Source organism: Patella vulgata, chromosome 4, assembly GCF_932274485.2.
Source record: "Patella vulgata chromosome 4, xgPatVulg1.2, whole genome shotgun sequence".
Taxonomy (NCBI): domain Eukaryota; kingdom Metazoa; phylum Mollusca; class Gastropoda; family Patellidae; genus Patella; species Patella vulgata.
Genome location: NC_065882.2, coordinates 62,112,186 through 62,256,364, shown reverse-complemented (window position 1 = coordinate 62,256,364; position 144,179 = coordinate 62,112,186). Strand labels below are relative to the sequence as shown.

Genomic DNA, 144,179 nt, shown 5'->3' with positions numbered 1-144,179 from the left:
TCAAATCCAATGAATATCGGACTGATAAGATGGCATCGAGAGTTAAGTATGGTCTGTTCTTGTTATTAAATGTCTAATTAATAGTTTATATAACATTTCAGGCCTACAGAAAGACCTGTAATGGATAGATTTACCTCTTGCATGTTTCAGAAATAACGCACATATTAATTGTGGTCTGTATCCAACTCAATAGGCTAGTTGCCTCCCATATATTGGATTACTTTTTAACGAAACAGAATTGCGGACAGCGTACTTTAAACCAATGGGTAAACTCTGTTTTCGCCATTTTTTAACGTTCTAAATTTTGTGTTTTCGTCTTCAAAGAATTGAAAATCAGAATAACATGCACTGCGACTTTTTGTAATATCTTTTTTTAAAGGGGTGTTTATAAGTTTGAAATAAAATAAAACCAAGTACGAACAATCCAAACCATACGACAGAATTCGAAGTCCTAAAAAACGTTATAGGCAAAATAGTGTATTCAAGCAAAATAGTGTAATCAGCAAATGGACTGCTCCTCGTGTACAAAATACACGACAAACAGCGGTAACAGGTGTCCGGAAGGGTCAGTGAGCACACAGCGAAGTTGCCAGTTTGTTAGGGTCATGGATATGTTATATGCTTCCTGAGCAAATTTTGAAATTTTAGGTCCATTTAGACAAACTTCAATGAATTCGATACCAATTTTTGGCTGAATGGTTGTATGAGTTTGTCTAATTATTCGGGTTTTACTAATCACCGGAAAGAATATCGCCTAAAATATTGCATGAAGTGACCGAGAAAGAAACGTATGATATAGATATATGTATATTCTACATATCTCCTTCAAGAAAATCTGATATTTTGACTGGAACACACCCTTTTTGCCAAGGAAGAGAGATGATATCGAGGTCCCTAACTTTTACTAACAATAATACCAATAGCTTGTTGGAAGATATAAAAGATTGTCCTTTTCACTTTGAAACCTAAACTCTTGCACTTGTTTCACCATCTTGAAATTCTTGGCTATTCTTCTATGGCCAATCAGTTGTGTAGGTTTAAACTAAAAAACAGACCCATTTGACACCGGTCTGATTGATTGATTCCAATTACTATTGAAATAAAGCAGAGGATTTCCGCTTTCATCTTCACTTCAGAAGCTGACTATCATGTGTTCTACGTCATAACAAACTGCCATCTAAATTCATCAGTTCCCCGCGTTTTGTAGACTTGGACATTGTTTTAAGAGAGAGAGAGAGAGAGAGAGAAATGGGGTTTAACGTCCACTCGACACAAACTAGGTCATTTCGGGACTAACATATGGTTTAATTTTCTTTCAATAATTCGCTTGCGCGTAGGGGTCTTTAGCAGTGGGAGGAAACCGGAGGACCCGGAGGAAACCCACGAGGTTGGACAGGCGACCCTACTCCTTGTCACGTACAACCGGGGATTCGAAACCACGCCAGTTGACTCAATGACAGGTCTTATGATACAGCGCGCACGTGCTAACCATTCGTCCATCCACCCCCCCCCCCCCCATTGTTTTAAGTTAATTAGAAAGTGATCTTTACTTATACTGCCATGTTGGTGTATCTTTGGGGCATAATGTTTACCATGTCGCTATAGGTATGTTGTATGGAGGACGGGGTTCTTAGGGGATTTATTTTGGGGAGCCGTGGTGTCTCAGTGAGTATCGCACTGGCTTAATAAAAGCCTCGGGTTCGATCTAAGTGTAGAAACTAGTCGAAGTCTTGTCCAAGAAAGCTCCACGGGATTTTCCAGCATGGTTTACGTTGTCTGCGGTGCAGGACGGAGACGTTAAACATGCATGATGCAAGAGCTAAATCTGCCCATTGCGGGACTTTCTTCAAGCCTTTCTTTGGGCCTTAAATGTTATCTAAATTATTAATTAAACATTAATTAACTTATCAAGACCATAATCAACTCTCCATGCCATCGTTAGCCTGCGATATTTTGGGGATTTGGATACGTTTTGTGATGGATGATTTAACGTATCATCGGTAGTAATGACGATCGAGGCTAGCCTAAAATTAAATCGCTAATTTTTCGATTCAGAGTGAAGCAATTTGTTTGACATTTTCAGCATATTCTGTTTTCATTATCTATTTTTAACTATTATATCCGGAATTGCCAGCTTTTTGTCTAATCTTAACTAATGCCACTTTAAAGTAAACTTAACCCCATTCCATTTCATTATTCATTACTTTGAATGTTTCCATAAAATGAATGCTCTCGAGATTAGCGATGTTTACAATATTATTATTATAATAATATCGCCATTGCCAATGCCTGTCCAGATGTCATATATTTATCTGGCTCGTACCATCAAACTTCCTCCGAAGATTAGGGATTTTGGGAGGCGGGGTTTTTCGGATCACAAAGTAAATAGGCCATATGAGGTAAATATCCCACAAGAGAATGCGGAAGTAACTAAAAATAGCTGATCCAAATAAAAAAAGTATAGATTGTATTAAGCAGGCGCGAACGAACGACTTTGACTGTGAACATAATTGATGGTAATTAAAAGATACATTATGGGAGATTCGGTAACGAGTTGGCAGTTCTCACTATAATAGTTAAAAACTAGATAATGTAAAGGCAATTTGGTGAAAATTTCATTCAAATTGATCCACGATGAACCGCGAACTAAGCGACTGAAATTCCCATAAGCCTCGGTCATCATTACTAAAGTCAGTACGATAAACAGCATAGTCTCGATTATCCATTTAATCGTTTAATCGAGGAGGAAAGTTATGCAGTAAATCGGCTTACAATACACTAAAGATCGCAGGCTAGCGCTGCCATCTAGAGTTGATTATGGCCTGGATAGGTTAATTAATGTCTAATTAATAATTTAGATAACATTTCAGGCCTAAAGAAAGACCTGCAATAGACAGATTTAGCTCTTGCATAATGTATGTTTAAAGATACGTTAGATACGCTAAATCTATCTATTTTGGGTCTTTATTCTGGCTTCAAATGTTAAATAAATTATTATTTAGACATGTATTCACATGACAAGCCTGTAGATCATCGGATGGCGGAGATTTAAATGGATTAGAGCACCAGCGAGATTAAAAAACTTAACGATAAAATGAATAATCAAGACTCAGTATCGATTGTCAAGTACCGTTGCTACGATATAAAATAATCTAGGCTTCGATCATTTTCAAACACTGATAACTTCACTCATAATAAAGTAATTTAAATGAAATGTTCAATATATTCATTTTCGTTATCTAATTTTAAACTGTTATAGCAAGAACAGTCAGCACTTCATCTAAATCTTACATAATGCATCTTTAAAATAATATTTTAAAACATTAAATGCATATTACTTTAGATACATTCATATTGCATATTGTACTTTTAGACCAATTTTCGTCTATGTTAAGATTCCAAAGAATAAAGCTATACGTCCTTTACTTTGTGTACCTTTTGGACGGTCACTAACCCTCAAAAGCCCCGAGCGGGAGTTAAACCTTTCGTCACTGGCGTTTGGATTGTGTGGGTGCCGCGGTGGCTCAGTGAGTAGGAAGCTGGAACGCTAACCAGGATGTCTCGGGTTCGCTTCCGGTGTTCAGATCGGGATTTTACGGCGCAGTTTCCCCCGTGTCAGTCGTGCAGGCCCGAGGACCTGGCATGGACAGTGTCTAATCGTTCGGATGAGACTAGAATCCGAGGCCCCGTGTACACATTGACATGCACGTAAAAGATCCATTGACAGTTGGAATTCGAAATAAGAGTAGGCCATAGCGCCGCTACCCGTGCAACATTTCCTTCATAGCACAGCGTATGGCGTAAGTCCGTTGCCATTATCCCAGTCAGTGCATGCAGAAAAGTAGGACGTTTAGCCCCATTTCGTTTCATTTCTGGGACTGTGTGAAACATTACACAAGTACAAAACTGATTTTCACTCACATTTATACATTTGATAATGTAATGTTTAACACTGTGTGGACATTTACACATACGTTATTGTAATATGTCTGCTTAACGCTATGTAGACATTTACACATATGATATTGTAATATGTCTGCTTAACGCTGTGTAGACTTGACTTGCATTCATTTTTATTACTTATAAAATCTTTCTAGCGATAGTGATAAAATGTATACAATATCACCTTACATCAATAGAGTTAACCTCCTCGTTCTAACAGATACAGCTTAGTTTTAATGAAGGCTTGTATTTCGTATGGTGGGGGTTCCCCGTATCTTCTCTCATTAGCATACCAATCATCGTGTAACGCTTGGGTTACGTCATAAACACCCAACATGCCTCATTAACACGCGAAATGGTCGTGCACAAATTGTTGAACATGGTATTGTAACGTTGTTAATTGCATATTAAAGAGAAAATGATGATTCCATAAACTGTTACAATGCATGTCGTACCTAAAGGCGGTGGGGTGTTATACCGGTGAATTTGGGGGATCTACTTCCCCAGCGTACACAAGATGATCTCTATTTGGATTGGTTCCTCACCTACATACAGACATTCCTGGATCGTGTTCTGATTTAGCCTAAAGACGCCGTATTTTGAGTGCATTTAGCTTGTATTTAATTCGATTGATATCATATCTGCTCTATTGTTAACTAATACCTGGGCCCTGTTTCTCGAAATCTTAATTAAAGGTAAAATCCAAATTTTAGTAGATACTTCAATTTTGATTGGTTAAGCACTAAAATCAATCTAATATTATCCAATCAAATTACTAAAATTTGGATTTTTATCTTAGTTAAAATTTCGTGAAACAGGACCCAGTTGTGTAATATTCGGCAAATTCTGTAGAGTGAGTACGATACTGTACGTTATTAACAATCGTATTAGTCTGGCCATTACTATCGTAAGGAGGCAAGTCTCTAACCCAATATCATCCACAATCTTCGACATTGCAAACACGACATTTTGTTAAATTTAAATCAACCGTGAAAAGATGGGCTTCTGATATCCAATATCTAAGACAAAATGAACATTTTAAAATTAGCACACGAATCGCGTGTCAGAATGCTTCGAGTGCCATTTATAATGAAGCGACTCGATGAACGAGGCTAAACATACCCTTTTGGAGAAGACTATATACCGGTGTAGTCTGGAATAACCAAACGCCAAAGACTGCCATTCAATTTGTACTCTTCGCGTATTTTCCCGAACATAACTGATTTGAAATTACAGTAAAAACAGAAACGATTGAATGTAAATCAATTTTTATACATTCATAATATATTATTATATGTGTTGCGACCCATGTGTGTTCATTTCTAGGTGCCAAAGAATAGCGAATTAGGTCCTTTAACAAATGATAGAGATCATCTTCGCCAAAAAATTTCGAAAAGTTTTGAGAAAACTAGTCAAAACCTCACCCATGTACACTGAATACGAGTACAATATTTTCAAAATCGTCGGGCATCAATTAGTTGTATTCAGTCGCATATCAGATTACTGCGCTCCTCAAACATTTTACCTCAAGGGCAATAACAATAATTACCCTGGAGAATACGCTCTCAGTATCCGTTTATACTTTTGTACGAACTATTTGTAAAAAGCTTTGTGAAAATCTGCCAAGAACTTAATCCGAAGTGTGAGTACAAGTACGGTAATATACGTTGATCAACGCAATAATATATCTTAAATTATTTTATTTCGTACAGATAACGGACAGGAAGACGACATAAAGCCACTTTCGCACAGAAGATTCAACAGATTTATATCGACCGGGTGATTCCTAAATTAGATCTTTTTGTCCCAACGTTTTCGGAGCCGTACTTATATATGTTGTGCTGGGCCATCCTTTCGCCCCCTTGCCTTCATCCGAGAATATCCATTACTTATCAAACAACGGGGTTATCATTCTAACGTATTAATGTGGAAGAAAATGATTATGAGTGATATGAGACAATGACCCAAGTTAACTAGAATCATTCAGATCATGACCCCATTCCAGTCATAACCCGGTAACCACTTTTACAAATTACTGGACAGGATACGATTGTCCAGACGGCTGACATTGGTATTCAATATTTATAATGGGACTTGTTGATCCGGATTAAACAAGGAAAGTAACAGTGTGAAAAGAAAGTGTAGATTCCGATTGATCAGAGAGTGGCCGTGAGATGGCGCTATTGTTCTCGGTGATGTGTAATAGAAGAAGTTCACGTGCTGAGGTGAAAGATCAAATATTGTCTGACAGTTGTGGTAATTAATCAGAAGTCAGACCATCTAGATGATTAATAACTGCTCCCTGAGATAAAACATGGCTACCGCTTCTTCGTCGTTTGATAACTTCAATTTAGAGAGGTTTTCTTTTCAGATGCCTTTGTTTTTGTGGAATAAATGCTACCATGATAGGCAGTCCTAATGCTATACTTCGGTAGCGTATGCAGCACTTCCGAAAGAAAGCTTAACAAAATATTTTGATTACACTGTTAAGGAGACATTCCCAAAATATGAATTTCTGTTAACTTATAATTTACATTGAAAGACATTAAAATCACGTCATTAAAAACAGAAGAATCTTTAACGGATCGGCAAAGGGATCACAACCCCGTTTAATTTGCATCTCTAAGGGAAAAATATATAGTATTCATGATGGAACCAATGTCAATAATATGTTTATATTACCTATGTTCAGTATATGTCAACATTTTAGCAAGTATAATACTACTTAATAGATGTATTCATTGGTCAGTATTTACCAACGTGTCTCGGGTAATTATAACTCAAGTGGAAAAGGAAATATTGCAGTCCAGTGTTAAAAGAATATCTCAAGAGCTAGAAGTATGTTGACCCTATGAGACGGACAATTGTACGGTAAAATTACAGATAAATTTTAGACGAACGCCACACCTGCAATACCAATAATTGATATTATAATATCTCTGACGACGGTCTGTTGCGATGGGGTCCATTTCGCAAAGCACAAGTCTTGAAGTGCATTAACATCTTTGAATTGGGTCAATAATAAAAGTGTCGATTTCACTGGATTTTATGAGTTTATTTGATTTGTAGTGGAATAATTTGTCCGTCTATTGATAAATAAGTGTTTAAGATCAAATTAGCTGATGTCCAATTAATCTTTCGAAATACAGATTTAATTGTTTAGACCTTGCCTTAGCACTAATTGATTTGAAACAACACATCAGATCAGCTTAAGCATAATATACATTTTTCTATACAAATCTACTGAACGGGCTCCAGGTGTTGTAGAACCGTTCCTTTGCGCTTTCCCACACTTAGCAAATGTTAATAATTTATCACTAAGAGAAATATCTACAGGTAAAAATAAGTTGGTGACACCCTTTGTTCTTGTCTCGGATTTGCATTTTTATGTGGCACATACATAGTGCATGTTACAGGGTTTCTAATTCTCCCACAACGTGATTATCAGTAAAAATCGTGTTCCTCAACTCTTATAAATTAAAAGTTACAGTAGTACAAAATTAAACTGAAAAGCAAGCTATATCATTGAAATTGATGTTTGGACCTAGTTATCATTAGAACGGGTATATCACCGGTGCGGATCGAAACAGTTGAAACTTGCAGTCGCGGATCACTATTTATATTAGTTTAGACAATATTAATTTTTCAAACACTTTTACGTGACACATGGCGGGACATTTTCAATTTATCATATCTTTGTAAATACTTAACGGAATTGAACCATATTTGAACTGAAATTCCTGAGATTAAACGTTCACAATATAGCAGTTCCCTCAAATGACGATCAGCTGCTTTACGGTAACATCCTCCTTGGCCCATTACGGCGCAATTATTTATGGCACGTGGTATTTGACACGGTTGACGTAAATTCGCTGTCATTATTGTCAACAGTTGACATTTAATATACATTAAATAATAATTGATAATTATTAGAGAACGTGATAAAATTTAAACTTATTTATTAGTACTGACCCTAACCCATTCCCGCAACTTCTAGTATGAGAAGTCTAGTAAAACTGGAGAATAGGACTGCAAATTGACGTCAAATACCAAGTCTACAGAGATGACGTAATTGCTATCACACCATAAACAAATGTATGTGCGTTGTCTACCAGCTGCAGCAAATGATCCTTGCAGTTACATCTAACTATCAATAGTCGGCTAAATCTATTTGTTAAGGCCAGCTTAATTTTTGTCACGGTCGCTGAGATATAAACAAGGTTAGCGCACGTGCTTGTTGGTGAGGTTGTAGGTTAGGGTTAGGGCAAGCATTGGGGCCATGTCCAGGGTTAGAGTTGGGATTAGCGCTAGCCCTTTTTTTTTACATCTCGTGACATATGACGAAAAATTGAGCTGGCCTTATCATTTAGCACTAAACCATTAATAGTCTATAAAACAGATTACAACACCTATTGATTTGTCAACGAAAGATGTCGGGTTTAGAGATGGCTGCCTGCAACATCGCTATGTCTAATCAAGGGGGGAAGGGGTGTCCGTGCTATCTAACGCGCGCGCTTTATATCATAAGGTCTGTATTTGAGTCTCAAGTGTTGTAGATCGATCACAGGCGTCTACGTGGATCCAGATTGGTCGATGTCGGATGAGTAAATGAAATGAAATGGGGTTTAACGTCCTATTGTTCTGCTCCGACTGGGATAATGCGGAAGGGCATATGCCATACAGTGTACTATGACGGAAAGTTTGCCCGGAAAGTGGCGCTACGGCCTACTCTAAAATCGAATTCTAACCGCCTTTTGCGTGCACGCCACTTCACCATTGGAAATGGGGAATCACGCCGAAAAATCTTGGATGAGTAAAACAGTCCTTTCTCTGTTTATTTATTTGAAAGATAATAAGTACACTTAATTTCAATGCTGGTCTCACAATGGTTGATATGACCAATCTGTTATGACCAATCAAATAGAACATTGAAGTGACATGGATTTACCGAAGTAAAAACCCAAACATCGGACATAAATTATTTATTAAATTGTCCATTAATAATTTAAGCGGCATTATATGAACAATAACATGGTAAACGGGTGTTTTTTTTCTCTTAATAACACCCTCTTTTTAAATAAATGACCATAAATTTTATACACTTTGGTTTAGTTTACTTAGTTTCGTTTTGAAAATTCCGGACGGAAAACAAATTGTATTCGTTTAATCACGTCACGAGTTACCCTGTTTTCGGGATGAACATTTTTGAATTAACTTGAAAATAGATAACGGATACGATATAAACAAATGACAATGGTTGAACTGCGTGTCTTATCTTTTAGGAGAATCCGTCTCTGCATTCTGAACACAGTTATATACTCTTCAAAAAAGTAGGGGATATTGAAATGCAAATACCTATGCAGGTTGTGATATTATAAACAGCCATGGACACTTGACATGCCTTGAGAGTATGTTCACGGATGAAGAACTTATCGCCCCAACAGAACCCCCGAGCTGCATGTGCTGCATGCGTCAAATTTGACACTTCAAAGAAGGGTTGATGAAAACTGCCGCTTGCTGGTTATTCCTATCCATGTTTGCTTTCCGATTTACTGTTTAGCGTATCTTTGCTTTAGTGTGTTACGTTTAATTTGATCGGGAGACGTGTTCGTCGACGTCAACGTCAACCGACAACACTGCAAGAATTGGCCGTGGCACTGCAAGAGGAGTGGGTCAGATTGCCCTAAATCGTGATTGGGCGGTTGATTAGGAGCATGCCACGACAAATTGCTGAATGTCTGAGGATTGGTGGAGCAATTACTCATTATTAAGACAAAAATCAAAAACGTCCATTTTCACTTTTGAAAGTGTATCTCTGCGAGTGAAATGGGGCCGTCAGATAAGCCGCCCATATGAAGTGTTTATGTTCATGTGTAGGCAATTGGCCTGTTATTAAGATACACTGACTACCTCTAATAAAAACAGCAGTGCATTTCCGCAGTTTTGTATTGCTTCTGAATATCCCCTACTTTTTTTTTGAAGAGTATATATCAGGCCCGTAGATAGCCCCCATTGGACGCAATCAGTATGGGCGCCCCATAAAGCCGAGTGACATTGGTTTGGCGCCTCATAATAAATCACACGATTAACACCACAACTTGATCGATGGGGCACCCAAAACGGCGTGATCTGTGGGGTGCCTTATCCTGGAAGAGCGCTCATAATGACATGATTATAATGACTGATAATGACGATATAATAATAATAAGTTCATTTATATCGCGCTAATTCCACATATAGTCGTGCTCATAGCGCTACAAACAAACACATATATCACTCTTGCAAATATTTTTCAAATAAGTATGTTTTCAATCTGGATTTAAAGGAGTCTAATGATGGACTGGATCGAAGATTTTCAGGTAGCGAGTTCCACATATTGGCAGCAACAACACTAAATGAGCGAGCTCCAAAGGAGCTTAGTTTATAGTTTGGGACGACAAGGTTGTTCTTAGTACTTGATCTTAGATTTTTCGATGGCTTGTAAGGTCCCACCAGTTCTTTCAGACTGTCAATATATGATTGTCGAGCCGCACATAATGCATCATGCTGAGTGAGATTGGTTGGGCGTCCACGACTTGATCAATGGGGCGTATGATTGGTGGGGTGCCTCATTCCGGAGGGACACCCATAATACCATAAGAAAGCCAACTGGGGAGTAGGAAAACTTCCAGGTCAAATTCACAATGGGGATGAGAATAATTCAAGCCCGCGCTAGGAGTGATAATCTTCAAAATTCAAAAACGTCGTACTCCGAACCCGATTTCGAACTTTTTGTTTTCCTCATATTATATTATTAAAGGTACGCTAAAGTCACATTCCTTCCTTCAAATTTTTATAATGTTCATATCAAAATATCATAATACGAAAATTTGCAAATTCAGCCTCAAAATTGAAATTTTCCGTCATTTTTATAGTTCCTCTCCTCAGGTGCGTCCGCGGTGCCGTTCGTCGGGGACCGTCAAGTGTATGTAAATCGGCACCCACAGAAGCCCCATCGGCGCTAGCTATGGTCCTGTATATTTCCGTTCGGTAGTTTCGTACACAACTAGGTTTCGATGCAAATAAATGTTATGTAAACAATCGATACAATCGAATATTTAATTCTTATTGTGCGAATTAATTTTGGAATCAATGTAGTACTTATACATTATTATAAATCCGACAAGAATAATTAATATTGATATTTTATACTTTGGGCAAGAAGATGTTGGGTGCCGAAATTTTTAGAAAATGAACAATAATTACTTTTGTCAGACTTTTAACAACAATTAAATGGAATATGTGACGATAATTAACTAAGACAAGGACATTGCATGGAAGCCGTCACGTTAGTACTTGGATTAAAGGAATTCCTTGTTAAAAGCTTGAAGTTACTCTACTGATTAATATCGTGTTGTTCTGTGTTTATTGGGTGTAATGAGTGACGTGCAACCCGACCGTCTCTGGGGTATCTGCAAGGGAGATAATAGGGGTCAAGCGCACTTCGGTTCAATTACAGGGAATTAAAGTGTCAAAAACGACAACACGGGGTCTTTTGATCTTGAGTACTTTCCTGAACGTAATTATAAATTACATGAATTTTACGACCATTTCCTTTAATTTTATCAAATGTTTATATCTCTGCAATTAAGTTTACGGGTATCGTGTCTCGGGTACTCAATTCGAATGATATCAAGATTTTCTGGACAAGATAACGATTTACAGAAATCCGTAACAGAATAGGAATTCAAAGAAAATAATGTATATAATATAGTTTGTCTTGAATTTTACTGTGATGCAGACAAATAATGGGATTGATAGCAAAACCCTTCAGAAAGTATACAGGATAACATAACGGTATATATTTGAACACGCCATTTACAACACATAAGATGAAACACGTGTAAATTTAGGCATACCTTTTGAATACTGCACGCACCCAAAATACCATAACCCCGTATAAATATACAACGAATACAATATCACCCAGTCTATTGGCCATAATCTAATATTTAAAGTTAATATTACATTCCATGATGCGAAAAGTGTGAGACAGTGTTGTATAATATGAATACATCTTTCATAAATATAATCATAGAGTTATCTTCCCGCCCGGGTACAATTAGCGAGGCACGTACGTAAAATGAAATGAACTGGGCTAATGAAGACGGGCATACGCCATACAGTGTGCTATGAAGGAAATTTTGCCCGGACAGCGGCACTACGGCCTACTCTTATATCGAATTCCAACTCTCAAGGGATATTTTACGTGCATTCCAATGTATACACGGGACCTCGGGTTTTCGTCCCATCCGAATCCTTGTCAGGACATCCATCCTGCATCACTGACAAGGGGGAACCTAGTCGGAACATCTGGATGAACTTTCTCGGCCAATGCAGGGATCGAATACCCGACCGCCAGGCTAGCGAGCCAGCGTCGTTCCGACTTAGCCACCGTGACAGGATCCAGGGTGTGTTCATGAATTTGAGGAGTGGAGGCTGGATTTAGAGTGACATTTGGCGTGAGGTCTGGTGATTTAATTACCTGAAAACTTTATAAAATCAGAATATCTGAGACAATACTTCTGCTCATTTAGGTGTATACATATATAGGATTGGAGTGGAGTGCGCCCAAAATGGCGACAATGCTTAGTACATTTGTTTATTTGTCGTTAGTTCGATGAATGGAGGGGAATTGTCGCAGGTAAAGCCCTGGCTGTTGAAATTAGAAGAGAACAGGCTGGGAAACAACGATTTTCGGTAAAGACATAATCTCCTGTAATGCATGCCTTAATAGAACCGAAATAGCAAATACGGGGCCTCTCGTCACATGGGACTGATGTGGTTCAAAGTGACAAGGGGTAAGTTTTGAGATTAAAAATGAGGGTTTCTTAAATGTTTCCGGAAAGGGGTACCGGTGATAATATCATACCATTTTGAATATACCGATAAGTGCAATGTTGCGCGGTATAGGCTATGATAGCTTTTTACTTGGAAACCTTTTGCCAACTGCTTTACTAATCTACAAGGTAATTTTGCAAGTTATCCAGCTAGTCCAATTGTCAAAATCCCTTTAATGACCTCTCCTGTGAATAAAGGGGGGTGTATTAGCATGTGACATCTGACCTGTGTATCCTAATATTGTTGTTAGAAGACTAATATTAGTTTATAATCGGAGTGTGAGATTACCTGGGGGATTAAAGGGGATTACGGACATATGTTTCTATTTGTACCCGGGTTTAATGTTATAAAGGCTAGGATAGTGGAGATAGTTGATGAAAGCATGTAGACTAACATAGGCTGCATTCTTACCAGTCTGTTAGTAATCTGTATGTCTGTATACATGTATAATATTATACAATACATATAGTCACATTATACACAAACATCCCTTAGTTATATAATCCCTTCTTCTCTACACCATTGTGACGCAAGTCTACTCCGCATAGAATCTAGTAGAACCACCCTTCGCAACTAAAATGCAAATATTTCACGTCGTAACATTGTAACATATATCTGCCACACAAGAATCACATAACCGAAAGTGACTCTGGGCGCCAATCGTTCTAGCTATCAGAACGTCGCTACAATCTGATGTGTTTACGCTATGCTTAGATACATTGAATTTTACTTTGGTGTCAAAATAAGATAATTTTATGCAAGTATGGCTATTTAAATTGCAAATACTATCGTTAATTTGAGCAGGGCCGGAACCAGCTCACAGCAACGAAGGTAGCGGGAAGTGTTTTCGAGGGTGCTGTAAAATTGACGGACAATGTATATCTATTGTTTTTATGGTCGACAATTTTTTCACGGGGGGGGGGGGGCGAAACTCTTTGCCCCCCCCCCCCAGTTACGGGCCTGAATTTGAGTCAAACAACGTTGTTTTTTTTTTAAATAAAAAAAATTCTATACGAGACTCACCTTCGCTTCTAAATCGCGTATTTTGATTGGTTAGTAAACAACTTCCTTACTTCGATTAATATGTAATCTTTGGCGCTGGTGTCAAGTAGGATTCGTAATTGTATTTAGGTGTTCAGGAAATTGAAAAAAAAACCTGACAATTATCAATGGTTGTATTAAAGGAAAATGTTCAGTTAGTTAATGTCACATATAACTATATTTACAGTATATTTGCAGTACTAAATCAATAAAAAAAAGTTATTATATATATATACGCTTACATTTCGGTGAAGCATGCGTACGTTTTTAATCCCTCCATACGACTACTTTTATTGCTATATCAAATAACTCTCCTAATTATCAAGTGGGTTCTCCCTTTATGGCTAGCCGAACAGTTCCATGCAGCTAATATGCACAAAAAGCATAAAAACTAGCATTTGCACGGTTGTATTGACAAGGACAATAACACCGCATATCTATTCGCTTCTCTGAATTTCGGTACGGTTACTCTGTATGACTAGCTAAACATTTCTAGCTTGTTTTTTTTATAAATATGCTAACCAGAGACATGTTTCCGGAGACTTTGAATTTAGATATCATTCGTCTGGATGACTACCCAAAAAATCCTAGAAATTTTAAAACTTGTGTGACTGTGACATCAATTTATCCAAATGTAATGAGGGCTTATAAAAAAGCCTATATCTACAGAAGTGGTTGAATGTCCGGCGTTTTAGTGGCAGACGATGAGTTTCTGGGAATGCAGATGGAAGCAGAAGGATGAGGTGTGCGTGAGCCATGAAGACCGAAGGTCGAGTTCGTAGGATGCAGGATAAGGACGAAGGGAAGAGGTTCATGTGGGGCAGGGTACAGACGTAGTGAGAGGTTGGTGTTAGGCAGGATAGAGCGAGGATTGTAGGAGACAGGATTAAGACGCATGGGCGAGGTTCTTGCGAGGCAGAATACAGATGTAGGGTCTATTTTAAGGAAATTTTCTCAGAGCAGGTCCCTCTGGTAACGTTAATTCTAAGGGTGGGGTAGGGGTCTCAACCGACTTTGGAATTTTTTAAAAAATGCTTGGCATATATCTGCGGAAACTCGCCGAGACACGTTAAAATGGACTCTGAATACAGGACAAATACATGAAAAATGCGCACCCCTAACTATCGGCGGAAATCTTGAATTCACCACTACTATTATGTAACGCTGTCTGAAACTCACTTTAGGTGGCTTTGGTTGTCTGATAATAATAGCATGCGAATTGTCTCTTCGACGAGTGCAAGTACACAATAATAAATAGGGACGTGATAATCAACCTAAACAGTCAACAACAACCGGGATACAGGTATTAATATTCATATTATATTAGATATTGATATTAAACTAGGATGCAGTCAATCCGTGCGGATAGTGTAGTAATAACTGTTGTTGTGTGTTTACTGTTTTGTTGTCCACAGGGGCGGATTGGGCGATCGGGCGATCGTCCGAAGGGCCGGACGGACAAAAAATGAAAAAAATAATTTTGTCCAATTCGTCTAAAAAGAACTTTTTCTGCTGAACATTATATGGGGGGATGGGGGGGGGAGTATTGGACCAGCCATGTAGCGATAATGATCATGTTCTATGTGGCCGGTGGCTTTAACGGGCCCCACGCCAACACTGGAATCTGGAATGTGCTGGTATAATAAGACTTTCTGGGCCAGGTGTGCTGTGTGTGGGCCGGAATTCGGAATCCTGCAATGGGGATTCCGAATTTCATCCGAAAATTTCATCGGATTCACCCGACACCGTCACCCGCAAATTTACTAAAATAAGTCACCTGCACCCTGTTTGTGGGGATACGCCAGAACCGTCTGCCGATGGTTCGTAACTCCAAACAAAAATTCAATTTTAAGGCCTCAGCAAAATTTGATGATAGCTCAAGTTCGGAGTCAAGGTAAAATAATTTACCTGGAACAATAAATCCAAAATTCAAAAAGCAGCTTTCATGAATTTCGTTTTCCTCACTCTGTACCAATGTGTCTCGTGGCCTTCCATCACAGGATGAATCAACTAGCGCTCCCGTCAAGAAAAATGGGACATTTTTCAATGAAAATATTCTTACTTATTCAATATTCATAACTGGTTAATCAAATGGTCAAAATTTTCTCAAACTAGTCTCATTTTTTAACCAGTTAAATTCTCTTGACTCTTGACGATACAATGATAATACGTTAATTAATAATATGACGATATGATAATTTCACAGGTTGATGGTTGTAAATTACTTGCAGGTCGGGGTTTTGGCCTAAATTAATCGATTTATGAGAGATATTATTTGACAGAGATTATAATCAGATATGCCACCAAATCGCATATTTGGGGTTCATTTTTCCAAATTTTCAAGAGGGAGAGCCCCTGGACCCCCCGTTCGGGCTCCGCGGTCTGTAAAAGAGGCCGCACGGACACAGGAGCCAGGACCGGTTCCCGGCCCCAATCCGCCCCTGATTGTCCACCTTTTATTTAATCCGATATAATCAATCGAATGTAAAAGGTACCGAAAGTAGTGATAAATACAACGCGATTCTGTATTAATATAGTATAGTTGGTTCGATGATTCGTAAAGGAGGTACAATATATACATATATATATGTGCCGAATATATCAGGGGTTATTTGAAAATTTATTTATGTAGGGATGAAAGTTGAAGAACGATGAAACATATATCATAAATTTCGCATACGCTTACAAAAGGTTGGGCCAGAACGACATAAAATATATTTATCAGCAAACAAAACGTTTTTCAGCGCTTCAGGGAAATCATTTCCTGTCGAAAATAAGCCATAGTAGGCTCTTATCAACATGAAACCATGCTCCCGGTTTTCAACACAGTTTACCTACGAAAAACTTTTAAAAATTCGGATAGCATCTTTTCTATTATCGTGTACTTAAATAAATTACATGTGATGACAAGCATACAGATAAACTAAGATAATTTATTACTGGTCTGATTACTTCTTGTATAATACCATTTCAATTTTACATAAACATTCAAATGGTAGATAATCAGAAAAAAATAACATCGGAAATTCTTTGTTGAAAGACGCAAATTTAGCATATTTGCGAATTTATTTAATGGTTTATAAATGTCTGGCTGTTTAAATGTAGGGTGCTGGATAAGTAAAATTAGTTCGTTTTAAGAAGTTATCTTCTGATAGTGAGAGAGTTTGATGTAATGGAAAGTACTACAACAACCTTAGCGGGAGCCTAAAAAAATCCGATGTTCTACAGTATATGAAATGATGAAATGAAATGGAGTTTAACGTCCTACCGTTCTGCTCCGACTGGGCTAATGAAGATGGGTATAGTCTATGAAATATTTATGTTTGTTGTATCGTTACAAATCTAGTTCGTTAAATCTAATATTTCGGATTTAATAAAAACTATAACAATAATAGATCCATGATTTCGAATTTAGTTATAAATGTATATTTAAAGATGGGTGATGTAAGAACTAAACCTGTCTTTTGCTGGTCTTTTTTCTGGCTTCAAATGTTATATAAATTATTATAGAGAGAGAGAGAAATGGGATTTAACGCCCACTCGACACAAACTAGGTCATTTCGGCACTAACGTATGGATTTAATTTTATTTCAATAATTCGCTTGCGCGTAGGGTTCTTTAGCAATGGGAGGAAACCGGAGGACCCGGAGAAAACCCACGAGGTTGGACAGGCGACCCTACTCCTTGCCACGTACAACCGGGGAATCCAAACCACGCCAGTTGACTCAATGGCAGACTTTATGATACAGCGCGCACACGCTAACCATCCCCCCCCCCCCAAATTATTATAGACATCATTTCACATGACAAGCCAGTACTCAACTCTCACGCCGTCGGATGGCTGAGATCTTTAGTGGACTAGACACCGCCTGGCACATCTTTGTTAAACGTTGAAATGGAAAATATAAACTTCGATTAGTATGGTTCTGGACAACGAAGAATATTTACGCTATTTCTTGTGAAAACTTAAAACATTCATAAATTTTCTCAGGATATAGTAATTTTACTAAAACTTTCAATATTCATTTTTCATTATTCATTTTTAACTATTAGAGCAAGAACAACCAGTTCTTTATCTACATCTTGAAATAAAATGAAATGAAATGGGATTTAACGTCCTACTGTTCTGCTCCGAACTGGGCTAATGAAGACGGGCATACGCCATACAGTGTGCTATGAGGGAAATTTTGCCCGGACAGCGGCACTACGGCCTACTCTTATATCGAATTCCAACACTCTCAAGGGATATTTTACGTGCATTCCAATGTATACACGGGACCTCGGTCTTTCGTCCCATCCGAACGACTAGACAGCTGTCCTTGTCAGACCCTCCGTCCTGCATCACTGACAAGGGGGAACCACGCCGGAAAATCTGGATGAACTTTCTTGACCAATGCAAGGATCGAACACCCGACCTCCAGGCTAGCGAGTCAGCGTCTTACCCACTTACCCATCGTGATCCCCTATCTAAATCTTACATAATGCATCTTTAACTGAACTATTAAAAGTGTAACGGGTATTTCGCTTTGCGGTTTTAAATTATATGTCTAATCTAAGAGAATGGTATCAAAATTTCAATTATTTATAGAGTAGAATATGCATATCTATAACATATCTTTCTTTGTCGGTAATTTTCTGTAATACTTTAGGTGTTTTTTGACAAAAACATTCTTCTTGTTGCGTATCTGGAAATTCCTTATCGGTCGTCAGGTTTAGGAAAAGAAATCATAGATTCCATTTTGTATCTGTAAAACGACATGGTCTCTAAATCTCATCTACGGCGATATAATTGTCAAAATATTCTCATGGGGCCATCTGGGCCGGGCTACCTCAGGTTATGTTCACGTCTGTGCTTTCTCCGCACCCGTCTCCGTTACATTTTTAAAGATAGGGTTGTTTGTTTTTTTAAAACAAATATTTAATATATATCATCTGCGTTATATATTTAGCACATTGAGCATGTATACTAGCATAGAACTGTGTGCGGTATATATGTACATATTTATGTATTGCTTTTGTATGTCTTGTAGACCTGGATATTAGACTTTATCTTTGATCTGTTGATACGATCTAAACTAGAAGTTAATTTAGATGACCTTTATTTTTCTCAGAAAATACTAGTAAGGTGTGGTGTAAGGTTATGTACTCATGTAATATAAATCGAGTAATTTACCGACAGGTCACGCCATTTTACACTCTTACCAAAGACGCAAGGCTTTTGAAGAAGGTGACAAGAGCTCTACAAACTGGACATTAAGTGGACATTGGCAATACAATTATCAAACAAACACTTGAAAGAGAGGAGGAATTATTTTTGGCCGATTTTTCAACAGCCGCTTGGATTTCTTTGTTGGTTTTTCACGTTTCCATTAACTCAAGTCAGCGGTATTTTCTGAAAGCAAAGTGACCATTTCTCCCATATGGTCGACATTTCTTGTCGGGGCTATGATTGCGAATAAAACAGTATAATCGTTACAGCCAGGCATGTTTTCTGTGTTGTCCAAACGTAAGTTCAGATTGGATTTAAATCCCAGAGAAAGAGATGGGGGTTTTGTTTCTATTCAAGACGAACTAGGCCAAATTGTACAATTTTAGCTGTCGGGAGAGGGGGTGGACCCGGAGAAAATCCATGAGATTGGACAGGCGTTCCTACTCTTTGTCACGTGGGAGATAGAGATGGCCGTATGATCAAAAGCGAAGGCACCCCCCCCCCATCCACCGCCACGGTTAATTTGTAAGGTCCGTGTGGTAAATAAAAGTCAGGATATTGTACATTGATTTGCTATGAGGAAAATTTTGCCGGGACATCGGTGCTACTGTCAACTCTTATATCGAATTCCAACTGCCAAGGGATCTTTTATATGCACGCTTATGTGTACACGGGACCTCGGTTTTTCCTCCCATCCGAACGACTATACCTTATATTGTATATTAGGCCACTGCAAACACGACTGGTTGGTCAATTTAAATCAATATTGATGTTGTTTTCTTACCGTGAACATATTATGGGCTTCTGATATCCAATATTTAAGACAAAATGAAAATTTTAAAATTGGTACACGTATTGTTTTATAGAATGCTTTCAAGAGTCATTTGTAATGAAGCGTCTTGATGAACAAGGCTAAACATACTATCGGTGAAGATTGGAATAACCAGACGCCAAAGACTGCAATTCAATTTGGACTCTTCGCGTATTTCGTCGAACATAACTGAGTAGAAATTACAGTAAAAACAGAAGCGTTTGAATGTAAATCAGTTTTCTACGAGTGCATGATCCTGTATTGTGTAAAACTGAAGTATAAATTCAGTTTACTTTTTTTTCATCTAAAGAAATTAATCTATTCGTGATAAGATCAAATAATAAATATATCAGAACTAGAAAATCAAAGAACTAACTTCCTTTATTTTAGAATAAAGATAAAGAGCATTTGTCGTTTTCTCGTTGTATTGGTTTGAGGTAAATGATTTTTTCTTTGTTCAGACCTTTATCAGTAGATCAAACAAGAATCAAAGACCATGTTGTATAGATAATACAAGCAAGAACAATGTCTGAAGTTGTCCATTTCTCCCATTCTACCTGCCTTCCATAGATTAGCCGTTTGCTGTAGATTAATCATATTTTTCTACGGTTTCTTGTTAAATCTCCTTCTGTCTAGTTGTTTTCAAGAATATAATCGATTTCATTTACAAACCAGAAATTACCGTTGCTTCATTCTTTCTCAATATAAATGATTCTCGAACGAAATTAAGTATTTTTTAATCAGTTGTATTGCGTTTGACTAATCTATGTGGACTTTAGACGATGCTGGGTGGAGAATTCTATCGGCGAGTATATATGTATTTCTGATTATCAATCTTATCGTCTATTATTTACGATAATCTTTGTCATCCGAAAGGGGTGTAACAATTAAGAAATGAAATGGAAATGACCTTTTCTTATGTCAAATTCCAACTGCCAGGGATTCTTTTACAAGCATGTCAATGTGTACGCGCGACCTCGGTTTTTTTGTCCAAACCGTAACAATTAAGACTATGGTAGTCCATAATAGCTACTTCGATACCGTCATAAGTACGAAATTTATGTTTAAAAATAAAGCTTGATATCAGTAGCAAAGAATATAAGAGACATACGTTACCTATTATCACCGTTTTCTTTTTATCTAAATGGCGTCTATCTTTGTCAGAGAAGATTTAAATGCTTTTGTGATGGAATGTTCTTGGCATGAACAGTTGTACATCTGTTAAAGTAATAAATTAAAACAGTAACCCACCTATATGCATATTCAATTAATTCGTTTTACTTATCTATTATTGCAATTTTATGGGTGGGGGGGTTCTTTTGAAATTTTGCGCCCTCAAATTGAGTCTTATAGGAACCAAGTCCATGCATGAATTTTTTCAAAGAGCATTTTCTCTCTGGAAAATTACGTGAAGTAATATAATAAAAATAATCGTCGATATGTAGAATTATATAGATGTTCATGGGTTGATCAACTGGGTCATCAACTGTCTTTCATTCCTGAAAAGTGACAAAGAAAACTAAAATAGAAGGCGAAGAACTGTATTAATTTCATTAAAAGGTATTTGTAACCTACTCAATAAAATTCGGATGTTTCATTGAAATATGTATATTATAATAGACAACAGCTATAATCTATCAAAAGGAAATTGGCAATCTGTGTTTGGGATAGGATTAATTAAAATTGTGTCGGTTGAACTGATTTCCCGTCAATGGACCGCCTAAACAGAAACTCTGAGAATATCCTAAAAGCGCCGTTTTAGTTTCTTTCCGACGACCGGAAATCACGTCGGATATAACGTCATGGCGCGTGGCTCTTGGTGATTTGAACAGGCGGAAGAAGAAGCTGAAGTAGACATTGTGGAAAATGGCCAGCGGTTCATTAAAACGAGCTCAACTATTTGAGATGGCTATCAAGTAGCTACACTTACCTGTCACTGTATTGTTTGATATCTAAATAGAAACGTAAAATGATATCAACAAAGTCTTCTCGGTGATTTGTGCAACTCCTTGACCGATGATGATTAAATGTTTCGCTTCCTATTTCGCTGTTTCGCACGTGGATGTCTAGTTTTTATAAGATAAACAGAAATAATTACAAACCGATCTAAACCTTCCTGGTAGTCAATATTTCGTGTCAATATGATCGGCATAAATTTATTTCATCGTTATGAAATCAGGGGCATGTCAAGGAATTTTAGCAGCTGGCGCCCAAGGTGGAAATAACGTCAAGTTTGGCGTTAGATCGGAGAGAACTACCCGCAAATTTGAAAAATCAGAAGATTTGAGACAATATTTCTGCTCATTTAAGTGCATACATAAGATTACAATAGAGTGAGCTAAAATCGACGACAATACTTCTCACGTTAGTTTCTTCAACGTTATTTCCATGAATCATGCTTTGCGCCAACGGGATTGGGTCAGACCAACTTACATGGACTAATAATAAACAATGTTGGGATTTAAACACGTCTACGGGGGAAGTTTTAGTAAACTCGTACGTGAGACGTACGCGTCGCTTGCGTGTTCGGCACCGTAGAAGATCGCAGATTGGCCCTACAGACTTTTGGTCCTGCACATACAAAATCTTGACCCGATTTCTTGCGGCTGGTCTGCGAGCTACCAAACCCTACGACCCGTGCGTGTCAAAACACGTACGGTCGGTTGTGAGCTAGGCTTAAGTTATCCTTGCACATTCCAGATGTTCATTTTACATCTTGTAAAGAAATAGTGTTTTTTTCTATATTCTATTTTTATAGTGATAATGTTATTTTAATAAGCATAGCCCCATAACTAGATAATTAAAACCTAATAAACCCGATTCTTTACGAGAAAAGGTTAGCATTTTATTCCAGGTCGCAACAGTGGGAGTTCCGTTTATGCTTCTCGTAAGCAAGATTGTATTTTAGTTAGTTGTAGATTCGTAGACAGCATAGGTAATTCACTTTCTTGTGATAATTGACGGACTTATCAATCAAAAATCCCTATTTCGTAGGGAGGGAGGGAAGGAGAGAGAGAGAGAGAGAGAGAGAGAGAGAGAGAGAAATTGGGTTTAACGCCCGCTTTAGATCATTATGAATATCATGGAATCAAGTGGTGTTATTTCGATTCCACACATGTGGGTGGACGTAAACCCCATTTTCATATATACATGCTGTTTCCTCAATATTGTCATGAATGAAGGAGGTAAAATATGTTGTAATGATTGCACTATCTATCAACCTGCTGCCCTAATTGTCCAGATGTATTTATTAATACAAGTATACGGTTATACTAGTAGACACTATTAACAAGAGGTGTAGTGTTTATCGTAGGTTATTAATGTGAGAAAGTGAACAAAATCCCATGTAAACAATAGACAAATATAAATATCATTTATCAGAACATCACGATACACGACATACACCTCCTATGGAAGAAGGTGTACTATTAATCAGTGTTCAACAAGCCTGTGTATATTAAGATGTATTTAATTAATCGTTTATGTATATTTTGTTTAAAATGGGTATACCCAGTATAGTTAGCTGGTAATATATTTATATATTTATGATTGGTTGTCTGTGTATTATTTATTACATTCTGTTAAGTGCTTTAGCCATCTCTATTTATTACAGTACTTGGTGTTAGTTGTCTGTGTTTTTGCCTTACTTAACGTTAGCTGTACATCCTCAGTAACGAATCATGGCAAGGGCAACAGAGGTAAATGGCTCGGGCCGGCGATTTAGTTCCAAAAATATAATGAAGACCCATTTCCCCAAAAATCGTGAAACATAGTCGCCTTTTTTTCAATGAGTTTTGAAATTATTTGGTAGGGGGGTCCCAAGGGACATTGGTCAGGAAAAAATTTATATCAACGATTCTGTCATAAGCTTGGGGTCGTTGGGATCAGAGGAGACTTGTTAGAATGGTTCAGCGACTACTAGTCTAACAGACAACAGAAGGTTATTGTCAACGGAACCTCCTCGGAGCCATTAACGGTCCCTGCTGGTGTCCCACAGGGCTCCGTTCTCGGCCCATTACTTTTCATTATATACATCAACGACATAGCAAATAGCATAAAATCACATATCAGATTATTCGCTGATGACACTAGTTTATATATGGAAATAACTGACCCAATGGAATGTGCAGAAGTCCTAAATAGTGATCTAAAGAGAATAAATCTTTGGGCTAAGTCGTGGCTTGTATCTTTTAACCCGCTGAAAACTGAAACATTAGCACTAGCAAATAAAACGAATTCATTTCTTCCGACACTAAATCAAGAGTGTTGTAATTAAAGAAGTTGCTGGGCACAATCACCTGGGTCTGACTTTTCAAACAAACTGCAAGTGGGATACTCATATAAATAAGATTTTGGCTATATAAAACAAGTAAACTGGTAAATTGCCTTCGTTCATTAAAATATAGATTAAGTCGTAGATCTCTCCAAACCATGTATACCTCATATATTCTTCCTCATTTCGACTACAGTGACGTTATTTGGGATGGGAGTATCGCCGAACTAACACATAAAATAGAACTTTTACAATTAGGTGCACTCGGGACTGTATGATGTGCTGTGGAAGGTACAAGTCACCGACTGTTATATACTATAAGGAAACCGGTTTTATCACATTGCATGAGAGAAGTGGGCGACATAAATTAATTTTATTCTACAAAATCATATCACTCCCGAATACTAATTTCAACTGATACCACCTTATATAAATTCGTATCGCCTACGAAACCAAAGCAACATCCCAACATATTTCTGCAGAACTTCTTTTATTCTTCTTCTTTTATATCATCTACAATTAGAGAATGGAATCTACTCGATCTTTCTACTGGAAACTTACCTACTTTGTCCTCTTTTAAATCTAAACTCGGCTACCTTCATCAGATTATACCTTCAACATACTACTCTGGCAGCAGGAAAAATCAAATAAATTCACCATTCTCGCCTTCGACTTTCTTGCAGTGATCTAATCGGACATCGTTTTCTCCAACATATTTCTGACAGCCCTACATGCGATTGTGGTCACGCTTTAGAACATTTTCTTTTAATTTGCCCCTTACATCCAGATGCACGAGCTACGAGAATGTCAAAACTCCCACAACTTTATCAAAATTTATTATTCGGAACTGAAGACAGAAATAATTCTGAAGAAATTGTTTTTTGTAGTACATAACTTCCTCGACATATCCCAAAGATTTTGAAAACTTCTTATGAAAATGTATGAAATATGAATCTTCTGATTGTGGTTTGTACATACCGTATATATAGTGTATATAGCCATTTTATAATTTAATCGTTCCTCTACTTTACTTTTCTTTTTTTTCTGTTTTACATCTTGTCAGTATATATTTATGTTTGTACTATTATGGAGAGTGGGTCTATAGGCTTCTGCCTGCAGTTTCTGTGAATAAATATTGCTTAGAAAAAAAAAACGATTCCACTATGGGTGGGTTTGATAATAGGAAGTTGATATCAGAAATGTTTCCATAACCCTCTCTCTGTGATAGTTTGTTTTTTTCTGCTTAGAACTAAGTATATGACTTCCCGCCCGGGATATACTCCACAGACCACCATTTCAGGACGAGTATCGGAGTTGGGGCGGGGGTGTAAAATAGCTTTATTTAACGTCCGCTACACCGAGGTGATATCACAGACAATTACATGTTATATGTACATTGTGAAATTATTTACAATGTGATTAGCGAAAAGAATTAATGGGATTATTAAATAATATTTATATACATGTATACACGTATGTAAAGAAAAAAACAATAAATAACGGGACGAGACGTTATATAACAAATGCTAATAACAAGAACTGCGAATAGTGACAAACATAGATATTTTACAGACACACATCGTACAGTACAACAAGAACATTTGACAAAGCAAATATGAATATGGACGAACATTTAGACAAATAAAAAAAAATGTACATATAAATTTGTATAAGTCGTTTCGGTCGGTCTGGTCGATTTGTCCGGTTGAATGGCAGGGCGGTGCAACTCCTCTTGGAGCGTGTTGGTGAGTGTGGGGCCCCTAGTCCATTTGGTCTTCTTGTCCGGTATGATAGTTGGTTTCATCTTTTGTTCGTTCCTTTTGTTATTGGTTCTCTGAAGGAAGAATCCAGCACCTGAAAAGAGAAGAGAGAGAGGAGAAAAAAAGTTTAGAGTTAGCTGTGTATGTGTATTACAATGTTTAGGTTAGATGTATATAACAATGTTTAGAGTAATGTATCTATGTATTTTATAATGTTTAGAGTTAGCCGTATATGTGTATTGCAATGTTTAAAGTTAGCTGTATGTGCATATTGTGATGTTTAGGGGTGTATATGTGTATTACGTTGTTTAGAGTTAGTTGTCTATTACAATGTTTAGAATTAGCTATATATGTGTATTAGAATGTTTAGAGTTAGATGTTATAGTATATAAAAATGTTTAGAGATAGTATTTGCATATCGGTTGTCCGTTGTGATTGAGGGTACTTTATCATATTTGAATTCATCCGTCGAGAAGAGTTACAGGGTTCGGGTGACGATTCTGTTTTGCCGTTCTGAATACTATTTACCAGGGCGCCTCACCAAAAAACAAAACCGTAATCATTGTTCGAAGAAATCATAGTATTTCTAACTGGATAAAATTGTACCAACCGCCAGGGTCTTCTGGTGTGTGACAAACTGGACAAGGACAAGTCCCTCTTTGGGCCTATAGTCATTACAATAAGATTAATTAAAGTAGATTATCGTCAATTATGTCCAGCTTTGTTGGTCAGCTGTCCTTGACGAGTCACAGCATGTGATCAGTCTTGGTTAGTTCTAATGACAGACCCGGTCCTAACATCAATCAACCCCCGTTTAATATCACTTAAATACATGTCAGCTAACTTGTCATACTGGGCAACGGGGGGTAAATAGTCCAGATCTACTCAATTGATATGACTTTTCTTTTTGCTAAAACTTTGTAAAACTAGTGTTTAACTGTCAACAGTATTGTTCTTTTACATAATTATGTAACATTAAAGTGAAGATCATTGTTGACTATTAAATGTCATTATTTATCTAAAATGTTTATGGATAAAAAGTTGTTATTCTATATTAGACTGACGTTCTGAGATAATGGGACAGTTAAATGTTCGGGTCGATCAATTTTAATAACTTTTGAGTGGAATGAAAGTTTATATTTTCCCTTTGGAATAGATGGCCATTGAGGACTGGTATCTTATTATTTTGATGGTTTTCTGTAATTTAATTATAACATAAGGAAGTAACGGTTTATGAAGGATTCCCTATCAATTGTAACTTGTAGTAGCGATCGTGTCTTGAATCAGATGTCATTTATGTTTCGTTTTATATTTTATGCTGTACTACATTAACATTTGTCATTTTAAAGCGGCATTAGGTAAGATTTGATAAAGAGCTGACAGTTCTCGCCATAATACTTAAAAAATAGATAATTACTTCACTCTGAGCCAAGGAAACGGTCATATAATTATAGGCTAGCCTTGATTGTAATTAATACCGTTGTTACCATAATAAACAAAATCTCGATTATCCATTTTTACGGTAACCACATGCAGCCCAAAATGTATTTGAATCCACTAAATATTACAGACATCCGATGGAATTGAGGGTTGATTATGGTCCTGGTAAGTTAATTAATGTCTAATTTATAATTTAGATAACATTTCAGCTCTTGCATTATGCATGTTTAAGTTGGCATTCAGAACACGTTAGGTCTCGACTAATCAAAATGGTTGTAATGGTATACAGGGCTAAGTATGAGTCGAGTGATTATGGGTATGTCAGCATTTGGAATACAATTGTTGTAGCAGAACATCACCATATAATGTAAAAACCTACCAAAATTGAAAATGAAAATATAAAAATAATGAAACTGGAATATATTTTATTATAAGATTAGTTGAATACAGAAACTGTATTGTACAGAAAATGGCGATTTGACATAACAAATAAAGATAATAATTTATTGTACCGGGTAATCAAGACTAAACCTTTGGTCAGTGCAAGTGAGTGCATACGTGCATGGTGTCTAATGTTGGCTTTGAAGTCTAGCAAATAATTACGCTTTATTTCATCAGTCTATCAGACGGTTCACAGGGGGAGGATGGGGGTGGTCATTTATCACATGGTTATTTGCCATTATGGTCGCGCGTCCCGGGATACTTTTCTTTTCACTTTCTGTCTGAAGTCAATGACCAAAACCACGCCTTCTCTAGAATACAATACCAGGACATCGAGTGAATAATGACTGCCACTTAGTTGTTGTATTATTTGATTAAATTTATTGGTTATTTATTGTTAAGCCATTTCAATTTCTAATTTATTCTTACAGCAGAACACAATTATTACAATAGAGAATCTATTGTTGAAAAATGTCTTTAAGTCAGGCCGAAATGTTCGTACATTACAATGACTCCTGAACTGAAAGTCCGAACATACCCGAAAAATGTTCAATATAGAGTCAAGACTTTTATTTTAGAAAATTGTGGCCCAAAATTATTCTTCAAACCATTTAAGTTTTACCATATACTTGATTTCTATGACCATTTAAGTTTTACCATAATTTCTACTCTTTCCACGCCATTAAATATAGTAATAATAATTTAGCTGGTACAAGCATGCATCACATGAATGTCTTTTTTTTTAAATACTCGGATGTCCTTTGTTACACAGTAACAACAATCTTTACATACTTTTTTACTTTTGAGAAATAACGACCTGGCTTATGACATTAAGAGATTCCTTAAAAAAAGGTTACCATTTGAATACCGTCACAAAAACGACACTAAAGCAACCCATAATTTTGAATCGATTGAAAACTTCAATATTGTGAATGTCGAATCTATAAAAGGAATATCAGTTAAAAATTGGTTCAACCCTATCAGTAATAACCAAGAAATGATTAATTGAAAATTTCTCAATATCCCGCATCCTCTGCAGAAGATAATACAAGCAAGTGCCACCTATGAGTGTTGGGTAAAACATTTTGATGCGCCTCGTTTTAATCCTATGGAATTCAAGACGGGCGATTGTCTACTGTTGATATTTTATCCTAATTAAAGGTTAGATAATATATTGGATTTCAGCAGTGTAAAATTAGATATTGTCTGAAAAATAGACGATAGGGATCAGCGATTTAAGCCAAACAAATAGCGCTATGGGCAGATTAACGTAAAATGTACGTAACTGATCAGTGGTACACGTACTTTAAAAATATATCATTGAATCACTTAACTTCGGGGTTAATAATAATGTTCATTATAGTAGGCCTGTCTACAGAACAAGTTCTGTTACATCATATGCTTTCTTTATAGCCGTGTGATCAATCAACACTTACAATTACACGAACGGCACGGCACAATCTGTTCACTACTAATACCCCCATGATCCCTTTAACCGACGACAAACACTGCACGTGCTGTTTACCTCTACTTTACCACCTTTACACCGGTCGTATAGATAGATGTCTTTAAAGCGACCGTCACCAATGATTTAGAAATTTACAAAAAAAAAAAATAAATAAATAAAAAGAAACAGACTGACTCTTAAATTAGTTTGGGTCTGTTACTGTCAAAGTTTAGGTCAATTTTTCATTCATAGCCGAACGAATTGTACTATTTGTGTGTAAACTGTAATGAGCGAGGAAATAAAATCGGGGACAGGGTGGGGATATTCGTTTGCACCAGTGCTTCTCAAATTGTCAAGTCTGGTAAAAGGAAAACATGAATGATTAGATTATTTGAGAAAAAAGATTGTTCATGTGGTGTCTAATGTAAGTTTAGTAAAAGTCACAATCTATATCTGGTATGTCACAAATCCTAGCCTCATCTCTAACTCCACATCCCACGTGAGATTTTTCATGAATGAAATTTTTGTGTCGATTTCCTTGGTAAACTATTTGAACAGCGTTAACATTCGATCGTTCGCTCTTTTCCTTCAAATATTTTAACAAATGAAAGTCGGTGAAGTTTTCATGTTTCACTGAACGAGACCCGAACTATATTTGATATGAAAAACACGTGCTGAGTGTTTTTGTATCGCAATTCGGGATCAGTTACCAGTTGTCCGGCAGATTGCACGCATTGACCATAGTTTAGAAGTGACCAATGTTTCCAACCTTGTCTCGCACCCCGACCCACCAGCTAACCGTTTAACCGTCTATTTTTAGCCGAGGTTGACCGAACCAATGAGACGGCGGACCAGACATGGTTTTGTGAGCTCATGGGTCGGTGAATGGTAGTAAGAAGTAAACACAGTGAGTGATAAAGAAGGAAAAGTTAGATAGAGTTAAGACAGATAGAAAGTGTAAGAAAGTTAGTACGTATACGTTGAAGTGGATTGTTCTACTACTACTAGTATAAATAGCTTTCAATTCATGATCATTGGGTTGGATGTAAAAGGTGCGCTGGATATAAAACCGCTATGAAGAGAAAACGATGCAATGATCACTTACAGGCCTGGAGGCCGAAACCTTAAAAAAAGAACTTCAAGAATTACAATAAGAACGAAGGGAAAACTTGCGTTCCACTTGACTGGTAGACATCAAAGAGCGGATACCGCTGTTTATTATTACGATAATCAGCTATTGTACAAGTCAGACCAGTAATTGTATTTTTCTTACGGCTCAATCCTACTTGATTTGTTTCGTCGTGTACTTAATTTTAGCAAATCAGATAAAACGACACGAATTTAATTAACAGTGGAATTTGAAAATGTGTCTCAAATTTGAAGAAACCGTGTGTTCATTTATGGATTGTGTTCACCTGCGATGGATGATAAGCTATGAGGATAGGGTTGTTTTATAATTCGAAACAGAAGTTGGGATATAAATTTGATTGAAATTAAACCGCCTCGTTTGGACAATGATATATAAACTATTAGATTAGATATCAGAAATTTATTGCACCAATTCGTAGCCTTCAGACAGAATACAAACACAGACAACTTAAAACAGCAAGGAATACCGAACAGCAATTAAACTGTTCTTTTTCCTTTTTTTTTGTTCTAACGACACTTTGTGATTTTTAATCTTTAAAATTATCATTGAACGAGAACAGTTGTACCGAGAAGCAGCCGCACCAGAAACACGTGAATTTAGTGTTTAACCTTTGTAATTATTTGAAATATGTAGTCACACGTTGATCGTGGAATTTTTCATAAACGTTATTGTTTTGTTAAATTTTTCTGAAATCTATCAAGTTGTGACTGTCGATGATAAAGTGGCCAATATTCATGGATGTAGGCCCAAAATGCCATGGTTACTATGTATATCTGTATTTCTCTTTTACATACCGCCGATATACAGCAAAGCAAAGATAGAGGATAGTGCGAACATTGGCACGTGTCCTCCAAATTCAAACGTAAGTATTTTAAACGTATTAAAATTTAGCAATGACAACTAAGATTCGGAAAGCAATAATACCTTATTTTTTTTATCTCCTCACATCATTGTATTGGTATAAACAAGTTTATATACCTATGCGATGTTCATTAATTCTTCAATTCTACGTTACGCACTTTTTATATTTTGTGTAAAGGGGAATGCCACTTTCCAAAAAATCGACCTGTGGCCTCTACAAACGTATAGATAACTTTAGATTTACACGAGTCTGCCTGCGTGACGAAAACAAATCCCAAGAGAAATCCGTTTTTGAGGATTAGAAAGAATTTTGAAATTTTCTCAGAGGTACACAATATCATTAGTATACGACCACTATACAAATGTTGATGGAAAATTTCAAAAGAAAACAAAAGTTTCAGAGAAATGATAATAACATTACGAATAGACTGGTCTTCCTTTTGTTCTAAAGATGAAAAACATGCAATTAGAAATTTTAGTAAATATCTTGCTCGGCAACTTTTCTCAAAGAAACAAATCTTTATAACACCAAAACCAGTTGAGAAAAAGTCGACTCAAACTATTTCCTATATTATTCACTATAAGAATATTAAATATACATTATGCAAGAGCTAAATCTGCCTATTGCAGGTCTTTCTTTAGGCCTAATATGTTATCTAAATTATTAATTAAACATTAATTAATTTATCCAGACCACAATCAACTCTCGATGTTATCGCTAGCCTGCGATATTTACTGGATTTGAATCCGATTTGCTGCTCAACGCTCATTGATGATTTAATCCAAAAATGGATAATCGAGTTACTATGGTTTTTTTTATTGTACCGACTTTAGTAATGCTGATCGAGGCTAGGTCTAAAATTCAAAAGCTAATATCTCGGTTCAGAGTGGATCAATTTGACTGAAATTTTCAGCAAATTCCCTTTACATTATTGAGTTTTTAACTATTATAGTGAGAACTATCAGCTCTTTATCCAATGTCCCATAATGCCCCTTTAATGGTTTTGATTCATGATACAAGAAAAATATATAGACAACGAAGTAATTAACAAATAACAAACTCTGTAATATTGTCTAAAACCTTTGTATAAAAAATAAAGTCTTGTTATGTCGCGCATGTCGCACGATATGCCATGTATGTATACAACTATTTATTAATTCCCCGGCTTCATTATCCCGGTAGGAGTAGAACAGTAAAAAGTTAAAACACATTTCATTTAATTAGGAATTCGGTAAAGCAATCTGTCGTTTTGGCAAATACGTCGATGAGTTGCATTGTACTATTTGGAACTGTCAGCAAACCCCCCAGAGTGAACAGTTTGTTTCCGTACACATTGAATTGGAATACAAAAACTGTCTTTGCCAAAATTATGTGGGTTTATGACCACACTAATGACAAACGGCACTGGTACTTTAGATATCCGTCTCAAATTGGTATTTTCATTTTTTTTTGTCCCGACAGTAGGGCAAACCGTTATACTTTAAACCACGATCGTTTATTAAGATAATTCAATTATCATTATAATTGAAAACTTTTAAGAATGTGGGAACCTGCTGTGGTATTTTCAACTTATGGTGCATTTTAATAAATTAAATCAGTTTGAAATACAAATAGCGTAGAACAGAAAAAATGTAAAGGGATTTTTGAAATTTGTAAGAATTCTGCAGAGTGTAATGACGCACATCCCACATTCTCTCCAAAACAATTTTTACTTAAGAAATTTCCGTTTATAGTAGGCTAGTATAGTGATTCTGTGAATATTAATATTTGCATATTTCAGCTACCATAAATGTTCTAAATCCGGGCAATTAACTTGATGAACAATTAATTTGTAACTTGTTTAAATGAACGCCTGAAATGGTTCTCTTTGGGGCGATGGATTATAACGGTAGCCAACACAGTCACGCGTAGGCACTAATTTATACCCCGAGCATAATGCCCGATTCAGTTTTAAATACCGCTAAATATCTTTTTATAAAGACAGCGCGTGTCGATATTACCACATATTTTAATGATACTTATCAGATATTTTTTTAAGGTGGGTATTAAAACTTGTAAGACATAATTTCACTAGAACACCGTCGATTTATTTGAGAAGCTTATCTTTAAAATGGCGAGGAGGTGAATCTATAGACCTCTCCAACTTTGTCTTTTATATTTATTCAGTTATTATAACTAGATGTGTTTTATCTTAGTTTACATTATTTTTCACAAGTTATCGCTATTTACTTTTTACTGTTTAACACAATTAGCACAAATACACCCAATATAATGTAGGGATATGGAATTTCAATTGCGCTTTCAAAATACCTGACGGCGGCGCTCTTTGATGTTCGCGTATCTTTGTTGTCGAACGAGTAAACAAACAAAATTCCATTGTATCGGGGGCTAGATATGATGAGGGTTTAGTCTACTTTAGACCACGTGGTGTCTGTAGAGATATTATGATTATCGCCATTGACTGGGCTTGTTTATAGCAATGTAAGAATAATACACTGTATTTAGGTACATTTTACCTACATTTGTTGTCTATCTTTATATATTAGACCAACCAATACAGCTCCAGACACGTGTTTGTTTCAGTCAATGGCATAAACCAGCCATCGCTATTATTATAAATACATGCAGAGACTGAATAATTTTAACCAGAAAATTGAAAACCAAAACCTGCTAGAAAAAAAATAATAATTCTTGAAAATTATGGTGCCAAAATCAGTATTATGAGAATTTTTAGGAGGCCCTCTTCCCAATACATACTATCTTTGAAATGGGAACAATAAAAACAGATTGCAGGGCAAGAGTAGTGCACCTACTCCCCCAACCATTTTTTCCCCCTGCAATTCGGGCTAGACTGCTGTTCATATCAGCAATAAAAGGGAATTGTTCTCAGCTTAAATAACTTGTCTCCTACAACATTTGAAGTAGAAATATGTTAATATACATTTAAGTATAGGTGTACGGGGAAATTTTTGACTGGGGAGGCAGTGGTGGTTGGTGCCCAAAAAATGTAGTTAGGTTCTTAGTATGTAACATAATAATAATAATAAATTCGCTGTTAAATTGGACACATTCAAGAAGACAATATTTTTTTTATACAACTTTTACAAAGTACAATTGTGTGCCCAAATTTTCCTAGCATTTGGTGCCCAAAATGGGGGGGCAGCCCCCCCCCCCCCCCAGCTCGTACGCCTATGAGTATATGTAAATCAAAATTAATTTCAAAATATAAAGAAACTTAACTTTGTTTCAAATTTGCAGGGAATGTTTTTTGGAAGGAAATCTCTATTAAAATTTAGAGAGACATAGACGTCCACTTGACACAAACTAGGTCATTTTGGGACTAACCTATGGTTCAATTTTATTTCAATAATTCGCTTGTTGTAGGAGTCTTAACCGCAGGACTCAGAGAAAAAAAACGGGGAATCAAAACCACACCAGTTGACTCAATGACAGACCTTTTGATACAATGCGCACACGCTAACCATTCGGCCATCCACCCCACCCCACCCCCACCCCCTATTGAAATTTACTTGTAAATTTCTGAAATCTTCTGAATGTGATAAAATTTGAAAAAATTGGTGACTTTATACATTGGGCCAAAGTACGTAGTAAATTTCTGATGCAATTAAGACAAAATTTATAATGGAATCGTTTAAAACTTGGTTGGATTTTTAAAACTAATTAACTCAGCAGGATTGGTTGATACCCTTAATGCTTTTAGAGCAAGTGCAATGACATTGCTGCTTGTGAGGTATTTAAGGACAAACTTCTATCTATTTCTGATCAAATCTCATGACAAGAAATAAATCTATATTCTTCTTTGATAAAGTGTTTTGACAGAGTCTGCAATATAATTAGATGGGAAAGATGAATAAAATTATAATATCCATTTCTTTTCGTTTTTTGAAAGGATGTTTAAAAAAGTGTACTAAGCAAGTGATACACCATATTCTTTTCTTTCCTAGCTTACTGTTTTACATCGTCAAAACATTGCCTGACATGTTTTAACATTTTCTGTAAACATAAGTTTTCTAGGACTTAAAATGTAGACTATGATGTCATAAATACAACTAAATTGGAAAAAAAATGCAAACTTTTACAGTAATTCATTTTACACATAACCCACTTCATTCCAATTGCCAAATCTTTTTCAATTTTTTCGTCTCGAGATAAAAAAAAAAGATGAATTATATTAGCATCTGTGACTTTTTTTTGCCAAAATTTAATTTTTATGTTACATTTACTTGGCTGAAATTTGAATTGTTGGTGGGAATATTTTAAGTTAAGATTTTTAGAAGAAAACAATGTAGTCACAGATAATAAATCTAGGGTGTAGAAAGCTTGCGATTTCATTATCATTGTTCAAGAGCTTTTGTAATCAACTGATAGATCTTTACTGTTATAGAAATATTTAAACCGGTGTAGTTAGAGAGCTGTGATAGAGAGAGAGAGTAAAATTACAAGAGTTCCCACCCACTATACCTGTCTAACCCACCATGACTTGGCCCAAAGGGTTTTTGTTGTAGAATCTACATTAAATCAATCTCATTGTTAAATCACATACCATAACTTACATCATATACATTTTTACCTTGATGATGCAACACACCGAGATATATTGCAACCCAGCTACCCATTTTAGATATATTGCAATGTACATGATTCAGCTGCACTGCTGGGCCAAAATGAATAAGAATAAACTCTATTGAGTAGGCCTAGTGCCTACACTGCGTTTCATAACCTCTCATAGATATCAACAGATTCAAAGTGTTGTAAAATTTAAAAGTTTTGGGTAATGAAATGAATTGGGGTTTAACATCCTATTGGGCTAATGAAAACAGGAATTTTGGGTAAATGTATCTGAAAACAAACCCCTGCTTTGTGTACAGTGTATGCCCCTTTAGCTATTTGTACCGTGCACACAGTAAATCTTGTTGGTTATCAGTAGTAGACTTGATAACCTTTACTTAGACCAATTCTAAAGGTTATCCAGACGAAATTTATCTTGCTGGCATCAACTGTAGAGATTGAGTGTGATGTTTCTACACCAGTTGTTGTTAAAGTAATGCACTATACATCAATCTACTTCTGTACTTTATAATTTATAACTAAGTACAGCTTACATTTGTATCTGTAATTCTACATCATCTTACTTTCATAAAGTTCCAAAAAACAAATAACCATTTTTCATCCACTTTTTAATAGATTAATGACATTCTGTATCATTAAACAGTGGCACTTTCAGGATTTCATAAATTTATATCAGAAATGTAATGAAATAGGATTTAACGTCCTACTGTTCAGCTCTGACTGGGCTAATACACTGTGATATGAATGAAATTTGCCCATACAGCAGCACAACAGTCTAGTCGTATATCAAATTCCAACTGCCAATGGATCTTTTACTTGCATGCCAACATGTACAAAGGACCACATTTTTTTTGCCCCATCTGAAAGACTCCTCTGTTCTGCACCACTGTCAAGAGGGAACCATGCCGTAAAACACCCCTTGAATTGTGGTCATCAGAAATGTACACTATGTTACATAGATGAATACCTACACAGACCATAACCTGGTTAAAAGTTTTGAATTACTAGTATATTTTTTAAAATTTCCCAATTTCAGGAAGGATCTACATTAATCTCATTTCATATTTAAGACTTTCTAGATGTACAAAGGTTTGTTTAAAGGGGAATATTACAGATTATCAGTTTTTCATCATATGATAATAACTATAGAAACTAGCTAGAATAACTATGAAATCTATTCTATAATTATACTATACCGTATATCATTATACAGATCATGGTAATCAGTCTCAGATGATCAGTGGATAATTCAAAGTTATGTGAAAAGTAGTCACAATTCCTCTGTATGAAACACATATCCTATAGATAAAACTGGACTATTTCAATATGTGAATGTGTCATGTTGAATTGCTGTCAATAGAGCCAACCCAATCTTGATAAAAGATTATTCTTGATCATAGAACAGTATATTCTAAAAGTAAGTGCAGGAAGACTGCACCACACAACATTACTAGACAAACCTATGGACAAAACACACAATATATATATAACAAGGAACTGGTTATTCTTTTTTTATGAATTCACTATGTTTTCTTTTCTTTCAGCAAAGTGAATTAAATTCTTTTTTGTGGATAGTAAAGAGAGAACCGCCATCTTACTTTTTCGGAACAATTCATGTTCCTTATACACGGGTGTGGGATTTTGTGCCAGAGAATACCAAAAAAGCCTTTAACCAAGCAGAAAATATCTTCTTGGAATTAGATTTGACTGATCCATATACAATATCAGCGTTATCAAGATGTCAGCTATTACCACACGGAGAAAATTTATCCAATGTTTTACCTGTGGATATATACAACAGACTGAAACGCCATCTGGACTATGTTCGGGATGCACTTCCAGAGTGGATGACAGCTGACCAAAAGGGGAGGGGTTTATATCCAGATTATTTATTTAATGCAATCGCGGGGAATTGGGAACGTAAACGTCCTGTGTGGGTTATGTTAATGGTGAACTCTTTAACAGAAGGAGATATAAAATCACGTGGTATACCAGTGTTGGATTTATATTTAGCTCAGATGTCCGAACGCCAGGGAAAAGTTACGGGAGCAGTCGAGCGGGTGGAAGAACAATGTGTTCCTTTAAATGAACTTAATTTCTCCCAGGTAGGTGCTTTGCTTTTACCTATAATCAGTGCTTTAAACTTAAAGGTTATGTCTATTTAAAACTTCTTTATATTTAAAGGTGATGATAAAGAACTTGTAGTATCATTCCATTCTGTTTTAATTCCCAAAGTAGAAATAATGTATGATATTAAGCTATTAATGTTACATGCTGATTGGTTGAAATGATCTTAGAATGTGTAAGAGAAACCAATCAAATTGAACAATGTAACCAAAGCTTTAGTTAGTGTACATATCCATGATTTTGTGAACAATTCTTAATATAAAATTTAATGACATTTAATTGTAATCTTTGTGCAGGAAACATCATGTTTGATGTGGGTTTTTTTGTCATTCATTCAATGATCAGCTGCTGTAATTGATCTAGAGAGACTATATGACTTGTCTTCATTTCAAAAATTTGTTTACAAATGCTTCCATACAGTATGTGATAATTGAATATTAAAGGACCACACATGATATAAAAAAAAAACGAGTTCATCATTTTGCTGACTTTATTTATTACAGGGATTCAGAATAAGGGTCATAGGTAGACAAGCTTTATAAATATGATATATTACATGAATACACTATTTAGATTATTTGTTGGGGTATAATAGATAGTTATTTTCTGCCATAAGTTACACAGTTTTGTCTTCACAGGGTGGGCTGTGTGGTATAATAAACTGTGGGTGATATTAGTCGGCTTTATAAAGGTATAGAAATTATATTACATTGAAAACAGATGATATTTACACCTACTGCACATAGATATCTCTCTGTTGAAATGTGATTGGCAAAATATAATACACAATGATTACTTTCTAGAACACCTAATAACACCTCACGGTTCAAATAGTTAATTGATATTTGTTGTGCCTTTGTCTTTAATCAATTATGCTGGTGGCTTATAAGGTTATCTGCTACCAAGTAACTTCATCCTGTACCCATTTGCTTCATCTTTTACCCAGAAACTTCCTCGTCTACCCATTTACTTCATCTTCTACCCAGTAAATTCCTCTTCTACCCATTTACTTCATCTTCTACCCAGTAACTTCATCTTCTACCCATTAACTTCTTCTTCTACCCAGTAACTTCATCTTCTATCCAGTAACTTCATCTTTTACTCAGTTTAAGTTCCTCTGCTACATTTGTACTTCATCTTCTACCCAGTAAGTTCCTCTTCTACCTTTTTACATGTACTTCATCTTCTACCCAGTAACTTCATCTTTCACCCAGTAACTTTGATTTCTGACTATACAGAAATTAACTGTAAATGGTCAAAGGTGAGGCCTACTTTTTCTCGAAAACTAGATTCCATTTTTAAAAAAACAACAAAAAATTGCATATAAATTTATACCATGTTATGGAAAAGTTGTATTTTTATTTTAATAAATGTAATATACATGTACAATATGTTAAAATTATCCCTATAAGATCAATAGAGCAAGTACGATAACTTAAGTTAGATCTAACATATATTTCACTAACAATCTGGACATTTCAATTATCAGATAATACGCACCCATTAAAAAGTCAATAATATTTTCTACAACAAAATTACAAAAAAATACTGGTACATGTTTCTCAAATGTTAGATTAATAAAACATGACCCATTAAAAGCAAGTAATACTTCCAGAGTGCTTCACCTGTTGCTTTTAATTGTAATTTTTACCTGAGAATTTGGTTGTAGTGAGGATTATAACATCATGTACTGAATCTGTTTCTAGTCAGTAGTGTAGATAGTAAAAATGTTCACACAATATTAAGCCTCCCTTGTATTCAGTCAAACATTCTCTGTTTGTTACTCAGTATATACATGTAGACTTTTAATACAGTTATTTTCTTGAACTCCTTGGAAGTTTCTTCGAACCAGCAAAAACATTTATCTGGATTAGATTTACTGCCCATTTTATCTGTAGTCAAATTAGAATAAACGTTTAGTTTTTTTTGTATTGGCTTGTTATTGTGGTTCTTATTTGTACATATGTCATGTTTTTGCAATTGTGTATTCAAACTTGCTGGGCTTACCCATTGACCTGATCCGTATCCAAATTCAGAGCAACTTATCAGTTATTTGCAAAGTTATTGCTCCTGCTATCAAAACCTTGCAGTTGCCCAAAGTTTTGAAGGAGTTGTTCAACTGGTCATAAGGTGGTATCCTACCTTTCAAACTAGAAGTTGTGTGCCCTTGTCATGGAAACCTTATAATCACTCATCAGGTCAGGGTTTATGTGATTTTGTTTTCAAACTTCAAGGAGCTAAATCTCTTTTTTTTGGCAACTAGAAATGGACACAAATGGGTCTCAACGCATATAATAATGTAATATGAATGTAAATAAACTGATTTACATTCAATCTTTCCTGCTTTTACTGTAATTTCTAATCAGTTATGTTCGACAAAATACGCGAATAGTCCAAATTGAATGGCAAACTTTGGCACCTGGTTATTCCAGTCTACACCAGTAGTATTCTCCTGTGAAATATGTTTAGCCTCATTCATTGAGTCGCTTCATTACAAATGGTGCTCAAAAGATTTGTGGCACACGATTTGTGTGCCAATTTTAAAATTTTCATTTTGTCTTAAATATTGGATATCAGAAGTCTAATTTTCATGGTAAGATAACAACATCAATGTTGATTTAAATTGACCAATAAGTCGTGTTTGCAATATTGAAGACTATATGGATGATATTGGGTTAGCGACTTGCTTATTTTAAAAATAAAACCTGTAGTAATTCAATCATCTTGAAACCATGTGATCAAAGTCTTTTCTTCAAACTTGCTGGAGAAATTGATCATATCAAAGCATTATAAACAGCACAGATGATTAAATTGCTGGTGGATATTTGTTTCATTGCCTGGTAACCATAAATTTACAATCATTTTGTTCATCAGAATTCTTCTATATTGCTAAGTGCATCATCACGTATCTTTTCCATACCTGCTATCATTTCATGTAATACTTCTCAGAATAAATTGTAAAAAAAAATTTCTAATCCCTTATTTTTTTGCAAAGAAATTATGTAACTCATGCACATAATACAGAAATTTTGACAAAAACTGATGTTATGTCAGACAAGTTCTACAATTCTGTTCTGATAGAACAAAAAGCTTTATAGTAGCTGTCCCTACTTTATTATTGTGATATTTTATTGAGTGAGTTTTTTAGTTCTGTATATCAGGATATATCGCCATTGCAGTAATAAGATATTGTTTCTAACTACCAACTTAAATGTACATCTCACCCAAGTTTTCTATCTCGGTGTGTTAGGTGTTGAATGATTTATTTTTGAAGTGTTATAGAGGTGTATTTATTCATTGCCTTGTTTATAACTTCTTCCTTTCATCTCATCAATATACTCCAAAACAAACACGATTCAAATTTCACCCAAATTCCAACACGATGGTTCTATGATGGAATAAGTGCCAGCACTCAGAAACACCTTGTTTAAAAGATTAAAGAAGTTGCCACTCCACCTTTGACTTGAGTTCTAATCTTTCTTACCTTTAACATACCTCTATGTCTGTAGGTAGGTAACTATAGGAGCAGAGTAGAAATCATAGAAAAACAAAATTCTCTAAATAAAAAGCTGATCAATGTATACATTAAAGTTACATTATGGGAGATTAGATAAAGAGCTGGCAGTTCTCACTATAATAGTTAAAAATTTGATAATGTAAAGGGAATTTGCTGAAAATTTCAGTCAAATTGATCCACTCTGATCCGATAATTAAGCAATTGAATTTTGGGCCTAGCCTCGATCACCATTACTAAAGTCGGTAGTCTCTATTATCCATTTTTTGATTTTATCATGAATGAACGTTGAGCAGCAGATCGGATAAAATCTGGTAAATATTGCAGGCTAGCGATGACATCGAGAGTTGATCATGGTCTGGATAATTTAATTAATGTCTAATTAATAATTTAGATAACATTTCAGGTCTAAAGAAAGACCTGCAATTGGCACATTTAGCTCTTGTATAATGTATGTTTAATATATAGAATTTTAGACTTAGGTAGTTTCTTTGTTAGAGTATTTAGAATTTTGGAGATCTTTGCCATTAGGATTCTTGTTAACATTGCTTTAAAGGACAATGTTAAATGTGTCATCAAACTGGTTAATCACATTCCAAATATAATTTTAACATAGAGATCTGTGCTACAGTTGTTCCATAACAAAGATTTGTTATATGTGTGGTGGTCATAAATTTTGTAGACTGGCAACCCAACTTTTCTGGATAGTTCATTTTGTAAGATCTATCTTCCACCAAAAGATTTTGATTATTAAAACTTCTAAAAAGTTTTTTTTATACAGGTCTTTAAGTTCAGGTTCACTCATAAATTTGATAAAAAAAAAACCCCATGATTCTTCGATCTCTCATTCTATCAAATTCTTAATGTATTTTTGTGGCTGAAAAATGAAGTATTACACAACTTATCATGTGTAGGTATAAAAATATTTACTTAGCATCTTGAGGTAGTATTCACCCACTTTAAGAAGAGGTTTAGAGTAGGCTTTACATTATATAGGTATATTATATATGCAATTATATATATCCTAAGCTATTTATTACAGTCTTTAACAGGTGTTTATGTTCCAGTATACCACAGTCAGTTCTATACATTGCATATTATCTAGATTATTTATGTTGCTCATGTTGTGAATTCTGACATCATGAAAAGATCGGTTACAGATATTCGCAAATTCCATCTCAAAGATTTTTTTCACAAGGTCTTATTAAAGAGACATTAGTGTTTTTGAAGGTTTTCACTGGTCGATAAAAGCAAAAATATTTTGATTTTCCATGATTTGTCTGTACAGTCACATTAGAGGAGTTCCAATTACAGAAGGTAGTATGCTAAATTTGGGACATATCGATTTAACAATTTATCACTAAAGTACAGATGTTTTAACTACCAATGTATGAGTCTTTTGTGGTTTTCAGTGAATGCTGAACAAGTAAGAGCTTGGATTTTTATACCTGCACATTTTCATATACGTCTGTCTGTCCGTCCGTCCACTATTTGTTTGTGGACACTCTACAGGTCACAATTTTTATCCAATTTTGACGAAACTTGAAATATAGGTTTATCTCCCAAAAATCTCAGTTCCTTTTGAAATTGGCATGTATCATGGATTATGGCCCCGATTGTATGAAAAATCATGTTTTCAGCTTGTGAACATTCTAGAGTCCTAGAGGTCAAATTTTTATCTGAATTTGTTCAAATTTGAAATGTATATTTATAACCAAAGATCTCGGTTCATTTTGATATTCACACATATTTGACCGTAACTTCCTGGATTATGTCCCCTGCTTGGACGAAAAATCATGTTTTTAGCTTGTGAAACTTTAAATTTATGTTTATGTCACAAAGGTCTCATGCATATCGAAACGTAACTTCCTGGATTATGGCCCCTGATTGTTCGAAAAATCTTGTTTTTAGCTTGTAGATTCTCTAGAAGTCACAAATTGTGTTCAGTTTTAAAAAGTTGAGTTTGAATTTTGTGAAAATCCGACCGAAACTGCCCAACAAAATGTCCACTCTTTGTATGCAAATAGTGTAAAAGTATGTAATACCAAAGTTGTGGACCCTTTATAATTTTTATCTGATTTTGATGAAACTTGATGATGAGAGAGAGAGAGAGAGAGAGAGAGAGAGAGAGAGATGGGGTTTAACATCCACTCGACACACACACTAGCTCATTTTGGGACTAACACATGGTTCAAATTTTACTATAATTCGCTTAGCCGTAAGGGTCTTTAGCAGTGGGAGGAAACCCATGAGGTTGGACAGGTGACCCTACTCCTTGTTACGTAAATCCGGGGAATCGAAACCACACCCGTTGACTCAATGACAGACCTAATGATTCAGCGCGCACATGCTCACCATTCGGCCATCCAACCCTGTACTCAAATAGTGTAAAAGAATCCAGTTTTGGTGAAACTTAAAACATATGTTTATATCAAACAGATCTTGGTTTCTTTTGATAGTCATGCATATCTGACCATAACTTCCTGGATTATGGCCCCTGATTGTGCAAAAAAAATCACATTTTTTGTTTAGCTCATTCTCTGTCCATCGCTAGCAAAATGTGGGCATATTTTGCATGGCAACTGCTGGTTGATAATTAGGTGCTATTAAACATTATATTGTTCAAACAAAATTACAGATAGTTTGTTGGTGAAAGTGATAAAGCCACTTTCAATGAAATTTAAAATGAATGGAACGGATTGGGAGACGAAGAATTTAGTCTGGACAACAACAACTCTGCCCTATCTTCTCCAAATTTTAACTGGACAAGATTTCTTTCAAGTATAATACCAGTTTGTACATTGGACCTTGGTTGAAGCAATTCCAGGAAACATTCTGCCAACTCTACATATTTTACTTCTTATAAGTGTGAATTAGCCTTGATATATTGGGAACGTTGCTGTGAGAAGTCAAGTTCTAAACCACACACCCCTTGACCATGAGATTTTGTTGATTACTTGATATACCATACATAGCAACAAATGTTTCCCTGTTAGCAGGATTCTGAAGGGTGACTGCACATAGAATTGGGCAGAAATTATTTTCCAAAACCTGCGTTAACATTTTTCAAGATTCCAGTGACAGGCACAGTAAATTACCTTCTTTGAATTAGCTGAACAACCCCAGTAAGTTTTGAAAATAAATTGTTTGTAAGAACTGTGAACCGACTACAGACGGATGGGGTGACGATAACATATTCGCACATGAAATGTAGGCTAAAAGAAATGGGGTGGTCTATATTGTCTGGTATACCTAATTATTGCTCAGTATACCATATTTAGTTATATAAAAGTAGTTATTATGGTTTGTATTATAAGTGGTTGTATATTATAGAAAGTGTGTTTGTTTTACATATACTATAAACATCAGATATTTATATAGGGAGGTAAGTAAAGATATTATCTTGGACTGCATGAGATTTTCTTTTTTTCTTCCCCGCAAAGGAGATTTAACACATATTTCAGGTTGCTTGAACACAATGGGGTGAAATTACTAGAAACGATTAGAGGCCACTCAATGTTACTTCAAACAGATGATTGCCTTTACTATACAAAAACCATAAACCTGGTATATTTTCTTAGTTTAATTTGAGACGTGTGGCCTTCAATTAACGCTCCGTTAAGTTCAGTATCGAGTTCTCAGTTCGAGATATTCAATCTATCCCAGTGATTCGTGGTTGTGTGTTGGGGAGATTATTAGAGAGGTTTGTTTCAAAGTAAACAAATGCTTTATTATCTATTGTTGACATATATTTGATATGTATTTATTAGAGATAGTTTTTATCGTTTAAACCAACAAAATAGATGAAAGTTGTTATTTTAATATAATAAACTTACTTCAGACTATTCATGGCAGCACACAAAAAGTGAAAAGAGTAGAATTAAAACATAGATTCCAAAAACAATCTTCTTTGCTTACTGTTATCTGGCCTCTGTGGATTAATCAGTCATTGCCAATTTTATCATAAAACAGGCATTATGTAAGAGCTAAATCTGCCTATTGCAGGTCTTTCTTTGGGCCTTGAATGTTATGTAAATTATTAATTAGACATTTATTAACATGACAAGACCATAATACACTCTCTATGCCATCGGATGGCTCTGATTTTATGTAGATTAGAATCCATTGATAATTTTGCTCAAAATAAAGTAATTTGAATGAAATTGTTGATATAGCCTATTCATTTTGCATTATCTATTTTTGAAATATTATAGCAAGAATGGCCAGCTCTTTATCTAAATCTTACATGGTGAATGGTGGATCAGGCAAAGGATTTGTCTTGTGTGTCCGCTCATATGGCTGCAATTCAGCAAGTGTCCACTGCTTTAGAGATCATTCTTTATCTCATGATATTGAATGGCCATATAATGATTAAAATTTTGAATGATCAAGATGAATAAACTTTTGAATGATCACTATAGTGAATAAACTATTTAATGAATATAATGACTGAGTTTTTGAATAGCTATGGAATGAATAAACTGTTGAATGGGTATATGGATAAAGTATTGAATGACTATAATGAATAAACAATTGAGCAGCTATAATGGATAAACTCTTTAATAAATGCTGTTGCATACATGCATTTGATCCACCGCAAAAGATAGGCAAAATATGGCTTGATGTTCGGGATTCATTAATTTTCCACAAAGAAAAAAATTGAATGGAAGAAAGGTCTAATAGCATGTAAAATGGACGCCTTTTCATATTTTTTCTTTGTAGTGACTTCACTAAATGAACGTCTTCTCATATTTTGTGGTCAATTCAATTCATTGTGAAATGTCCAGTATTTCTAATTATTAGAACACAATACAAAATAAGTGGGAAATAATTGAATCCCGATCATCCAGTCACATTTTTGACTTTTGCTGTTCCCACGGTTTGACAGATCTAGGACACTGCTGTTGCGTGTATGAACGATAACCTTTTGAATGGATATGTGATAGAATGAAATGTTTATTACCATATGAATAGAAATTAAATGAAATGGGGTTTAACATCTTACTTTTCTGCATCTACTGGGCTAATGGAGCAAGTGTATGCCATACAGTGTGCTACAAGGGAAATCTTTTCGCGGACAGCGATGCTAAGGCCTGCTCTTCCAACTGTTAAGTGATCTTTACATCCCATCCAAACAACTAGATGCTGTCTTTGCACCTCTCACAAGGGAAAACCATGCTGGAAAATCCTGGGGATTGAACCCCGGACCTCCTAGTTAGTGAGACAGTGCCTTTAACCACTGAGCCACTGCAGTTTCTCATGAATAGAGGGGAATAGATTACACGTAAATAAAACTTTGAACGTTAATTTATAGAAATTGTAACTTTTTAACCCTTTTGTTTTAAAACAAAACATTTAATCAGTCGATCTAAGGACAAAATAAATTTACACAAGACATTCCAGAAAGTTTGAATTTATAAAAAAAAACATTTTACACCTGACTTACAACAATGTTTGAAAATGTCATCAAAATGTCTTGTTAGTGACAATCTTAAATATTTTCCTACAAACATTTGTACTGTTTTAAAAAGTGAATGAACAAAGGCATATTGTCAGTCATTGAAGGCAAAAAATAGTTGGCATGTTTTAAATAGTCATTGTACAGGATTTTTTGTCAAAGGATTGATAAATTAGATATTTAGGAAAGGGGTCGATACATTGACTTTTCACTGATTTAAAACAATGTGGAATGCCAAAAAAGTGAGAGCTGTTGTACATGAAAAAATAGTCCCAGGTTTGTTGAAGAGCCTTAGTTCAATATTTAACATAGAGGTCGTATGTACCGGTAATGTTTTAACATGTAGGCAGGTTTTACATGCCTTTTATTTACCTGTTAAATAACATAGAGGTGTAGACAGATTTTACATGACTTAATTTATGTGTACGTTTTAAAATAGAACAGAAATGTTTTTAAAGTTGAATTTTTGTTTTTTATAACTAAATACTTTGATTTGAGTTTATTATCATTTGAGTTGGTTTCAGTTGAATATTTTAATAATATATTTGGTGATAGAGAGCACCCGTTTCCATCAAACTTTTAGGAAAAGCATCAAGCAGTGCAGCTGCTATTATGAATTTTGTGCTCATTATATGGATCATGTACCCTTTTTATACATAGCCCACATGGAAATATAGTCGTATATTGCTGTCACCCCTGTCTGTACGTCCGTCCGTCCGTCGTCCACAATTTCTTGTGAATACTCTACAGACTACATTTATCTTCTGATTCTTTTGAAATTCATATATGATCCTTGTGAACATTCAAATGACGAAAGTTATCATCTGATCTGTGCGAAATATATATGCATGATTTAAATTAGAGAAACAAAGAAGCCTATTGAATTACGTCAATTTCCGTCAATTACTTCTAAATTTATGGCCCTTGTTTTACTTTGTTGAACTTGGGAACATTCGAATGACAAAAGTTATCATCCAATCTATATGCATTATTTGAATTAGTAAAATGAAAAAGTTGGCCGAATTTTAACAATTTCTGTAAATTACTTCCAGAGTTAAGGCCCTTGTTTTAGTTTTTAGAGCCTCGTGAACCCTCAAAAGACAAAAATTATAATCTGATTTGTATGAAATTGTCTTGTAAATGCCCCCAATTATCTACAAAAGAATAAATATGTGACAACCCTTGTTGACCGCTTGGATGATTTAGCTGCTGTGGGTGTATGTTTCGCTGCCTGGCCTCCTATCTTTTATTTTCTCGTGACATCAGTGTTGTCATCTCTGCTGCTTTCATACCACAAAAACTAACTAGTAGACCTAACCACTCCAAGATAAAAGGTAGATCACATAGTACCACATTATCTCTAAAAGAGCCCCAATAAGGTATATTTGTTAGATTTGTTAGATATTTGTGCTTCCTTTGATTTCTTTGAAGGTGTCATTTTAGCCCAATATCCCTGGAGGGATTAAGGATTTCTGGGAAATAGGTGAAACAGCTCTTTTCAGGTGATGCGGTGGCATATTAATTTACATTTCATTTTTCGTTTATTGCTTAGAAGGAAGAGTGCTTGCTTGTTGATAATGTCCTCTAGTATTTCTACAACCAATTTCTTTCTTAAGTTTCTCCGGTTTATTCCCATTGCTAAATAGCCCTTTACGGAAGCAAATTATTGCAGTAAAATTGAACTATAAACTTATGTTAGTCACGATATGACCTAGTTTGTGTTGAGTTAAACCATCTCTCTCTCTTCTCTCTTCTCTCTCTCTCTCTCTCTCTCTTGTGAATAATTATTAGCCATAACAACACCTTTAATTTTACACACATGTATCTCCAGTAAGATCAGCTCTATTATATGGTGAATACAGGCCTATTATTAAAATCACACATACGCAATAATATGTTTTTTCCGCTATAGTGATAAAACTGTCTTCTTTTTGTTGAAAATTTGAATTTTGTGATGATATGGATCTTAAGGAGAGTTTTATGGGACAGTAAATCAGAAGGATGGTATATGAATTTGACAGATTGGATTAGATCTTAAAAGATTCTACACTCCCGTCACTATTTTTTATGTTTTTGTACTTGGTAAAACTTCTTACAATTAAAGATAATTGACTTTCAAAATTAGGGAAGGAAATGTATGGTTGAATAATAAATTGTATAAAAGATAATTGACCTTCAAAATAAGGGAAGGAAAGGTATGGTTACATAATATATTGTATATCCACTGCAGCATTCTAATACTACAGCGAACGATATTCTGGTGAAGCTAAACAAAAACCGCCCGAACCATGAACCTGTTACGCATGATATAGTTGGAAAAGCTCATAGAAATATTTTTTAAAATGATCACGTTTTTACAATAAGAACAGAATATCAATGAAATTAGAATGGTGCAGTATGTGGAGGGACAAAATCCACCAAGGAAGAGACATAAATATGTCCATATGCTAAGCCAGCTTCAGCTATTAAAAAGAAGACTCAAACAAGAGGAATTAACTCTAGTTGATTATTTAGACAGGGTGACTTATTTGGTGAAATTAAATAATTTGTTATATAGTATTGTTCATTTTTTTAGTTTCTAAAGTCATATGGTACACATGTTGCTAAAATGTTAGTTAATTAGTCATATTGTTACATTTTTGATCCCTAGAAACTTGCGCAGAAAACGATCCCTTTTAATCCATTACGGTCAATAACTGCGCCTTCCTGGGAATAAACTGGTTGTTAGTTGTTATTGTAATCTGATTTAAATACAGATCTATATTTCGTTTTGTTTTTTTATACTTTCAATGGCCTACACTACATGAAGATCTGACCAGTTGTACTGGGAGGTCATACAAGCAACTTTTGACCCTATGATGTCAGACATTGACGTTTCTAGGGGTTTACCCACATTTCCATGCAGAGCACATCAAGAACTCACTATAACAGACTGTTTCATTGGCTAATTCCTCACATCAACTAGAACGCCTGTTATATAACAACTCTTCCAGATCCTAGTGCTGTGAAGACAAACAGATTGGTTGTTAATGGGTGTGGAGTAAACATCTAGTCCAGTCCAATATTGGGCTAATAATGGATGTTAATGATAGGACTTTGTTAGTTGCTATTGGACTAATGATTTTATTTATTTGGTCAATAGAGAGGGAACTGGACCAGTATCTAACATCAAAGGATGTTGTCACATTTGTGTTTTAAATAGTTAGTCTCCAATTTAGAAGCAATAGGTGTTGGACTAATAATTATACTATCAATTTGGGCAATGGACCACCACAGCACTCTAGAAAAGATATATTTTCGTCTTGTAAAATAAAATGTATGGAGTGAGGTGGATTACATTAATGCTACTAATATACAGTTATAAGAGACAATGCAGCCTTCTGAACAGAGTATAATTTTTGATGTTGGTCCTATTTTCAACCTTAAATTTATTTGAGTTTACTAAACATGAACAGTAGTTTCATTGAGAGAGAATGTCAGTAGTTAGGGCCTCTGTAGTTTATATTTCATGCCAGTCATACAATCTATTGTGAGTATAATTACCTCTGACAGAATAGGTAAGCGATACTTTAAACTGTATATCATACCTGACTGACATCAAAGGACAAAAACCAATGAAAAATGAGACCCAGTCAGATATTTTTACATTTTAGGTGGTTTTATGACAGTGGGCATGGTAATATTATATCTGAATCAAATGTATCAGTCTATTTTAGAACCAATCTAATCATTAAATAGGGTCTATAAGACTTTTTGTTTCAAGATAATTTACCTACAGGTAAATTGTTCCTATGTTTCTAGTGCACTATGTGAAATAAATACTTTAATGAATTTGAATTATACAGAATTGAATTTAGATTTGTAGCCGACCATAGCCTATGATGGGCTGATTTTTTGCTCATTCTGCAAGTCAAGCATCTATTGTGGCTTCATGTATTATAAGACAAGCAGAAAACAATGAAGTGAGATAGAAATGGGGGTTTAATGTCCATACAATACTAGTGTGGTCATTTCGTGACTAACATGGTTAATATCTTTAGAAAATCCACAATTTTAGTCAAGCGATTTGACTCCTTGTCACATATAAGCTTGGGATCAAACTATAACTTGCATTGATCCCAGACCTTATCATCTACAGCTGTATGTGTCAGACCAGTAGTGCACCTAACCCTTGGCAAAACAATGATGGGCTAAAAATTTGAATTAATGTCATTGTGATATCTTAAAGTCTGTGAGCTGGAAAGGAAATGTTTGGGGAGAGTTTCCCCCTCCTCTACCCGCCCCCTTCTAAACATATTGTTGGGGCAGCTGTTCCCCTTGTAATGCCTTACTCTATTCTCACACCACTGAAAATACAGATCGTTTTTTGTCGAAGCATCCTCCAGACAGAATCCTGGGTATGACACAGAATGAGATCAGATGCTATACAGTACTATGAGGTTAAGGAAAACTTAGTTTAAATTTGCTGTGAAGATAAGAATGTTAGTCTGATATTGATGTGTGAAGAATGTTGTAGTGTTGTTAGTCACCAGGTGGCAGCACCTGTTTTAACAGTTGTATCAATACAGTAAATATATCATTACTATACCGCACAACAGGTGAACAACATCAAATATGATAACATTACTTTCGAGCTGCACAGTCTAACAATTTTTCATTTTTTACCAAATGTACAGAATTCAAACATATTAACATGCATGAACTGCGTAGTTCCTGATGCTGCTACCTGTGGACTAGAATCTAAAGGAATTATGTAGTATATTTTTTAAATTTGAATCCGGTTTATGTTCAGAAATATCATTAATTTACCAGACTGTAGCTTCCGTATCTATATGCAAGTGCAATACACAAGTACCATACACATGGCTGTGTATTCAAGACAGAATATTATAAAAAATAGATGAAGTAAAATTCTTACTCGCATACAGCTACATGTATGCAATGTATAAGCAAATAAATGAGTCCGCATGATCTTATGTTTTAGATGTATATCTTTGACCCTTGATGATTTTCCTCTGATGGCAATTTCAAAAGAATTGTAATTATCTGTGAATTAGACCAGAATTTTCACTGGTTTTTGGTATAAAGGTTTATATTTTTTCTTCTATGACAGACAGAGCCATGGTGGATCAGTGAGTAAGATAGTGGCTCACTTACCTGGATTTCTGCATTCGATCCTTGTTTTGACCAAGAAAGTCCATCAGGAATTTCTGACATAGTTCCCCATGTCAGTGCTGCAGGACGGAGGGTCTGACAAGGGACTCTCAGATGGGATGAAAACTGAGGTTTTGTTGTACACATTGGTGTGCACAGGCCTGTCGCCAGCTTGCTGGCTGCGGAGGGGCAGTGAAGGTTTTATGGGGGGGCGGAGGGGGGTGGCACACTGTTTACAGTAGGTATTTTAGAGCTATGGTTGGCAACTTTTTTTCGGGGGGGGGGGGTTCAAAACATTTTTTCAGGGGAAATTTCATCCCCCCCCCCCCCGACTACGGGCCTGGGTGTGCGTGTAAAAGAACCCTTGGCAGTTGGAATTCGATACAAGAGTAGGCTGTAGCGCCATTGTTAGGGCAAAATTTCCCCCACAGCACACTGTATGCCCTTCTTCATTAGCCCAGTCAGAGTAGAACATTAGGACAGACACACAGGTACATCTACTGTAATTTCTTCTCTAGTCGTGTATGATTTTTTTATTATGTTATATGTAGAATTAAAGTGTAATATTGATATACACCTGATAATGTACTATAATCATGTAGTTGTTAAGAGGGAAATATTTTTCACCATCGAGAAAGAAAAACAAGGATATGTAGACAGTCAACAGTAACGTTTTAACAAGTAGTGTACAGCATATATGTTCAGTCCTCCACATAGTTTGAACTATCTGTTTTCACGTCAAATATTACTCCACTACTTATCTCTCTGTTTCAACTTTATTTTCTTAATTTAAATTTACATTCAGTTTCAAAAAGTTATTTTAGGAAAAATGAGAGAATGAGAAATATTTTTACAATATGAGGAGGAAGAGTTATGAATTCCTTTTTGCAATATGGAGTGTTTCTGTTATGTTTATTTTGGAATTATTCAGTTATTATAAAATATTAAGAACGGGTTTATTTATTTGTATAAATGAAAGGTATTTTATTTCGGTGTGGTCTTACAGTCTTGTATAGAAAAAATCTAATTTTGTTCTTTCGGTTGTGAGGGGGTGGGTGGCCGAGTGGTTAACACATGCGCCTTGCATCATAAGGTCTGTCATTGAGTCAAGTGGTGTGGTTTCGATTCCTGGCTTGTACGTGACAAGGAGTAGGGTCCAACCTTGTCCAACCTTGCCAGTTTTCTCCAGGTCCTCCTCTTTCTTACCGCTGCAATTTAAGACACTTAACACACCTACAACAGACTTCACTCAAACTGAAATGCAGTTCACATTATTATTCTGTGCATTCATTAGGGTTTTTCCAGCCTGGTTTCCCCCTTGTCTGTGGTACAGGACATAGGACCTGGCAAGGAAATGTGTTTAGTTGTGCAAATGACACAGAAAACCAACGGTGTGTGTATTATAGCATTGGCTGCACGTTAAGGATCCCTAAAGTTGGAAATCAAAATAAGGGTAGGACATTGTGCTGCTGTAGGGGCAAAATTTTACTTGCAGAAAAATAAAATGTTGCCAAAAAATAAGATGTTAAACTCTGTTTCATTTCATTTTATGCCACTGAAATTTTGATAGTATTATGGTATGTATAAAAAAAAGTATTAAGTTTTGTAAATGAACAAACCCATGTCCAGCAGTAGGCTAACCTACAATGACATACTCAATGGATTTGACCAAGGAAAGACAACCTTTATGTAATAGATTGTTTCAATACATGTACAATGTTTTACACAAATAGATTGGTTCGAGAGAAGAAGAGCGATTAGTATCGTACCAAATTAGATCTTATTACGATAAATTGATCTCATTTAGTTGAGCTGTTCAAAGATGGTGTAATACGACTAGATAGACCCTAATGGTAATTTAACTTGAAGAAGGCAATATCTGATTCGTTCATCCATCTCAGTAAGAAATTATTACACCACTTTATTTTAATTTAAGATAGATTGATTACACTGTCAGTAGATTTTGCCATAAGCTATCGGTCAGCAGTAACTTGATCACTTTAGTAAGCTATATTGGTTCTTAGATATAAATACTTGCATATAGCCAAATGATTGTTAGTGATGCAAACATATAATAGCTGAGAAATTAAGTAGATTAGACAATGTCTGCCATATAATCATTTACATGTAACATTAAAATGGACGTCACTCAATAATAAGGATTGAGAGTCGAGACTTCGTTTGTTATCGTGGCAATGGTACTTTTGACAATCGGCTATTTCTTATGTCAAAACTTGAAACACTCATAACTTTGATCAGAATAAAGTCATTTGACCAAAATTCTAAATATATGTAATAATTTTTCGTTATCTATTTTTGAACTATTACAGCAAGAATGGCTAGTTCTTTATATTTAAATCTTACATAATGCATCTCTTAAATATTCAAATTGTTAGGAGATTTGGATGGTCCCCTTAATCTCAACCTATTAACACCAAAACAGTTTCTTTTAATATATGATTTGTTGTTTTATGGATTGATGAAAGTTTTCATTTGAAGATTAAAATTAGATTTACTATATTTTGAAAGTTTTTTTCATTGAATTAGAATTTGGAACTAAATTAGCTAATATTCTGTAAATAGTTTCCTTTGAAGTTGTATTGAAGTGTTAACAATGTTTTTAAAGCTATAGATATTGCCACATAACAGGTTGATAACACTAATTAACATAAAGTATATAAAAGAGGTACTGCCATATATTTTAATGTCTATGTGAAATTCCAATATAAATGAAAAATGGTATTTGGTATTCTAAGATAATAAGGTATTGTCGCCTTGTCACTGGAGCTACTTCTGTAGCTACATGGAGTGATAATGTGGAGTCATCTCATAAATTTATAGACTACAAATTACAAAACCTTGCTCAAGCATAGAAACTCAAAATCATTATAAGACTAAGAGAGAAAGAAATGGTAGTTAATGTTTCAGGACTAACAAACATTCTCTGGTATTTTCTTTGTCAGTGGTGCAGTACAGTCCAGGCAAGGAACAGTGTCTAGTTATTCGGATGGTACAAAAAAACAAGGTCTTGTGTACTTAAAAAAAAACTTGAAAGTTACAATTCAATTACCGTCTGTGCAAAATTTCTCTCATTAAGCCCGGTTCGTGCAGAAAAGTCTGACTTTAAATTACTTTAAACCCTCTTTCATTCATTCAATAATTTATTTGTGGACAAGTGTCTTTAGGAGTGGCATGAAACCAGAATATCAAGAGAACACCCATGAGGACAGACAGGTGAGGTGGCCCTACCATAAGGCCAAACCCATCACTTGCGTATATAACAGGCTTTTTGATCTACACCCTGTAGAGAGTTAATATGTATGATCCGCTTTATTCTACATGTACATTAACTTCACCAGTCTTATAAAGATTAAATAAGCATGTTGGTTTCATTAATGGAAAAATAATTTGATCAAATATATAATAAATGTGGGAGAGAAAACGGTTACATGCTATGATAAGAGAAAAGATTGCGCTCTAAAGTAAATAAAATGGTGATTATTTATAAGATATACACACCTGCCAAATTGAATCAGTCGGTGAATTTGGATGATTTTAGGACATTCTGGAGGGGGGAAAGTTTAGAAAAAGGTTGATTTTTTTTTCTACAAACCAAAGACTGATCATCTTAATAGCTGACATACCCTACTCATGGTTCTGAAAACTTGATTAGCTTAAAAATCTATAGTTATTCATACACATTGTAATGGGAAAAAATGCTTCCCTTTTGAGATCATACTGCACTTGAAACATATGATATCTGAATAAAGAAAATCTGCATACTAACTATTAAAGGAGAAGGTAGTTTAACACAATCAAAAACCAGAAGTTTCAGCCTAAAAAAATTAGCTGATTGAAAATGATGGCCAGAACAGTGTTTTAGAATGCTGGTCTCTGCTTTCATTGAGTGACCTGACAAATGTGTCTATCTGATACTGTTCGTAAAACTTGCCAAGAGATATTAAGAATGCAGCAATATAGTGTAAAACAAAAATAAGTTGCCACTGTACAAATTATAGACAAATTTATCCAGACAGGATGTGATAATAGTCAAGATCCATCTCTCCAACTCCATCTGACAAATGGACGTTGAGATAGTTGCATGAAAGGTTTCCTCCAGATTCTTCTTACTGCTAAAGACCCATATGCACAAGCAATTTTTATTTCATTTCCCCTTTGAAACCATATTATATTTTATTTTCAGGTTATAAAATGACTTAATTATACTTGTTTAAAAAAGTTTTCACTGAAATAAATCTGGTATTCCCCTTTCATTTTATTTTCAGATAATAAAAACAGTTAATTATAATGAGTTTAACATTTCATTCACTGATATATATCTGGAAATTCCCCTTTAAAACGTTTCATTTATTTTTCAGTTTATAAAATGATGAGTTTATACTGGTTTAAAATTTTATTCACCAAAATATATCTTGATTTCATTTTATTTTCAGTTTATATAATGAGTTTTATACTTGCCTATTAAAATTTTATTAGATATGACAAAAAAAAAAATGTTCTCTCTATTTCAGGTTGTGTTTGCGTTAAATCAGACCTTGTGGCAACATGAATTTTATCGACAGGGGAAAGAAACGATGCCATATACCACAGATGATTTAATAACACATTATAATTGTGGAGATTTGAACTCTATAATATTTAATCATGATACAGCCCAGGTGCCAAATCTAGTAAATACCTCGCTTCCACCTCAAGATTTGCGAACGGCAAAAAATATAGATGAATATTTTCGTAATGAACTGATAGATAAACGAAATCAACGAATGACGGAAAGGGTGATACATTTATTAGAGAAATATCCTGATAAAAGTTTCTTCTTTGCTTTTGGTGCAGGTGTGTATATTATTTTTTATCATCTTTGCGCATTAAAATGATATAACTTGAAATTTAAATGGCTGTTACACCTGTACAGTGGTCATAGCATGTACAAGTCTGTGACAAGTCAATCAGGCTTGTATTTGGGAATTCTTGGAATATTTATATGAGTTAGTGAAAGTTATGAACACAAGACAATTGTGAATATTTGTATTTGTGAGGTAGTTTAAATTCTGTTTTTTTAGTCCATATGTATTTCATTAAACAAAAAGACAAGCTGCTGTTACTTATACAGTCTGTACTTATTTAACCTCCAACAGAGAAAACTTCTTAAGACTTGTAACATTGGCTTGGTGTTCATATAGAGGGTGTGGACACAGCTATAAATTTTTTTTCTGCAAGATAAAATACAGAATGATTACAAAAGTGTTGTTCTGTTCTAATAAAATAGACTTCATGTCCGACCCTGTACTACCAGACTTTATTTTAGACTTTTCTTTCAAATATCTGAGACAAACTTCTCCCACTACTGTTTTCTTCAGATATTTTTGTTCAAGAACCTTTGTCATTTTGTTTATGTCGCTCCCAAACATTATTTTGAAGTTTTTCGTAAGGATTTTTGGTATTTTGTGTTTTTAAGTTGAATGTTACCTGTTCTCCCTGGACAGTGGTGTTATGGGTTTCTCTCCCTGGACAGCGGTGTTATGGGTTTCTCTTATTTCGAATTCAAACTGTCAAGGTTTCTTTTACTTGTACATCAATGTGTACACAGGACCTTGGTTTTTCATCCCATCCAAATGACTATACATTATCCCTTGCCAGGCCCTCCATCAAGGGGAACCACACCGGAAAATCCTGAGGAACTTTCTCGGCCAACGCAAGGATAGAACACAGGACCTCCAGGCTAGCGAGCCAATGTTCTACCCACTGCGCCACCATGGCACCCCTAAAAGGAATGTAATACAATAATGATTTAGATATTTTTAGTGTTTACAAAGATATGATAAATTGAAAATGTCCTAACATTCATTGTTCTCTGCATACAATAATAACAAACCAGTGCCACCTACACACGATGGTAAAATCTTTTAATGGGTCTATTTTTAATCAGAGTGAATTTAAGTCAGGATCTAATTTACTGTTCTGTTTTCTTAATCAAATTTTAAATACTCAATTTTAGTACAAGCGATAAAATATTGAATGTCACCGAGAAATGCAAATTGCAATCAGAAGCTTTAACTTAAGAAAAATGCTGTTACTTTTACATGGTTAGGAGTTCATTAATAAAGATACATTATGGGAGATTAGATTAAGAGCTGACAGTTCTCACTATAATGGTTAAAATCTAGATACTGTAAAGGGAATTTGCTGAAAATTTCAGTCAAATTAATCCACTATGAACCTAGATTTTAGCGATTGAATTTTCCGCCTAGCCTCGATCATCATTACTAAAGTCGGTAGGATATATTCTCGATTATCCATTTATTAATTCAATTATGAATGGAAGTCGAACAGCAAATCAGAACCTAATCCAATAAACATGGCAGGCTTCCGATGCCATCGAGAGTTAATTACGGTCTGAATAAGTTAATTAATGTCTAATTAATAATTTAGATAACATGTCAGGCCTAAAGAAAGACCTACAATAGGCAGATTTACCTCTTGCATAATGTATGTTTAACTATTATGATTTTATTTTTCATTTTTAAAGAAGATTACTGACAATGTTTTATGTTTTGGAGATTGTGTGTTTTTGATATGTTTTGAGTGTATCCATACCACATTTAGTTATTTAACGTCTTTACATAAGAAACATGTGATCTTAACAACATGTTACCATGTTTGTTTATAGTTACATCGTGATTTGCTTTTTTTCAAACATGTTGGCAACTCGAACCAGGTATTTTCTCCATTAAAACCTAGGTAGAGCAACTGGGCACAAAATCTCGACCTTTTAAAGAAAACCGTTTTCCTCTGCGATTTCATTTTTTTGACAAGAAGTCTTATATTAGAAACCAGTCATGAAAATCACATTACTGTATATACACCCTCGATTAATTTTATGTGATGTTTATTTTGGTATTTTTCCTTTGTCTTTCATACATAAAATTTTTCTGACAAAATTCAGAAATTGTTTCAGTACATCATTGATTGTTTGTCAAACTATAAGAAGTAGATTTCATTATAGATATAAAACTATAATGTGCTGATGTTTTTTTGGGAAAAAAAGACTTACAGAAAGCCATATTGTTAATATTATTACAAACAATGCAAAATGTTTTACAACAGAAACCCATGTTGTTAATATTATTACAAACAATGCAAAATGTTTTACAATATATTCAAATTAGTTGTTGGAAAACACCAAAAGGTGGAAGGGATTGATATTTTAAACGGTCCACTGGCACAAAGCACCACAATAGCAGATATTTCAAGATTTGGAACACGTGATATTGGTACCTCAGATAACATTGGCTTTAAGGTCCATTCTATTTCATCCAGGTTTTCAGATGTGTGAGTTGTGTAAACTAGTGTTTACTAGTCATTCAAATCTATATTTTTTGTATTCATGCAATAAATATGTCTTAAACTCTCTCCCCGTCCGCATCCCTCCTCCCCCAACCAACACTCACCCACATCCTCTTTGTAACCCTCATGCATGTTTTATTGTCAAAATTCTGAAACAAAAATCACTCAAACAAACACGTGTCTATTTTTGGAACAGTTATCAAGGAGAATCTGATATTTTAGGAATTTAAAACTATTTTTGCAATTTAAATGAGTTTATTTTTTACATCTTGAAACAGTTTTTTATCTTTATAAAAATATTAATCATTGCTCCAAGAAGTACTTTAACAGTATTTAATACGTAAGTCATGAAATGAAATGAAAATAGCATGAATGTGATAATTAGCCAAATAAAACAGAAATTATTTACAAATTTGTGACATTGAGTAAAAATTAATACTGTTTTTATCGGATTACCAAGGTGGTAAATATTGAAAATGGCACCAGATTCTGTTGGTAAATTTTATTAATTTCCTTTGTATTGAAGATGTACCTACATGTTCATGCACTATAAATGCACAGACAAGAAAAATAAATGGAAATGCCCAGAAAACATGCTTTCAGCAGTTTAATTTTCAAACTCTTCTTGGGTGGGTGGGGGGTGATAAGTAATCCCCACTGGCTTGCTTTGTATCTTCGGCATCCACATGTGTATAACTTGGTTGCATATAAGGATAGTTGTGGTCCCCCATAATTAAAATCGTTGCTACATTCAAGATAGTCTCCTACTAGCTCTCTTCATGGAACTGTGTATTTTTATTTTTAAATGAATGCGGTTTGAATACTATATAACTAAAGAGAACATCTAAATTTAATTTGTCTTACTTTCATGAATCAGCTCAAGGTTTGTCAGTAGGTGCCTCTGGAGAAATAATAGTTAAGGATAAAACACTCTTTAGGATTTTTTATTCTCTGACACAATCACTTCTGTTATCATTTTCTTGTTAATGACTATAGCTACATTGTTCATCTAACCCAAGCCATTTTGGTACCCAAAACTCAGTGTCACCCCCAAACCCTGAGATTGTTTGAATATTAATTGAATAAACTATAGATATATAAGTAGAGAAAAGTTGAAGATTTTTATTGAAATATTCCTGTTATAATGATTGTTGTAATGTACATCTGGTCAACATGTGTAATAAATCCGAGAACAGGTGTGGTGATATATGTCTGATCTGGCCGTCTGCCATTTCTAACATCAGTAAGATAAAGAAATCCATCATATTTTAGTCTAACTAGCTGGCCATATGTAGAGATATCTATCGCTTTCTCTCATCAATCTCTTGTCATCAGGAAATTTCATATTAAATCTTTCCATTATAAATGGATACCATGTAATGGCATGTATACATAGCGGTATACATACATACGCACATTAAGGAAGGGATTAAAGACAGAAAAGTCATTCTAAGACTATAAAATTATAGATATGATTAATGAAACTTTTGGTTTCTTTTTGATTTTACACTTTAAGATAACCCATTTTAATCAGTCGATAAGCTTTCAAATTATTTGGATAGCATTTGTTGTCTGAATATTTTCTTGAGATATTTTTGGTCACTCTTATAAATGTTTCAATGGTGCCTAAAACCCCATGATTTTAGAGGTCTTACTAATCACTGACAAGAGCATTTTTCGTCCAAAGTGTCCAAAGTATTGCAAAAAGTGACCAACAAGGAAAGGTATGTGATAGATATACACATTCTACACACGTAAATCCTTATCCAAAATTTAAATGATTTCATAGAAAATTGACCAAAGTATGAATAATTGAAATATTGACAATATCAGTCTTATTAATAACTGACAAAGCTTTGTTTTTGAAAAAGTTTGGACACTATTGACCAAAAATTGCTTTTGTCAGTCTTTGTGATTAGTAGGACCAGATTTTTCAAATGGATATGGGAGTTTGACAAATCATGTTATAGTGTCTATTATCAGTCTTAAAAATCACCACCAGAATTTATATTTCAATATTAAAAAACCCCAGGAAATTACAAAGAGAATACATTTCTGTTTATAATGAAGAAAGCCTTTTAGTTATTTCTGAAAAACTATCTTTTATCAATCTTTGCTTTGAACCTCAAAGTGTTTGTCTAATGGGAATTCATAATAATCAAATCATTTACCCTTTTATATTAATGGCAACAATTTTTATATCTTTTACTTTCGATAATTCCACTGGTATAGAAACAATACACTTTGTTTAAAGATAAAAGTCAAGAATTTGAGACACCAGAGAATTCCTGAAATTATTCCAATAGTTTTTTATTCCATGATTATATCACAAACATGTGATTTTTAACATTTAATAGATGGGGAGGTAATATAAACCTAATAGTAACGGTAATAGAATCGTCCTGGAACAACAAAATACAGATTCCACGGATATGAAAACAAGTGAGAAACAATCATCTAAATGATATTCACCTGCCCATATAAATATGATGACTGCCAAATCTCACTAGGGAGGAGACTTTACAATAATACAAAATGGTTGTTTGATCAGTTACATGCTGTGTGTATTTCGTCTTCTTGTTATACACAGATTAAATATGGCTGAATGCTTTTATAAAACCACATTCTAATGTGATCATGGTCAGTATGATTTCAAATCATCTGGAACAGAAAGAAATATAGCCAGTTTGAAAATTGTGGTTAATATTTGTTCAAAGTTGCAGGAAGTCGAGTCTTTTGGGGGTCAAATTTATACATTGTTCGGGACAGATTTTAATTCAAGTTAATATTTACATCTTGAAAGCATTTCTGGACAGCTTAGACGTACTGAGCTGCTGATGGGTGTATAGTTCATTAGCTGGCAACCTATCATTTCATAACCGATGAATTTTGCCAAATTAAGATCTGCTTTAGTAAGTGATGAAAGAACTAGCATCTGCTTGGCTTTTGATGCCAATTTTTTCTAGCTATTAATGACAAAAATATCTTTCAATTGTAAAAGTAAAATGGAAAGTTATGGTTTCTGTCTGGGATCTAGACTATATCGAGGAGTCTGAAAAATTTATAGTAGGAAATAAGTTGCCATTAATTTCATTTATTTCTTTTATTTAAAGAGATTGTTAAATTATAATACAGGAAAATTAGAGACAGTCTTTATCTTAATTGCCCGATTATGCTCGTTTCTCAACAAGATCATTACTGTAACGAGAGTTATCACCCTTCTTATCCACTTCAAACGAAACCTGGATGTTTTAAGTGCCAAAAAATGTGCACCTTTTATTCAATTGGAGGCCATTAAGTTATAAGTATTTTAAACTGTCTCAAAAGATACTTGGTTATAAGTAGGGAGTGCGGTTTATTTTACAGATAGTCTGTGCTTTCTCTTCCATTTTGTTTTTATATTGTGATAGTTGCCCTTGAGAAATCTTCAAAAATCTTTAATTATTCAATATTTTTCCAATCTGATTAAAATAAAGATCTATATTTCGTTTCTTTTTTTTATACTTTCGATGGCCTACACTACATGAAGATCTGACAAGTTATAGCCATAGGTCACGTCAGGGGTCAAAAGACCGACTTATGACCCTATGGCTATGATATCAGACATTTGATTAACCAATCAGCATTGATGTTACTAGTGGATTTACCCACAGTTCCGCGCGAAAAAGGTCAAACGCTCGATTCGACAGACCATTTGATTGGCTGACCCCTCATTTCAAGCAGAACATGAGTTAAATAACAACACTTCCAGATCCAAGTGTAGTAAAGACAAGTAAAACGAAATTTTGAACTATAAAAACGAAACGAAATAGGATCTGTGTTTTAACCTGATTGTTTGTTTTCCTTACTGTTTTTTGAGGAAATCAAGTAGAAAAAAAGTATAAATACTATATTTATGTATAAGAAAATTGGGGTAAGATTGGAAACCACTTCAGAATGCATCTCTACATTCATTGTGTAAATATTGGTATTTTGATTTGAAAAAAACAAAACCTAATTGTCAGTGAATCTTAACATATCAAAATTAATTACTGATCAAAAAATAGACTAACATTAAATAAAATTGATATGGAAGTAGATCATCTGTGGCCAATTAGGGTGCTGAAATTAGTTTGAATGATGTCTGGGTTATTTCCAGTAACTCATTTGTCCTACATATAAATTGACAACAATTTAATGATCTTCAAACACAGGCCTAGCCTTAGCTAGACAATTAAAAGCTCACTTAAAAGGGTCATTTTTTCTCTGTTTTTATGTGGGAATATAGGTAGTGTGGTCGGTCTGTCCATCTGCCTTGTCTGTTCACATTCCGGGTCAAAGTTTTGTCTGCTGTGATTGTTTGACTAGTCACAGGAAGGAACCCCATCATAACTCAGAGCTATTGCACCTATCATAGAAACATTATAATCACCCCACAGGTCAGAGTTGTTAAGATTTTTTGAGAATAGGACCCATAGATGAATTTGCATATCGTAAGATATTTTTTTTGTGCACACTGACAACTAGAAATTAGAGGGAATATCGGTCTTTTGAATGGTTTAATTAACAGCAAAATACATCATGATGACAACTTTAAATTTATGTTCCAATGAGCCATAATTAAGTTTATAATGTTACAACAATTTCTGATTGTTACTGAAGAGTTATTGCTCTTGATTATGTTTTAGCAATCACGAACCAACAACCTTTATGGACTGCTCAAACGATTAAACTGCTGTGGGCATAATTTTCATGTTTTTCATTGTCTGGCAACTTATCTTTGCCAGTAAAATTTCATCACATTTTGAAAGAAGAATTTTTATTGAAACTTGTCCCTTTGTAAACTTACGGGTTGATGGTAGGCATAAATATACATGTGGAGAGAATGTAACATGCTACAGACATATGTCATATATTATATAATCTTATTTATAAACATTTATAGGTAAACTATGAATTATTTACTATATCTATCAACAACATCACTTATATACATCTGATTACCAGCCTATCAGACCATAGGTATCAGATATAACTCCCTCATTGTTTATATCATTAATTCCTTCATTATTGAACTCTGCATGCCAGGTTTCAACTCTGCCTAATTAAAGTATGAATATTTATCAACCTTACCTAATAGAGAAGGAATTTGTAAATATACAAATCGTAACGACTTACTAACAAACTGTTAATTGACCTATAGATGGTAAAGAATTATTGTAAAAATAGAAATTGTTGTTTTCATTCCATTGCACATTTTCTGTAATATATAGAAAGGATATCTTCTGCCATTTTTTTTTCTAACTTTGAAGAGCATTGGAAGAGAGTCTGTTGTATTTCATTTTTCATAACCATTTTATGCATTTTGGGTTAAATATTTTATTATCCAGCCATGTTTTGAAGAAAGCAGTGGACTATTAAAATGGGTCTGTCCACCTGTCTGTCTGTCCAACATACTTTTGGGAACTCAATACCTGCTTCTAAGTGAGTTAGAATGGTCAAACTTGGTGTACCGGTAGGTCTTCATCAGAGGTGGGAACTCAAGTTCAGCGACACAGACTCGAATTCGACTTCAGTCGCATCAATGACCAACTGGCGACTCGTTTTCAAATATTTATTGCGACTCGAACCTCGACTTGCAACTTGAAAGAGCTTAGGATTTGAGTCGAGATAAGGGGGCATAACTTACCTTATTTGCCATGAATAGCTGACTCATTTGATGTATTGGCGACTTGAATGGTACTCAGGCTTTGTGAAGACTTGGAACTCGACTTGGTACTAAAGTCAGCAACTTGGCTCTTGACTCAGATTCAAGGTCACACGACTTGTTCATTAGATTTTAATGTCTTGATTGAGTTCAATAAGGAACACTTTCTGCTGATTAGGTTTTAAATTTAATCAAAGAGGATGGTGCAAATAACTAATGAGTGTCATCTATTTATTTTGGAATTAACATAAGGGGACATCAGTCTCAATGTTGGCTTCCCTTTCATAAGATTAGACGTATATTGCCGTTAAAATTATTGAATTACCAATAGATGACTTTATTATGCTTAAAGTAATACATCTTTAAAGTTGAGATATTTTTGTACAGATTATGTTTTATATATTTTGGTAATTTATTTTATGTTTATTGAACAAATGTTCTAAAAGCTTTAAAATAGAAATGACATTTCATATTATGTAGATTACATGGATAAAATTAATGTGAACTGTAGAGATTATCAGTTTGTTTATGTAATAGTTAAATATTAAGATATGTTTATCAGGAATAACTCTGATATCTCACTCTTATCTTTCTCGGATTCAATATAAACATTACGATACATCTATAGCCTATTAACATTTATATAGTAAGGGCAGGTAAAAATAGAGCATCACATTAACACTAATGGCTTCTTAAAAGCGTAAAGAGGCCAATTGTTTTTTTTAGTTTTTACTTTATTAATGTCATTTCTCTGCGTTTTGGGTGGATGTGGGCAGACAGTTAAAGATTTAAAGACTGAGAAGTATTTTAAGAAAGCTTTTTTGTCGATAATGGCATGAAATAAGAAAAATTGATTACTGCACAATTTGTGCATGTTCTACCCTGACCATGACTGACTCCAATGAATGCTACCATGTGTCTGTTACTGATCAAAAGAATATTATAATTAATGATTACGTTTATCACAACAGTCTTAGATGTGTATATATACATCTTACAATTGTGAAAAAATATTAAAAACGAATATTTCAGTAAAATGTGTAAACTTAAAGCTGCAATTTCATATTTTTAAGTTATATTTTTAAAATTTATTAAAATAAAGCCTTAAAATAGATGGTATTCATAAACCCTCCTACCTTGTTAAAGAATAATCCTATTAATCCTATAATTCACTATTGCCAGCTGAGAAATTGGCAAAAATATCATTTTCAACTTCAAATTCCAACGTTTGAAGGTAGCTAATGCATGGGAGGTAATTGTGTAATTTCCTGTGTCAATGATTTTTAAGGGTGGGAAATAATGCCCATGGTCGTATAATAGTGAGTTGATAACCTATTGAGCAAAAGACATAGAAATAATTATGTTTTGACTTCCTTAGAAAATATGAAATTATCGCTTTAACACATGGTTTTAGATTGTACCATTTAATTACTGCACAAAATGAGGAATTTTGGAAACACTGCACACATATTTTTTCGAACAGGTAGATAGCAATTATGTCTTTCTTCAGCACTTTGCATGACTAGACTTCTTATAGGAAGCTTTTTTTTTTGAATAAAGGGAGAAGCTCCACGCCCCCAACCCAACCAACTGAGATTATTAGTGCTGAATAAACCACAGGTGCCTGTAACATGGAAAATCTCTTTAAAAATAACATTAAGCTGTGTACTAGGGAATCAGTTTCAAACCAGTTATTTGATAATCTGGATTACGAACATGAATGTAATAGACTTTAGTTAGACATTATACTTAGTCACAGCTAAATATTCCATCGAAAAAGCTGAAGTATTTAATTAAAATGTAAAATTAGAATGTAGCTGTTTTAAATTGTGTGTCAGCTGGCTTATCCTTGTAAAGTTGATAGAAATTAATTTCCACTTTAAGTCTTAGTTAGTAGTAATAATTGGCTACAATGTTGTGAAAGAAAACATAATTCAACCAGTTTGAGTTAGAATAACAATACTATCATTGACATGAAATGGTTTCTATGGCATTGTTTGGTTACCATGTAAACATATCATCATGGATACACCCTCCATATTAGACTTATAGTGACAGAAAACTTCAACGATTGATTGAAATTGAGTCTTATTTTTTCCTACCATTCATGTTTATATATGCTTTGAATCTTTTAAAGATTCTCAGACAGAAAATTGAAACTTGTGACAGACAGAAGGAAGAAGTAATTATAAGTGATCTTGTGATAATTGATTTGAAACTAGGTATATATAATGTGCACATGTTAAATTCAGCATACTTAATTGAAAAACACACAAGAAGTGTTCTGTATTAGACTAAAGCCAAATTATGTGCTGCAACAAAGATGAATACTAAAAGACAGTTTTTGCTTTGCCCTTTGTGATCAATTGAAATAAAATTTTTGCAAATGTTTAATTCTAAAATTTTGTTTTAACCTGATTAACAAAGTTTACTTATATTGGTAAGATAATACAATCCTGGTTTAAGTCCTTTCTGACCAACTTGGTAGCTTCTGCATCATTGTATTATGGAAATGTGGAAATATATTGTCAACCCACTGTCAGTCTGTCATTCTGTTGTGTTGTCCGTCTTTGTTAGCTCAGTCGGAGCAGAACAGTAGGGCGTTAAACCCCATTTCATTCCATTTCCACTGTGTGGTAGTATAAAGTCATTACCCCTGTCTGTCTGGCATTCCGTCCACCATCATGTGGTAGTATATTACCGCCACCTTGTCTGTTATTCCGCCCATAATTGCATGTGGACACAGAACAATTTCTGGTAATTTTATATCTTTAGGTATACATGTTTGTACGTAGTCTAATCAAATTGAGACATACATAGAAATATATTCATATACATGTATTCAACCTCTGTGACAAAGATTGTGAGGTTCCTTTTGAGCTCAACCTCTTTTGTTCTAGTCTTGGGGCAATATTTAGTCAAATATTTCACATCAAATTTACATATCAAGGGTGAGAAGCAGTTTGTAATTAAATACCTTGTGGAATAGCCTATCATAAACATTAATTATAAAATATAAATATTTACAAACATTTAGAAAGAATTCAAATTACGAAATTGAATTTTCCTGAAGTACGATTTTAAAGGGTGCGGCCCAAATTCCTTAAACGTACTGATTATTGAGTATTAATAACTATTGATCTTTTGAAAGGTTTTTTTTATGCATCACACTCTATTGCCTTACCTACATGTAGACCTCGGAGATTTGTTCTGGCTTTACCACAATCTTGAACAATATTGGTACTTAGATACTTTTGATGTGAGTCTTGGGTAGCTCTTTTCTCTTTTCTGTCTTATTTAATTTGAAGCTTGTAATCTGTATATTTACAGGTCACTATCTGGGTAATAATACAGTAGTTGATAGAATGAGGTCAGCAGGTTATGATGTTCAACATACGGGGCCAGATTATCATATACCCGAGTAAGTATAAAAGTTTTATTATATACTCATATCATCATAGTATAAGTATACAAGTTTTATTATGAATACAGATTATCATTTACCAGAGTTAGTATATTAGTTCTTCTATTGTAGATCTGACTGTTCTCAAAACCTAATATGGAGAAAATCTATTAAAATTCAGAACATTTTGATTATCAATTAGGAATTAACGTCCTGTTTATAAGTTTTACACCCACACCTGTTTCAATCGTCTGATTTGTTCTTCCAAATTCTCTGCAGTCAAATTTATTTCATATTTACAGGAATTGTAAGAACCCTACAGAAATTCAAAAACTTTGCAGATCATGTAGCTATCTCCCAATTTACATCCAGGCCAATAAAATCTTGTGAGCATGACACAGGGAAAGTTTTTGATGGAATTTTAAAAACTTAATGAGTTGTTCATTGGGACATCAGGAATAATTTCAAGGTTTTAGGAATGCTGATTTCAGACACATTTTGATGAATTATCTTTCTATTCACATTTGATATTTAGAATTGGTGAATACAGGACAATGGAATTTGTTAAGTTTCTATAAGTTCTATTACCTAAAATTTATCTAAAATCTGCTGCTTTAATTTTTGGTGAGACTGGGATTGTTCACTGAGGCAAAAGGAAAAACAAAGTAGAAATTCAGGATTTTTTTAAATACTGAAAGCTAGTGAATCAGATACAATACTTTTTTTGTAGTGCAAGGTTTTAAAACTTTTAACAATTTAATGACATATTGATGATATAACTAGCATGGCTGACTTGCTGTTATAAGAGGGAAGGACAAACCCCAATCTATATTAATTTCTAAAAATGGGGGAAAAAAACAACTCATTTGTAATTGGCACATGTAGTCCATGAATAATTCTTGAAGAGATGCATTAAATAAAACATCATATGCGATCATCATTACTTTTATCCACAGTTTATCTTAGAAATCTTAAAGTTCTCTTTTAACAATTCTTTCTTTTAAAAAAAAACAACAACTTTGATTGTATAAATTACAAGACAAAGATTCTAGTTTGGAAATGTACCAAACTTTGTCTGATAAAATAATTAGATACTTTTAAAAGAAAGGTGTTAAAACAATTGTCTATTCAATATCTGCCAAGTATATATCTCAATATTTACGATAATAAGATAGAACACAGAGTGAGGTATGCGCTACACTCACCATTTGTTGTTTAAAAGAAGTGTTGTGTGATAAAGGCATATATACAGTACACTCTAATTACACGTGTATAATTATATATAATTAAAAATATATTTTGGGAGGTCCATCAGGCTACTTTTACCAATTTTTGCAAAATCAAAATAATGATAAACAATACTATGTGTATGTAGATACTACTACATGCCTCATATGCAATGTGGGTGCATAAAAAAGGTAGATGAAAATAGGCTTTATTTAAATTGAATGGGTTTGTTTCTTCAAATATCTTCTAAAATGAGAATGGTATGAGTTTTGTCTGCATATTTTAAAGTGGGTACTTTACATGGTGTCTGTGCTATTATCAGTTTTAAACACCCGACTATAAATTACATGAAAGATGATGATTTTGTTTACAATGTGGTTAGCATGCAATTTAATTCATTTTATAAACACTGAGTATTGCTGTACAATTTTATTGCCAATTTCATTTATAATTTGTTGCTTGTTATCCTAAAATAAAACAGGGGTTATGTACAGTTTAATGTATTTGATCTATACTGTGAATTAGAATGAAATAAAGTTAAAATGACATCACTATGTAATGGTCTACCACATTGGTCAAATAAAACCAAAGGGATTATGTTGTCATTCATGTCTCTGATCGTATTTTGAGGGATTTTTGATCGATTTTTGATCGCTTACAAACTACAATTCGGCATCCATTGTTGACGATATCAATGGGATATGGGCAAAATAAGTGTGCACCACTAATTATCTTCACTAAAATCTTTTCATGGGCCTCTCTTTAATCCGATTGAATCAAAGTCAGGTGATTATCTGTCGTTGATATTTAAATTTTATTTTCTTAAACATGCATTATGCATGAGCTAAATCTGCCATCTGCAGGTCTTTCTTTAGTCCTGAAATGTTATCTAAATTATTAATTAGACATTAATTAACTTATCCGGACCATAATCAACTCTCTATGGCATCACTATCCTACGATATTTACTGGATTATGATACCATTTGCTGCTCGACTTCCATTCATAATTTAATCATGAAATGGATGATTGAGACTATGTTTTTTATCGTACAGACTTTAGTAATGATGATGAGACTAGGCCGAAATTTCAATTTCAATTCTCGGTTCATAGTGGATCAATTTGACTGAAATTTTCAGCAAATTGCATTTACATTATTTAGTTTTTAACTATTATACTGATGTATCTTTAATTAAATGTTAACTAATCAAATTTTGCATGGATTAGCAATGAAAGTTTACATATAGCCCGAAAGATGCAAATGGTGATCAGTGGCTGTGGCTGTCAACATTGCCAGAAAAAAAATTAACCGATGATCTGCAATAAAATAGATCAGTCTGGTAAAAATATTCATGTTTTATTACCGATTTATTGTATTATTATTGTTTTAATTTCAGTATTGTTAATCCTAATCCCCAGAAATCACCAAGAATAAGAAAGAATTATTTCTCAGATATGAATTCAGATTTCCCCCTTCCCTCGGATGTAATCTATGGTGATGCAAGATATCTCTTTAATAAACAGTAAGTAAGAGAAAATATTCTGGTTTAAGTCAATGAATAGAAGAATAATTTGATGTAATAATAACCCAGACAATAAAAAGTAAGGGGAGAGAGAGAGAAATGGAGTTAAACGTCCAATTGACACAGACTAGGTCATTTCGGGACTAACATATGGTTTTAATTTTATTTACATAATTCGCTTGCGCGTAGGGGTCTTTAGCAGTGGGAGGACCCGGAGAAAACCCACGAGGTTGGACAGGCGACCCTACTCCTTGTCACATACAACCAGGGATTCGAAACCACGCCAGTTGACTCAATGACAGGACTTGTGATACAACGCCCGCATGCTAACCATCCGGCCATACGAAAAAATATTTTGAAATATCTTGCTGATTTACTTTTAAGCAGGGTTCTTAATCAATTTTGAAACGAACCAGCCAGAATTGGGTCAAATAAGGTCCTGGTAGGAAATAGGATAATTATAATAAGCTTAAATATATTCCCTTTAATATAACCATCCTTCAACAAAAATAATTCCTGGTAATTTGTTATGGAGAATGTCTTATTCGAATGTATGTGATTACCACAAAAATAGGTACACCTTTCAAAACATTTTCCATTTTAATTCACGTACCAGCTTGAAGTTCACATCAGTAAGATTCCTGAATAAATTACTGTCTTCGTTTATTCGTTGTATAAAGTGTTTAGTCCATCAGTCGATTGAAATTACGAATTTTCTGCTACTGCCAGTATCAGAAAATGCTGTAACCAAAATAACTGAGAAAAAATATTAAGAAATATCTTGCTGGTTTACTTTTAATAAGGCACATTTGGTTGGGAAAGTTAGATAAGCAAATGTTCTAGGCACTTCATGGAACTAGGTGGTTATTTTACAGGTGGATACAGCTGTACAGAAAGGAAATGAAATGAAATGGGGGTTCAACATCCTACTTCACTGACTGGGATAATGAAGATGGCATATGTCATGCAGTTTGCTATGGGGGAAATTTTTCTCTATAGCTTACTCTTATTTTGAATTCCAACTGCCAAGGGTTTCTTTTCTATGCACGCCAGTTTGTACACAGGACTTCATTTTTTCGTCCTATCTGAATGACTAATGGCTATACAGTAATTACATTTTTTCTGTGGAAAATGATTTACATATATATGTATAGGCTTATTAGGAGAATTTAAAACTCATTCATTTTGGAATTTAATGAAAGAATAATAGTCATACCAAGATTTGAATACTGAAAAACAAGAACTACTGTATTATGAAGAGGGTCAACATAAAATGCGTAATGAATTAACGTAATTCATTGTATTCTGCTTTCTTTATGTAACCAGGGTTTCTTGTAGATTCAATAAAGACATAAGATTAAGAGAGAGATAGGGTTTAACCCACAACTTTGTCAGGTTATGTACTGAAAACTAGAGACCTTAGTATAAACAATATTTTATTCAATGAACTGAATTGGATTGAACAACTGGCAAAAGCCTATATAAGTTCTCTCTCTCTAGACCATACTATCTACAGCACACACATTAGACTACTCTGCCTCCCATCTCCCAAAGGAATAAGACAGTAGTTATTACTATTAGACAATTGCATCCTTGTCATGAAGGGATTTGGTTAACAATTTATTTATAAAATGTGTATTTCAGGTACAGTTCTGATTTAACAGTAAAAGAGAGAAAGAGATTACTTCGAGCCCAAAAACGACAACAACAATTAACCCAACTGTGGAACAGTCTCGAAACAAATAGGTAAATTGACATGGTCATAGTAACTGGTCTTTTAGTCCCTGTGTGCTGGGGAACCGCGGTGGCTCAGTGGGTAAGATACTGGCTCACTAACCAGGAGGTAAAGGGTTCACTCCTTGTGTTGGTCTTTGTACAGGTAAAATATCCCTCATAGCACACTGTATGGCGTATACCGGTCTTCATTAGCTCAGTCGGTGCAGGAGATTAGGACGTTAAATCCCATTTCATTTCTCTTAATTTCCCAATGTGCCCTAAATATTTTCCTGTATAGTTTCTATAGTTCTTTTTTCTTTATATTTACAGTCAAAACAATCAACCAAAGAAAAAACGTAAAAAGAAAAATCGCAACCATAAAACTTTTAATGACCTTTGGGTCAGAATGGATGCAGAAGGGTAAGTACATGTACAATATAAATTGTAAATTTGTCTTGAAACATATATTGCAAAACCATTATGTTGATAATATTGTGCTTTAGGCATGACAATATTTCCAAATTTGAGTTAGGTAACTATAAATTTCACAATCTTGGCTGGGTCATCTGTTCCAGTCTGATATTTTAAGACAATTGGCTTACACTGCCATCTAGGTGTGTCATTAATTAGTCTAGCAGAAGTCATGCATTCTATACTTTTTGTCAGAACCACTAAAGTAGCCCAAATGAGAGGAGGGTCTGTGAGCAGGACCTTAATGAATACCTTGGGTTATGGTCAGACTTTTGTGAATTTTTTGAATCTTTTTATTCTTTCAGTGCCAATTTTCTGAAAGTATTACCAGAAGAAAATCCTCATCAACTCCAGGCTACCACGATTCCAGATATCAAGTATTCCTATTATCACAGTCACTCAACCAATCACAGCCCTTCGATGCTGGTGATATATGTTGCTATGATACTGTTACTATGTACAACAAATTCAAATGATTGACATTCAGTCACATTAACTTGTTTGTGATTGGTCTGTGTGATATGGTTGTGAACCAAAGGAATTCCATGTAATTATATGTAATATGATCAATAATTGTATGTGTATATATCTGCATGGAAGATGATGAAGCTAAAGACTTAATATTGAAGTGATATGTGTACGTTAAAGGAGGATTTGAGGATATTAATATTAAAGCCACCTATAGGTCTATTGTTGTGTTAAATGTTGTAAAATAATTTAGATGTAAAAATCAAACAGTTTATTTATATAATTGTAGTTATCGAAAATTATATTGAAATGTAAAAAAAATAAATAATCTGCGAAATTCAAGTGTACTCACATAAGGTCTATGTGGGAATTGTATAAAAAAAATAATAAAACTGATGTAAGATTCATATACATAAAGACTTGGATCATCTTGATTCCAAAGAATTATTAAATGTATGTAAATAAAATTTCAGAACTATTTTTATGAGAATTCAGCCATACCATGGCCCAGTCAATTATTGGGCTCATGGTCCATGCCTGTCATTCAATTTATATTTAGTACTCTCTAAACTCTCATGGTCCATGCCTGTCATTCAATTTATATTTAGTACTCTCTAAACTCTCATGTCAGCCATTAGATCTTGATACAAAGCTATTGCCTGGATCTTACAAAATGAAATTTTATCGGTTGTGATAGAATTCAGCTTATAAATATATCATAAATTACAATTCTCTACTAAATTTATTTTTAAGAAAGTTAGATACTCTTTTGCCTTGCCTGGTATCATTACAGCAGAGTATCAGAATTATCTGTTGTTGAAATCAGTCAGAGTTGTCTTTCCTTCCTAAGAAATTTTTTAAATCCTCAAGATTCTAATCAATACTTAAAGCCAAAAATTTAAGAATTATGTACAGCATCAGCTCAGCTGGTATAAAATCCACTGCCCTCAAATTACCCCTGGCATTTAATGGAGGCTTAATGATCCTATCATGCCTTTGTGTCATTCGATGCATGGGGCATTAGTAGATTAAATGACATTATACATCAAACCTTACTGAACAGAAAGATTACATTGACCCAACACATTAACCAGTTTGAAAATTTGTTAAATGGAGACTACATTTAAGTCCTTAAAACTAAATATAAAGATGTGACTACCTCAGTATACAGATTATGAATATTATTTGTTTCTGCCATATTATTATATGTTCTGTATTACAGATAACAATCGGGATAAAATTGTTACTTTATGTCAAACATGTGTTGTTTTTTTTTTTATATGTCCATATTTAATGTGGATGGATGGGCGTATATTGTTGTCACTTTCTTTGTTGTTCGTCCACCATTTCCATTTTAACAGATTTTCTTCAAAATCACAGGGATTATTCATTTGGTAAAACAAATTCAGACTTATTCTATTTGCATATCCAGGGTTATCCATAATTGTTGTACATAACTCATCAAAACAGTTTATATAACTTTACAAAATAAAAAACAATAAGATAGCTAAAAGATTCATTCACTTAAAATTAAAGTAGTTTGGTCAAACAAGAAGAGCATATCTATCACTTAAAATTAAAGTAGTTTGGCCAAATAAGAAGAGCATATCTATGGCTTCCTTGTCCCGCAAACTCTGATTTTTTTTCATACACAATAAAACAGAGCCAAATTATTATGAAATTACTTTTTATTTCAATTTGATAGAAATGATCATGGGCAGTGATTTTATGACAAAATATATATAAATTGACAATATATTATTTAGCACTAAGACGTGTGTAGAATGGTCTTACATTTATTCAAGTTGTACTTGATTCAAATATTTAGAGTCAAATATTTTAACTGCCAAATACGATTGAGTGAGAAATATTAGCGTAATAACAATGACAAAAATATTACTCTGGCTCCTATTAAAGGCAGGACTGTGGTATCCTAAAATATGATCAATGACATTTAAATGGTAATATTTACAGATGCCAATTTACATATCCATATGTACAATATTAACTATACATTTGAACAAAAACTCTTAACACTTCCCAAAAATATGTCTGATATTATTAGTAAAGAGAGAATTCTAGAAATATGAAATTTTCCCAACTTTCAAATAAAGATAGTGTAAAACATGGAATTCATGCTTCATGTACAATAAATGTGACCTAACAAATATATGTTGAAATTCATTCAACGCTATAGATAGTCAGTGAATGGGATATCTTTATTTTATTTCAGCATCACCAGCTTTTAATACTGATCAATGCCAAAGAGGTTTCAATTTCTTGTCCAATTTGAATCCTTTCCAGTCAAAAACAAAACTCTTTTAATTAATTTTTTTCATTCAGATTCTTCAGCTGATGCTTTCTTTACAACTAGCGTTCCATCAGTTGGTGCTTTCGTTATAACTGGTGTTCCATCAGTTGGTGCTTTCGTTATAACTGGTGTTCCATCAGTTGGAGCTTTCTTTAACTTTATTGGCTGGAATTGAATGAAATGAAAGGTTTTAAGAAAATGGTAAATCCCAGGAATATTCTAATAATTATCATCAGTATAGAGTGTCCACAAGCTAAAAACGTGATTTTTTGTCCAACAAGGGGCCATAATCCATGAAGATACGGTCCGATACATGCCAATTTCGAAAGGAACCAGATATTTCAAGTTTTGTTAAAATTAGATAAAAACTGTGACTTGTAGAGTGTCCACAAACAAAATATGGATGGACAGACGGACGAGCGCGACAACAATATATGTCCACATGAAAATGTGGACGAAAAATGAAAAGAGGGTCTCTAAACACAGATCTTAAACCACTTATATATTTTCAAAAATAACATATTTGGTATTTTTAGAATGGCATTAAATTGTTGAGTAGTGTGATATAAATACTGACTGCCTTAAACATACATTATGCAAGAGCTAAATCTGCCTATTGCAGGTCTTTCTTTAGGCCTGAAATGTTTTCTAAAGTATTAATTAGACATTAATTAACTGATCCAGGCCTTAATCAACTCTAGATGGCATCAGATTTCTCCGATATTAAATAGATTAGAATGGTTCAGCGATACTTTGTTTTAATCAAATATGGAGGACCGAGACTTAGCATCGATCAACCAGATCAACCAGTACGATGGTTGAAATTATTGCACACGTCTGTCAAACATTCAAAGGATAATATCTTTGCTTGCAATAGAGTAATTTGAATGAGATTTTCAAATTATTCATTTTACACCATCTACTTTCGAACTATTATAGCAAGAATGGCTAGTTCTTTATCTAAATCTTACATAATGTATCTTTAATTGTATCATGCAGATAACCCTGTAAATCCACCAATTTTCATCTTTTAAATCCAATTATTTTGCTCTCCCAGGGAAATGTTATCAATTTTCACATAGTAATTTTTAACAACAAAAAAGTATAATAAGTTGGAATTTTTTTCTACCTGTTGAAAGCCTCTGGTTTTCATCAAATAATCAACTTTAGTGTTATAGAAATCATAAACAAACTGTGCCATCATGGGCATATCTTCTATTACCATGGGGGTGGTTATTGGATGTTCTGTATTCTAAATAAACAATAGAATATATTTAAGTAATAATCTTGTATGTGGTATATAGCTGGACTTCTCACCCTAGGAACTATATGCTGGTCTGCTTTACAGATAAACGTCCAGAGACTGAATTGTTCCACAATATCCTAGGGATAATCACATCTCCCAAAGTATGACCTTAAGACTTACCTTTCTTCTTGTAGGATAGGAATCTTCAGGTGTTATATGTAACTGTAATGGTCTATTCAACAACTACAAAACAAAAATATATATAACACATTAAATGTATGAAACAATTGAAATAAATAACCTTTATCACCTGATCTAAAATTAACATAGGAATAGAAAGTAAAGGGAAGGAGGAATGAAATGGAGTTTAACATGCTTGTTCATTCTATTGTTTTCCGATCTTCCATTTGATGAGGTTAAGAGAAGAGATAGCTGTTGATTCTAATAACTTCCAGATATAGATTTCTAATAACTTCAAAATATAGTAGATTTCTAATAACTTCCAGAGATAGATTTCTAATATCTTCAAGATATAGATTTCTAATAACTTCCAGAGATAGATTTCTAATAACTTCAAGATATAGATTTCTAATAACTTCAAGATATAGATTTCGAATAACTTTCAGAGATAGATTTCTAATAATTTTCAGATATAGATTTCCAATATCTTCAAGATATAGATTTCTAATAACTTCCAGATATAGATTTCTAATAACTTCCAGAGATAGATTTCTAATAACTTCAAGATATAGATTTCTAATAACTTCCAGAGATAGATTTCGAATAACTTCCAGAGATAGATTTCTCAGATATAGATTTCTATAACTTCAATATAGATTTCTAATCACTTCCAGATAAAGATTTCAATTAAATCCCTTCTATTCAGACTAGATGAAATAATCTCTCTTCTTGCAAGAGACAATAATCTTTACAACAGTAATTAAACTTCATTACCTCCATTCTCGCAAATTTGTTGGATGTTTAAGACTACACTATTTATTATTTTGTTCTCTTACAATAATATGATAATTAAACAATCGTTAGTTTTTAAAAGTAAATATTAACAGGGTGTACTTACTCTGTTGAATGTTGGGGTCAATTCAAAACAGTTGCTGAATAGAGATGCTCTAGCAAATATATATAAACCTAATCTAGCTCGGGACATGGCTACTACAAGACGTCGTACATCTCGAATATGTCCTACTGTTTTTGTTCGGACTAATGACAATAAAATATAATCATTCTGTTGACCTTGATATCTATCTACTGTTGTTACCTAAAATTACGACAAAAAACCCATATTAATGCATAAACTACATATATTTGAAAATAAAAATCTTTTTGTTCCATTTTACTACAGACTACTTTAAGCATATATTCACAAAGTACATAGCACAAAATTCAGTTTTCCTTGAGGCCACTTCACAGACATGAATCTTTTAGTGATGTTTTCAGAAAGAACACAATTCAACTCGTATCACATTTCATATTACTTCTGTATTCTATAATTGATGCACAGGGACACAGTATTGACATACCTTATGAGGTCGTCCAATAAATGGATTATTACCACATCGTTGATAAATAACATCCCGGAGTAAATGTTTTTGACCATTATAAGTGGTTAGAATAGATATTTTCTCAGCAGGGTAGCCCATTAATCTCATATACATAAATACAGCAACTACATACTCTGCTTCTGCAAGATTCTACAAAAATATACAAATTTTATGCAATATTCCATCTATAAATTGAAGAATACAATCACACAAGTTTAGTGAAATAAAATACACAGTAAGACAAATACATGTAAAAATACCTATTTAATCCAATCATTTAAAAAAGAGCCACCCTTTCAGTTAAAAAATAAGTTTGAGAAAATCAATCAATCACTGTATTCTTCAAGTTCATCCGGTATTCATTTGAAAGCTATAACTGTAATATTTCCTACCGTTTCTGGGCATTTTGTTTTTCTCTCTACATAAACAGTAATTAAAACAAAGTCACAAATGGAAATTTGTTCTCTTACCTGATAAAAATAAGGATTGGGTTCTGATTCACCCACACCATTAAAATTCTGGACATCAATGAGCTGATAATCAAAGACAAAACCAGAATTAGCCAGCTGAAATTCTGGTTGTACAAGGACATGAGGTAGACTTCCCAGTTTCTTATATCTCCAATTATACAGACTAGCCAGGCTAAAGAAAAACATACAGAAAAAAAACCCCTGTTATAACTCAGAAATAACATTCATTTTTCAACAAACATACGTTGACATTTACAGTAATAATTGCCCCAAAAGTTCTCTAATGATATTATATATCATGATATGATTTTCATGGCAACAGAAACAAAGGTTGATACTCAGAATCTGTGTGTTCTTGGTGAATCGAAATCTAAGGCAATGAAATGAAATTGGGTTTAAAGTCAAATTGTTTTGCTCTGACTGGGCTAATAAAGACGGTCATACGCCATACTGTGTGCCATGGATGAAATTTTGTCAGAACAACAGCACTACAGCCTACTCTTATATCAAATTCCAACTGCCAAGGGTTCTTTTACTCGCTCATCAATGTGTACACAGGACCTCGTTTTTTATCCCACCTGAACAATTACACTTTGTCCCTTGCCAGGCCCTCTGTCCTGCATCAATGACAAGGGGAACAACGCTGGAAAATCTGGATGAACTTTGTCGGTGGACACCGAGATTGAACATGGGACCTTCCATTAAGCAAGCCAATGTTTTACTCACTGAGCTACCATGGCTCCACTGAATCTAAGGTCAAATTGTGAAAATAGTATTATTCACCAGTTTCAAATCTATTTATGGTGCTATTTTAAATTGTGAAAACCTTACCTTGCTTTAGCTCTTCCCTGGGCATCTAGATCTACAGTAGGAACACCAAGTCGTACAAATCGTGTAAACAGTGATTGTTCCATATTAGAGAATTTCTGGAAGGCCATGTTTTTAATCACCGGGGGCAACTGATGATGATCACCAATCATAATCCAGCGCTTTAAACGATTATTACCATCTTCAGGATTCTGTTGTAATTAAAATATGATGCAGTATAGGTATTTGAAATTAATGTAGACTATAGGTATCAATTTTCAGGCTAGATGATATATTCAATTAACAGGGTTCAACATTATACACCTGAAGGCATCCATCGAAATGTATATCAAGATTTTAATTTAATATAAGTGGCTCACAGGCTTTAATAAACTCACTGGTTAATAGGAATAACACCTCTAACTTTAAATAATTTCTTTTAATAAATCAATTTACCTGCAGCAAGAGTGGTATAAATGTTTCTATCTCCAGAATCTGAGCAGCTTCCTCCATTAAAATATTATCAAACTGTAAAACAAAGAATATGATAACATTAATAGTCACCTATTGATTTAATATATTAAATGGTTTCCCTATTGATTAAGATTAATTAGTTGTTACTTGTTTTTGTATATGAACCTTCTGTACATTATTTTCATTATCATTTGCTTGAAAACGTTGAGAGAACCCTCAACGAAACGTCGCTTTAAATAAAATAGTAATTGTGTTCCATATTATGTTTTTGTATTACGTATGTCAATTGCTAAATGCCACTCAAAGAAGATGGTCAAAAGTACTTGATTAAAACCTATAAAGAGATACTCTCCTATATATAACTCTATTCTTTGCAAACTTAAAAGAGACTAAAACTGGTCTAAAAGCACATGAATGTAATGTCAATGTATACAAAGTGATTTTCATTCAATTTTTAAATTTGTATTGTAATTTCTTATCAATTATGTTCAATGAAAATATTGAACAGTCAAAACTGAACAGAAGTAGTTTATGTCAGCATACAAACCACGGTGTAATTATCTATTTGATCTCTCTGATCGTTATTTTAGATATTAACCGTTCGTGACATCATCAGGTCAATATTGCAATAATAGAATTAATTGGTTGGTTGGAGTAAATAAAATTTCTTTTTTTTTAAAAAAAAAAACCTCGAGAATAATATAATACCTAAAAATAGCCTATATACAACAGATTATATAGATTTATGAAAATTTCAACACACATTATAAATTTCATATCTAATATAATGAAATAATGATTGTTACATTAAAATATCTTGTTATTAGAATATTATATAGGCAGGGTAAGCAGGGTAGGCCGTCATTTCTATGTGGGCGTAAGAAAAGGTGTTTTTGCTGTTAATCTCCCTTTATTTGCATGTCTGATATAAACCTTTCATATCTTGTGGCAGTCTATATCTAGTACATGGAGCCATTCATCAGAAATTACTAATTGTATTGTACAAAATATACTACACTACCTTGTGTACTGATATTAAAATGTTCATTATGTCTTAAATATTGGACATTATGATCCTATACTTTTACAGCGTTTTTAATTTTGAATATTACGGATCAATACTGAGTTAAAGGTTTAGCTCCTTTAATATCTGCCTGATTTTTATTTATTGATTAAAACCAATAAAGATATTATGCATATTATATACCTTGAACCCAACAGACACCATATCTCTTCGTTTTAAAGCAGCATGGGTACAGGTCATGGCAATGATCTTAGCTTCTTTTATAAATAAGTATTCAGCTCTGTCTGATCCACTCCGTAGTAATTCAAATGCTCGGAACTCCTGTAAAAACCATAAAACCCTTTTTGAATATATATAGAGAGAAATGGGGTTTAACATCCATTCGACACAAGATAATTTCGTGACTAACAAGGTACAACCTGAATTTGTCCCCCCCCCCCACTCCACACATTGAGTATAGCAATAATGAATTATAGTCAGTAATCTTCAACATAAACTACACAAGGTAATTTCGTGACTAACAAGGTACAACCTGAATTTGTCCCCCCACATTGAGTATAACAATAATGAATTATAATCAGTAATCTTCAACATAAACTACACTAGGACAGATAAAAATAGCCTTTTCGTCAAGACGAACTGTTCTAAATTATTAGGTCTGATGTGAGCATGAGTGGTAATGATTATTAACATTATTAACAATCTACTGAGTAAACATCCATTGTAGAGAAAAAGGAAGAACCCTGTATTTACTAGTCTCATTCAAGCAGACTATACATTTTATGTTTATTATGTTGAGTAGTGAACATGGACAACTGATTCAGACATTGTTTTAATTCCCGCTTTGGACATTCATTGGTCATTATATGACTGCTCTACATCTGAGAACAAGACAAGTGTTCTTACCTCCAACTGTGTGAATATTTTTTTGATGTGCCTAAAACATCCCTCTGCAATATCTAAATCTTGACTATAACTTCGCCCTCCAAACAGAGGTTGAGGTGCATTATCAAAAAACTTTGTGAATGGAAATAATTCTCGAATTTTAGTTGGACTGGCTTCCTACAAATAGAAATTTCATATCAACTGAATAAAAACAATAAACCAATATCAATTGAGAATTTAAGTTTAAGAGACATTGAGTAACTGGGTAGAACAATAAACTACTTATGTAAAACTTATTAACAATTCAGTAATTAGTAAGTAAGTGTAAAAGTTGATCAATTGGGTATATCTGCTCCAGGTTAGCGAGCCAACATCTTACTCACTGAGCCACCATGGCTCCGTGATGCATAAAAGGTGTTATTAGCATTTTTAGTTTAAATAATAAACAGACATCAGGATATAAATAAATTATTAGGTTATTTATTGTTTATACCTTATCCTTGATGTTCTGTAATTTACTTAAAAATTCTTCCCATCTTGACAAAACCTGATACATATAAAAATAACCAGCAGTTTCAGCTGTGTATGACATATCACCGCTGGCACTGAGACTTGTCTGTAATCTACCTACTTCCTGTAACAGTTCTATTCTCTGAGCCAGTACATAATTAACACGTCCATATCTAAAATAAACAAAGTAAACTCTTTCATGACATGATAATCTATGATAACTTAAAGTAAGCTTATCCATGTATATCCATGCAATGAAATGTCCAATCCTTTGAGCATAATGAGATTATATAGTCAACCTTAAAAATGTATTATCTTCTTAAAGCACAATTTCTAATGCAAGAAAAACAAAATTATTAACTCTAATTCCATATAAACACACAATAAAAAAAAGTATATATTAAATAGAGATTGTTTATCATAGCCATTGACATCTGAGCAATAGTCATATGTTATACAGTAGTACTAGTCCTCTGCCACAATTCTTGTCTTACACAATGGAAATAAACATATTTCTTTCTGCATCAACTGACCAGGCCAATAAAAACAGGCATACACCATGCAGCATTGTGTGAGGAAAATTTCATCTGGACAACAGCACAACGGTTTACTCTAATTCTGATTACTATCTTTCAAGGTATCTTTAATAACATGCTAAATGGCTAAACGCTTTCCTTGCAACGCCCTCCATCCTGCACTACTGACAAGGGTGAAACCAGGTTTGAAAATCGTGAGGAACTTTCCTGGCATCGATAACAAAACCTTGGAAGATATAACGTTTCAGATACCTGGTAGTTTGAATACATTATTCAATGTATTTTGTGTCTGAGTAGTCAAGGAAAAATATATCTTCAACTTAAACATTTCCATACTTTGTAAAACTTATACTTTTTAAAAAGAATTGATGTCAATAGATTTTTTTTAAAAGAACTAATTTCAATAGTTTTTAAAACAGAATTGATGTCAACAGATTTTTTTTAAAAGAACTGATTTCAATAGTTTTTAAAATATATTTGATGTGAATAGTTCTTTTTAAAAAGAATTGATATCAATGATTTTTTCTTTTTAAAAGAACTAATTTTAATAGTTTTTAAAATAGAAGTGATAAGAGTAGTTTTTGTCGAAAAGTAGGACATTTAAGGACACATCAATTGGGAATTTGTGTCCTATTTCATGGGAGAAAAAATCAACGATTTGAAAATCAAAAATACTTGGTACTCTTCTCAAAAGTTTTTAATTTTGGAATTCTAAATAATTTTTTTTTTCAGGAGAGTTGTGTGGCTTTCTTTTTATCAAGATACCAAAGAACTAAAAATTAAATTGGTTTTGCCTAAACCCTATTTTATTTCATTATTAATAATTCACCTGCTGAAATCTTTTTCTGTTTCTAGAGCTTCTTCACCATGACCTAAACGTAGTAAATGTCTCTCATCAATATCTAATGCCATAATCTTCTCAAACAGCTGATTCAATGCCTTTTAAATTTATAAGAAAATGTAAGATGAATGATCAGTTAACAGTAGAAAGTCATTGTGAAAAGATGGGAGGAACCATTCAATAATGAGATTACCTCGATTATTTAAAGCGATAGTTGAATATTTTCTAAGAAAGTCAAAACATACTTATTTCTAAATCTATTACTTAAAAGGTTATCAAATCACTATAATACAATCATAGTAATCATTCTGGCACTTAAAATAATATAACACATAGAAATAACACATGGAAATCACAGAAAAATTACCTCCCTAGTTTTCTATACGCTCCATGAAATTAGCAAAGGTTATCATTGAAAATGATATATTTGCTAATTTCTCAACTGACAATAGTGAATTATAGGACCAATAGAATTATTCTTTCACAAAGTAGGGCTGTGTATAGATTCCATCGCTTTAATGCAAATGTCTTAAGAACTTATATCCCAATGATAAACCTCTGAATTAATTAACCAAATTCACTTCACATGTATCATCACCAAACTGAGGTAGATATTTTAGAACAATTCTAGCTGACTAATTAGATAATATTATGAGGCATTTAGTCTGCACCAGGAATCATTAGTCCAAAATTTGACAACATTAACTAAGTTGAGCATATTGAGTATGTCTATGATTAGTTTTGTTAGTTCCACAATAATGACATATACACGTACCTGATTAGAATGTGTAACTATTAATGTACGTTGATCTGGAAAGTTATGATATATATTTGAGATGATCTGAACAGCTACATCTGTTTTACCTGTACCAGGTGGACCTACAACCATGGTTAATCCAGGTTGCATCCCAGATCGTATTGCCTCTATCTGAGTCGGTGTAAACTGAATACTGTTTCTAATTAAACAAAATTAAAGCACTAAATTGTAGAAATATAAATAAAAAATCATATAATACTATTTACGCAAAATTACTACCTATTCATGGTTATTTTTATTATTGATAACCTAATATGAGTAAAAATCCTAAAATTACTATTCTCACAAAATTACTATCTATTCAAATGATTATTTTTATTATTGATAACCCAATATGAGTAAAAACTCTTTATTCATGGTTATAATTATTACAGGTAAAAATGGGTCAATGACTCTTAATTATTATGCACAATCTAACCATCACAGCATATTTAGTTTGTATATTCCCCAAAAAGGCATTTATTTGTAAATGTACAACTTAATTGCAATGGCTGGATATGATATATATCGAAAACATATTATCTTACTTTTTAGGTTGACTGTATTCATAAGGACCTCTGTTTGGAATAGTATGTGGTTCAACTTCTATTTCTGTTTTACTTTTCACTGTCTCATCTTTTTTTCTTTTCTGACTTGTCTCACCTTCCTTAAAATTTAATCTGAAGAAAAAAAAATGTTCAAATAAATCTGGACTTTTTCAGACAATGCCACCCTCTCAAAAATACTGCTGGGTTCTCTATTTATTGACATTTTAACAGAAACTAAAAATTACCGCACATCATTCAATGGAGATAACTCCATTTTAAAAATTTACAAACAATAGTCAGAAGACTTTATTTTATCCATTGATTTCATGGTCAAATTCAAGCTATTTCGTAACCTATAACTTTTTTTGGGAAATTTCCATGGATTTAATCATTTAACCCAATAGATATCTTAAATAGGTTTCACAGTCTAGATTTTGTAATAAATGAGGCATACATGTGCTATTATTTATGACATCAATTCGGACTATGTTTTTATCATATTATGCTGGAAGAATATTTAAACTAAAACACCCTAGTCCATTCTTAGATGAAACTATTACTAATAGCAGTATTAGCAAGGTTGTACACAAAGTTCTGTAAGTACACTCTTTAGCATTCTCCAATGCCTTTAGTGTTATTGTCAACTACTGGTAAACTATCGCCATTCAGGAGACGACCATTGTCAAGACCGGTCACATTACGTCTTTCTTGTAAAATCCCTGTTTTTTTTTTAAAATTTGAGTGAAGTCTTGGACTCTACAGCACAGTGGACGCTTACGACTGATACCTGGATCCATTCACTAAAATTGATATTAACTGTTTATTTCTTGTCGGTTTTGTTTTGCAGTTATAAATTATCAAACACTATACCTGAATGGTGGAATATTTTGAACAGTTTCTGTTGATGTTATCTTGATATCATGTTCAGGAAAACTAGATTTAAGATGATCTAATGTTAAAAATGTATCGTTCCAATCTAACTTCGAAATTTTATCTGACATTCTGAAACAAAAAAGCCAATATCACACAGTTAAGATCTGTATGTGTACATGTCTGGACTAACAAATATGTATATATAAACTTTTAGTATTTTAATCTTTTATATATATACATGCATGATCGTGGATGAAATCTACAAGTAATAATGCATGGTTGAGCATAAGCACTTTGAGCATTTACGACAGAAAGTAGAGTTTGTTATATAAATGGAATTATTATTATTACTATTGCAAAGGGGTGAAAGTTAATGTGAAAATAATAATTGATATCCACCCTCTGTACCTTTTGTCTGCTGTCATAATTTAACGCAAGCGTACAAAGAAAAGTTAAGTAGATGTAGATACATTCAAATAGATTCAAATAGATGATGGCACAAGCATAATTTTCAAGTTTAAGAGTCAATTTATATTTTAGCCAAACAGCTCTTTCACAATCAAGAGTAAATATGTCTATGTGCTTTTGTAATGATGTTAGAGTAAACATTAGTTCTCAAAATCATCTTAACCTTGTTTAAGGGATAATAGTTGGAACAGATAATAATTCACATCATAAAACAATGAGCATAATGTGGGCAGTGATTGACCAGAGTTTGACTGTGTGTAATAGATCACACTTACTTGGCATAATGTGCTGAATCCGGCTCCCCGTATCCCAGTATTAAATCATGTAACCAATCAGGTACAACACAATCAGTATTCATTAAATCTCTCATTGTCTCTAATACAGCTTTAAAATTATTCTCTTTTGGTTTACGTCTCATTATAATATTAAATGTTTCATATACATCCTGTAAAATAGAGATATATCAGTAATTATAATAGTACAGCTGTTAATAAAATTACTGTGTCAAAAATTGAATGAAATTGGGATTAATGTCCAACATTTCTGCTCCAACCGGGCTAATGAAGATGTGCAATGAGAGAAATTTGCCTGAACAGTGGTGTTTCTGCCTTCTCTTAAATCAAATTCCAACTGTCATGCGATGTTTTATGTGTATGCCAATTTCAACTGTCAAGTGAACTTTTATGTGTGCACCAAGGAATACATGTCAAAACGGTAATCGAATCCAGGTTTTTGTAACTTAGTGATAGAGTTACTGTGGTTCCCTCTGTATAATGGTAGCCATTAATGTCTAGACACTTTTTTTCTGTCTAGGCTCCTCAGCCTATATCACTGACAAGAGAAAACCAGGCTTGATTATCCCACGGAACACCTGTATAAAAACCAGGATGGGTGTTATACTCACTGAGCCACTGTGGCTTCAAATAATGTAACTCAGGGTTTAACTCTCTTGATGGTCATGTTTACATATTGACATGGGTCAAATCTGAAGTCCCCAGTCAAACATTTAGAAATTGAATGAAGTCAAACATTCGAAAAAAAGATAACCATCGGACTTGTTTTTCAAAGTTATTGTTTGCCAAAATGAATACTGGATGGACGCAAAAACCCAATTTAATTGCACATCTATACTCTTACTAACAGAATGAAACAGAAATTATGTCAGACAGGTAAAATGTGAGAACTGAGGTCAGTTTGTTTGAGAAAGTCATAAAAATTATAAAACAATACCTCTTCTCCATTGACCGTTCTGGTCATATCTAGTTGATACTGGTTTGGATCTAACCAAACTCTGAATGTTCTGGTATTACCTTGTAATTCTGGTTTAGGGTCTGGACCTTTAATTATAAATTAATGTGTAATCTTAGAATAATTAGAACAGATACAAATACAAAATGAAGAAAATTTGATAACTAATCTTAATAATAAGGAATAAAATAGTAGAAGAACATTCATTATATGAACGCATTTGTGGAATAATGACTAGAAATTCAATTGGTTTATACTGTAAAATTCAAAAACACAAACCACTAAAAAATATTGTTTTTATTGTGTCTTCTTTTGAGATCGGATTTCCATACATATTTGAACAAATTATTTATAGAATAGCTGACAACATGAAAAGTTGATTCTAACTGTTCAGTTTTTAACAGTGCGTCATCAACTGTAAGAAATGAAATGAAATGGGGTTGGACATTTCGTTTTTCTACACCCTGCCGGTTCTTGATAATGGCAATACCCCATGCATTGTGGTATGAGAAGACATTGTTTATGGACAACCATGCAGCAGCCTACCCTTATTTCCATTTCAACTGTCAGGGTATCTTTAACTTCTGGGCACTGTTTCTCGAAATCTTAACCAAAGATAAAATCCAAATTTTAGTAGATACTTCAATTTTGATTGGCTAGACACTAAAATCAACATAATATTATCCAATCAAATTACTAAAATTTGGATTTTATCTTAGTTAAAATTTTGTGAAACAGGCCCCAGGTCAATGGTAAAAATGTGACCTTCATGTGTTTGGGTCCCATCTGAACGGCGAGTCCTGGGGAAGCCAAGCTAGAAAATTCAGACCAGGGTTAAACTGGGACCAGTGCCATACTCACCAAACCTCCATTAGCTTTCATCAAAAAACATTTACGTAATCATTAAGAATATCTAAATGCAGCTTCCAAAAATATACTGTGATTTTGAATGGCAATCTGAAAATCTGAGTATCTACCTTCTTCAATAACTTTTCCTGTTTCATCAAGCATGCCTTCTATCTCACATCCCCTAACATATGTTAGTCCAACTTGGGGTATAAAGTCTGCTTTATAATCATACTTTGTTCCTATTGGCTGAGTAGGACGGACTGTTATCAAAAACGCTACATCATGTTTTCTCATTGCTGAAACAAAAACATAAGAGTATAGGAATATTCATATATCAATAACATAAATCTATGAAGACCAAACCGTTTCCTGCAAAAATACTAACGCAAATTTATTGATAATATCACTAGCAACTTTAAATGGTGCAATGTTTCAATAAGTATTCTCTTGTCATTGTTCCAGCAAATTGAGTTAGACACATAACAGTATTTTGTAGTTTAGATTTAGCTTAAAATAAAAAGTGAGTATCTCTATCAATTTTGACCCTTTGCTTTAATCCCCAGAATATGTATCTCAATTGGGAAAAACTACATAAACTGTACATTTTACATGCATGTATTGCACTGATAATATTTTGATCAATAGTAAAAAAAATTGAATTGTTATTAACTGACCTTCCCATTCAGCCTTTATTTCTGGTCTTACACTAAGATTCATTGTAACATCAGCTCGTACTTGAGCAGGATGATTCTCACCAATTCTTGGTTTTGCTACCTATTAATTATAAGATATTCAATAAATAGTCAATTCTCTTCTTCATTGAATTCATTAGAAATAAAATGAAATGGGGTCAACCACTGACAAGGTAAAAATAGACTGGAGTAATAAGTTTTAGTTCAGTTCATCCATGCCTGACCACTCTTATCAATCAGATATCCTTAAGTCTGACTTCTAACTGACTATATAAATGTTTGTAAAAAAAAAAAGACTAACAAAGATTACCTCTACTACATTAAAACCAACAATACTTTGCGCCATACGAGCCCAGCCTCCAAATAGACAACTGCTATCTTCTGCTAGCCTAGAAATAATGATAATAAATATTTTATTACAAATTTGATACAAAATATACAAACCAAATAATGATAATAAATATTTTATTACAGATTCGATACAAACAATACAAACCATATAAAATGTATAAAAAAATTTCAACAAAGTTTAATTGTTTACATACCATGGTTTCATATGACTGACAGCATCTTCAATATCCTGTCGTATTTCATCTAAAATATGGAGAGAAAAAATATTGACAAGTAATATCGAAAATATAATTCTGATTTACAGTTTCTTGTTTACATACATATCAAAGAGAGCTTCTAGAAACATATATCGATTTGTGTGTATTTCAAAAACAAAATTATCCAATATATCAAGTCAGTTCTATTGTTCTAACAAGTTTTTCAAATGATTCCACATAGAAAATCCTGCTAATATTAGTAATAACCAACTTACATGTAGATTCTAATCTAAAAAGGTTGAAATTTTTCAACAAATAATCATGTAGAGTTAAAAACTGTAGATTTAGCTTTGGTAATGCTAGACAACCTGAAATATAAAATAATATATTAGGAATTAATGAATGAAATCGGGTTTAACATCCTACTTTTCTGCACCAACTCAGTTAATATATACGCCATGCAGTGTGCTATACAGGTTCTTTTACATGCACGCCAAGGTGTATATAAGACCTCATTTCTTTTTATCCCATCCAAATGATTAGATGCTGTTCCTTGCCCAGCGATTTAATCACTGATCCACTGTGGTTCAGTCAACAAATTGATGATTTTGGGAGCCACAGGGTTCAGTCCAAATTTTTGGGACACGCTGTTCAATATACTGTGTAGCTAACGTTTAAAAATGTTTAAAAATTTGGTGGACCATGTCTTTACAGGAGATGAGCATGAATAAGAAAAATATATTTTTTTCTTACTTCCTCCTGAATAATATTCTGATGGAACAATATTTTCATCCCATATTATCTCTTCTGTTGGATAGAGAGGCATTTCATTAATAGCTTCTAGTTGAGATGGTCGCTTTTCATGTTTAGATACCTAATAACAAAGAAAATAATTTTAAAATCATTGTACATAAAATGTTATATTTTTGTGTACTGATAGTAGCGATATATGTAGGTACTTACAAGATTATTTTCATCTGAATATGTGGTTTTTCTAAGGGTCGGAATGAATCAAATAATACATGGATGGCATTGATGTTTGAACTAAGGAAAGTTACTATGATAAAGAGGGTTTATTCCAAGTTTATAAAAATCCATTCAACAAAGTTATTGCATTTTCTTGAGAGAACAGAAAGATGGGAATACCCAATTTAATAATGGGGGACATTAATAATTATGTTTTCCATCAGTTACTGAATTGATGACAACAACAATTAATTTATTAGCAGTGAAATATTATTATACAGATTTACATCAAAGTAATTATATCTTTAATTGATAAAATAGATGATCTGATTCACTTTCTCAGACTTTAAAACTTAATGTACTTGCCAATAGTTCAAGTAGAAATTCTGTCGTATATTTCTCTTCTTGGCCTTCTTCAGGGAAAGGAAGGTAATTTAAGTAGGCCAATATCTTATGTAGGTCAAAATTACTAAAAAGAAAACGAAAAAACAATGAGATGAGAATGCTTTCACCTACATATATACATGTACCTAAAATTAAAGGCCGGGCATGCTAGAACAAAGATTAAACACATTCAAAAGTACTACATGTATTATCAACAAGCCAACAGTGAGGCTGATGTCCCCCGCCGAAATTGCAAAATAAATAGATGACACATATTAATTAATCGCACATTTATTTTTTTCACTAAGTTTCATCACTCTCTATCAGATAGAATCAAGATTATCTTGTCCCAAACCATCGACAAATGAAATCGATTAGCTCTGCTTAGCTTCAGCTCGAAATGTTAATTATTGAACTCAGTCAAGACATTCACCTAATGAACATCTACATATACATCAAGTTTAAACATTCACCTAATAGACACCTATGCCAAGTTTGAACATTCTACCTCAATTAGAAGGAGAGTTATTGTGTTCCAAAGTTTCTACCAATCAAATTGCTTATCACTCTGCTTACCCTCAACAAAAAATGTTCATTATCGAACTTAGTTAAGGTATTCATATAATAAATCTATACACCAAGTTTCATCAATCTCACTTAATTAGAACTAAAGTTATCGTGTCCCAAAGCATCAACCAATCAAATTGCTTATCTCTGCTTACCCTAAGCGGAAAATGCTCATCTTCGAACTCCATCAAGGCATTGACCTAATCAACACATACACCAAGTTTGAACATTCTAGCTCAATTAGGAAGAGAGTTATTGTGCCCCAAAGTATCAACCAATCAAATTGCTTATCTCTGCTTACCCTAAGCGGAAAATGCTCATCTTCGAACTCCATCAAGGCATTGACCTAATAAACACATACACCAAGTTTGAACATTCTAGCTCAATTAAAAGTTATCGTGTCCCAAAGCATCAACCAATCAAATTGCTTATCTCTGCTTACCCTAAGCGGAAAATGCTCATCTTCGAACTCCATCAAGGCATTGACCTAATCAACACATACACCAAGTTTGAACATTCTAGCCCAATTAGGAAGAGAGTTATCGTGTCCCAAAGCATCAACCAATCAAATTGCTTATCTCTGCTTACCCTAAGCGGAAAATGCTCATCTTCGAACTCCATCAAGGCATTGACCTAATGAACACATACACCAAGTTTGAACATTCTAGCTCAATTAGGAAGAGAGTTATTGTGTCCCAAAAAGTGTGACGGACAGACAGACGGACAGACAGACGGACGAACCCATTTTAATAGTCCCCTGCTTTCTTCGAAAGGTGGGGGACAAAAATTAACTCAAGTTATGACCATTTAAAGTCTATAATGGTTTCTTAATGATTAAATACTGCTGTTCATGCTCTTTATATGTCTTAGGCAAATAAAGTAATAACAATTCTGCCATCTTTTTGGTACAAGCCAGCCCATTCTTTATGAAGTCTTTTTTATACTTTGATGTTCTTAATAGTCATGATAAATAGTCATGGGCCCCTTGACATGCTTTGAGAGTATGTTCACAGATGAATAACTTATCGCCCCATCAGAACCACTGAGCTGCATGTGCGACACGCAATAGCGCCATACATGTGGGAGGGGTTCATGGTCAAATTTGGCACTTCAAGGAAGTGCTGATTTATCCTATCCATGCTTGCTTTACTATCGGTTCTTGCATAAGATTTACTGTTTAGTGTATCTTTGCTTTAGTGTATTACGTTTAATTTGCATCGCGACGTTTTCAACATGATGAATGTCTACGTGCTATTGCCATGCTTCAAATGTGTTCTACACCGTGAGCAGTAGCCAACATGCTTAATGTATCACAGTCTGTGATCAGCAGACTGTGGTATCGGTATCAACAAACACACAATGTTGGTGATAGACCTAGTTCATGGCCGTTCTAGAGACACTACACAAGCCCAGGATCGATACATTCGTACACAGGTCCTGCGAAATCGAGGACAAACAGCCAATCAGCTTTCTGTAAACTTGTACCAAGTTACAGGAATTCGAGTTACACCCCAAACGATTACAAATCGGCTACATGCAGCCCATTTACATGCGCAACGACCGCGTGTTGTGCCTCCATTAACTCGCCAGCACATGGAAAACAGGCGTCAATGGTGTAGGCAGCGTAGAAATTGGGGTAATCGTTGATGGATGAATGTAATGTTCTAAGATGAGTCCAGATTTACTCTGGATTTCACCGATAGGCGTGCTCGCGTTTGGAGGCGTGTAAATGAGCGTCATGCAACCGTTAACATCAGACAGGATGACAGATTTGGGTGTGAGTCTGTTATGGTGTGGGGAAGAATCACTGTGACTGGCAGAACGGACTTGCATATTGTTCAAGGAAGGATCACTGGTGTGTACTACCGTGATCACATCCTGGCACCGATAGTTCTGCCCCTTGCTCAACGTGCAGGTTGACGTTCCATCTTTCAAGATGATAATGCCTGTGCCCTCCACGTTCGTGTCGTGAATGAATACCTCTAGCGTCACCATATTGTCCATATGTCCCTGGCCAGCCATGAGTCCTGACCCTTCCCCTATAGAGTATGTCTGGGACATGATCGGTAGACATGTTGGTTGACGTCAACGTCAACCGACAACACTCCAAGAATTGGCCGTGGCACTGCAAGAGGAGTGGGTCAGACTGGCCCAAATCGCGATTGGGGGATTGAATAGGAGCATGCCACTATAAATTGCTGAATGTCTGAAGAATGGTGGAGCAATTACTCAGTATTAAGACAAAAATCAAAAACGTCCATTTTCACTTTTGACAGTATATCTCTTTGCGAGTGAAATGGGGCTGTCAGAAAAGCCGCCCATATGAACTGTTTATGTTCATGTGTAGGCAATTGACCTGTTATTAACATACACTGGTTACCTCTAATAAAAACAACAGTTCATTTCCACAGTTTTGTATTGTTTCTGAATATCCCCTACTTTTTTTGCAGAGTATATATGAAAAATGGCAGCAGTTGTTCATTAGAATTTATCATATAATTATCACAGATAAATGTAATATCATTATAATATGCACAATTCAAAATGGCCTCACCTTAGATCACCTAGATATTTTAACAAGGGTTTTCTTGAATCTATACTGGCAATATTCATGATAGCAAAATTCTGTAACTCTGGATAATGTTTAAAGACTACTTTCTGTAATTAAAAAACATCATAAGATGTAGGTACATTACGACAGTGAATATTCAATATCTAATTCCCAGCTAGGCCAATTAAATGTCACAATAATCTACAATTCATTACCTTAAGCTTAATTAATATTTATAGAATTATCATAATTATATTCATTTTTAAATACAAACTTAAGACTCAAGAATCAGGTTTTGAGTAATCTACTGGAGTGCTACATTTATTACTCAAATATACAAGATATACAGGTCACAATTCTATGGAATACAATTACTGGTTATTAATGAGCTATCTTTTGACTAGTATTTATCAAGCCATGTCTCATTATATCTCATTTTATCATTGCTTAATAAAGACTAGAGAAGCTTAGTCAAAGTGTTGTTCAGTAATAAGCAGTAATTGTTTTCCATATAATTGTGACATATTCCATTGAATGACTAAATGTCATAGTAACAATCTACTCTATCCAGAGTAACATCACACTCACATTCAAATACCACTTATTACGAGCAACGTTTCAACTAGGCTTCTCTAGTCATTATCAAGCAATGATAAAATATGAAAATATGACAAGACAATACATACATGTCATATTTTCATGTTTTATCATTGCTTGATAATGCCTAGAGAAGCCTAGTCGAAACGTCGCTGTAAGCAGTAATTGTATTCCATAGAATTGTGACCTGTACACTCCAGTTCAATTACTAAATGCCATTGAAACAATTCAAATACTAATAAGCACACTTTTTTTTTTATCTGTTCTTAATCAACTAACCTGTAATGCTAGAACTCTATTATAATGTATATCTATTCTATCATGAATAGTCAGTGCCTCACCAGTCCTTTCATCTATTTCAAACTCGGCATAAACACATAACATATCTAATAGCTAAAAAAAAAAAATCCAACACATTGTAACATATGAAATTAATTATGTTTCTACCATATAAAAGATATGTATTTTCGAGCAGAAACCATCTCCCTCGAGTCAACAGAATTTTTTTGTTTTCAAAGTAAGACATGACAAATGACTGTTTTTAAATATCCATTTGTCTTACAATTAAAGTGACTTTGTCATTCCTAAAATGCACCTGCACTAATATCTGTTTTATTTCCCATAACTACTTGCAAGTAAAGTAAGACCAATACTACCAAGTAATCTATTTATAAAATTTTAAGAAATAAATCTAGAAATACCTCAGTAAATAACTTTCCTTCATCTCTTTTTGTTAGACTTGACAGTTTACTTATTTCTACGACATGATGGTCATCCATTAACACATTGAAAAATCTTCGTGTAGGTAGCTGTGCTTCAATATCAATCATTAACTCCATAAATCTTTCACAATAATTGACTTTATCTTGGTTTAGTTTGCCTGTTTAACAAAACAAGGAGGGATACTTTATATCAGTGTTGTTTTCAATAAAATAACTTACAATCAATTTTATGAACACAATTTGATAATAAAACAATTGATAAAGTCCCATGGGTGTAAATGAATTCATGAAATAAGTAAAATGAATTCATGAAATAAGTAAAGCGCAAATGAATTCACGGAATAAGTAAAGATTAAACATACATTATAGAAGAGCTAAATCTGCCTATTGCAGGTCTTTCTTTAGGCCTGAAATGTCAACTAAATTATTAATTAGACCTTAATTAACTCATCCAGACTATAATCAACTCTCGATGGCATCACTAGCCTGCGATGTTTATTGGATTAGGTTCCGATTTCCTGTTCGACTTCCATTCATAACTTAATCATGAAATGGATAATCGAGACTATATTTTTTATTGTACGGACTTTAGTAATGATGATCACAAAAATCTTGGTTCATAGTGGATCAATTTGACTGAAATTTTCAGCAAATTGTCTTTATATTATCTGGTTTCTAACTATTACAGTGAGAACTGTCAGCTCTTTATCTAATCTCCTATAATGTATCTTTAAACATATGTCTGTCCCAATTGACCGAGTTTAAGAAGAGTGAACAATCACTGGACCCCATTTCTCTCTTAAATCTGGTATATTACTGTATATTTCATTGATTAAATACCTTTATGAGAAAAAGTCATCGGTTTCACTGCATTATATAAAACATACCTTTCTCTGGAATCTGTTTCAAAATATCAAAATATTTATGAATCGTTCTGGATAAAAACTGGCGATCTTTTTGCACTATTTGTAATTTATCTTTTTCCATTTTGGCATCACTCTTTTTAATTATGTTGAACACTTTCTTATATTTTGTGTTGGTTTTGAAAAGTTCTTCACGCCGTCCCTTTAAAATAAAATGAAAAGTTTGTAACAGTATCAGTTATACCAGAAACTGATATGGTAATTTTTATTTCTATGGAAACACGTGTAATATGAGGCAGAGAATTTACACAAGCAGCAACCGTTCCGGATGATTTTGTTTCGTGCACAATCATCTGTACCCTACCATGGTTTTCTGTTTCACCCGAATAACTAGACTTGCTGTCTCAGCCCCACAGCACAGGCATTACTGTATGAAATGGGGTTTATTGTTCGACCGGGTTAATGAAAACGGGCATACGCCATGCAGTGTACTATGAGGAATATGGAATATGAGAGGACACCCCAGCATTTGAAGCAGATTCCATCCTGACAATTTATCATTCGATTGCTATCCAGATATTTTCTTGACATTATACTTACAGGTAATATATTCTCCCAGATAGGTAAAGAAACTAATTTCTGAATCTGGTCTCTTATCAAATCAACTTCCTGTGAACAAATAAGAAAATATTTTGTGAACAAACAAAAATATTTTGTAAAAATAACTAATCACAACAATACCGCACAGCAAATTACTAATTTTGCTTTAGTTATTCTATATAACGGGTTTGAGTGAATGGTTTATCACTCGAACAATATCTAGAAACAATTTGACTGGATGTTAGCTACTCTGTTATTATTACACACAAAATTATGTCAGTTTTGATTTATAATATAATTTATATGTATTTTAACTACAGGCATTATTCTAAAGGAAAATAAAATAAAAGAAGTGAAATATACTTACCAAACTATTAAAACAATGTACTATAAAAACTAGTAGATTTGTTTGTTCTTTAAGTGATGGACCAGACTTGGCTAAACTTAGATCTAAAACTTTATGGATGAATGCAGGAAAATGAAGGGGTTTATTTGTAAATGCCTAAAAAATATTTTTAGAAACTTTTATTCATAAAATAATCAAATAAGAATAATACTTCTACAAAATATATCCTTGATACACTGTAAACTCTTGGATTGGCAATCATGAATAATTGCAATTAATAAGTATATCATGAAATTTATATGAACTTACCTCCCAAGCTGGTACATGTTCTCTCACTTTTTCATTAACAATTACAGCTATAGACATTATATGAGCCAATGTTGACTGAAATATAAATATAGAAAGCACTTTGACTGGGAATTCTGTATTATTCTCCAGCACCGAACAAAGGAGGAATATTGAAATGGCTTCTGTCCGTCCATCTTTCCTTCCATATCTCGTAAACCGTTCAAGATAGAAACTTTATGCACACTAACCTACTATAGTAGTTGTGTTTTTTGCTAATCTGGAATTTCTGGAATATAATAATTTTTGTGTTCCATGGAAACAAATTTAACTTAGTTTTTGGTATACAATTTTATTCCACAGCACATCTCATAAACAAACATCAACCTAATATATAGTAGTTGTGCCTTTTGCTAATTAGAAATTTACACATAAATTTACACTAACATTAAAACTAGGATGTACATTACTAGTATTTTGTTGGTGTTTGCCCATAACAGATATGGTCTATCCTTGTATCTTCCAAAACATTTCCAAAGGTGCAAAATGTTAATGACTTGAGTGTTCTGGTTTTTTAAACAAAAACAAATCAAAGTTCTGTGTTCTAATGGTAGTATTAAAACAATGCTTCTAGTTAAATCTAGTTATATATTTATAGTAATTTAATACCTTATTTGGATCATAATTTTTCCACAAATAATTCTCCAGAAAACGGCTAAAAGAAACACAAATAATATAATTAAATCAAATTCATTCTGTTATAAATGTTTTGAAAGGCATTTAATTTTATCCATTTTTATGTATTTCTAAACTACTTTTTTCCAAAATGCAATATATCCATTTCAGATTTATGGTAAAATTTTGCAGTGTTCTTTGAGATAATCACAGGTAAATTGTGAAGCTATATATCTATTTTTATAAAATAATATTTACAGTGTAATTTATACTTTTTGATAGAAATTCTGAGCCATTTATCTATGTTAGTGGTGAGGAATTAGAAAATGATTTTCAAAAAAGAAAAGGTCTGAATGATTCTTACTGTGCTCTAGAGATTTTATTCAAAATTTGTTAAAAGGAAACTTTTTAAATTATTTGTACTAGACACAGCAAGCCAAAGGGGTATGCGTAAAATACCTGGGATTTAAGAATGTGTAGGTCTGGTGCTCAATTTAATAAAAGGGATGATAAGTTGCAATTTGTATGTACATTCTGTTTTTAATTCATACTAAATAGAACACATTCTGACAGGTATGCACAAAAATAATATACTTACCTAAATTCCAACATCATTATTCTTTTAGAAGAAAAACTAAAAGCAAATAAAAACAATATCATTAAGAATCAATTATTCTAAGCAATAATCATCAAAATCCATAGAAATAATCCTGATCATTCCAGTAATTTTAAAAATATCAATTAATACAATGCTGTACAACATTGGTTAATCTTAAGATAATTTCTGTATGTTTAAGCAGTTTTGTTAAGAGAAGTAACAAAAGTCGGAACAATCTTATTAGGTCAGTTGATATCTAGGCCTTTGTTAGCTACAGGGACAAGCATGCAGTGATTGCTAATGTTTATATAATTAATTGTGTTTATTTTTCAGTCATGTAATCAGATGTCGGTAAATAAGTTTTTTTCAGATTTAATCTTAGTCACTGTTGATGAATGTTTCAGTTACCATAGATTATTTTCTCTTATTTTTTCATTATCGACAAATCTGTGATTTACATTTTGCTTTACAGAGTAATTTAAGTGTTAACTATAAAGAATATGAAATTTCCAATTGGTTTATACTTACTTGGTTTTAATTATTTCTTCCTTATATATCTCTTCAATAATCTGTACAACAAAAATCATAAAGATATACTGTAAGGGAATTCTAAAAGATAATTACCATGGAATAATATAAAAAACATTACTTGTTATAGATTCTGGCATACATTTATACATGTACATGCATAGTACTTACCCCAGGGTTAAAAGCGGCACCATTTTTTATTGCTTCTGTTGACCAGAACTCTTGTGCTAACTGAAATAATTTTACACAAAATCAGTGAAAAAGAGATAGATTTTATCCTGCCATTGCAATGAATACAAGTCCATGGAGCCTGCCACACAGCCATAACAGGTTTTGGTCCTCTTGACAGAAGACCCAGGCGGAAGTAAATAATTCACTATTGTTGATGGAAACCTTAGAATATGGGGTAAAGCCTAACTGAGTTGAAGAGAGATCAAAAATACACTCTTTGACTGACACTTGATCAGAAATGGAACCCTTGTCACAAAGGTAAAATGCAGGACCTCCATGGTACAAAAGCATCATTTGGATTTCAAAATCTACCTACCTGTGTTATTTTATCTGACTGGATCTGTTCTACAGTTAAGGCACCTCGTTTCTTTTCAGTCAATTGTTGCTGTCCTCTTTCATTTTTAATCATTCTGACAATGAACTGTGTCTATCTTAGAAGGATGTACATGTATTTGTCCTTTACGGAATAATTGTATTCCACTCCTAAAACATATAAAAGCCAATATTAGCACCTTTTAACACATGTTTAAATTAGTCATTGAGTACCAGTATGCAAAATCCGAAACTGATCAGCTACTCCTTCGCTGAAATACATGGTACAGAATGTTTTAAGATACATTTTAAACAGTAATTCTATATCAATTATAACATCAGAAAACTCATTTATGGATTTGTCCAAAACAGGCAAAGAGGGAATATTCTTAAATAATAAATAAACTAAGTTGTCTGAACCATTGTAAATTTTAAACGGATTTCTTCGATTATGAACAAACTACTTGACTTTGGTTATTATAAACTTAGCTGTGTGTTTGAAATCACCTCCGGTTAAATAAAATCCATTGTACAACTGAATATCCCAGCGAATAAAAAAGTTCTCTCTTGTAAAATTGAATTCATCACAAACTTGGGACATCGAAAAAAACAAAAATGGAAGCTAATTACGTCATTTATCGGGACAGATCATTTTGTATAAGGGGGTCTCAGCAAGGCTTGTCTATCGTAACAGTGTTTGGCACTTTTACGACAATTCAAATTTTGTGTTTGTGAATAAGCTATTGCTCTCGGACCCAGTAATGAGTTTGGGCGTTTACAACCATAAATACGCCCGTAGTACATTATTTTGTTTCCATCTTGTATCAATTATTTGGTTAGAGTGTTGGGGGGTGGGGATTATTTCTTTTGAACACAGGTGCAGAAGAAAAAGAACGACATTCCTTTAATATTTCCTGTAAATTAACCATGGCAATCTGCTGTAGCCAGGGTAAATCCGTAAATGCTGATGTATTTTATGCGAGGCCAATGAATCAATGAATAGGTATATAACGTTTTTTAATATTTTTTTTTATATAAATACCAAAAATTATTATCAACAACAAATCATACCACACATCAGTTTAATTATCGGCAGATAGTTCCATGTCTTTCTATTTCTCTTCGTATTTCCGTTGTGCAAAAACTGTTCAGAATTTTGCATCTCAGTAAAACAATTAATTTCCGAAAATCCTGGCTTCGTTTTGAAATTCACAGGGCAATGTATCCATACGATTGTACTAGCCTATATTAATCACAAGTACAACTCCATTTTGAAATCCACAGAGAATGGAATTTTCTGATGTTATTTCGTAGATTGCGATCATGCCTCAGCCAATCAACGCTTTGAATTCTATTGTATGCTACACAGATGCAGTGAAAATGGCTAAATTTAGCGCGAAACTTGCCCAAGTTTTTCCCACAGTCTGGATAATTAACACACAAGACCCAATAATACACGCAATCTGCGATACCTCTTTTGACAAGTGATTTTTTGTTTTAAATACATTTTTATAAAGACGATAAACGATATGGAAATTATTGAGAAGCGGTGGCCTTTTTTCATAGTTTTTGTGGTAATCATAAAACTTTGAAAATGAACTAATAACCACAGAGCATTGGGATTAGATGCCGCCTTATGAAATATTATCAATTAAAATTATGAAATAAAGTGTATTTATTTATAAATGTTAGCCACAGAGTTGCATATAATTGACAGGGATGTATTGTAGGGCCTAATATAATTTATTAAAATATATATAACATACAGGATGGGGTGATGATGATGTGAAAAGCAATATTTACGAGTATTCATGTAATTGGGGATATATTCATTGTGAATAAAAATTTAGTAAGACTGACAATCAATTGTTTCCAAATTAATTTTATTGTCTTCAGATGCCATTTTTGTTGCCCAAACTCAAACGATCGGAAAGGTCGCACGTTGTTGTGATTGCAACACACGTGACTGTCAAAATTTGTCAAACATTGCCCAGTTCAACATATTAAGATGGTTTGGTTCATCACGTGACATGTACAATGTTGTGATGAACTTTTACTTAGTCAAAAATACAAGCTAAATCATTGACTTTCAAGACAGAACTTTTTTTTTCGTTGGGATATTCAATTGTGCAATGGATTTTATTCAACCGGAGGTGATTTCAAACACATAGGCAAGTTTTTAATAACAATTATTCAGTAATTTGTTCACAATCGACGAAATCCGTTTATAATTTACCACGGTTCATGAACTGTTCATGTCTGCAGACAATATTCTATGTTGACAGAATTTTACTTTGCAAGGAAGAACAGTTTTTTGTTTTTTTTGGTCGTTTTTTTAAAAAAAAAAAATCAAATCTAGATTATAAAATAACATAAATAAAAACTGGCTGCATAAATAAAGGTGCTGATTATAATTGGAATGTCTTGTTTTCCTCTAAACTTATTTGAAGGCATTTTCAATAGAGAATTCTATTTTAAATTTTGTAAATATTATCATGGTGCTTATAATAATTATTATATTTAGGGCCTAGGCCTTATTCACAAAATGTTTACCTTCACAATTAATATTGCAGATTCCTGTTTCTATAAAAGGGGGGCTATTTTATATTTACACAAGTATACATGTAAGTTTAGTTGTAACCTTTTCTGCTTCCGTTTATGTGAATTTTGATCATTTTACGATTTGAAACGATTTCTTGTTTACAACAAGCACATGTTCCGGAAACAACTTTCGTACCTTTTCTTTACGAGAGTTAAAATTACAAGTGTCCACGTGTTAGTACTAAATGATAAGGCCAGCTCAATTTTTCGTCATAGGTCACGGGATGTAAATAGGGGAAGTGCTAAGCCCAACCCTAACCCTAACCCTGGACCTAGCCCCAATGCTTACTCTAACCCTAACCTATAATCTTGCCAACAATCACGTGCCCAAACCTTATTTACATCTTAGCGACCTTGACGAAAATTAAGCTGACCTTAACAAATAGATTTAGCCTTTATCGTAGTTTATGGGGTATTAGTCTCGGTCACCCAAAACCTCCTCGTCTTCAACGAAGAATAAATTTCTGGACAATCAATGGTGACAATAGAGTAAGGGGAGCAACTCCATTTTATGATGTCTTGCTGGAAGCAGACAACCATTAACTTGACATGCCTCCAATTCTCCGAAGAAACTTACTGTTTTAGACGGATGAGTACTAAGTTGATGGAAGTAAATGATCTATGCCCTGCTGTCACAAAGATTTAATTACCGGTATGCTAATTCATCCTGATTTAAAATTAATTTAAAACAATTTTTGAATTAATCCAAGTTACTAGATATTCAGGTTACATTACAATTTACATCCATCCATAGTAATTCGATTATTTGGGGCCAAGACCCCAAGTAATGGATTAAATGTCAATACATGTAAAAGTATATTTTGAGGTGACAAATTTATAAAATATGTACTAAATACCTAGATATTGTGTCAAACATTCCAGACCATTTCATTCAAATTTTGACTGGACTGCTTTGATTGTCAGATTTACTTGGATCAGCTATTACATGTAATTTCTTACCGATGGCTCAGTTGGCTCGCTAACCTTGATGTCTGGTGTTGGCCCAGAAAGTTCATCAGAAGGGGCCTGGTATTGGAAAGAGAGAGAGAGAAATGGGGTTTAACGTCTAGTCGACACAAACTAGGTCATTTCGGGACTAACATATGATTTAATTTTATTTCAATAATTCGCTTGCGTGTAGGGGTCTTTAGCAGTGAGAGGAAACTGGACGACCCGGAGAAAACCCACAAAATTGGACAGGCAACCCTACTCCTTCACGTCCTTGTCACATACAACCGGGGAATCGAAACCACGCCAGTGCTAACCATTCAGCCATCCAACCCCCCATGGTATTGAACAATGTATAGTCTTTTGGATGGGATAGAAAACCGAGGTCCTGTGTACACATAGGCATGCATGTAAAAGAACCCTCAGGAGTAGGACCTCGATGGGCATAATTTCCCTTATTTATAGCATACTGTATGGCATATGCCCGTCTTCACTGGCTCAGTCCAAGCAGAACAGTAGGATGTTAAATCCCATTTGATTTGTAATTTTTTGTTGCTTAGTCCTTCACAAAAACAATTCATAATACTGTTACACTTATGTTTACATTTATTCCTAGTTTCAAATATAAAGGCTGATAACAGCTATAATTATTCCTGTACATCCTGGTGAAGTCATAGTCTTAAAACAGACACTTTTTTAATGAAAAAAATAACAAGCTCATTTTAAAAAAAATTTAATAATTTATTTTGGAAATCATAAAAGACTTTCAAAATATTTCTAAAATTTAGACTAATTTATTTAAAAAATAATTATTTCAGAAATCAACTATGTCTAAAAATCAAAATCTTTCAAAACACTAGTAAATACATTAAGCTCAATCATACATCCAAACATAAAATTAAATATGACTAGTATATTGTAATTGTGTGCCTAGGCAGCCTAGGAAAAAAATCTTCATGACAATTCATGATCATGATCAGAAATCTCATGTTCATGAAGAAGATTTTTGCTACTTGGATTTATGATGTGGATGTATGTATATAACAAAATAGCACTATATTTAAAAAAAAAATGTAGCTTCCTGTGATTGAAAACAAAAAATGAAAATTTCAACAATAGTGATTGCCATTTGATTGATCAAATTACAAAAATAGATAAATTAAATACTTTATTCTTATGATATAATACCTGCATGATTTTAAATAACAGTACCAAACCACACATAACATTTTTGTTTCTTCAAATAACAAATCAACTTGCATCAGATCACCCTTTGATTTCACATATTTGATCCTAATAAATCTGGATGATTTATTTAATTGTACATGTATCTCAAATTATCATTTCTTTATAACTATAGATACAATTCAGTTCAAATACATAGGGCAGATGATATCAGAAGTCATTGTCTGTTAATTATACAGATGAAATTCAACATTTATCAGTTAACATTGTATTCTGTCACCTTATGGTTCCATTATAAGATTATTAGATATTTTCATTTAGCTTCTCTTAACACAGATGCCAGTCTTTCAAAAGCCTGCAATAATAGATTAAAACAGCTGAGATCAATTATTTCAAATTCTCATATATACATATATTTATTTATTATTCATTAATTTATTTATTTTTCGAATAGGAATATCAATATTGGACAATATCATGACAATAGAGATGATAATATAAAGTTACATGATAAAATGATGAGAAAGTTTTGATGAGAGAAAGAGTAATCTTGTGGATAAACCCATAAAAACCCGCTTAAAATAAAACTAGCTATATTTCCAATGGGGTCCTTGGAGGAGGAGGAACAGGTCATATTATCATAGAGGGGCAGATTCATTTAAGAAAGATGAAGGGTGAAATATGACAATAAGTAGTGAAGTGTGTGTGCACCATAAGGGATGTGAAGTACAAAAAGGTATGAAAGGCATTGGAGTATCAGTAAAATACATACATAAACAAAATAAGAAGTTTGTATTTGTTTCCCTAACAAGTGTTTATGAACATTTTTCTAAAAGTTACAATGTTCTCTTAATTTAAGTTGGTTTCGAAGTTCATTCCAGGCCTGAATACTTGAATAGTAGAAAGTTGAATATCAGATAACATTTTTACATTTTGGTACAACATAATTATAAATGCTTGATCTAGTACTATGTAGATGAGCATCCCTGACTAAGTGAAAATTGGCTTTCAAGTATACCAGAGACCCATTACGAAACATTTTGTGAACATGCTTCAATTTCAGTTGTTTAACTCTATTTTCAAGATTTAAACTATACAACTTACTGGCTAAAGTAAAAGGCATAAACCTCATATTAAGCAAGTTCTCGAAACTAAGTTTCTACCAATTCTTCGTCAAAATTTTAACTGTTAAGGAAAATTTCATGTACATGGAGATGGACACAACCTTTGCAAGTACCAAAATGTAAAGTAAAATTGTTACATACCATGTCCATTTCTTCTGGTGAACTTTCAGAATATGAAGCTCGAACATATGGACAAGGTTCTTCGCTATTTAACATAAAGGCATTTCCAGGAACAAACAAGACTTCTTTTTCCCTAGCTTTTTCTGTAATAAGTTTATAACTATCCGGAATTCCTATTAACTTCATCCATAAAAACATACCGCATTCCGGTACATACCATTCAGCTAATCCTGTAATTAAACAAACATATATATGTACCTATTCAATATTTCTGACCAAAGAAATAGGTCTGGAAGATAACATGAAGCTCACCTACATGTAGCTACTAACACTACTATTTGAACTAGGGTTTGCGATTGCCATTTCACCACCGACATTTTGAATAACGATTGGGGAACATGAAAAGCCTTCTTCCTAAATTTGATTTTTACTATAATTACCTTTAAGATGTTTTTCAGCAGATGTTAAACAATGATCTCGTTGTTGTTGATAAAAACTAGCCACATTTTTAACATGTTCTTTAAAACCATTTAAACCCATTCTCTCTAGTATAGTATACAGCAGAACCTACAAAAAAATAATAATTGTATTATTTTAGAAGTATCTATCTGGCTGCATATGGATGTTTCAGACAAAAAATGCTGTCACACTTAAACAATTGGGGGTTGGATGGCCGAATGGTTAGCATGTGCGCGCTGTATAATTAGGTCTGTCATTCAACTGGCGTGGTTTCGAGTCCTTGGTTGTACGTGACAAGGAGTAGGGTCGCCTGTCCAACCTCGTGGGTTTTCTCCGGGTCCTCTGGTTTCCTCCCACTGCTAAAGACCCCTAGGCGCAAGCGAATTATTGAAATAAAATTAAACCATATGTTAGTCCTGAAATGACCTAGTTTGAGTTGAGTGGACGTCAAACCCCATTTCTCTCTCTCTCTCTGTAACAATTTCCATAAAGTTTTAATATGAATTAGATCAAATAAAACCTAGAGATATTTTGGCACACTGATCAGCAGTGAATTCTCGCTAGGCCGCTACAATCACTGATAAGGATGACATCGATGTGACTTAATGAGTCCCAAATATTAACTTTTTTCTTCCGTCAAATTAAATTCTAAAACATTTTTTTCATATATTAGAAAAACAAATAAAGACGTTTGAATTATTTGTAGGTAAAAATCATTTCCTATTTAGTGTAAATGGGTATTAAAATAAGTAAAATTCACCATTTAGGGCGAATCAGTAACATCTTATGTAAACAATGCACGCGCTATTGAGCCAGTGATTGATGCCCGTGATGTGATGTCATGTGTCGAAACAGTCATCTGTTACAGAGATATTAGAAGATCTCTGTGAAACAGATTGATATTTTGGCCTACCTGTGACATGCCACTAGTCTGTACAACAGAAGCTTGCATATGAAGAGCTATTCTATTAATTATAGCTTTAGGTCCAGTCACTATACCAACCCTCATACTGAAATAAATACCTTACATGTTATTACTTATGTCGGTCGCATTTAGAATCTTCTATATAAATACAATATGAGTGTGTATGTTGATATATACGACTTTAATTATGTATTCTTTGGCCAGGCTTCTCATCTGTTGCCTAAATACTAAACGATGAACAGAATAATATGGAATTGTTAAACCCCATTTCATTTATTCATTCATTTCTGGGTGTGGAGTTAAATTTTGAGGCTAATTGTAGCAAATCTAGAATATTACACTGGGAAATCAACAACCTGTAGCTAATTGCAAACTTTTAAGTGAGCAACATAAAAAAACATTATACCACTTCTATTTTAACAACTATTAAGATACCAAACATACCAATATCAATTTGTCTAGCTGATAAACAATTCAGTAAAATATACTACTTCACTGTTCATGTGCAATTTGAACAGTTTATTTATGTCAAAATCGACCTATTTGTATATAAATAAAGCAATGGTGTAACAAAAGATCACAAAAAGGTGGTGGCCTCTTCTAAAGGAACTCTTTTTAAATATGAAGCAGAGGAAAAGCTCACCTAAGCAGGTTATGGGGAACAATTCTTGGAAAGCAATTTCCTGTTGTTTTTTTTTTTTTTAGATTTTAGGGTGTCAGTATGTTTATCAATATAACTGCAATAACATATTCTAATTACATGTAATGAATTATTGATCACCTAACAATTATTTGATACCTCAGTACATTAATGGCAGTTTTATATTTTTGACATGATACAATTTTAAAAATTTAAAAATACTAACAACATAAAGGGAATACAAAACTTGCTGGAATATCATAACGCTAATATGTTCCTGGAAGCCCGGAATTAGTGTTCTCACATTCCCCCAATAATTTTACTTTGTCATTTGTTACGAGATACAAAACCATACAATATTTACCCTGAAGATAAAAGTTTAGAGAAAGAATCAAATCTCAGCACTCTACCATCAACATCCATCGACAAAAAACTAGGTATATACGGCTAAAACATTGAAATAAAAAAAACATTAAGAAATACAAGTAAGATCATTAAAAATAACTAAACTTAAGAATTCAGAAAATGGGGTTAATGCATGTAGAAGAAAGCTGGGGACTTAAAATGAGTTTGTCCATCTGTCAATCACAATATTAGGGCTTCTAATTGTTAAGGCTAAGCTGAGATAAGTAATTTCATTGGTAGACTTTGGGCCACAATCACCCTGTTTCTAATTGAGGTAGAATGTTGGCTAGTCTATATTGTTACCTGTCTATTTTGCAAGTAGAAATAAGGATCATCTTCCATAATTAATAAATCATACTCATGAGCTATTTGATAGATCTCCTGCCTCCGTTCCAGAGTTAATCCATGGCCTGTGGGATTACCCCCATTAGGTATACAGTATAAAATCTTAGGTATATCGCTTTTTGGATCTTTTGTATCTTCTGGTGACCATTTAGAAAGAATTTTTCGTAAGTGACTGGGTATAATACCATGTTTGTCTGTTTGAACACTGAGTAAATTGGATCGCATGGGCTTCACCTAGTATATAAAGAGAAATAATTGTTAAAAACTGGACAGCTTGTGTATACATATAACAACATTGAAATTTTCTAGATTGTGCAAATACTGAGTTTGTAAAATTCTTAGTTATATGAAAACAGATGTCATTTCATTTTTATATGCCCACCATCTGTTTAAGTTTGAGCAAATTTTGTGACATAGTTTTACAATTCCTTTATAATATAATCAGAAGTGTCTTGATGAAAGTCTCCATCTCATAAACATTTAATTAAACACAGAATGTTTATAGACACACAAATACTGACATAATTTCACAGTCTTAACATAGTAATGATCAGAAAAAATAACTATGTGCCTAACAATTAAATATCAATGGAAAAATTCACCCTGGAAGAGAAAAATATTTAAAAGGTCAACGAAACATGCAATCATCCATAACCTTAATACAGATCAGAAAAAAAAATAAAAGAAAGGATTTAACAAATATGTACATTTAGCTTGATACTTACAGGCATAATCATACATCTGTAGATATAGCTGTTATCATATTAACATAATCATCAAATGGAAAAGAATAATGTATGACAGACATCTAAACTTGAACAAAGGGGATAAACTCTGGAAGTTGTAATCAAAAATTTTTGAAAATCAATGAGGTTATTCCTTACAATGGGATAGACAACCAATATAAATTAAAATGATGCAGGAAAATCCAGTGGGGTAGAACTCTGGCTGTTATTACAGCAAATCACTGAAAATTAATAGGGTCTTCCTTTCAATATAGGATAGATAACCAAAATTTAATAATTGCAGTCTATATAGTGGTATTAAGGGGTATGCTTGTTTGTCAGTCAGGAAGCAACAAAACTGCAATAGAGCGACACAATTTTGGGATTGAGAGAATTCACGGAACCTTAAACCGAGTATTCCCAAGATTTCATGAAAAGGGGGCATAACTTTACCTACAATGTAATTTCAAAAAGATTAGATTCTAAAAAAAGATGTGAATGACAGACTGAGAATCAGACATTTCACTATTCAATGTTCAACAAAACCAGAAATGCAGTTGTTATTTCTGGTTTGGATTGTGGTTGGTTGATACTGCAGCATTTTAATTTAAATACTTACGATAGCTAAGGTACCAGAATATGTCGGTGTTTCTATTAAAATATTGTCTTTTTCTGTTATAAATGCTTCAAATGCCTAAAAAATATTTAAGAAAACTATCAAAATCACAACTATTTTCCTTGATCTGATTATATAAACATACATACCCTGGCCTGTTTTATTAAATTTATACGGACTGTCTTGTGTATACAGAACTGATTTGAAAATTCTACCACTTACTTTTAAATTTAAAAAAATCTAGCTTTAAATGTCAAAAAAATCTAGCTTTATCTAAACTTTTAGTTTAGAACTGATAAAAGTTCTTTTTAAACCTTAAACTCCTAATCTTTTAACATAATATTGTCAAATAATATTTTAAGTCATCCGAGAAATTCATAAATGCTGTGGCATTGTAAATCTTTATCTAATTAGAAAACACAATATTCTTTATACAGTATAATATCATTGGCCAGTTCACAAGATTATAGGATATAATCAGGGGCAATACCTCTATAGGTAATTACCAGAAATTGTCACAATTTTTATTCAGCTCAATAATTATAAGCAAGTGAGCAAGGGCCTTTACTCTATAAAAGTAATTGAAATCCAATTCTTGTTTTCGCTGAATGAAATAATGTATATAACTTGCTTACAGAAAATAACTTTTGTTGATAGAAACAACGGCTATAACTTAGAAGTAATTAATGGAAATTGTTGAAATAAAATTCCATAGGCTTCTTCGTCTCACCAATGTCAACAATGTATAAAAACAGCTAAAAACTGTAGGTATATTAATGACTTACATCATAGAAGTATGTATGATTTATACCAATGATTCATGTTATGAGAGAGAGAGAGAGAGAGAGAGAGTTCAACACAAACAAGGTCATTTCGGGACTAACATATGGTTCAATTTTATTTCAATAATTTGCTTGCGCCTAGGGGTCTTTAGCAGTGGGAGGAAATTGGAGGACCCGGAGAAAACCCATGAGGTTGGACAGGCGACCCTACCCCTTGTCAAGTACAATCGTGGAATCGAAACCATGCCAGTTAACTCAATGACAGACCTTATGATACAGCGCGCACACACTAACTATTCGGCCATCCCCCACCCCCCCGTTTCACTTTATGTTGTAAATTCATGTTACGTTGTAAATTGTAACATGCCTCTGAGCACTTTGGTGAAAGGAGTGAACTTTAAATATATGCCATGATAATAATTATGATTAACACATCTATATCATAACAACTATTTTTACCTTAGATAATCCATCTTGACTACCTGGAATTATCAACATATCTAGCTGTTTATCAACATCGCTACTATTCAATGTTGGAGGATTGTGGACATCTTTTTGTAGAATTTTTACCCAGTCTAACATTTCATTAAGTCTATGTGAAAAAATAACCTAATGACAGTACCACTATATGACATTGTTATTACGTCAATATCATTGAGTTACCTCATATCCTAAATCATATCATCATCTAATTGTTATTACGTCAATATCATTGAGTTACCTCATATCCTAAATCATATCATCATCTAATTAGAACTTAATCTGATTAAAATACAAATCTGATTTTGTTTCATTTGAGGGAATTATGTGGAAGGTAATGTCAGGGGTCATATATGAATTTTGGCTGAATGATGAAACCTATCTATCTGTATATAACTCCATAATTCAGTCCACAACATGCCTAACAGATAATTTCACTTGCTAATGAATTCGTCCCTACATCATACAGAACACAGTTTATTTAAAAAAGCTTCCAGATCCCTCAGTTGTGAAGACAAATAAAATGAAATTTCAACTGTAAACAATGAAAAATAAGATCTATGTTTTAATCAGATTGATTGATGAAACAGAATTTGAAAGAGCACGAAAAATTCCTACTAAAGTTTTGGGATGGGAATTTCTTAAAAACTCATTAAGTTTAAACAGTAGAATTTTGCTAAGGCACTGACAGTAGAAAGAAAGCTCTCTTTTTACATATTTCTATATATAGATGATGATAGAAAAAATATGAAAATTTTACCCTGGTGTAGCAGAATACTGTAAGCCTTTCTGTACAAGACTGGGTTCAATATCTACTGTTGTACCATCCCTTAAAAAAATATCAAATATAACAGCTATAAATATAATAATTTAAAGTATCAGGCCTTTCCAGCTTTGAAATTGTCTTCACATTAAAAATAGATTGATTCTGACTAATGGTAAGAATACAGAAATTAGTTCCTTTAGTAGTAGTAAGTTAATAGAAACTTTTAACGAATATGTTGTCAATAAGGAATCCCAATATTCTTACAACATAATTCTCACTGTACTTCAGCATCAGAGTGGTTCTGAGCAAAATATGTTGAATCATGGCGTACCTGAGCGATATTGAAACACCTTTTATAGGGAAGAGATTGGGATTTGGTCGACCTCCTGCCATACTGATCATTGTTGGTGGAGCCTGTTGCATAATACCAGCTGAAATAATAACAAAAACGGTTAAACTTCTCAATTAAGGAAAATGAATTTTTGTTGGTTTGATTTTAGGAAATTTCTAGATTTTATACCACTGCTATATTAATTTAAAACTAGAACATATCTTGAAATGAAATGGTAGTTTAAAATGAAAATGAAAATGAGATGTGTTTTTATGGCGCATCAGCTCCAACCGGGCTATATTGCACCAAAAATATGGTGAAATTATTCGAGACAAAATAAAAGAGATATATTTATATCCATAAATAAAAACAAATATCACAGATAATATATAAAATTAAAAATGAATATCAAATACTTTATGAATATAAACAATTAAAATGAAAGAAAACGGGTTACATGTATACAATTAAAACTTATAATAAAATTTTGTCTCTTTTAATAAATTTAGGATCTTACAATACAGCTCTGGTTGAGCAAATAAATGGTGTAATGTCTGACAATGGTAATATTTTGATCTAATATTTCCAAGATACTTGACTCAATCAAAGTGTGCTTCACTGCCAAAGGCACTTGACAGTGTTCACATTCAGGTCACAGGCACTTGAAGGGATTAAAATAAAATTTCTTACTACTGTTTGACTATATAACAGTAGGCTATTAACGTAATGTATAGTCAAACAGTAGTAAGAATTTTTTTTTTTAATCTCTTCAAGTGCCTGTGTTTCAGGTTGAGACTCGCTTTGATATGAAAAAATGTATTAAACAAGTATAACCAATGAAATGGTTGTAGAACCCTAATTTCAAATTTATAGTGTAGCCAAATGCTTCTGTAGGGTTTGGTCATGCACAACTACTTACTTAACACTCTGATTGGTGATGGTTGACGAGATAGACTTGTTAAATTTAAATATCGACAGTAATTCATGTTGATTATAACAAAATAAAGTTACACCACCTCTGTAATAAAAATACAGATGTATTTAAATAATGATTTATATCGTTTCAGTATTATACCATAATTGACTGACCGCTGGGTTGAACACATTTAAATTGAAAAAATTAAAGACATAATGTGATCGACTTTGGTATCATGCCTGTATCACTGCATGCATGCCTGCAGTCAACTGTAGGCCTATGTACAGCACAAATTGTTACAGGGTTGTATGCGGATAATAATTGCAGATCAGTTTGTGTACAATCTGCCCACAAATCAGGGATGTAGGCTACTATGAGGAGGAGCCTGCTAGTATATGGTAGGTTCGAGGGCCCCTAAACAAGTTAATGCTCTTGCATAGTTTGAAAGTCTTGAATTTACATTGTTTTTGATGAATTGGAAAGCAAAGCAGTTTCTAAAACTAAAATGCACCTTTTACAGTCAGTTTTCAAGAATTTTCTCGTACCAGAGGGAGGAGAGAATTATCCCCCAACAGTGGTCCACAAGGCATAGCTATCTGGCCTCCTGCCCCACATTTTTTTCAACAAAATATAGGAGAAACAAATACATGCTGTGTGAGCATCGGAGCTGTACAGGTAGTTCGCCCCCAAACCCACCCCCATTGGTTCTATATTATAACTTTCAACTTCAACTTTTTTATTTGCATATTACGTCCATTAAGAACATTATACAAAACATACGCATACATCAATATCAGGTAAGACAAATATAAAAGCTGTTTTGTATATATATAGGGTACCGTATATGCCCGTCTTCATGACATTAGCTCTGAACGTACGTCTCATTACGCAGACCTACGTTCAAAGCTGAACTACACTAGCCCAGTCGGAGCAGATTCATTCGTTTTATATGTGCATAAGAAGTTTTTGACCACATCACGAAATATCAATTCAAAACATCCAAGTGCACAACGCTGAAGACAAAACTTACTAAAAACAAAATATCAGATGATGTGCTTGTTTTGGCTTATACGACCCTGACCCCTTAAGACACACCTTTTTTGCAATTTGATAAGTATGGTGTTACGATGTAGCCACGAAAAGGAAGGAGCACAACAGATTGTGCGAAAATGTTGACTAAATTGTAGCGGCCGAGAGAATAGGTTTTTTTTATAGTGTTTTCTGTAGTAAATTCTACAGTGATATTTTTGTCTTTAATAAAGTTTTGTGAACAGACTGCTAACTTCTATGAAGTTGTTATACATAGTACGGTACCCGGTACATGGAATTTATGAATTTAAAATTCGGGCAATGAACAAACAGTCTTTTCTTGGAGTAACTTTTATCAGTCCGTTAGCTAACTAATAATGAAATTGACTTTCCAGCAACAGAAATTTAACGGATCGTTAACAAACGACACGTTTGCAAGATAACGATCTTAGAGTTTAACGAATCGTTAAAATAACTTAGTTTTGAGCAACCGGCCCGATGACGTTTAGTTTGTAGAATGGTTAGGCCTATTGAAATTTAATGCACTTAATACATGTAGTTCACATTCCGCCGTTCTAAATCCCCACAGCATTCAGTATAAATATTATTAATCAATTTCAGGTAAATAGAGAATCTCCTACAAGTCTTTTTTGATATCAAAAACTATCAACACAAGTTTTGTTTTTTTTTACTTTATCGACGACTGTTGATATTTTTTTTATATCAAAAAAGACGAGTAGTAAGAGGTTTTATTTATCACCCAACCCTTTATTAATGGCACAAATAAATAATATAATTCTTTAGCATAGATTGTATTTCAAGTAGAAAATGTTACTGGGTGATAAAGTGGTCTATGTCATATAGGATGTTGTTATTAGTATTAAACTTTTATAATGACATTACCTTAATTTAGTTAGGTTCCTTTAAGGTAATTAGAAGGGTGTCTCTGATTGGTCAGCATTAACCAAGTATTGTTGTGTATAATATTGTCTTGTTATATTTTCATATTTTATCATTGCTTGATAATGACTAGAGAAGCCTAGTCGAAACGTCGCTCAGTAATAAGCAGTAATTGTATTCCATAGAATTGTGACATGTATATTCCAGTTCAATGCGATTGAAACAATTTATCAGACATCCTGAAATCATATGTAAGAATTTACCTCACTGGAATGGTCACAGCAAGTCCTACCATGATTGAAATTTTCCTGTTTTTGTCATGACTATCGTATATCAGTTAGACCCTGTCAAACTATAAGTGTACATGCTTAGAAAATTGATAAAAAGAATTTGGAAAAAAAATATCAAATAAATATAAACTCAAAATAAAACAAGGTCTCAGTATTTATTTGAACAACTTTTTACCGGGAAAATGTTTCACATAAACGGACCTCCCAGTGACGTTTTGAACACTGAAGAGATGTACGATATCTTTTCGTCTTCCAAGATTTCCGATGCGATAACGTTCCACATTCCGCTTTAATTCTATTTCAAGCAATTCAGATGTTTTAAAACTTCGATCTCCGCTAGTGCTAGTGGAAGGAGAGAGCACTGATCGTTGAGTTTTCGATTTTTCTCCATCCGTTAAATAATGTTCATTTGCGGAATATCTACTGGAACCCGAATGCGATCCACGCAAAACTGGACTTTGTCCGTTAACATTAGGAAGAAAATTTATACGACCACTTGGATAGAAATCACCGTAGAGATATATGCCCGCTCCGTCATCGTACTGATCTAGAAATTGTGCCACTCTTTGCGATTGCTGAAAATCAAAATGTCGTTTACGTAAAGTTGAAATTCGACTTTCGGCTATCGACGATGTCTGTCGAAAATAATCTAAATCTCGTTTCACCTCTGTGTATTTATCTAAATATTCTCGACGTTTTATTCGAATTTTTCGAATATCAGAAGCCAAGGCTTTTTTTGTTTTTTCTATCAATCTGGCCTGCCTTTCGAAACGTCGCTGTAGTTCTTCGTGTTGTTTATACACAATAGAACTGTATCTAGATTGTCTCATGGCTTCATACCGCGCTTCTTGTTTAGCGTTGAAGTCAAGTTGGTTCTCCTTCTGACGACCTCCATCTTTGAACCGGTTCATCTCCGCACTATTCATATACTCCTAAAATAATGTCTTCAGACTTTCCACTAAACAACAACAAGACAAATATATGTATTTAAAAAAGAAGAGACCCCTGACATATTCCATCACCATTTTAGGCTACAAAAATAACATGACGTTTAACAAATTTAGAACACAAAACAAAAACATTCACCAACGAAAATTCATTCAAATGGTGTACAGATCCTATATTGCCGTCTTTATTTTGAATGTAGCGAATAAAGTAACACGATATTTGCATTTCTAATTTGTGTCATTGAAGGGACAATTTACACAAAAGATACTAATTCTACGTTTAGCATTGTGGGGGGGGGGGGGCAGAATGGTTAGCGCGTACTCGTTGTAGGTCTGTCATTGAGTCAACTGGCGTGGTTTCAATTCCCCCGTTGTAAGTGACAAGGAGTAGGGTCGCCTGTCCAACCTCGTGGGTTATCTCCGGGTACTACGCGAAAGCGAGTTATTGAAATAAAATTGAACTACATGTATATGTTAGTTTGTGTCAAGTGGGCGTTAAACACCCCCTCTCTCTCTCTCTCCCTCTCTCCCTCTCTCTCTCTCACACACACACACACACACACCCCACACACACAGAAAAGAACTCCCAAATACAAATAATAATAAAACACACAGTAATGTCTCCTTAAAAGTTTTTCATGAATTGCCCAACAAGTATTTATTTGCCACAATGGACTAGAAATCTATTATTCAGAACCATTCACTTGCATTATGTTACACTGCTTAGCCATTAATAAAATGCATTTTATATTCCAAGTTAACAAAAATTGTCGTAAGCTATTGATTTAATACTTAGAATTATTGATCCGAAACTGCTATATCAAATAATAACATGATTATATAGTTTAGATGTTAGGCAATATTTACATCTATTTTGTTTATCCCTATATTCACCATATATTCACTTCGAGACCAACCTATGGTACAATTTTATTTAAATAAGTCGCTTGCGCTTAGGGGACTTTAGCAGTGGGAGGAAACCTGAGGACCTGGAGAAAACCCACGAGGTTGGACAGGCAACCCTGCTCCTTGTACAACCGGGGAATCGATGCTGAAATTAACAACAACGTCGAACGTGATATGGTTGGCAAATACGCTAAACACCATAATATGTTCTCTTTTTTTTTCTTTTGAAGACAAGTGAAGGATTTGGAGAATTTTATTTGATCTCTCTTTATACATTTAGGCGAATATTTAGGAGATAAACACTTCCTGTTTCGCATTAAGAGGGGTGTTATTGTCCAATAGACATGTCCTGAGATCATTAGGACCCAAGACATACGAAACAGGAAGTGTTTATCGACATTGTAACATGCTATTTTAGCATTTTCAAAGAAATTACTAAAACATAGGGGTGTTATTGTCCAATCGACAGTGTCTAATAATTATTGACCAATCAAAACGCGAGATTCACCCTTAAGCATGTTACAATAATATTTATATACTGTTGATCTGTATTCTATTACTACTCTAACAAAAATATCACTTTATAATGATAAACTTTTTCATGAAATGGTTCAAAGATATAAATTTAGAAACCCCATATTGTAGGAATGAAACAGCCTTTAAAGGAGACCAGGATAATCTGTTCATGTGGATAGCGATAAAGTTTCTATTTCTAATGCCTTCATTATACCGATCTATCAAACAAATGATAACATACATAATAAAGTTTTCTCAAACCAAATTTAAAAGGATTTACTAAGACCACATTTATGGGATTTGGATCTTTGATTTCCCGTCCTTTACAGGCTGTGTAAGTTACAGTCAAGCCAGTAACTAAGGGGGGGGGGGAGGCTGCAAACCCCCACCCCACCCCCAGCGAAGAACTTAGTCTGTCGCAAAATAAATGCAGTCGTTCGCAAAATAAGTGCAGTCGATCTCAAAATAAGTGCTCACTGAATTAATGATGTAAACAAACAATGCCAAGATAGAAGGACAAATTCCAAATATTATGCATTTGCGTGAATCCGTGCACCTAAAATAACCTTGTCAACTTATGTTTGGAAAAATGTTTTTTATTTTAGCCTTATTCTGTTGTGAGTTGGTTGGTCTATGCCCCCCCCCCCCCCCATGGAGAAAATTAGTCGATCTTACGGAGCCCCTTAAGTAGTGCACGATTCCACTCTTATATAGTTTTTTCGGGCATGATTCCACTCTTATATAATTATTTCGTTTAATTATTTCGTTTAAACGAATTAATTATTTCGTTATAACGAATTGATTAATTTTGTCGTGCATGATTCCACTCTTATATAATTATAACGAATTAATTATTTCGTTTATACGAATTAATTATTTCGTTTAAACGAATTAATTATTTCGTTATAACGAATTTATTATTTCGTTATAACGAATTAGTATTTCGTTATAACGAATTAGTGTTTCGTTATAACGAATTAGTATTTCGTTATAACGAATTAGTATTTCGTTATAACGAATTAGTATTTCGTTATAACGAATTAGTATTTCGTTATAACGAATTAGTATTTCGTTTAAACGAAATAATTATATAAAAGTGGAATCATGCACGAAAAAAATATATAAGAGTGGAATCGTGCACTGAAGGGGCTCCGTAAATATAAATTTTGTGTGCATCCGTGCTCCTAAATTGCAACGGCTAGTATGGAATAACCCAGTCAACTTGTCAGAAATTGAGAGAGCTTGTTACGAAGATTTTCATAATTCAAATTATATTATTGATTGTCATACGACTAACATTAGTCCAACAGTTGGTAAGAAGCTATCGGAAACATAGTTTGTTTCAGAAATACGTAAAAATTCTTTAAATTATGAAATGTTAAGGCGATCTATTGTACTTAAGAATTTTTACTTGTTGCATATTTAATCCCAGTAGAAATTAAAACGTATTTTACTCATGTTGTAAGTATTTTCTGACCTTCAGAATTCTGCAAAACCTTTCCCCAGACCCCAAAGTCCAATAAGCGCCCCCGTTAGACAAAGTCCCCAAAAATTAAAAGCTCAGTTACGTAATCTAATTTTTTTTCGCGCCTACTACGGCGCTCAATTTTGTTATGTCATCATTCTTCAACTCCTCTGTCTGCTTTCCGGGGAGATAACGATCTGCGAGCAACTATATATAGGCAATACGATCTATGTTCTACCGGGACGCTCAGTTTTACAGCCAGTATTTTGTTGACATCCATTGTGGGGCATGATTTTGGACGGCCTCCCACCCCACCCCCTATGCCCATCTTCTGGATCAGCTAATGGCCCCTAGAAAACTATCACCTGTGGTGCTAGGGCCCTGACTGCATCACTCGTATTAGGGACATGTGCATCAGTCGGTCGCATTTTGCTAACCCCCCCCCCCCAAAAAAAAACAAACAAAAAAACAAAACAAAAAAAACAAGAAAAACAAAACAAAACCAAAATCTTTATGTACGCCCCTGCTGGTCGGAACTATTTATTACTTTTAAATTGAAACTTGGTAGGTATAATGAAAACATCAATGCCTTCAAAATGGCATATTGGAAATTTTGTGACGTCTTTCGAAAACTTCCTGATATTTTCCTAGGCCTTCCAATTTTCTCGAACATGAATATATCTCCACTGTATGAAATGACATATGACCGTATCGGCCCCGGATATTATCTTTCATTTTCAGATAGATTTTCAAAGATATATATGTTAACTTGAAGTATAACTTCCGATTCTATTAAGAGTTAAAAATGACCGTTTAGATACTTGATGTGACATGACATGACGTGACATGACGGGATATTACTCCATGACGTGGTGACGTAGTTTGGTATGTCAGCTATCAATAGAGGTTACACTCACAGTTCTATTATAGTCCTTCGGATGAGTCGAAAAACCGAGGTCCCGTGTATATATTGGAATGCACGTAAAAGATCCCCTGGCATTTGGAATTCGATATAAGAGTAGGCGATAGTGCCGCTGCCCGGGCAAAATTTCCCTCATAGCACACTGTATGGCGTATGCCCGTCTTCATTAGACCAGTATAGGAGCAGAACAGTAGGACGTTAAACCCCATTTCATTTCATTTCATTTCACAGTTCTATTCGTAATTAACCATACTAAATTTAATAGGGCTATAGGTCTATAATATTGAAAATGCATCCGTTTAGCTGTGATACATGGCTTTGGAACTCTCGCTGGCGTCATTATGACTCAATAATCTATGCGATAGGCGATGTTTGTCTTCGTTTATTTATCATGCTAATATATTTATCCGATCATTTATCCCCATTCAATGGTGTAGTGGTATTCATACCCTATATAATTACCTCACTCTTATTTTGATCATAAAAACCGTTATACACGAACATATAGACCGGGAGCCCAGGGGGTCAACCTAGCTGAAAGGTGTACCAATTTTCTCCTATATGGTATCAATGTATGTATATCTGGTATCATCAGAATGTAAGTCTGCCGGGTTTCTGGTGGTGGGTGGGGTATTCCACGCCCTAAATGCCATGATCCCCAACTAGGCTAGATTAGCTGAAAAGTGTTCCACACGAAAATCTTACTGCAGTCTACCGTACATCTTCAGGTATTACAAAAACACTCTGACAGACATTTCTAGTGGTGGGGTACCCCTGACAGAGCTATGTAATTGCCAGACATTTGTAGTGGTGGAGTATCCCTGACAAGAGTTATCTAATATCTAGACCAAAGCTAGGCTAGATTAGCTGAAATCTGTACCACCTAAAACAGCTTTGGAGTTGTTCAGTACCACCACAGGAGTCATGAATGACCACTGCCAGACAGTTTGTGCGGTGGGTTACCCCTAACAGACACGCCCCAAAATGCCACGCCCCCAACTAGGCTAGCTTCGCAGGCACTGTTCCCGTGTTATAAAAAATTAGATTTTTAGCCAGGATGCTTAGGATACTAATACCTAGCACGTATGGAAGAGGCGATAAACTGCGATTGCAAGAAATTGATTTTTGGGCAAAAAACTTTTTTTGATTCTAAAAATGCGTTTTTCAAAAATAAAATTGTTCGTACAAACGCAGTTTATCGCCTCTTCCATATGTGCTAGGTATTAGTATTCTACGCATCCTGGCACAATTTTTAATTTTTTGGACCACAGGAACAGTGCCGACTAATCTATCCTAGTTGGGGGTCGTGTTAGTTTGGGGCGTGGCATTTTGGGCGTGGAATACCCCACCCACCACCAGAAACCCGGCAGACTTACATTCTGATGATACCAGATATACATACATTGATACAATATATAGGAGAAAATTGGTACACTTTTCAGCTAGGTTAACCCCCTGGGCTCCGGCTCTAATAGCAGTTAAAGCCCATGGTTTCTTGTGAGATTACCTTACATCGAATGTATGTAGACGCAGCGCTTTCGCATCTATGCTCATGTGTAAATTGTGCTTGATAAAGGCTTCGATATTTTTGTACGTGAATTGGCGACGCGACGTGACGCATTTAGCCGAAACACGTCGGTACCTCCTCGCGGTTGTGTGGTTGTTACTTTTCATATTTAACTAATAACTTTTTTAAAATGTTTATCAGAGATTCATTATTTCTACAAGGATTTTTATTGTATTGAATCAATTTTACAGATGCTATTAATGGTCGTAAAGGTCTTATTCAATGATTGTTTTATATATATTGAACTAATCGTTTTTGTTGGGTTTTTTTTTTTTTGGGGGGGGGGGGGGGTAAATATTGTCTTTTTGAGATTCAGTATGCCGATAAGGAGATTTATTGTATTGGCTCAATTTTACGGATACTATTTTTATAAAAGAGAAAAGCATTTGGTATGGCAGATTTATTATATGGATACCGGGTACATCTACGTGACCTCCACGACAAATTTGATTTCGCAGTAGCGGATGAAAATTAGTACAACTGAGTATACTGCTGGGTTGTCATAAAAGCAATCGCCAGGTACATCTTCTTCGTCTAAAATTATATCTTCTATATCGTATATCGTCCGAAAAACACGTTTGAAATAAGGCACCAATTACCTCCACACGTGTTTGTTTGTCCGACGTAAAATCACGTTAAGCATTGTGATACTATCCGTATAAAGCTCTGGGGCCTGTTTCACGAAATTTTAACTAATTTAAAATCCAGATTTCAGTAATTTGATTGGATAATATTAGATTGATTTTAGTGCTTTCAAGAAACAGGGCGCTGCTCAGGAATTAATCTGGGCTAGGGTGGTAAAGTCTAGTTTTAGGTCCAACAGCAGGATGCCATGCCGTTGTGGCATAAAATATCCTATAAAAATTTAATACAATTTTGGTGAACACATGATTTATTTAATTGAATCATAGAAAGCAAAAAAATTGTAATAGACAAGTTATTTTTATTTTTTCATCAAAACAATGTGTTAAACTTGGTTTGTCAGGCAACGGTCATTCTAAAATACTAAACATGTATCCTCTAAAAGTTTCTTAATATTCGAGTAATACCAAAAAGCGTAAATCTAAGTACGATATCGTGCACCAAGTCTCTATTATACCGACCATGACTACCATATCGTACATTTTATTTCAATAATCCGCGTATGTGCAGTAAATCGCGAATGGCGAACGCCAAAAAATAGGGATGATGCGACTACTGGAAAATTCACAACGAAAGGAAGAAATGCCATGTGTTGATAATACGAAAAGGCGTATATTTTAAATGCCATTTAAAAACATGTCTTCTCGTATTATCAGTACGTCATTTCTTCGTTTCGTTGTGAATATCCCGGTAGTTCTAATTTTTATAGCGGGAAATAAAGCAATCATCGAGTCGCATTATCCCTATTTTTTGGCGTTCGCCTTCGCCGTTTTAGGAGCATCGCAGACACCAAGTAGTCTTTAGCAGTGATTGGAAACCGGAGAACCCGGAGTTCTTACTGCGAAGTGGGTGGTAAACTGTCCGAGGTAGTTCAATAGACTTAACAAAACTATCAAAATTTCAAAACGATTCCACGATAATAGTGATATATAGACTATTAACAAACCATACAGGAGAAACGATGCCTGAAAGGGTAATCTGCAATAATATGAGTGTATAAAAACAAGTCGTTTTATTTTTCAGTCCCGACATCTGTTAGGGTTCCGCAAAGTTTAATATGAAATGATCGAACAAGCTTCGCCACAACGATCAAAACTCCACACACTATTAGTACCAAGAAATAAATAGTTATAGCAGTCAAATGCTTGCCACCAGAGTTTTCTGAGAAGTTCTTCTTACCTATAATGGAAATAGGATTACCATTACTTTACATTGGAGAAAAAAGACAAAAATGTTCAACTAAAGATACATTATGGGAGATTTTTATAAGGAGTTAGCCATTTTTGCTATAACAGTTCAACAATAGATGATGAAAGAAGAATATATTGAAAATTTCAGTCAAATTACTATATTCTGAACATAGTTATCACCAGTGTAATTTTTGACTAGAAATGGGATTGAATTCCATCTTCACCGATTCTTAGTATGGCCGATCGTTTGATTGACAGGCGTTAACTCCACCTACATAATCTCTGCTGTCTTTTGTCTGCCGTCATCATATCCGAATTTGTGTTTTACCTTTTTGGATTTTTATAACAATTGGACAAAATGAGTGAGAGGGTAAATTTTCATCCTTACTTGTATTTTGGGCATGCATTAAATCAATTGAATATAGGACATAATATAATACAATTATGATAAATCTATAGGTATACACCAGTGGCGTCGTGCTTATTGGGGAAATAAACATATTTTTATTGATATTATTAAGACAGAAGACCTGTCCGTCTGTATTAGTCATCTCACGGTCTCCAGGAATTGTATTTTTTGTCATTATCTGTGTTTAGTTTATTGCACTTTAAACAGTTGAGATGTCATTTGTTGAGGCATCGCTCAACAGCGGCCTCGCTTCGTACACTTTATCAATTTGCCAACGTAACGGTTAATCTCCGCTCACGACGCCATTTAAAATTAAATCAGTCAACGAAATCCCGTTTAAATCCAAGCTGAATCCAAGCCACCCGTGGGTCTACAGAGTTGATTTTGTGCTTGTTGTGTAAATAAAGATCTAATTTTTAATTTCTATGACATCTGAAGCCTAAATAAAGACTTGCAATAATCAGATTTAGCTCTTGCATAAAGTATGTTTAATCAATTAAAAGGAATATTTCAATGTTCTTACTAATTTGAAGTGAGCACATAATCATGACATGTTAAATTCAGGTGAACTGCACTATCGATAATCGATTTAGCACATAAGATCAATTCAACATTTTATTTTTGCCTAAATCAAAGGTTAGATCTAATTGATAAGGCCAACTTCAAGTTTGGTCAAAGGTCACGGGATGTAAACAGGGCTAGCCCTAATCACAAAAAATAGATTTAGCCTAAATCAAAGAGGTTTATCTGTGATAAATAGCCCAGAAAGTTTGTCTTCGATTCGTAAGTGATTAGGTAACCATTATATTTGCAGATATCCAAATTACCAGGTAAATAGGCCTATATATTAATTTGCAGCTACAAACAACCAACTTGATGCGTATTTTGTGGAGATATCTCTTCGGCAAATCTAAAAGCAAAGACATCATGGCTAACACGTCACGCTATTTACACTAAACAGCAACTAACTAATAGCAGGAACATTTTTCACCGACAGCCAAACACTGTGGTTTCATTTTGAAATGCACCTCTTGCGACTTAAACATCACAATGGTAACACACCACACAGATAATGGACTTGAAGTTGAAAGGTATCATTGAATAAATTAAAACAGGTTCATAAATCTGAGATAAAAATAATTAGCAGAACACAATTACCCGTTTGTTTGTCATTCTGTGTTTTTGGTATCAACAGTAAATAAGCTGATGCTTGACCACTCTCTCGTTTCTCATTTATTGATCGTTTTGTTCTCAGGGATGACTGACCCATCATAAAACCACATCTCTACAGATATACAAAAGCTATTATTTACCATTATAGTTGAATACGTAGGGGAACCCATTATTCAAATATTTCACAAAATCAACTTTGATAATAAAAACAAGCAGACACGGATTTCTTATTGGCCCTATAACACTTCAGATAATGCCAGATAATTAAATTGCTCACCATCCATCATTTGGATAAGACACTGGTACTGTTTGATACAAACCTTAATTAAGCTTCGAAGTGTATAATATATAGAAGCTCCTACTCTTCTTCTTTGATAAGACGAGAAGGAGACTGTATTTATCACCCAACCATTTTTTACGCACACAAAAAAACCCAACCCAGCGCCTGCCAGGCAGGATACGCCCACACTTTGCAAGAGATGGATAGAGAACAAGCTAAAACAAACGGGATTTTTTGTACAATCAGGGGCAATAAACCGGAAAGTTATGGTCTGAAATGCGCAAATATCAAAAGGGACTGAGATCTTTGGGATATAAAGATATATTTTAAGTGTCATCAGAATCGGATAAAAATTGTGACCTCTAGAGGGTCGACAACCGTCGTATTGCATAGTTTTACACAATTTGCGTCCAAAGAGCGGCCATTGTGTTTTGCAGTTTCATTTCGAATTTAAAATTGGAAAAAAAATGTGACCCCTAGAGAATCCGTAAGCTAAAAATGCCATTTTTCGAACAATCAGGGGCCGTAATCCAGGAAGTTAAGTTCGGGTATCCGCGATTATCAAAAGGATCCCAAGATCTTAAGGCCCGGTCCCACTGCACTTACGGATTCAAAGAGGATGTAAAGCGGGGGAAAAAACAAGCCCTCCGTTTGAAAACGCCATGCATCCGTTGTGTACTCATTGCATACTTGTTTCATACGCTCTATCCATCGAGCATCCGTGAACTTTGATTTCATCCGCGCAAAAAGTTTTGAGCTGCACAAAACTTTTATAACGGATGAACTTTCTGTCGTGTACGATGTAAATGCGCGACATATACGAGCACCAAAGGTTCCACGTCCGTTATCATCCGTTAAACGTCCACTGTATCCTCTCTGCATCCTCTGGGCATCCTCGCAACTCACATCCGCTCCAGCCGAAAACGGAAAGAGGGAGGAAAGATAAGGTGCATGGAACGTCTATACATCGTTAGTAGCACGGAAATAGAAAGGATGTAAGCGTATGCATCTCGTATATAAAGTTTTCAAAACGGACAAAGCGTTTGTATCTGGGATATGTATCTGGTATATTGAAGGATGTCTGGAGTTTGTGTAACCCCTTCGGAGCTGTCATCCACTTCCATCCGCTAGGCTTCCGATGAACATCCATTTAACATCCCCGCTACATACTACCCACGTTCGTTCTTTTCCGTTCTGTTTTCGCAAATTTTCGTCAATTTTGTCCATTTCTGGAGCGGATGAAAACGGATGGAGCCCCCCCCCCCCCGAAAGTTTGCTCGTCCGCTGTGTCTTTTGCATACGTTTTGTGTCCATCGGCCACTGGGACCGGGCCTTTAGTGTGTAATGGTGATATATTCACACATTTTTTTTTAAATCAGATAAAAATTGTGACCTCTAGTCCTAGAGGGACCTCAAGCTAAAAACGCGATTTTTCGTACAATCAGGGGCCATAATTCAGGAAGTTACTATCCGATATGCGCGAATATAGAAAGGAACCAAGATCTTTGGGTTGTAAACTTACATTACAACTTTCATCAAAATCAAGAGAAAGTTGTGACCTCTAGAGGGTCCACAACATTGATATACCATATTTTTACGCTATTTGACTACGAGGCGCGGCCATTTTGTCAGTCAGTTTTGGTCCGATTTTCATGAAATTGAACTCAGCCATCCGTTGGGTGTAACGAGGATATACTAAAACGGTTTTGTAAATCGGACACAAATTATGACCTCTATAGGGTCCACAAGCTTAAAACGCGATTTTTCGTACAATCAGGGGCCATAATTCAGGAATTTATGGTCCGATATGCGCGAATATCGAAAGGAACCGAGATCTGTGGGTTATAAATATATATTTCAAGATTAAACCAAATCGGATAAAAATTGTGACCTCTACAGTGTTCAAAAACGTGATTTTTCGTACAATCAAGGACCATAATCCATAAAGTTACAGTCCGATACATGCCAATATCGAAAGGAACCGAGATCTGGGGGTGATAAACCTATATTTCAAGTTTCGTTGAAATCGGATAAAAATTGTGACCCCTAGAGTGTTCACAAACACGGACAGGGGCGACGACAATATACGTCCACATGAAAATTTGGGCGTATAAATAATATAACTCTTTGGTATAGATTTAATTTTACTGAACCACCTGAATGTAAACATTATAGCGTAGCGATACATCCTTTTTTGACAGCAAGTCAACCGTTGCAACCCCACCTCCTATATATTGACCCAGCGTTTCCTTGATTGAATAATCAAACTAATCAGTGTCACTGTCTATAATTCTTGGACGTTTATGGGAAGTATTGTAATTGTTTATGGTAATCGAGAACTAAAAGTAATTCCTTTTTAATTGACCAATCACATGCATGTAAAGCGATATCTCCTAAGGAGATATGCTCAGTAGATTATGAAAGTTTATCACACCGTAGAAAGTGTTATTTGGTGATAAAAGGTCTTTGAGACCTGGTATCTATGTAATATAAATCTCTACGGGCTTATCCCGTAGTCGTCAGGCGTGAATCCCCTCCTTTTACCCATCCACTAAAAAGGCAAGTGAAGAGTCAGACTACGTTTAGTGGTGATAACGTAAATGTTCTAGACCTAAATCACTTCTTTTCTTTAGAGATAGAGCAATATATCAACATACCGTCTTCTTAATATATATATATATTTCTAACGCATTTCACAAAGGTGTGCACAAAGTAGTAGACCGACATGCACTATCGATATGTTGCATTTGTGGGACATAACCAGATATCAAATCGTGAAAATATTTGGGATACAAATTTGGAAAGCTTTTTATCAATCTGTCGATATATCTATTGTCTGCTATCGTGTTAAATGAAAAGTCGAGTATGATAAAACTATACAGATTCCAAAATAAAAAAAACTTACATCAGCACACTTCGTTTCATTTGATTCAAAACAGAATTCAAAATTACAACTAAAAACGACATTTTTATCTTCTTTAATTGTGAAAGCATCAAATATATTTGATGTCACATAAGAGATGTTCCTTCCGGTTAGAGCAGAAACAGGTGAATATTGCACAGGGCATCTGAAATACATTGGCATCGATTTGTATAAATCGTTACTTCATCCAGACATAATATAAATTAAATAGCAAGCGCTTGCCATGCAAGATACGCCCACATTTTTCAATAGATGGACAGAGAACAAGCTACTGCCGCCCCCTCCCGATTTTTCGTACAATCAGATTCCACAACCTTTGTATTACATATTTTTAAACGCGAATTGTTTTGTACAATCAGGGGCCATACTCCAAGAAGTTATGGTCTGAAATGCGCGAATATCGAAAGTAACAGAGATCTTTGAAATATAAACATATATTTTAAGCGTCATCAAAATCGGATAAATATTATGACTTCTAGAGGGTCCACAACCTGACTTTTACATAATTTTACACTATTTGCGTACGGGAAGCGGCCATTCTGTCGGGCAGTTTGGGTCCGATTTTCACGAAATTCGAATTCAACGGAGTTACTGTTATTATGGTGTACCGGTGATAAATTTAAACATTTTTTTTAAATGGGATAACGATTGTGATCTCTAGGGGGACTACAAGCTCATTAGTGCATAACAGTGATATATTTAATCGGTTTTTAAAATCGGATAAAAATTGTGATTTCTAGAGGGATCACAGACAAAAACGCAATTTTTAGTACAATCAGGGGACATCAATCAGGAACATACGTTCCGAAATGCGCGAATATAAAAAGGAACCGAGGTCTTTTGGATAGTTCGAAATCATCCATCATTATGTGTAAGACTTTTGTAGGATTTTTACTCTTTAAATTAGTAGCATAGAATTAATTAATATCTATATTTTATATATATTCTTAAATGGGGAAGAATTGTAGAAATATTGTCGTCGCGACATTGTTTTCAAATTTATAGACAAGGAATAGAGAAATATGATGGCATTATATTCTATTAATTAATGTCTTTGGCAAGTTGTGGGATTCAAACATATTGTCTAATATGGACTTAATTAAAATTAGTGAATGAATGACAGATTGTTATATAAAAAAGAGTAATAATTTGGTAAACATTAGCTGGTTCCGTGGGAATGAGAATATCATGTTTAACACGTGATCGGAAAATTACGATTGCATCATTTGGCTTAATTAACCAATCTCTATAATTATTTACATCATGTTGACCAATTAGATAACTGAAGGTCCAAAACCCAAAGCTACAAAACTATCATGTTTGTGAGAATTCGTCAGACAGCAGCTTGGCTCTAGAAGGGAAAAGATGTAGCAATTTCTATAAGCAGACTCTCCCCGCCGAGTCTGGCTGAATTGGGATTGAGAGAATGACTTTATTATATTATGCATTGCACCATATATAAGCAGCTTGATATATAAAATATAAAAACGAACTGTTGCACTGTTATTCCTGGTAAGACAAGCGTCTTAACTAACTGAGAAAACAGTAAGAAGTAAATACACAACGTGAAAGGGAAGCAAAGACGACAAGTGAAAATACTAGACGATCACAAAGCTAATAAGATATGTAGTAGGAAAAGATGCATTGGTCATACGCCGGATGTGGCGACCGGTTTGGCGTGGTAAGCTCTCCAAGTCTGACAAAACACCCATGGTGCTACATATGGTGTAACGGTGAAATATTCGAACGTTTTTTTTTTAAATCGGATGAAAATTGTGACCTCTAGAGGGACCACAAGCTAAAAACGCGATTTTCCGTACAATCTGGGGACCATAATCCAGGAAGCTACGGTCCGATATGCGCGAATATCGAAAGGAATCGGGATCTTTGTGTTATAAACATACATTTCAAGTTTCATCAAAATCCGATAACTATTGTGGTCTCTAGAGTGTCCACAAGCTAAAAACATGATTTTTCGTACAACCAAGGGCCATAATCAATGAAGTTACAGTCCGATACATGCCAATATCAAAGAGAACCGAGATCTTGTGGAGATAAACGTAGGCGTATAAAAACAAACCTAAATCGATCCCCGCCCCCATTCTGCTTCGATAGGAATCTTCATTAGCCATCAACAATCCCACCATGTTTTAAATGAATGCATCTAAACCTCTGTCCTGTATTAAGGTTACAGGGTTCTTACTTATACCCAATTGCAAGAAAACTACCAGACGACCGGGACCACAATATGCGCCCAGTGATTAAATAAAATTCGCACCCGTTAGAGTCTGTGAGTGGATGAGATACATTCCCATCAGGTGTAGAACAGGAACAGTTGAATGGTGAAATACCTGTAATTATAAAATTATATCTAACGAAAATTATCAGTTGATTACCTCGTCGCAAATGCGCCAGGAATATAAATATTAGTAAAGTTCGATTCCCATCCGAATTAAAATATCAGTTGATCAATTAAAAATAAGTTTGATTGTAATTTGTCTTTCGATCCATGAAATTTGATTCCAACTTTTAAAATCCAAAAACATGATTCATAATTGTCTGTTATGGCCGTCATGACAATTTGCCATGCTTAACCATAGTATGGAAATGTTTTAGTCATATCGGAACTCCGAATCGACGATTCTTGTTTTGTGAAGGGGGTGTTATAATCTAATGCATTTATCAGCAAACGAAATATCAGTCGAACGTGTCGGGTACGATTTAATTAAAGCCGAATTACATTGAATTGATGTACGTAGGAATCCTAAGTTAGGTTAAAAGTATGCATATATGCATAAATGAATAAGCCAGTGACCCACCCATACCAAACAAAATGCGTTCTTTATCTGCAACTCCTGACAAACTGAACTTACTCACGCATCGACTTGGAGATTTAGACTATTTATTTTAAGCTGGGTTTACACTTCGGCGTTTTATCAAAAAACTGAATAGAAATTGGTTACATTGTGTCTGTTTGCAAGTGTCAGCTACACAAAACAGACAGTGTAAATCCAACTGGCATAGGTGGTAAATAAGGTAACTTTAACATCATTACAATTTATTGATCATTATTCACAAAATTATACACTACCTAAAGCTGTAACGCCATCGTGTTTGTGTAATATCATTGCAAGTTTAATTCTGGAGCCAACTGGTGCTTGGATTAAGCGTGTTAATGTTACTGGGTTTTGAATGACTAACTGAACATCCTCAGTCGTTTGTGTGACAGCCACCCTGCTCTTTTGATATGTCCTGAAAAGGAATACTTTTAGTACAGTTTTAAAGCAGCAAGGAATACAAAGATTATCATTTACAGGCATTTAACTGTACAGAGCAATAAACTATAACCAATACTTATGGAAGAACAATTACTGATTTATTTTGGTGACGTTTCGAAGAGTATGCTCTTGCAATCGTTTAGCAAATACTCTTCGAAACGTCGCATAATACATTAATAATTGTTCTTCCATAAGTATGAATTATAGAATACAAACATGTACCTACTATTATATCAATGAACGATATATACATTATAGATCTAGAATGCCTAAAAGTTTATAATACATCCATATTTGCAAGGTTGCGAAAGACTGAATATGAGGCCAATGCTCCACACCAAATTTGGAACAGATCTGTTAAAAATTGTAGCTTACAAGGTTTTCGGAAAAACGGCGAGGTGCTAACTTTAGAACAGTACGTCGAGTAATGCTGAAGAGCAATAATGTTTGTCCTCTCATTTCACAGAAAACTTATTGTCGATAGCGTTCTTCTCTTATGTCACTCAATGCTTCACACTAAATTTGAAAACAACCCGTTAATAAACTGTAGCCTCTATGGCGTTCACAAGCCAATTGTTGACTGCTGGAAGGACCACATATGGTTGACGACATACTACACCAACATGTTGGCGTATAAAAAAATCAAAAGGGTGCTGCACTCATGATTCCACTTATCAATATACTAAATCATAACCGAAGACACACACTATCCAATCTAAACGATATTTAACTTTTATTTTATCTTAAACTGATCTTGCTATAACGGATTTCATTTCGTAATCATTTAATCAATCCTTACCTACATAAACGAAAAGCTAATACGCGTTCAAATTAGTGCTCAACTGCATCGATATGAAAAAAACCCCACCTTTACAAATTAATAATTCAATAGGCCCTGTTACCCAATCAACGATACGCCCACATTTTGCAAGAGGTGGATAGAGAACAAACTAAAAAAAAACCAACAAAAACCGCGATTTTTCGTCCAATCGGGGTCCACAACCTCCGAATTACATACTTTCACACTGTTTGCGTACAAGGAGCGGCCATTTTGTCGTACAATTTCGTTTCGGTTTTTCCCGAAATTCGAACTCAACTTTCAGTATGGTGTAACGGTGATATATTTAAACAGTTTTCAAAATCGGATAAAAATTGTGACATCTTGAGGATCAACAAGATAAAAATGTGATTTTTAGTAGAATCAGGGGCCTTAATCCAGGAAGTTATGGTCTGATATGCTCGAATATCGAAAAGGAACCGAGATCTTTCCATGGGATATAAACATATATTTTAAATTAAGTTTCATCAAAATCGGAAAAAAGTTGTGACCTCAAGAGGGTCCACAACCTTGGTATTACATACTTTTACACTATTTGCGTACAAGGAGCGGCCATTTTGTCGGGCAGTTTCATTTCGGAAAGTCTAGAGGGTCAACAAGATAAAAATGTGATTTTTAGTAGAATCAGGAGCCTTAATCCAGGAAGTTATTGTCTGATATGCGAGAATATCGAAAGGAACTGATCTCTTTGGGATATAAACATATATTTTAATTTAAGTTTTATCAAAATCGGACAAACATTGTGACCTCAAGAGGGTCCACAACCTTGGTATTACATACTTTTACACTATTTGCGTACAAGGAGCGGCCATTTTGTCGGGCAGTTTCATTTCGATTTTCCTGCAATTCGAACTCAACCATCATTATGGTGCAACGGTGATATCTGTAGACGGACAAAAATTGTGACCTTTAGAGTGTCCTCTACCTTGGTATTAATACTTTTACACTATTTGCGTTCAAGGAGAGGCCATTTTGTCGGACAGTTTCGGAGCGATTTTTACGAAATTTGACCTCAACCATCATCCGGGTATAACGATGATAATATATTTTGTCAAAATCGCATAAGAATTGTGACCCGTAGCGTGTCCGCAAACAAATTGTGGACACTCTGGCGGACAGGGGCGACGACAATATTATACGTCCACATGAAAATATGGGCGTATAACAATGACGTGTTTATGTGTTTATTTGTATGTAATTGTAATATACGTACAAAAAAGACATAAAGAAATGAATTACATGGTTCCAAAAGTTTTGACAGTTCACTTTGAAATTGTTATCATAATTTTCAAATATTGTACATGGAATAATGCAGTTTGGGGTAGATTTAGATTTGCTTGGATTGTTCTATGGACATAAAGATTGATGATGAGTTAAAATCGTGGCTCAGTTGCATACCCCTTAATAATATGTTTGCTATTTCTTATCAATGTTTCTGTTGCATACCCCTTAATAATATGTTTGCTATTTCTTATCAATGTTTCTGCTGTTGTAAAATCACAACTCAGGTCATATAATCTGTCATAGTAACTGTTGAAACCAGGCACTTCTTCTGTTCTAATTTTCCATTTAAAGACTCCTTCACCTGTCTGTAAAGCAAATATCATCATTATCCAAAGCATTGGGGGGTTGGATGGCTGAATGGTTAGCGTCCGCGCGCTGTATCATAAAGTCTGTCATTGAGTCGACTGGCGTGGTTTCGAATTCCCGGTTGTACGTGACAAGGAGTAGGGTCGCCTGTCCAACCTCATGGGTTTTCTCCGGGTTCTCCGGTTTCCTCCCACTGCTAAAGCCCCCTACGCGCAAGCGAATTATTGAAATAAAATTAAACCATATGTTAGTCCCGAAATGACCTAGTTTGTGTCGAGTGGACGTTAAACCCCATTTCTCTCTCTCTCTCTATCCAAAGCATTAAAAGTTTGTTTCTTTAGATGATTCCAAAGATTTGGTCGAACCAAGCACCACAAATTTGTATCTATGTATTGACAAATCCAATAGAACAATTATCGACTATTTTCTACAAAATAACGATTACTAACGCCAATCTAAAAGCGCGCGGTCGTTGATTTCAAATTTTCTTTTTTTTCTGGGTGTATTTGGGGATGTATTAAGTAAGATTTAGACATAGGGCTGGCCGTTCGTGTTATAATACTTCAAAACTAGATAATGAAAAATGAATATATTGAAATTACATTCAAATTACGTTATTCTAAGCGAAGCTATGAGTGTTGGAAGGTTTGACCAGATCTGAAATGAAATAAAATGGGGTTTAATGAGCTAATGAAAACGGGCATACGTCATACATACAGTGTGCAATGGGGGAAATTTTTCCAGGGCAGCGGCGCTACGGTGTACACTTATATCGAATTCCATCTGCCAAGGGATCGTTTACGAGCACCCCAATGTGTACACAGGAGCCCGGTTTTTCGTTCCACCGGAGAGACCATACGTTGCCCTTAGCCAGGCCCTCGGCCCTGCACCACTGACAAGGAGAAACCACGCCGGAAAATTCCGATGAACTTTCTCGGCCAACGCAGGGATCGAACACGGGACCTCCTGGTTAGCGAGCCGACGTCTTACTCACTGAGCCACCGTGGCTCCATTGACCAGACCTAGCGTAGATTGTTCATTATCGTAGCAACGTTAATTGACAATCGACCCTAAGTTTCCATTATCAATTTTATCGTTAAATTTTTAAATCTTATGGGTTTTCTAATCCATTTGAATCTCGGACATCCGACGCTCTAGGGAGTTGATTATAGGCTTTTCATGTGAACAAATTTCTCATTAATAATTTATGTAAGATTTGAAGCCAGAAAAAAAGACCCGCAATAGGCAGACTTAGCTCTTACATAATGAATCTTTAATTTCCACATTGTCGATACACTTAGTTATATCTACATGTCTACGTACCTTGGTATGGGAACAATTAGGATTTGCAGTACCATTCCCTATTAACATCTTAAGGCTTAAAATACCCTCAGCATTCTCACTAAATAATCCTTTATCACAATTGCTCGATGATCTATCACCGTTGCCATCGAGGAAGTATATTCCATGGTACTTAACGTGTCCTCTATCAACCCTTAACAGAGCATACTGGCCTTCGTTTGTAGAATTAATGCAAAATAGCGCCACTGAAATACATGTTTATACATGGAGCTAAGAATGAGGTGTGCGAATAAGCCCATGTTAATTGATTAATATTGGTAAGCATACTATGCCTCATACACGAACATGTGCGTGGCCAGCGGTCATAGGTACATTATTAACACAGGGTGTTTATAGTTATGTGGATTGATATATAGTGATGTGGCAATTCAACGGTTGGAAATAGAACAATCATTCAATCATAGTTTTCTAAGTTCAATATTTTGTGGAACTCTTGTGGTGAAAAACACCACAGACCCAAAACACTCTATCAAAATTATTCAAGTCGAAAATTTTGTGGAATGTGGTACCACACAGGCCCAGAGGGGTGTCTGAGAAGAAATTGTTGAAAAAATTGATATTTTTCTAAGTTTAAAATATCTTGTGGAACTCTTGTGGTGAAAAACACCACAGACCCAAAACACTATCAAAATTATTCTAAGTCGAAAATTTTGCGGAATGTGGTACCACACAGACATATAGGGAGGTATGAGCTAAAATTTTTGAAAAAATTGATTTTTTTTCTAAGTCCAAAATGTTGTGGAACTCTTGTGGTGAAAAACACCACAGACTCAAAACACCCTATGAATATTATTCTAAGTCGAAAGTCTTGTGGAATGTATTTATTTTCAGAAACCCAGTATCTTGTGGAACTCTTGTGGTGAAAAGTTCCACACAAATGCCCCCAAACCTTGCCATAGATGAGTTTATTTTATCTAAGGATTTTATGGGAACGTGTAAACTGGTATATTCTAGCCATGCCCTGATTAATTTCCAGCCCTGTCTCATATTTATTACGCAGTGACAACCTTTGTATAATATTACATAACGTATTTATTTTAACCTTGTGCAAGTATTTTCTTATATTAATAACACGTTTTACCTTTTGCTGGAGCTTTCACTGAAAGCAAAACAGAAATACACGCAAATTTATTATCTTTTTACATTTTTCATTTATATTGTCAACACAATTCGATTGTATGTTTTCTTGGAGGAAAGTCTATGAAAAGATTGGGCTCTCCGGTCACATGGATACATAGACCTATGGAATATATATTTCAGTTATGGGTACCACTACCTATGTAAAGTGATATGCACTGCAAATTTGTACACTGGACCGTGCCACCTGGACATGTACAAACCGGGTTTTAAAATCAAAATGATGCTCCTATCCAAAATATTCACCAGAGTTCAAAAATTGTAGCAGCATGGAACTCAACTGTGCTTCGATGTAAAATACAATTTCGAACAACAAAAATGACCAATCCAGTTACCCTTAATGACAAATTAAAAGTGACATACATATTGGGCAATTTAAATATAAGATTCCCCCTTACTATCTGTTTATGGAAGTATAAATACATCGTTCACCTTGATCGCATCTAGATCCCATCCATCCTTGTTCACATCCATAGTCACATAATCCTGTCTCTATATCACATTGTGATTGGTAACAATGGCACACTTTTTCACAGTCTGGACCATAGAATCCTGTATTCTCACATACTGTAATGTAATAATATAATGGGCCATATATGTTACACATGTTTCAATTATTCCATGATTGCTTGTTTTAATGATGAGGAGAAATTGTCACATGAAATACTACTGTGTTGATCTTCCATTGTTAAATTGACATACATTAGCAGTATCTGTAGTATGACATATGTTACAATTACATACTATATAGTAATTAATTACATACGTTATGAAAGTGACCCTTAGTATAATTTAGCTGAGGTTACTTTGAGACAGGCTTAGACAAGCTAAGGCGGCTATATAAAGCCGGTTAGACAGGGAGCCAAAAGACAGCAGGGGAAGCGGGTGTGTATTAGCACGTTGGTCATTATGACTAGAGTTTAATTTGTAGAATAAATGTTATGTTCCTGTGTGTATGTTGTAGGCTACCCAGATATGATAAATATAGATGTATCAGTTATGTAGTTTGTTCCTGTACTTTTATAATAAAGAGATTGAATCCACAACCAACTTTATTCTTATATCCTGTCGTACTATGTCACAGTAATTGTTAGGAAATGAATGATTATGATTGATGTATGTCCGGAGCAAAAGTGAATCATAATTATGGCAGTAAAACAGAAACCGTGAAAGAAATCGTTGCGAGACCCCTCTTTATATTTATCTAAGTCCAATGTATACTGGCTTTTCCCTCATAGATCAGTGAACCATACCACCAATAATCGTGAATTTTCTTGGCTTTCGGTTAGAACGACCTCGGGTGTGTATATTATATCAAACTTTCATCTTATCGGCTTGCGTGCAACGAATGAGTGACAAAAGTAGTCCACGCGGAGGGTGGAGGAAAGTGAACATTAAAGTAATGTGACACTATTCATCAAAATAAAAAAAATTATGACACTAAAGAAGGACGTCGTCCATGATTTCAAAGTTACGATTATGAAACAGATATTATATCAAGCTGTAGCCATACAAGATACGCCCACATTTTGCAAGAGATGGACGGAGAACTGGGAAATCGGTAGGGTTCATTCCCTCTTTGTCCCAGTATCGAATATAATTTGAAAAACAAAATGCTATTAAAAGCTGCAGTCTCTGTCACGTTACGAAGGTTTTAGAAAAGGGGGGGGGGGCGACCCCGGAAGGTTGCGCAACGCTGATTATCGTGTGTGTTCGTCGTCTCATGAACTCAATGCTTCACACCAAATTTGATTTGCTAAGGGGGCATAACTCTGGAACAAACAGTCGATTTAACCTGATTCTCAACAGGGTTAGTCCTTGGGTGAGCCGAATGCTTCAAATCCTAATACAAGAATATTTGTTAAAATGGCCTCTATCGGGTTCACAAGGTTGTCTGGAAAGGAGGACTAACTCCAGAACGAAGGATCAGATATGAAATAAATATTTCCCCCATTAATGACAAATTAAGAAAACAAGTCGTAAGTTGTACGCACATTACATTTTAGTAACCACGTGTTCACAAACTTTACATTTATTTTGTACAATGTTGTCAATGTTTCGGACGACCAACTGATCCGAGCAAGTCAGTTTGTAGAAAATATGGTTGAAAAAGAAAATGAAAATGTAGATTCTAACAAAGAATTATTTAAAGCTAGTCAAAGTGCAGAATTTATGCAGAAAATATTTAACAAGGATTTAATGTACCGGTATTAAGATATTTCGGATTGTGACGAAGATAAAAATGATACACGCTTTCTCAATTTCGAGTGACAAAAAGACGTCAGTGAATGTGCCAACAATGCCGTGCCCAGAAATACCTTACGCAGACATCAGTGGGCTGTGAACTTTTTTAACAGTTGGTCAGTGTGGCGGAATAATAAACACAATAGTGAGCGAAACATACTGTGTGCGCTGGGAGATATGGCTATAGATTTTATTGTTTGGATGTCTAGATTCGTCTTGGCAGTCAGCAAAATAAAATGGTGAGTATTACCCACCGAATTCCGTATTTAGTTATGGGGATCGTTTCACATTTACAAATTGCGAATAAAACTGATGTGGATATACTACACAATCCAGACTTTGTGTTTTAGACAAGTTCTTGGTCAGATGAAGAAACCCTCAGTAACATGGGCCTGGCAGAATCGTCGTCCGAATCGTTTGACAGTCTGTAATGTTAAAATAAATAATGTGTACCCTTTTTCATTGCAGAGTGAACCTGTCGTGAATTCACCCTCTGATGACGTCACAGCAGGTTGACGCGTTTTATAACATGCATGGAGATCAAAGGAAATAACATCTCAAGGTGTGTAAGCACAAAAATCAAACCCATCCAAGATCTGTTGATGTAACATGTTATTTTAAATTGTGCAGGGACAGTATTTAGTATTTCAGATTTAAACTAGGTAATTTCGGAACCAACAGAATACCCTTGTCATTTACAAGTGTGAGCTTGAAATCACGCATGTTGACTCAATGACGTACATTATGATCTAAAGCGCACGCGTTTGATATTACGCACAGTAATAACTTACCGGAAGATTGAGTGGTGTAGAAAGCTCTAAATCCTTTAAATCGATTCTCAGTATCTGAACTGAATATAACTTTAACATTATATGAAGTGGTATTGATCAAATATGGAGTCTCAATGCCACCACACAGTGTATCTAAAAGCACGTTTCCTTGGTAGATTTTTATGTTATTATATTTGCAATCGGCTTTGTTTTCCACCTAAAATATAGAAATGGGGTTGGAGTTTTTCTAATTCAAATTATTTAGTTTAATCTTCAGCATAAAGTTGATAACACTAAGATAACGTAAACGATAGTCACACAAAGTGTGAAAATACGCCTACACAGCAGCTATGTCTCATATACAGCTAATCCGAAAGGACAACTTGGATGCTGACAAAATTGTATAGAGATCTAGAATTCTTCAGGAAATCTAATCAATATCATGTTCACAAACTTTTTTACTCAAAATTGTTCGCCTTATTTTAACTCAAATATTGCCCTTTATAAAACCTCTTTTGTTTTAATATCAAGTACACCAATAAGAAACTATGTGTAATTTTTTTGTATTTCTGGATTAAAAGTGTTTCTCATAAACAGTAATTGAAAGTTGAGAAAATTCTTAAGTCTGAGAATGCTTTGTGAACTCGGGGCCTGGGCTAATCTGATGTTCAGGTTAGAAAAAAAAACTACACTTTGGAAAATGAATTTAACTTTAGGACGTTAAACCCCATTTCATTTCATTTCATAAACTTGAAATGTACAATGATTATTTTGTGCAGTGATGAAATGTTTGAGTGTAATCCCCATTTTCTAGTACACATCTGAAACGTCAGGGATAAAAGACATCATAATCATGGTTTTCTGTACGTGGTAACGTTAATACACATCGATAAGTAATAGGCAAGTGGTGGCATCGGAGTCAATCACTGCCTGAATAGAACATACGATGCGCAAGTGCAGTAATAACCGGTTTTATGCTCTGATGCACATTTTAACTTGGTCTAGGGTCATAACGTCTTTTTTCTCCGTTCAAGATTTACTTATATTTCAATTTCATGTTGTTGGCGATCAAGGTAAAATGCAATTATTCAAAAAAAAAGATCAATATTTATTTCCTTTTTACAAAAACTGAGTTCAAAAATAGGCAAAGCGTTGGTTCAGAATTTGAATAATTCTTAATTAAAGATGCATTATGTAAGAGCTAATTCTTCCCAATGCAGATCTTTCGTTTGGCCTAAAATGTTATATAAATCATTAATTAGATATTTATTTACATGCCAAGCCCATAATCAACCATCGGATGGTTTTGGTTTTCATCGGATAATGGATAATGGATAATGGAGACTTTGTTTATGATTGGCACTACAATCGAAACTACACTGTTCGTCAAACGGCCCTAACTCCACACAGAATGAAGTAATTTGACTGAAAGTTTCAACATTTTCCCTTTTATCTAAATCTTACATAATGCATCTTTAAGTTGAGTATTTTAGAAAAAAATATTTTCCTTGATTCTTATCTCGCCCTTCAATATTATCTTACCTTTACATCTGTAAATGTTAAATTGATTTGTTTTGTGGTATCAACTTTTATGTTGTAAACACATGTCGTTCTCGCATGATAGTTACTGGGGTAGTTTGGTGATGAAAAAGAACCATTGTTTGCTGTAAATTTCTTAATACAGGCTGAAAGATGTCCAATAAAGAGAATAAATCATATCGCAACACCCCGATATGAATATAGTGCTAATGCCTGATCAGATATGTTAGCTATTATTAGTATTATATGTTTTGGAAGGTATTCCATCTTGCTAAAATGAGCTGTATTTTAATCAGTTGGTTCCTTGTGTCGTAGGTCTGTTAGTATGTCGTAGGTGTGGAGAAAATAATACGTCAAACTTTTTTACTTTCTCGCACATATTTCTTTACGCAATAATTTCTCTTGAGCGAATAAACATTCGGATGTTGCGATACTTTTTTCACTGTGTATAGATAATGTGAAACATTGACCTATAATTATAAATACTAAGCTAAACATGCTAATCATGTTTTTTTATAACCTTGACCTATAATCACATGCACAGACTAGCAATTTTAGTCAGTGGGAGTTTTGTGGTGGATCACGAATAAAATAGCTCGTGGTCTAGGGAACGTTGATGGTTTTTTTTTATATCGGGGTCTTCAGAGCGAGGACACTTCCACCTGCTCTTCATCGAATTCCAAATATTAACATGTCCACGGTACCTCCGTTTTTTGTCCCCCGACCCCTACCCTCCCCGAAAGACGAGTAACTGTTCCTTGTAAGACCCACCGTCCTGTCCCATAGACAAAAGAACTAAACCAGACTGGACCGTCTAGTTAGTGAGCCCTATGGAGCAATGCCCTCTAACTCTCTAGCAAATTTGCAGTTTGAAGCCATTCTGCTATAATAAAAATATTATTTAAATTGTATTTCCCAGTGACTGGTATTTAGCGCCTGCTATATAAACCGAGTGTTGGAAATGGGCTTACGACAAGCAGTTTATCAGAAGAAACGGGTTCTTAAGACACTTAATTTCTATCTCTCTATTTTACTAAATTTTTGTTAAAACGCATATAAGGGAAGCCCCCCCCCCCCGCGAAGAAAAAAACCCATTAAATTATTGTTCCAAATGAATGTTATAACAAGCATAATTTGAGTACGTATATGAAACAAGAAATGGGGGTGAGCATTTTATAATTATAATCAACGGATAGGGTCTGAGACAAGAGGACAATTTGTGCCTCTCAGATGTGCGTTTCTTTGTTTAGGTAGATATTTATTGACATCATTTGAGTATAACATGAAAGTAATAAACATACTAGCATTATTTAATAAGATCTTGGAGTAACGTAGTATTTCCTTATGCTTGTCGTATTTTCGTTGTTATTTTCCTTTTTTATGTCGAGTTTTCGCACACCCTTTACTTACCCTGTAGAGATCCCGGAACAGTAAGTACGATGATTAAAATACAAAACTTCAACATTTTCCTTTTCTTCAAGGATCTAATGTAGCATTAGCTGTTTTCCGCACCTGGATATTATGTTAAAGAACCAGTATACTTTGGTGTTCTATCCACGCCTTTAAAAAAAGTACAACGCACGATGCAAAAGATGGAAAAGTTATGGAAGAAAAAAAACCCGACGTCACTTTTTTAACACGACGTTGCCTTTGACAACAGGATGCTTCGCCCTACACGTCACGCGTCGTTGCTTTTCTGAATGAAGTTTCATTGACGGTGTGTGCCAATGACGTAGACCATAAATTTGTACTAGTATTTTGTGACTGTCGTTTGTTTGTTCAGAGTTGGCGGCTACACATGGACTGTCCCCAGACTGACATTTGGTGTAGCCTATAGGGGTAGCTCGGACCGGGGAGTAACATAGGCATGGTGGCGTTGGACTACCACTTTCGGTTTTAGAGTTATGCTACTTCCGGTTAATGGCTATACTCGTGCTACGCCGGGTCAACCGCTAGTATATTTCTATGGTTGTAGATATAATATCTAAGCGTATCTGACGACGAAATTAAAAGTTTGCAAATCTTT

At 34.3% G+C, this 144,179-nt stretch overlaps 4 protein-coding genes across 11 annotated transcripts; 1 reads left to right on the top strand and 3 right to left on the bottom strand.

The window, feature by feature from the left end:
* The first annotated feature begins 29,885 nt into the window (after positions 1-29,885).
* LOC126818381 (metalloprotease TIKI1) lies at positions 29,886-75,210 on the top strand. Its single transcript, XM_050545777.2, has 8 exons — positions 29,886-31,256; positions 37,391-37,951; positions 56,632-56,953; positions 68,481-68,571; positions 71,178-71,303; positions 72,948-73,049; positions 73,350-73,439; positions 73,796-75,210. Exons 1-8 carry the CDS (start codon positions 31,146-31,148, stop codon positions 73,968-73,970), a joined length of 1,578 nt encoding a protein of 525 aa, XP_050401734.1. The 5' UTR covers positions 29,886-31,145; the 3' UTR covers positions 73,971-75,210.
* A 307-nt stretch (positions 75,211-75,517) lies between these two features.
* LOC126817855 (RNA helicase aquarius) lies at positions 75,518-103,605 on the bottom strand. Of its 3 annotated transcripts, none has more exons than XM_050545023.2 (38): positions 103,422-103,605; positions 100,873-101,039; positions 100,497-100,556; positions 100,326-100,366; positions 99,798-99,833; positions 99,194-99,239; positions 98,549-98,623; positions 98,261-98,395; positions 97,894-97,962; positions 97,318-97,495; positions 96,410-96,588; positions 95,988-96,101; positions 95,115-95,218; positions 91,976-92,078; positions 91,397-91,517; positions 90,919-91,011; positions 90,641-90,689; positions 90,406-90,484; positions 90,078-90,177; positions 89,532-89,699; positions 88,537-88,643; positions 87,582-87,751; positions 86,836-86,967; positions 85,966-86,097; positions 85,397-85,577; positions 84,610-84,719; positions 83,228-83,417; positions 82,756-82,911; positions 82,033-82,170; positions 80,808-80,879; positions 80,376-80,563; positions 79,545-79,716; positions 79,054-79,224; positions 78,594-78,791; positions 77,696-77,758; positions 77,399-77,521; positions 76,366-76,434; positions 75,518-76,332 (listed from the first exon to the last, which is right to left on the bottom strand). In XM_050545023.2, the coding sequence occupies exons 2-38, from the start codon at positions 100,963-100,965 to the stop codon at positions 76,294-76,296; spliced, it is 4,254 nt and encodes a 1,417-aa protein (XP_050400980.1). In that variant the 5' UTR covers positions 100,966-101,039; positions 103,422-103,605; the 3' UTR covers positions 75,518-76,293. The 3 variants fall into 3 exon arrangements, with proteins under 3 accessions (XP_050400980.1, XP_050400981.1, XP_050400978.1); XM_050545024.2 differs by having other exon boundaries at positions 75,518-76,380; positions 76,414-76,434; XM_050545021.2 differs by having other exon boundaries at positions 75,519-76,434.
* A 1,428-nt stretch (positions 103,606-105,033) lies between these two features.
* On the bottom strand, positions 105,034-117,557 carry LOC126818109 (kynurenine/alpha-aminoadipate aminotransferase, mitochondrial). Of its 6 annotated transcripts, none has more exons than XM_050545317.2 (12): positions 116,429-117,557; positions 114,240-114,338; positions 113,321-113,420; positions 112,984-113,052; positions 112,203-112,335; positions 110,965-111,039; positions 109,579-109,854; positions 109,235-109,317; positions 108,219-108,315; positions 107,287-107,413; positions 106,868-107,076; positions 105,034-105,957 (listed from the first exon to the last, which is right to left on the bottom strand). In XM_050545317.2, exons 2-12 carry the CDS (start codon positions 114,304-114,306, stop codon positions 105,916-105,918), a joined length of 1,278 nt encoding a protein of 425 aa, XP_050401274.1. In that variant the 5' UTR covers positions 114,307-114,338; positions 116,429-117,557; the 3' UTR covers positions 105,034-105,915. The 6 variants fall into 6 exon arrangements, with proteins under 6 accessions (XP_050401274.1, XP_050401273.1, XP_050401272.1 ...); XM_050545316.2 differs by lacking the exon at positions 116,429-117,557 and adding an exon at positions 116,169-116,331; XM_050545315.2 differs by lacking the exon at positions 116,429-117,557 and adding an exon at positions 115,267-115,357.
* Positions 117,558-123,733: 6,176 nt separating this feature from the next.
* On the bottom strand, positions 123,734-142,532 carry LOC126817974 (uncharacterized). Its single transcript, XM_050545147.1, has 11 exons — positions 142,521-142,532; positions 140,636-140,831; positions 138,033-138,167; positions 137,545-137,562; positions 136,425-136,648; positions 134,958-135,100; positions 132,487-132,647; positions 131,674-131,746; positions 129,378-129,540; positions 126,178-126,304; positions 123,734-124,599 (listed from the first exon to the last, which is right to left on the bottom strand). The coding sequence occupies exons 1-11, from the start codon at positions 142,530-142,532 to the stop codon at positions 124,433-124,435; spliced, it is 1,419 nt and encodes a 472-aa protein (XP_050401104.1). The 3' UTR covers positions 123,734-124,432.
* Positions 142,533-144,179: the final 1,647 nt, after the last annotated feature.

Excerpts from the sequence above, each read along its gene's own strand:
- LOC126818381 (XM_050545777.2), top strand. The coding sequence starts at position 31,146 with ATGCCATGGTTACTATGTATATCTGTATTTCTCTTTTACATACCGCCG. Across the intron at positions 37,952-56,631 it reads ATGAACTTAATTTCTCCCAG|GTTGTGTTTGCGTTAAATCA; the intron begins GTAGGTGCTTTG and ends TCTCTATTTCAG. Across the intron at positions 73,440-73,795 it reads GTCAGAATGGATGCAGAAGG|TGCCAATTTTCTGAAAGTAT; the intron begins GTAAGTACATGT and ends TTATTCTTTCAG.
- LOC126817855 (XM_050545021.2), bottom strand. The coding sequence starts at position 100,965 with ATGATTAAAAATGAAAGAGGACAGCAACAATTGACTGAAAAGAAACGA. Across the intron at positions 91,012-91,396 it reads AGAATATTATTCAGGAGGAA|GTTGTCTAGCATTACCAAAG; the intron begins GTAAGAAAAAAA and ends TTTATATTTCAG. Across the intron at positions 78,792-79,053 it reads TTATTGGACGACCTCATAAG|GTAACAACAGTAGATAGATA; the intron begins GTATGTCAATAC and ends TCGTAATTTTAG.
- LOC126818109 (XM_050545317.2), bottom strand. The coding sequence starts at position 114,306 with ATGAATTACTGTCGATATTTAAATTTAACAAGTCTATCTCGTCAACCA. Across the intron at positions 109,855-110,964 it reads ATTCTGGTACCTTAGCTATC|GTGAAGCCCATGCGATCCAA; the intron begins GTAAGTATTTAA and ends TTTATATACTAG. Across the intron at positions 105,958-106,867 it reads CACCAGAAGAAATGGACATG|GCTTTTGAAAGACTGGCATC; the intron begins GTATGTAACAAT and ends CTATTATTGCAG.
- LOC126817974 (XM_050545147.1), bottom strand. Across the intron at positions 126,305-129,377 it reads ATGAAACGAAGTGTGCTGAT|AGATGTGGTTTTATGATGGG; the intron begins GTAAGTTTTTTT and ends GTATATCTGTAG. Across the intron at positions 124,600-126,177 it reads ACAGAATGACAAACAAACGG|GTAAGAAGAACTTCTCAGAA; the intron begins GTAATTGTGTTC and ends TTTCCATTATAG.